Here is a 123250-nt window from a genome sequence, read left to right as displayed (position 1 = left end):
AGGTACATTGTAACGTGTGAGGTGTAGCCTACATTGTAACATCACCATATAACAACTTAAAATGCTATCTGATCTAATAAAAAAATACAATTATTAACCTTTTCATATAAAAAAAAATGCAATAGATCTTATATTTTGTCATTTTACTGTAACACTAAAATTATAAATATAATTTATAATAATTAAAATTTTAACCCACTAACTAAAAACTTTTTTTATTATTATTTCAATAGCGTAATTATGTTTCTTATAAGTTTATTAGGGTTTTGTGTTACATCTTATGTTATTAAATTAATGTTCATTGCATTATTTTAGAGTCATGTGTGTTACGATGCCATTTTGCATTTGTATACAATCACACTGTGCAGCTTCATGCTATTCCTCAGCTTGTGGAAAAGTTGATGAACTTTCAAATTCATGAACGATATGAGGAGTAACCCAAAGACAGCACAAATTATTACAAAAGTTCTGGTGGGAGTAAGCCTTTTTTGTGAGGTGGAACAAGAAAGATAATCTATTCCTCCACCTCATCTCAGTAGGCTAATTAGTGGGTTAATTATGTAATATTAAATTGTGATAAATAATGCATGCCTCTGTTTTATTCCTAATGATAGTCCTTATTGTTTTGTTTTTTTCCCCATTCACTATATTTCTTTTTGGTTCCCAGGTCTTTTCATTGCCCTCATTTAGCCTTTTTAAATTTCATTGTGAAACTTTGATCGTCTTGTGTGACTGAACTGCAAGGACTACCAAAAGTCAAACTATGGTCACAAGTGAGCATCTGTGTTTCTTTGGCCTCCCCCTAAGGGAAATAACAATTTGTATTTGATGTTTTTATCCAGCTATAGGGTAAACATTTTCTTAGCTGGACTGCAGATCCCAATGTTTCCAGCTGCCTTGTCATGCTGAGAGAAAGAATGCGAAATAGAATTTCTTTTAAGGACAGACTGTCATAAACATTCATTTCCACAAGCTGTCTTCAAAATAAACCTGATTTAAACCAATAGTCTGTGCATGGTCGTGCTGTGTGATAAATATTCAGTTCTGTGACTATAATGGCTAGATGCAATTTTCAGACTAATTTATATAAAAATCCCTCTCCACTCTCACTCACTTGTTCTCTATTTAGCAAACAACAAACACATCTCAGTCAATTCAATTCAATTCAAAGTTCATTTATTTGTATAGTGCTGTTCAGAATACATATTGCTTTCAAATGTTGTTGATTACAGTTACAATATAAATACAATTTGGCAGTGGTGTATGTTGATTCAGAGTTGGCATCATCTGAAGTCCTCGCAAGGCTCGGTTCTTCTGTTCACAGGTGTTGAGTCATCTGAAATCTTCATAAGAGGTTGGATCCAAACCGAAGCTGCCGTGATCTCTAGTTAGAAGACTGAAACGGAAAGCAGATTGAAAATAATTAGCAGCTGCTGTTCATAACATTTCAAGGCAAGGCAAGTTTATTTAGCACATTTCATGCAATTCAAAGTGCTTTTCACAGAAATGACTTAAAATAATCCCAAAAATAAAAGCAAGGAAAATTAAAACAGTTAGAAAGGGATTTAAAAGAGATATATGATAGAGTTATACAATTTAATTAAAGTAGTAAAAAGATACATATATACAATTCTCATCTGACAAAACACCGGTGTATCATATTTTTCACAAATCCTAAAGTGATCACTGTGTCTGTGGTGTTCTTTCGGCGCGCCTTTAAGAAATCTATTGGACATCTCCGATGAACCCCATTCCTAAAATGAAGATTCTTATTGGTGCATCCTTGTTTCCTTTCCTCGTCTTAGCTCCACCACTGATGCGAGGAAAGGCCGCAAGGAAAGAAAATGAGGATTGAGGAATCAAATGAAAGCTTTTTTACACACTGTCTGGAATACTTGATCACTCGAGCGTAATTTCACAGAGTCATCAGCAGCGCTCAAAGGATCTGCCCTCATGTTGTTGAAGTTTGGATATTTAAGAAATTAATAAACAATAAAGCAAGATAATCTGTTGAAATATGTGAGATGTGCGGTTTAAATAAACTGCAAAGGTATAGTATAAATTAATTGTGAACGACACGAAGGTGGAGGAGAATTTAAACTTGTGCCAGGTTTAGTCGATTAAACACTTCCGCAAAGGATACATCCGTATATCCACACTCATAACTCACCTCCTCACCCCTTGATCCTCGCATCCTCATGGTGCAATTAGAGACCTGAGATGTTCTTCAAGATGGCTGGCTGAGCTTGATCGGTTTCCGGGTCATTGGATGGGGGACAGAGGAGAGAGGAGACAAGGAGGTATACTGAGAAGCACCCCATGTGTATCCTTTGCAGAAGTGTTTTTTCGACTAAACGTTACTCAAGTATAAATTCTCCTCCCCCTTCACATCTGTCAAAATAATTTTAATTTATACTTTACCTCTGCAGTTTAAATAAACCACACATCACACATAATTTAAAAGGGGATCTTGCTTTATTATTATTTTTTGTAAATTTCTATCCAAACTTCAACATAAAGGCAGCTACTTTGAGCGCTGCTGATGACTCTGTGAAATGACTCTCGATTGATCAATTCTTCCAATGTATAAAAAGCGTTCATTCGATTCCTCCATCCTCATTTTCTTTCCTTGCAGCCTTCCCTCGCATCATACAGGGGTGGAGCTAAGACGCAAGGAAAGGAAACGAGGAAAGGAAACAAGGATGCACAAATAAGAAATGAGAAGCACCCTCTGTGATTTTTGTGAATGCTGAATGCTATATATATATATATATATATATATATATATGTGTGTGTGTGTGTGTGTGTGTGTGTGTATTTTTAGGAAAAGGACATTTCTAAATTTCGATAGATAGACAGAATGATTGATTGATTGATTGATTGATTGATTGATTGATTGACATCGATACCAAAAATTCCCATTCAGTTATCATTTAAAAAAAAAAGGAATTAAAGATTTGAACTTATACATTGTATTTTAATAAGGATGTATTTTACATGATGATTTAAATAATGATTAGTTAATACCACAGTTAACCCAATAACTTTAATAACTGGAGTCAGTACGTCATTGTATTGATCAGACACTTACCAATATCCCGATGGGCTCACAAGTGGTGCAAATTTGATTGATTTAACTGAGAAAAAAATATACTGAAAGATAAATTACATCTTACAAGAAAGGGAATGTTTACGCACACAAACACACAGACAAACACGCACAAAAAATGTGTATGCATAAAAAGCCAAATGTTAAAGGCCTAACAGTAAATGTACTATTAACTGTAATGATGTACAATGGGCCTGCAGCACCACAAATTCAACGCATTCTCACCCCAAGGCGTCACCTTTGACCACCTTCGCGATCCTACGGCGTCATCTAACTGACGCTAAAGGAAAGCGTCAGTTAGAGCAGGGGTTCTCAACTCCAGTCCTCGCGACCCACTGCTCTGCATATTGTGTATGTCTCACTTACTTAACACACCTGATTCAGATCCTCAGCTCGTTAAGATAGACTCTACGGCTATCCTAACAAGCTGAGGATCTGAATCAGGTGTGTTAAATAAGGGAGACATACACAATATGCAGAGCAGTGGGTCGCGAGGACTGGAGTTGAGAACCCCTGAGTTAGAGGACGCGGTTAGGTTTAGGTGTGGGGTGGGGGTAGGGTACACGCGATCCTAGGGCGTCATCTAACTGACGCTAAAGGGCGCCTAAAGCGTCAGATATTGAAGCATGTCCAAATGCTTCCCAAGGCGTCAGTTAAGTGACGGCTTGGGGGTGAGAATGGGCTGACCAATTATATGAGGGACATAAAATGTGTTTTACATGGCATTTAGTGTACCAGGACACAGTGAAAATGTTGTTTCCCATACAAGATGACAAACATCTCAAGAGTTTATGGTTAAACTAAGTTTTAAATAGCAGCTAGGCATATGTTAATGTCCTATAGTGAGGCTTGGCCAAGGCTTCGGAATTTTTTTTTAAAGAGAAGCAAGCAGATTTCACTGGATCCAACTACTGCCTGATTAGTATGCATCATATTTTGAGTTTAAGCAGTTTGACTCACTGAAGGGTAGCAAATAAAGTTGAAAGCAGGATCTATAATCAGCATATTTAACATAGAACTCAAGCAACAACTCAAAATAACACAGCAGAGAACGGACAACGGACAACTGAACAACAGAAACCAAGGACTTAAATACAAAAAGGTAAACAAGGTAGCTAAATGAACAATAGGTGAACGTAATTGGTAACTAAGGAAACAAAATGGGACACACTTGGTCGCCTTATGATTACTGATGTGCAAGCAGGAACAGGGAGAACAGAACCAAAACTAAATTAACCAATAACATAAACATTACAGTTTGAGGTATGGTGAAAATAATGATTACTATTTATGGTGAACATGATCCGAGATGGTAAATAAGGGAAACATCCAAAATATTCAGGGCTGTGGAGGCTTCATTAACAGATTGAAAGCCCCCTAAAATGAGACTGATGTATATTCTGATGCTAGGCTAAAAAGTAGCACAAAATAAACATCTCTTCCATTGATGTTCTTGATCTATTCTCATCATTTTCAATATATATCTTCAGAACCGTAAAAAAAAAAAAAATGTGTAATGTGCCTCCTATAAAAACCTTTTAAAATTTCTCACTCTGTTAACAGTTTAAACATGCACTGAATGTTATTACCATAAAATCAGCACTTTTCTGTTAGAAGGTGTCAGCATTTATTGGGATATGTGCAACAAACTGACACATGTGCTCCTTTTATTAGTCTCTTGACTTTCATCTTCCTTCAGTTATTCTTCATGCACATTAATGGAGGATGTGTTTGATGTGTATCAGCTTATGATCAGCAAAATCAGTGACCTTTGCTGATCTCAGGAAAATTGTGATGTACAATAAAAGGCATTACGTTATGCAGACCTACGGAAGAAGAGCTGATATGGGAATGTCATGGCAATACTTGTTTAGAAACAATCATTTAATGAATGTCATTTTATCTATACTGTATATAATACTGTACTTCCGCGCGGTCGGAGGCGGAAGAGAACTGTCCGGTCATCGGGTCCAGTGGTTCATGAGATCTCGTGTCCTGTGCTGCCCGAGCTCCTGGCTATCATGTCACTTTTATGCAGCCAGAGACGGTTCACGTCCCTTCTGCGGAATCAGACTTTTCATGTTACATTGGCGGAATTAGAGGCTGTTCACGTCCTGTCTGCCTGGCCTGAGATGGTTCTTGAGTCAGAGCCAGTTGTTGATCCTGAGCCAGTTGCCGGAGACAGCGTTGCAGAAGTCACTTCTGCAGAACCAGAGACGGTTCATGTCACTTCTGCGGAATCAGAGACTGTTCATGTCACATTGGCGGAATTAGAGGCTGTTCACGTCCTGTCTGCCTGGCCTGAGATGGTTCTTGAGCCAGACTTGTTGATCTTGAGCCGGAGCCACTGTTTCTGAGACCCATTCTCAGGGCTTCTGGAATGTTATTGGACTACTTCGAGCGTCTGGCCAGAATCCTGGTGGTGCCTTTTGGACCTGTCATGCCCGCTGTTGTTGCTGAGCCGGAGCCAGCATGCAACACAACTTCTCGTTCAGGCCCTAGTCATCTCTAGGCTTGATTACTGCAATGCTTTTCAGGCTGGACTTCCATCATGCGCTATTAAACCTCTACAAATGATCCAGAATGCTGCAGCTAGTCTGGTCTTCAACGAGCCCAAAAGGGCCCACATCACTCCTCTGTTCATCTCTCTGCACTGGCTCCCACTCGCTGCTTGCATCAAGTTCAAAGCATTGACACTTGCGTATAGACAACGCATTCTCACCCCAAGGCGTCACCTTTGACCATGCTTCAATATTTGACACTTTAGGCGCCCTTTTGTGTCAGTTATATGACGCGATCCTACGGCGTCATCTAACTGACGCTAAAGGAAAGCGTCAGTTAGATGACGCGGTTAGGTTTAGGTCTGGGGTGGGGGTAGGGCGTCATCTAACTGACGCTAAAGGCCGCCTAAAGCGTCAGATATTGAAGCATGGTCGAAATTCTTCCCAAGGCGTCAGTTGGGTGACGCCTGGGGGGTGAGAATGGGCTGGTATAGATTGGCCACAGGATCAGCTTCCTCCTACTTCCACTCATTACTACAAGTCTACATTCCTAGCAGAAGCCTACGATCAGTCAATGAGTGACGGCTCGTGGTACCATCACAGAGAGCATTAAAATCACTCTCCAGAACATTCTCATTCACGGTACCATGCAAATTTACATTTACATTTAGCTGACGCTTTTGTTCAAAGCGACTTGGTATACATGTCAGAGGTCACATGCCTCTGGAGCAACTAGGGGTGAAGTATCTTACTCAGGGACACATTGGTATCTCGCAGTGGATTCGAACCCGGGTCTCTCACACAAAAGGAATGTTTCTTAACCACTGTACCATCACCACCCTAAAATACCAATAGGAACCATTTGCTTTTACCATTTAAAGCACTACAGTAGAGACCCATAGAGACCACTAATTCCCAAGAAAACTGTTAAATCCAAAAGAATTTCTGTAATGGTTTCCATATTTATTAAAAAACCCCAAAACATTACATTACTGCTTCTTTCCTGTGGGAACCAGAACTCTATAACTTGTTTACTGGTGGTGGGACTGATATGGAATGTTGAAAAAGATGTGCTTGTGTAACTGGTTGAACTTGAATAATGTAGCAGAGTTTTATGACCATATCATTCACTACATATGTAAACATATTTGTATGCAGAAATGTCAAAGAACTACTCTTATTCGGGAAAATAAGTTTAAAGTGTTCCCAAACTTGCGAATGAATTCTCTGTCTCGATGGCTCCATCACAACACTAAAATAAACAACCCGTTCTCATCCTTTAACGTCATATAGAACGCTATATGACAAAACGGCGCTATACTACGCACATGGCACCCTTTATCGTTAATATAACACACGAACCCAAGACGTCATAAATCCTTTAGCGTGAATATGACACGCAGACCCTACCCCACACCTAAACTTAGCCCTCACAGCACGTGTTATATTAACGATAACGGGTGCCATGTGCGTAGTATAGCGCCGTTTTGTCATATAGCGTTCTATATGACGTTAAAGGATGAGAATGCGTTGAAATAAACTCAATCCACTCTCAATAATAACACCAATCCAAACACCGACTACTACAACCCACAGTGTTGCCATGATTTGGCTTCACTTTTATAAGAAATACAGCCGCCAGGTTTCAAACCTGTCGACACTAGATCGGGCTGTCAAAGCAGTCAAGCAGTTCACTAAAGGAGTGAACCAGTGTATTTGCTTCAGACGTCATTTTCACGTGACTAGTGGCGTAATGATACAAGCTCCGAAGAGGTTCATTGCAAGGACCGTTTGAGTTTGAAGCAAGCTTCGGAGCATCGGTGTCAGACATAACATCACTAATGTTTTGGATTTCGTATTTAGTTCTTGAGACCTGGATTTCCTTTGTTGGTTAGTTTGATTTATGTTTCACTTAATTAAACTTCACTTCAACTCTGCACTTGAGTCCTCACATTCTCCACAACCCAACCGTGACACCGCCCCTACCTTCACAACGACCCTAGAGCCATAGCCGAAGCCGATCCAACACCTAATAGAGGACATTTTGACTCCAGAGGAATGTTGGTTGATGTCAAGTGAATATGACATCTTCAAGTTGGTGGGCAAGAAAAAAAGAACTGAAGAGCGCATTTTTTCCCCTGCAGCGAGTGGTTGTGGTGGTGGTAAGGGTCTCTTGCCAAGGGCTTCAGTCATTCTTACGGACTCTTCCCTGAACTGAGATGTAGTGGGCTGTACTTTCCACACAATTGACATCAGGTTCAAGTACGCCCACAAGCCGTGCGAGTTATTCATGAATTGCAGTTTGCCTGGTGGTTATGTTGCCCCCGCATACCGCCTCCTATGGCCGGAACTGGTATTGTGACACCTGTCGGGCTGTGGTTGGCTAGTAATTTAGCATGCTAATTCAGATTGATATCTCTGCAGCACTATAACTTGTCATGTTTTTAATGACATCATCGGCCTTATTTCTTCTCATTCTTTTAATGCGTGTAGCTCATTTTTGGGATATTTTTATACCTCAATTCTTACACACCGCACCTTTAACATCAAACAGTTCAAGACAAGGAACAAACTGAAACAGAGGGCTTATATACACAGAAAACTAAAGAGGTTAACATGAACTAATTAACAAACTAACTGCAAACAGAAACAGAACACAATGAAACTGGATCAAAACAAATCATACACATGACATACATTTGCATAAAAAAGAAAAGAAAAAGTAATGTAGCCTGTAGCCATAAACACGTGTGCAAATTATATTATGTTATATGTTAGCTTCATTTGACACACACTCACAATTGTGATGTAAAACCTAAAGAGCAAGGATGACAAAAATGTACAATACTGTACTAAAACATGCATTAAATACGAATAAGGCCAAATGTAAATTCATGTGTATGAAGCCATTGCCATTCATCTTGTGTGTTTAATTAGATGCATGTTTGGAATGGACATCATTGACGTCTCATGCATTGCACATCTCATGCAGTGCAAATGGTGTCATGGTAACACAAATTTTCCATAAATACCTTCTTGTGGAGTTGCAGAGGAGTTTGTGTACACAAATTGGAACTTGGGTGCATACAAAAGCAAAGTGATTAACTAGAAAAAGAAAACTACCAAACACTTTTACAATCATTGGGAGCTCTCTATATGTATCTTAAAATAATTATGCAAAAGTTCCCATGGAACAGATAATGATGTTGAAAATTACGGCATCAGCTCCATTCACATCCCAAAGGTGATAAAATAACTATGCTGATTGAAATGTATGTAATGCATTTAATTGTACTTTAATTAGTTCTGCTTTGTACCGTTTGGCTAAATTAAATATATTTTAGCCTATATGTTAAGCAGAATTAACATGTAAATATACAATAATTAAAATATACAATACGATTGGACCCAAGTTTTGAGTGCAAGCATGCATGGCCTTTTGTTTGGGCCATGAGCTTGTCACTTAGCCCCGCCCCCTTGTTCTCCTCATTAGTCGTTTCATCTGTGCCACTTCTCCCATTTAATCTCCTTGTGTTTGTTGTCCTGTGCTGGTTCATTATCTTACCTGTATCATTCCTTGTGAGTATCCTGCCGAGTGGATTGTCTAGAGTTTGTTTATCGTCAAGTTGTCTGTCTAGTTTTAGTCAAAGTTTATCTCCTAGTCTTGTCTATGTTTTGTCCCCTTGTCGGTTTTGTTTTCCCTAGTTTTGTAAAATATTTTCAAGATTTGTTATCACAACATTTTTCTTTTGTCAAATCAACTTAAATAATTTATTTAGTTCAGATAACTTATTATTTTAAGTTTCTGATGATTAAATCAATATCCTTCATTGTATTAACTCACTTTTTCCAGTTCAATCAACTTAAAATTTTAAGGCAACCAGATTACCTTATTTACTTAAACCAACAATATTTTTACAGACAAAAATTACAACAAAATTTTATACAGTGTATAATAAAGTGTGTGTTAAGCATCCTGTCTGCGCTGGGGTTCATCTCAGTAAATCATAACACATGCCCTGGCAAATAATAAGGGAGAGTTGTTGTGTTAAACATATTGAGGGTTTATTGAGGTTTTGTTCCGAGACCTTAAGCAAGTTTCTAACTGAATCACAGTTTTGTATAGCCAGATGTTTGAACTGTAGCCCAAAATCTGGTCCTCCCTGCAACCAATTCTGGCCAAGAACCACCAATTCTTTTACAAAAAGAGACTTTCTGGACCAGCTGAAACTGAGGGTATGTTTACAGGATGTTTCATGTGCAGAAGAAAACACTGTCAAACCAATGTCGATCTGTTCACACAGATCCGTGAAAAAGACAAAAAAATAAAATGCTGCCATCCCACTTTGTAAATAAACACTAATACGCATGCGCATGATGTCACCTTTTTCACAAATTCACATTTTGCAGTTTATACGAAGATGATAAGTGTATCATTTTTTTTTTTAAACTTGTACTTTAAAAGTTGTGCCTTGCCGTTGTGTAAATGAACAGCCCAAATGTATAAATTTTACTGTATTTGTAAATGGTGTTGTGTTTTCTCTCTGTTTAGATTCAATTAAGGATCTTTTGCTGTTACTACATGGCTCTATATTGATGATGTATGATGATGAGATTCTTTAATGAAACTACTGAAACTATGTTTCGGGTGTGGGAAGCCCACAAGAGTGTGGGAAGCAGGTTGAGGTTTTTCGTTTTGTAGTGTTCTTTTTCTTTTGTTTTTTTGTTTTGTAATGTTGTTGTGTTTTATGTTGTCTGTGTTGTAAATTGCTTATGTTTTTAGGACCCCCTTGAAAATGAGATGTTCATCTCAAGGGGCTATCCTGTCAATAAATTCAATTAAATGCCCCCTGGATTGCCTGAGTGTATTCCAGCTCAGCTGGAAAGTAAATTAAGCTTTCATGCATTTGCTGGATTGATCTTTTAAATTGACTATATTTTTGCTTTTTGACGATCATAATTCCTTCTGGGTCCCTCTAGCCATAGATCTCTATAGACAGAGAGCCCATAGCCATCTCTTGTCTAAACAGAATCAGCTCTAGAAAAATCTACCGTGTTGTCCACGAGTTGTGATAGAATCAGAAACATCCACATCAGATTTTACTCATAACTATTGCTTAGTGTCCCAGCAGCTGAGCTTATAGGAACCTAACTGACAGTGATATGTGAATGGAATATATTTTAATGGCCCAGCACAACCTTGGTTTCCCTGGTGACTTCTTTTTAGTAAGCATCATTGAATAACCTTTCATGATGTGACAAACATGTTACTGAAAAGCATTCCCTCATATTAAGTTACAATTATTTGTTTTTGCTCTTCCATCCCATCACATGCCCAATTCTCCTTTCTAACTTCTACATTTTTTAACATCAAGGATTCAAGGACCAGTGCTCTCCATTATGCATTAAAAGCAAAAATATGTGTAAGTAAGTACTTCTGATTCAATTAAGGGAAATGATGTCACAACACTTGTGTAATACAATGAACTGATGACACAAATGAGAAAATTTTCATATCCTGGCACTACAGTTAATTCTATTAAAGAGAGATCGAGCAGATTTGTCAGGTGAATTCAGTTGACATTGAGTGCTGAGCTTTATCTGCATAATGAGGTCATCACACAGGCAGCGCTTTATTGATTTAGAGTCAAGCATTAACACATTTCCTGTGCCTGTAAAGCAGAGCTTTGTCTGTTCTGTCTTATGTCTTTGACAACGTTTTGTGAATTCAGCATGTGTTGGCTGTGTATTCACAAATTCGCTTTGTTCTAAATTAATGCAAGGGGCTTCACAATGACAGTATGGATAAAAAAAGGAAGGAGTTTCCATGAAAAGAGAAAGCAAGAAAGAAAAAGGAAGTGAATATAAGAGCATGGTGGGTGCTTGAGAAGACAAAAGAGGATATACAGTAGTTTGAAAGTGACAGTTATTGTTTAACTGAACTTAATTTCTTGTCTTTTAGATGGTAGCTGCACACCAATTAAAGTCATAAAGTGGCATTCACAACCATTTTTGTCTCCGTAAAGACACATTTTAGAACATTAGTTGGCTTTTAGACATTTTTTAAAGCTGCAGTCCGTAGCTTTTTTGGGGTTGAAAATTATCCAAAATACATATTTGAGAAAATACATAACCAGCCAGTGTTCAAAACTGCCTTAGCTCGATTCAAAACGGTAAGCTTGTAATAATGTTTTTAATTCCAGTGGTGCTGTTGGATTTCGGCGGGAGATTCTACGTCCGTGTCACACTTCACAATTCAATTTTCTGACCTTGCAAAACTGAAAAAAGGAAACTAGACATTAATTTTTCTTGTTTTTTATTTCATTTAAATTATATATAGTTGCCTTTTCTCCCTTTTTTCAAATTTACTTGTTGTGACTTCAAAAACTAACATTTGAAAAAAATTAAATCTAAGTGATTTTCTCATTTTCGTCGTGTAATTTGCACCATGGCACGAGGGTGTGGCCGTGGACTAATTTTACAGCCCATTCTCACCCCCAAGGCGTCACTTAACTGACGCCTTGGGAAGCATTTGGACATGCTTCAATATCTGACGCTTTAGGCGCCCTTTAGCGTCAGTTAGATGACGCCCTAGGATCGCGTGTACCCTACCCCCAGACCTAAACCTAACCGCGTCCTCTAACTGACGCTTTCCTTTAGCGTCAGTTAGATGACGCCGTAGGATCGCGTCATGTAAGTGACGCTAAAGGGCGCCTAAAACGTCAAATATTGAAGCATGGTCAAAGGTGACGCCTTGGGGTGAGAATGCGTTGAATTTTACTATCATTTCAGTGATGTAACTGCTTTATTTACACTAATAACCCCTATTTTTACATTTAGATTAGGTTACATTTTTTGTCATGCTCACTTTAGGAATTCTTTAAAAAACATACTGTCTAAACTCACTTTGCATCTAACATGGATTAAAGCTCCAGGAAAGATCGTGTCAGGAAGTCATTTATCTCCGTATGGGAAGAAAATTAATATTATAATTTCCTGTGAATGTTTACAGTGAAGCCTGATGCTTCAGGCACCTAAAGTATCCAGTGACAATCTTAAGGAAAGATTTCATTAGAAGTCCTGCTGTTTTTTTTTTTTTTTTTTTTTTACTGTTCTTTCAATTATGGTTTGTGATGATGTAGTGAAAGACACAAACAAGCAGTCTTATCCAGGTTTATCCTTGTTTGGTAAAGGGAGCAATGTAATGAGCTGATGTCTATGGCTCTCACACAAGCACACAATGAGGGAGATATCGAGATATATTTATTTAATTGGTTGATATTTTTCATAGAATCATATACAGTAGATAAACACAGGAAAACATATGTATAATGAATGGATATCTAACAAAATAAATCAAAATATTCAGATATAACAGATAATTTATGACACTGTGATTACAAACCATATGGCTCACAATGTCATTCAGTAGCCAAAATCTTTATACAGAATGGACTTCAAAAACCATTAACACTTGAAAATTAAGATCAATCCACGTTTATTAAGTCATCAACATTTTATAGAAATAAACTCTTTATCTTGTCAGTATTCAATATAAACAAAAATATCTTGACCCTGTTTTCTATTTACGAGAATTAGGCAGCAAGCTACAGTAGGTCTGCTCACAGTTATAGAAATACACATTTGAAAATAAAATAATTTTTTTTGTAAGATTTTGGAGAGTAGAAAATGATTGTATTACTAAGGCACTTTGAGAATTGCATTCTTCTTTTTTTCCAACTCCAAATTACTTAAAAGATATCAACTGCATCATGCTAATCCAGCATGTTTAAACAGTATGTACCACCAACCCAGGCAATGCCATATGGGAAACTAATTTGATAGAAAGCAGAAATATTTGACTGATAAATGCTCAAATATGGAGCAGAAGCAATAGTTTCATGAATTTCCTTGAATATAACATATTATTATTAGAATCCATTACCAAGCAGACCTAGTCATTAGTAGTATGATTCTCATTTATTGATGTATACGTGTTGATTCAATCATCGATACAGAGACATGCTCTTGCTCTGATAAAGGTACATGTAACCGTCACAAAAGAGTCGCTTTGCCACACCTTCCATCTCTCGAGGCACTTTATTTGCCAGCTGAGCCAGTGACATATGTAGGTACTGGCCAACCTCTGGACATGCCCGCACTTCTGGAATGTTATAGCCATTGCTTTCACCTACAAACAGATAAGTTTGTGATCTAACGTGCATACTCACCAAATGTATTGAATTCAGTCCAAGCACACATTCACTTACCAACGCGGTCAGCCATACTATCAAAGAAGATCCAGTCAGTATCCCGAGGTCCGTATTTGACGAAAGAAACGTAGTGGCTGGTCTCAATGCACAGCACAGCAAACAGCTCTAGTTTCTCTCGTGGAGGAGTGCGTGAATCAGTCCCTGAACTCTGTGAGTAAGAGAAGCCCTGAGGAAGATGCAGGCTTCTAGTTTTGTGGCATCGACGCTGCTTGTGAGAGTGAACCTACATAAATCAATTCCAAGATAGTTTATGATTATGTTGCAATAAAAAGTAGAAACAAATATTTATTGTGAAATTTACAGGTCAAGTTGCATGCTTAAATGTGGTTTTAACGGTACCTTTTAACATATATATATATATATATATATATATATATATATATATATATATATATATATATATATATGAAGAGTTCAGATGCAAAAGCCTCTAAGTGCCATTTGAAATTTTCTTCTAGAATGATCATTTTTATCAAGCTTGTATATTTAAGTTCAGTGATTTCACTTAAATGGCAATGATAATTACCTATTAATTGTTATTTAAGTGAAATTACTGAAATTAAATATACAAGTTTGACAAAAATCATCATTAAAGGAGAAAATTTCATATGGCATTTAGAGGCTTTTGCATCTGAACTCTTCATATATATATATATATATATATATATAAATGGTAAAGAATATTCAGATAAATGCTGAATGTTTATTTAACACCTTACCTGAGTGGAACATTTCAAACAGAAATATTTGAATCCTGTATCACTAAACAATGTGTCTCTGAAGCACTCAGCACATTCTTCATTTGCTAGCTGACCACACAACACACACGGCTGAGGACCTAAAGGACAAATGTACATTAACACACACCTCAAATGTCTTGTAAAAGAAAACCCAGGAAATATATTAACAGGAAAGCCACGAGACATTCATTTGACAGACATTTAAGACAAGTTACCATCAGCGAGAAGACCTGTGATGTCCAGTTCTGTAGAAGGAATGATTTTTGGAAACATTTTGAAGCTCTTCCCTGAGCGAGGCATGGTAAGAATCAGACAGGCAGGCACCTGGAGGAATAATAACAGTTTGAACATATAATAACTTATAAATCTAGATTGTAGATCCATTTCAATGAGACATCGAGAAAAACACATACAAGTTGTCTATCCATTTGGGTCACACCAGAGATATTTACGCAGAGAGAAACAGTACCATCTGCAGGTCATGCACTGAATGTCCAAGCAAAATAGGACAAATATAGAACTGAAAGCAGAATCTCAAACAAAAAACATGCAAAGAGACGAATGATACCTCGGCTAGTTTCAGACTGTTGCTGAAAAACGAATGTTCCAGTAGCTGTTGAACTGTAGGCAGGACTAAATGGTGGTTGTAATCCATAAAGATTTGGTAGTAGTAACAGCTTTGCTCTTTATGTCCACTTTCTGATTGGCTGCTGAAGGCAGATTAAGTGATACATACAAATATATGAAAACATAATCTTGTATAAACTAGAAGGCATTCTCTTGCCAATACATATTTTGCAGAAGTGATCTACTAATCTAAAAATGAGTAGGAAACAAGAAACGGTTTATACGCACACTGAAATATTGTTTTCAATGGGTAGTTAAAGGTGACACAATAGGAACAGAGATTTGGTGTAATAATATATTGGGTAACACAGTTTACTTGTTAGATATATTACATGTACTTACCATAGTAATAACAGTAATTATGCATAATGCAACTAACCCTCAACCAAATCTCAATGCTACCCTAACCCAGACCGATCTCATGAAATTGCATGTGTATGACACGCCAATTCGTATTTCCATTTTTGGCATGCTATCAACACACATAATCGCTTTTCAGCGTGTTTATGAACGCCGTTGACTTAACGTTATTACTGTATATAAATAACTAAACCTACCCATCACTGGGGTTAATAGCATTTATGAGTGTTCCGCTACCACCCTAGGAAAAAAAAATATCGCTCCCCAGTAGATCTACATTTTGCTTCATTTCGCTCGGACATTTAACGGCGTGTACATACACGAGGAATCACTCGGACATTAATGGCGTAGGCATACATGCGGATACACGTGGCAAAAATAGCTCAAAATGCCTACAGATAACACGCCACTTGACTTGAAATCTGCGTGTATGTTTACGCAAAAGTCATGATGTCAGGTTGCCTAACCCTACAGTAAGTAGTACATGTTATTAATTAATATTATTAATTACTTAAATGTATAATTACACTGTAACAATGACACTTTAACATAAAATGTAACCATATATTGATACTGAATGGGTGAGTTCACCCAAAAATTAAAATTATCCGACAATTTACTCACCCTCAAGTCATCCTAGATGTATATGACTTTTTTTCTTTCTGCCAAACACAATCAGAGTTACATTAAAAAATATTCTGGCTCTTCCAAGCTTTATAATGGGAGTGAATGAACTCCAATGGTGTTTGGCTGAAAGAAGAAAGTCCTATTCATCTGAACATCACCAGGTAAAAGGGGATTTTTGATATCACGGGTGAGTAAATTATGGGGTAATTTTCATTTTTCGGTGAACTCACCCTTTAAGGGCATATTTAGCCTTGGTCACTTCATGTGTTTTTATTGATCAGATAGCTTAAAACTGTTCATTTTCCATTACTTTCCATTGGTAAAACCTGATCAGAGAAAACACATTAAGTGAACAGGTGTAAATAGGCCTTAAAATATTACCAATTCTTTTTTGTTTAGTAGTGTTTATAAAAATAAAAGAGTTGGGACTATTTATTTGGCACTACCTCAAAAAGTACAAAGAAAAGTTAATAAAATCATGAAGGAAGCAGAATAGCTAAATTCCTTAAGATTCCCGTCCCTATTCCCTACTGAAAAATACAATAAAATCAATGAAAAAGTGCCCCACCAGAGTTTAAGTGGTGGATCTAGAGAGAGAATCTCTTGCATGATGAGAGAGAGGAACTCTTCAGGATCTGTACACATCAAGAAAAACACTATGCTTAGTCCAATTCCATGAAACAGCCAAGAGATCTTTTATAGATAATGAGATATAAATAATTTGTGCAAACAGCTGTGTAATATTTTGGATCTATGTTTTGATGACTTGCAGAGAAATGTAAAGTTGGACATTTTCCTTCAATATTCTGTTTGAAATCTGACATAGTTAACAAAGCTGAATGCGGCTATGACATCAAGAAGAAAGCGTACCCTTCTCATCTGTGGTGTAAGTGGGGCAGCGTTCCCGATTTTGTAATTGCTTCCGAAGATTCATCACACTGCAGTCTGGTACAAAACCATGCCTGTAAATATGAGAGAATATGTGGTTATTCGAGCTCTCCCATATGTATATATGTGCCTGTGACTGAAACTTCTTTCAAATTTCAATTTTACAAAAAATAAAATAAAAAATTCAATACAAAGCTGAAATCTCACTTGCGGAGAGGATTGACAATGTTTTTCAGTAGGATGTTTTGAATTTTTTGATCTTGTGTAGACTTAAAAAGCAGAGAATCCAGAACTGATGAACAGGAAAACACACTGGATGAAAAAAAAGAAAATGTTGATGTTCATTTTACTTTTGTAATTGTTAATGGCGCAATTCAAATCACACTGAATAACACTACATTCATTAAAAGGTTTTCTGTAAAAAAACATTACATTTTCATGTAATCACCAAAGTGTATAACTCTTTCATCTTCAACCAAGGGTCTATAAGTTCTAACCTGAACAGGGCAGAGTCCATATAACAGGAGTTGCAGTGACCCTGAATGCCCTTCATCTGACCAATCAATCGCTTTGGCACATCTTCTGTACTAATAGGTGGTACATTCTCCTCATCCACATATGCAGATGTTTTATCTGTTAGATAGAAAAAATAAAGAATGAGGCACAAAAGTACAGTTCCATAAGTTGCACTACAGCATGTGATGACATATTGTGGGCATAATCTACCAGTGCAGTCCTTGAAAATGTTTCAGTGTCTACTGCTAAACACCTGACACACACGTTTCAGGTACGTTGTTATGTCAAAAAATCTAGGTGAGAACTCATTAGATAACCAGGTCTTACCAGAGTTTCCATTAAAACCCTTCTCCTTTGCATCAGAGAAACGATCATCAGGCCGACAAGTTGACAGTTTCACAAATATACCACTTTGAGGAGGACATTTAAAGTATTGTTTTCCTTTATATGTTCCATCACTCACTCCCTTGCCTTCCTCCTAAGAACAAATACATAGATTTTTAAAAGAATTCAACAATTGGCTGGCTGATGAAAAGTGATAAAGTATATTATTGCCTACCACTTCCAGCAAAACACTCTTCTCAGGATAACCAGGTAAAAATCCAATCCAGCGGACAATTCCATAAGCTATTTTTTTCCCTACAATAAACTGCACTAGGGAGCCAACAGAAATTTCTTCAGAATGAGGAACACCCCCCATGTCTGGGCTTTGAGAAGTGTCCATTTTTTCAGTTTCATCTGATCACAAATAAACAAAAGCAGAAGTATTTTAAGAAACTAACTCATTTATATTGAAAGGATAAAAAATAGTGTTCATGCATGCCTATGTCCTAATACTTGTGTTATAAGTACATGTGGCGACATATACTTATGTTACCTTTATTTAACAGCTCCTCTTTAATTACACAATCCAATGGGACTAACAGCTCTCCTCCTTGCTTCCCCTCTTCATCTTTATCCTAAGAAGAGGAAAGTTTTAGGAAATCATTTTGACCTTTTATTATATTAAAACTCATCTTTGTATGGCATTGTTTTTCTTATGTAAACATCTTTATTTAATAATCAGTGTTTTGATGCAGATCTGTAATATTCTTTTAATTTAAATTTAGTTGACCTGTTGTTAGTAAATTTATGCAGCTGTTACATCTCAAAATTTCCCTCATGGGATTAATAAAGTATATCCAAGTCTGAGTTTTATCTTCAGCACTAAGGAAAGTGTTCAAAGAGAGTGTTACAGAAATATTTCACTCAAATATAACATTTCTGTTGTCATTTTATCACCCTCATGTGTGAAATTCTTCAAAATTTCCACAGTAAGAACCACAGTAAGTAAACTATTTATTTTTGGGCAAACTATTAATTTGGATCACTCTAATGAGAAGTCAGTACTCACGGTAGATATAAGAACCATTTTACCATCTGGGCTGTCCTTTATATCCATAACCATACCATGGTGTGCATTTTTGTCACCAAAAAAGGTTACTCTGTCTCCAACATTAAGAGGCTCAGTAGATGCCATGACTGGGGAAGAATGAGTAGATAATGGTGATGCTAAAGGTTTATGATCCACTGGTTTGATTCTTGTAAAAGGGGCAAAAATGCCTGAGTTTTGAGGACATGTGAAGTAGGTCTTGCGGAGGAAGGAACCATCATTTTGACCTTTCCCTGTATCTTCACCCTAAGAACAGAAAAGAATATAGGACATTCATATTACCCTCAGTAGATTAAGCTCATTTGCATTGCTCAACTTCTTTAACACAACTACCATTCTTACTCACATACACAAACTACTCACCAGCAGTTCCACCCCAAAGAAGACTCCTGTAATATGTCCAAAGATACAAGAATTGATATTTCCAATGTATCGAATTACACCTTTGAGCCATTTCCCTTTATACTCCACGTAAACCTGACTGTTAAAGGACAGATTTGAAGCCTCCTCTAAAGCCTTAGGATCGCTTAGTGCAACCATTCGCTCTTTATTGGACTCAAGAGCCAGCAGAAATTCTGCTGATCTGAGTGACAATGGTCTCAGTAGGAGTATATCAATGTCTGTATGCATTGCTTTGCCCATACAAGATACAGGTAAAGGGTTTGTGTTGTTTCCCTTTTTCCATTCCGCATGTAGATCCTTATCAATGAAGCATATTTCACCAGCTTCTATGAACCCCATTGACGGTTTTGCAATTACAATGAAGTATATATTCTTGTCGGCTGAAGCCATATCTTATGTCACTCGGAAAACTGAAGTATGACAGATCAGGTTGACACCAGTGTTTCCTTAATGGGCAAGGGTCTAGCACTGGAGTCTTCAGTTATTTGCTCACTTCGAGCAAAGCTTATTTTTCCCGTAGAGGAACGTCATTCAGATACCTCCAAGTTAACAAAAGTTAGTCATTTAAAACAACTGCGCCGGTAGACGAAAGAGTTGTGTAACGTTAGACACTTCCAGCAAAACAGTTAGAGATAGTGCGTTTTGTTTGTTAATAGTTCATTGATATATATATTGATCTGGTATGGCTGATGAAACTAACTTTTTAAATAGATGAACTAGCTACTCTGAAGCGAAATCATTAAATTAAAAATTCCCAATTAAATTGAACAAACATTCGAGCTTATTATATGCGCATCACTTACCTAACGATGTCAAACATAGTACTTTCGATTTCTGTTTCCAAAAAATAATCTCGTAAAAAAAAAAAAAAAAAACTATAAATCTTCTTTCAAATAAGAAATACACCTAAAAGGTTTCTAGAATAATGATGTGATTGTCGGAAGTTTAAGTCTAAATGAAACTACTCTGTTGACGTCGGTCTGTAAAGTTTCTTACAACCAGGCGCAGTTTAGAGCTCAAAGCAAAACTAAACTAAAGAGTCATCCCTTTACAGGCGTGTTGTGATTGGATGTTGTTTCTCAACGTAATCAAAGGCGTCGTCGCAGTTTTATGACAGCCTTGTTTTGGCGTGAAGATGGCTGAACGTGAAGCGCTAAAGAGAGAAATAGAGGAGCTACAAAGTAAGTGTGATATTTTATTTATATATCGCTCTTCTAGCGTAATTTAACAGTGGTTTCAGCATTTCCCCAAACTCTACGTTCGTTATTAGCCGCATGTACAGGAGGTTTCAGTAACAGTGTGGTTGACCTAACGGGTTTTCACTAAAGCTAAAACAACCATGTAACGTTATACAACACCTTTTAAGATGTTTATGTTTTTCTTTTCCATACTAATATTTATGTTCCTCACTGTTGGTAGTTATTTGCTGCTTGCAGTAGATCAGGTTCAGAAATATACAGGACAAAGGCAGAAAGTGAAGTTAAATCCCCTTTAAAGATATGATGAATGTCTATATTTGCTTATCTGTCATTAACATTTGGTATGTTTAATAATATTCTATTTTATATAACGTTAGGTTTACTTCAGACTGCTGTCACATTGCTTTTTTGGTGGCTTTTGAATGAAACCACAGTTATATAAAAATGTATTGTGACATGTAAGGCAGATTAAATAAAATTAATCCAATATATTCTAGCAGAGGGTTTAATGTTTTATGATGTGTGCATATATTCTTAAATTTCGGTTTAATGATATACTCTGCATTTGATTTTGTAGTTATCTATATTATTTCAAAGAGTTGAATTCTAACTCTTTGAATTTCAAGTTTTTAGTATTTAAAGTATTTAAAATAAATTAATAGTTTACAAAACTGGCCATTTTAAAATGGAAAGATGCCACTGAAAAAATCTATTCCAGAAATAATAAGTTTATCTGACTCCTTTTTAATCTCATGACTTTGAATGCTATCTAATTTCATACCACTTCTTGACTTTGCAGACCTCATTAATGACTATAAAAGTACTCACGGTGACATTCCCTCAAGCTCTGCCCAGTGGGATAATGGCAGGCATGGTTCAAGGAGGGGCCAGAGTCAGGGTCATGCCTCACATTACACACAGTCATGTTCATCAATGCCACAGCCGTATGTGCCTCGTTCTTCTGGCAGCTGGAGGAAAACATACTCCCTCAACAACAAGACAAACAGGGCTGTTGGGAGTCAGGAGTGTCAACCAGCTCTGGACCACCTGAATCAGGATCCTCAATGCACTGCTACATCTGGAGCCACTGCTACTGGGGATGATGTTGGACTTGTTGGGAATAACAGTGTTTCATTTAAAAAGTTGACAACTGAACAAACAAAAAGTATATCTTCGACATATTCAGGGATTTCAAATGTCCAAAGTGAAACTTCAAAGGAGAGGAAAAGTGACGCCAGTGCGAAAAGGACTGTGCTTATATCTGCAACAGGAAAAACCAATCATGGCTGTCCATCTACCAATGAACTAACTGACTCTACTCCATCATCAGTTCCTGAAAGGAAGATAAAACCCACTTTGAAATCATCCTCAGCTGTGAAGAGTCCCTCTATCCCTTCAACTGTTAAACTTCCAGCTCAACTTCAAGTCAAACCACACCTCCCTACTGCTGCCATATCCAATAGGACTGTCGTATTGCCATCAGCTAATAAAGATTTGTCTATGGCTTCTTCTACTTCTAACCTTCAGTCTCAGGCTACCCTGAGTCCCACAAAGTTACAGCTTAAGCCAGACTCAACTCAGAAATGTATAGCATCGCCATGCCATAAGAGATCTCGTTTTACTTGGGTGAAAAACCAAGAAATGGTAAACATAAAAAGTACACCTAAGCCAGTGAATTCTCTCTCCCCAGCCCCTGAATCCTCTCCTGGGACAGCCACTGTCAGAAGAGTCTCCAGTTCCAACAAGAGGGTGTCTCGCAAGCCTCTGTCTCTTTCCCTTGGAGCTCCTAAGACCTCAAAGTACACATGGGTGTCTTCATCTTGTTCCTTGTCAACAGCTGGAAAAGCAAACACCTCAACGAAAATGCTACGCAAGCCTCTTTCGCCCAAATCTCTTAAAATCCCTGTAAGAACCTCTCAAGGTGGACTGGAGGGACACAAAAAAGAAAAGAGATACGGCACAACCTCGACAAATTCATCCAAAAAATCTAGAGCTAGTGCTACCACATCCCATGCTGCACATACTAGTCGCTATCGCTGGAAGGCGGCTGGACAAAATGCGACAGCAAATGCGTCTAGCTCAACTTCTAGGACAACCCATAAGAGCACAGTGTATCGATGGACCTCTAATAAGAATGCTCAAAAGGGGGAAAAAGGATCTGCTGTGTCCTCAAGCTTAGCCCGAATTTACCCCACTACCACTCCACTGTCACCTGGTGCCTTCAAGCTCAGGAGCCAAACCAAGATCATCAGAAAATCTGTTAGCAAGTGAGTTCTGCTTTACAGCCAGTTTACACTACACCCACAGACACTTAATCTGGTTTTGTTGGATCAGTGTTTTACACTTGTCATTGTCGGTGTTTTTGCTGTTTGTCGTGTTGTGAAATATCTGTGGCGGCGTTTACACTACAGCATTTTTAACTAAAAACCCAAAACTTTTTATGCATTTGGCCATTCATTAACATGACAGTTCTGGGGCCTGAAAACACAAGCTTAAGAAAAAAATTATACAGTTTCCTTAAAATTGCGATTTTGTGAAAACAGAAAAGTGAATTTCATTCACAAGCATATTACATGCTCATTCTATTGACCTTATGAGCCAGAGAAACAAGCGCATAGCCATCTTTACAATATTGTCTTTGGACCTCTGTAGGCTATATCTCTATGGCCCCATCCACACTACTGTGTTTTCGTTTAAAGACCTTTTGCTATGTTTGCACCTCCCGTCCAGACTAAAACGGGAAAAAAACGAAGACCTAAAACGGAGAAGTTTAGAAACGCTGCAGCTCCGTTTTGCGTTTTGAATCGCTGGAGGGCGTTTTAATGTAGACGGGACAAAACGTAGGACTTCAGAAACGCTGACGCAGGGGCTGACGCTTGGCTCCATGATTGGGTGTTATCGTATCCTTCCCTGATTCGTCATTCCCTGTTTACACCGGCATGCGCATGCCCAGTGTTGGTGAATGGTCACGTGATCCGCGTTTTCAGTCATTTTAATGTGGACGGATGCAGATAAAATGCTGGTGTGGACTGAGATCGAATTCGTTTTAATTCTCCGTTTTTAAACGAAAAAGCAGTAGTGTGGACGGGGCCTATGACATTGCTGTCCAGTAGTAATTAGCTGCTACTTTACTTATTGTAAAGTTAACAAAAGTTATCATGAGGATTGTAATAATGTTTAAAGCAGATGTCTTAACAAATGTCAGTAAAAACAAGCCATTCATTCATAAATATGCAAGATCACTGCGAAAATACAGACCGGAAGACGAAAGACAACGAGCGCAGAGCTAAAAAGGGGTGGGGCTATATAAGGTCTATTGGTGCATAGTGTTTCATTACAAAGTGACATCGCCAACTGCTGGCCTGGCATGAATAATACATTGTTTTTAGTCATTTTTTTTGCGGATCTGTGTGAACGGGGTTCGTTTTGACAACATTGTTGTCTGTATGCGCAAAAACGCAAAGGAAACCTTTTTCTGTTTTAGTAGCCTAGCCTACATCATTGTTATGTAAACATACCCTGAGAAATTGTATAATATTATTATCTGGTGATTGTCTGCGTTTGTCAGAATCTGTTGGTGCAGTGTGAATCGCCCTTTAAGATTATTGGATGTGGGATGTTATGAATCATTTTAGAAATTTTTGGCGGCCTGATAATATATACAGATAATTATTTTCATGTAATGGCCTATATCTGCTAAATGACTGATGTAAAAAATGTTATACTATTTGACTAAATTAATGAAAAGTAAAATGCTTAACAAAAATAAAATCAATTGTTTTAAATGCTACATACCTATACATTTAGACATTACACCATTGCAATGTACAGTATGAACAATTATTTTACACTGTTATTAAAACTTTATTTACTTTAACTATAAAATTGAAGAACCTTATATATAATATAAAAATGAAATATATAAATATTTCATAGGCTGTGTGAGTCTTTGTGAGTATTCTCTATGATTACATTTTCTTTTTACTAATTCTAAACTTAGAAACAATTTGCAGCATATTTTATCAAAAAGTGCTGAAACTTTACAGTATTATATGATCCCTTTAAAGTCTAAAATGATTATTATTTGCAAATGTCACAGCTGGTAGCAGTATTGTTCTTAATGTCCTCTAGATGGCAGCACTTCAGTTGAACAAACTAACCATACTCTTATTTTTTATTTTTTTTTACTTTTATGACATAATAAAAATCACTTTTTACAGTATTTAATGCATGTTTGTCTATATGCAGTCCCTCTTTAGAGAGAAGATACAGCCCTATTGTGCAGACTATCAGGAGCCGATATTCTTTGTGGAGACGGACACATGCTCAGGTGAAGTCTCCAACCAATGCCAGGCGAGCACAGCCCAAAGTTCTGGTTTCATTTGGCAGACACAAGCTCCGCCGCCTTTCTCTCACCGCCACCTCATTAGGGACCTCCAGATCAGGTCAGTTACAATGACTGCACATTCACAAAATGCTTTGCAACTCTCAAAATGCAATGCAACTTTACCTCTGCCTTTTTATAGGAACAGATTGTTTTTACCCCCTCTGTGACTAATAGGCTTAATTAGTAATTAACGAAAACAATCTCTGGAAAATTAATTATCGCCGCTTTGTTTATACTCCTCTGAGAGGGTTTGAGATGGGCTTTAGGTACCCATGGAAACACAAACCTTCAGCTTAGATGAACTGTACACTGGGGAGTACTGGTGTGAAAATAAAGTCCTAATGTAGATGATATCATGGAAATCTTTGCTACTTCCTGTCAATCTTAGAGACTTAGTCATCAATCTTAGTCACAGCCTGCACTGTCTATCAGTGGGACACAGAGTGTCCTCATATCGCAGCCTGACCCTAGAATGTAACACGTTTTCCCATGTTTTTTCTTCTTCTAATTTGTTATTTTAATTAGGCTAGTTTAATATATCCAAATGAATATACCAGGCATCGCTTACCCTTTTATTGTTCTCACAACTTATGCAATTTTTTAATACACTACTCAACTTTTGTCCTGATTTGCATTCTGGACATTTTTCCGAACAACAGAGCCATTTTTTAGATTTTGGGCTTTCTATATTTGACAAAGTTTGCAATAAAATTGCGTAGTATATGATGGTCACGGGTAGCATTTCTGGCTTTTCACAGACTTTATAACTGTTTAACACATGTGACCATGTTTAGTCTCTGCAGAGGTTTTTCTTTTGTCTGAAATCCCCTAAATGGGGAATATCATGAATTAAGACTATTGTCTGACCAACAGAGGGCAGCATGATCTCAACAGCCTGATTGGTTTAAGAGGGAGTAGGTTTGAGTGTGATGGCTCGTATCCGTTGGGGATAGGAGGAGTTAATTAATTGCCCAATCGGGCCGTGATGGTGTACATGTGCCGATAGCGGGTAATTTGCAGCAGTGGCTCGCCGTATACGGCTACACTATCAAACCCTGCCAGCGCTCTCGCTCAGTAGATAAAAAGGAGCTAATGCGTAATTATCCCTTTGCAAATTGGATTGTTTTAACGAACTGGAGAATATAAGCCCAACCTGATGGAAAGCAATCACTGTTTTTACAGCCAACTCCACCCCCTCCACCCCATCCCAATGAAGGCAAACTGACAATCTCACTGTATTCGCTTGCGGCCTGTTTTTGCACATTAGTGTCAGTATCACTGCCTTACTATTGCCAACAAGGTCTTGAAATAGGAAGTTTTGTTTTGTTCCGATACAGCCAGGTGATGTGTCTTTTTGGTTGGATGTGAAGAGAGAGGGGCGAGCGGGAAAGACAGGGTGGGTGATGGAGGGGTTAGCCAGAGGGACTCTGTGCAGGAGATAAGAGTGGCTAATAAAGAGCAAATTGAATTACTAATGAGGAGAAAGAGGGCAGCCGCGTTAAAAACCACCACTAACTGCCTCTCCTCACTGCCATGGCCACTGCTGCGTGACACCTCTTAATTCCTTCTCTGATGAGTGCCCACCAGTCTCTCTCTCTCTCTCTCTCTCTCTCTCTCCCTCCCTCTCTATCTGTTTACCGAGGCTGGTTGGTTATCTGTTGGGGGATTTAAAGGGGCATAAACCTAAGTGAGCAGTTAGGAGCGTAATGAATTGCGGGCAGGGGAGAAGCGCCTCGATAATCCCATAAAATAGATAAATGACAGAACACAATAGTGAGGAGATGAGAGGGAGGGAGAAAAGGTGAAGGGAGGAAATGAAGCTGCCTGAAGCGTCTCTACAGAATTTTGGCTTAGGAGGACTCTTGAGGGTTCATACACAAATAAGGGCAACTTGGTGTGCACTGATTGGTCTTCACTCCGTATACAAAACAGCTTCATATATTAGTTACAAAGTCTACCCATGGTCTGCTGTGACTATCAGGGATGCACTGAAATTTTGGCCGCCGAAAATGCCATTTTTGTTTTTTGGGCGAAAGAGAAAAAAGGCTGAAAATATGTCCCGGCCCCCACGCGCAGCATTTTTGGTAACTTTGGAAGTCGCACCACTTCCAAAGATACATTAAAAAAAAAAAAAAAAAAAAAAATTCCACAGGAAGTAGTGAAGTCATGCAGTGTGATACACAGATCGTTAACGGCGGGGCCATATGGTAATTACAGTATGTTGACAGGAAAACAAACACTCATCATTTGTCGACCTCAAAAATGGCATATCATTTGAAACATGTAAATAGTAACAACTTTACGTGACTGCTCACTAACGTTAACCTAGATGAATGTGTGCTATTATTAGGCGCATATCCAACTGTTTGTGTGGAGTGTGTGCTGACTGCAAGACATAGAAGCATTAATTAAATATGAATATATATATATATATATATATATATATAATTTAATCTATTTTAATTAAATTAATAAAGATGTGAAATTATTCGACTAATGGCTTAAATTAACGGCTACTAAAAAAAAACGTCAGTTTCATTTTTTGGCTAAGTTCGTCCAGGATTTTCGGTTTCGACACAGAATTTTCTTTTCGGTACATCCCTAGTGGCTACATATTGTACTAAACCATTTTTCACAATCACAAACAGCAGTTTCTTCATTTTTTCCTTTCTCCTCCTTTTTTTTTAAAAATTAGATTTTTTTAAATTAAACAACCAAAACGTGTTTGTTAGCTTAATAAATATTTTGTTCATAGGATATGTAAGTGATTTAGATTAACTGACAAACGTGGGATGGACATTTTGAGATTGTTGTACTACTTTTCTATAACATAAAAAATGTTAATACATGAAATTCTTCGTTTACTTGTGTACACTACCATTCAAAAGGTTAAGGTCTGTAAGACAGTATCAGTAAACATTATGTTACAAAATATTTCCATTTTGAAATAATGCTGTTCTTTTTATCTTTCAAATTCATTAAAGAATTCTATAAAACAAAACTATCACAGTTTCTACAAAAATATTAGGCAGAACAACGGATTTCAACATTGATATTAAGAGTTGTTTCATATTATATCAGCTTTAGATTTTTTTTTTTTTTTTTTTTTGCAGAAGGATCATGTGATGTGATAGACAGCCTGAAAAAAATCTAGGATCTTGATTTTAGTATTTATTCTCTTTTTTTTAATTTCTCAATTAAAATATAAAATAAAAGCAAATAATAATTAAAAAAAAAAAAAACTTTTTGTAAACTTTAAATGAGCGTTATATGGGTAATGCGCAATATGGTGTACATATCTGACGGTGGCTTCAGATCTCCTCCTCGTGTGTTTGTGGAGGCAGCCTCTCCATCTGTTTTAGCGATTAACTTCAGGGTGAGTTGCTGTGGCTTTATTTGGTAGGATGAAAACACCTCCTCCCTACCCCTTTCATTCCACACACCCAAATACACACTATTCAGGTCAAAGTTTTAACATCTCCTTTGCAAATGATTGGGATTTTAATGTGTAAATCAGAGGGCAGTGTGGCAATCTCAGGTATACAGTGCATAGACTTGCTGACCTGCTTAAGCATCGATATCGAAGGTTTACGATTTTAGGTTTACGAAGTTATGATTTATTTGGACACATCGTTGGACACATTCTCGTAAATGCATATTCGCATAGTCACGTTACTGCAATTCCACAAATGCACCCATATGTACACCTTAGCCCTGACCACCTCCACAGGGGTCCTATTACAAAATTTGCACCTTTTTATTTACCCATAAATCACTTGTCCGGTCTTTCACAGCTCTGATCCCACTGACATTTTACACTCGTTCTGTTGGTGCCGTCCCTTACCATCTCACGTAAAGTTAACACGCATACAGACTGTGGCAACACATGCAAATGTAAACAGCCCCTAAATATTGGCTGGTAACCTTAATCCTTTAGGTTTTACCTAGTTTTTGTATTTATCTGTAAAAAAAGAGCAATGCAGGATTTATGATCTGCGATCATGTACATCACACCATTTCAATTTGGAGGAGGTGTGCAGAGGCATTTTAATCTATGCATAACTGCAGCCTAATTCACAGGGTCCCTACACAGTGTTCATTCCTCCCTATTACAACAAGCAAGGGATATCTATAGAAGTTCAGGTCATTCATGTATTATGTTCATTGTATAGTGCAAAGGATCGGAATGTTTTACGAAGTGTTTGCGTATATGTTGATCCTGTCTCATTTATTTGTTGCCCCAATTTTTATCCTCATGCATTACATTCTGTCACTTTATAGACAAATACAATAATTTCCATAGATTAACACAATGCTTTACCCTTCATTCCACAACTGCACACTCAGAGTCAATGTTAAAGGTGCAGTGTGTGATTTTTAGCAACATCTAGCAGTTCGGTTGCGAATTGCACTAAGGGCTCAGCCCATTGCTCACCCCTCCCTTTCGAAGAAGCTACGGTGGCTAAAACGGGACAAACATATCGTCATCTGAGACAGCAGAGAATAGCCAGAGTAAGCCAAGAGTGTGTAACATTGTTACTGTTTCTGAACCACGGTCCATTAGAAACCACATCATGGATAAAGTTTACAAAGCCATAGTCAGGTAAGGATCAAGGGCCTTAATAGTAATCAGCTGATTGTCTCACAAACGTAACCAGCAAATTTCTCCCCACATAGCAAACCCATAATACAGCGAGGGAGAAGAACCACATGAAACTATGCAACGATATATTTTTTTTTCTAACAGGGTAGTAAAAGTTTAGCTAATATGAGCTGTTACTATGGCTGAACTGGTTAAAGTGTAAAGCCTTTTTTAAACTCGGCGCGTCCGCATAAGCCCAAAGGTGCGTGTGGCAAAAATGACATGATTATAACATTGCGCGTGCCTCCGCACCCCCTAGACATCATTTACTACGCACAATAGGCTTTTTTCTCTGATTTTGAAAACTCCTCCTTCATAGAAGGGGATCGTCCTTCATAGAAGGGGATTCATGCGGTTATGTAGATATAAATGTCTCGTTCTAAGGTAATAAAAACATTATGGTTTGTTAAGAAAGTTCTTTATACACCACTTAAAACATAGTTATGTATGTCATATTGCATTTCTGTTGATAGATACTCAAAATGTTTACACATTGTACCTTTAAAAAACATGCACATGCCTGACAACCAGGATTTTGCAATTGGGGGAACCTTAATGGGAAGCTATCACATGATCCATTAAAAAAAAAAAATAATAATAATAAATAAAATGATTGCACATTTTTAAAAGTAGTCTCTTATGCTCACCAGGGCTGCATTTATTTGATTAAAAATACAGTAAAAACAGTAATAGGGTGAAATCTAATTTAATATAACAATTTTAATTTATTTTAAATTGTAATTGATTCATGTGATGTAAAAGCTTCATTTTCAGCAGATACACATTTATTTGTAATATTTGACATAGAAATGTTTTGTAACATTTTACAGACCCATAAATATAGAGTGAGTGAGTGAGTGAGTGAGTGAGTGAGTGAGTGAGTGAGTGAGTGAGTGAGTGAGAGTGAGTGGGTGGGTGGGTATGAATGGATAGCCATTAGCCAATCTCCCTCTCCCCACTATTTATATAGTTTTTTAAAAGCATTATAGCGCTACAATGCCATTTTGCATTATCCCAGCCCAATTAAACCCCCTGCTGGCAACCATACACGGATAGTAAATTTTAGAGGTGACAGCCAGTGCGTCAGTCTCCACTTGCCCTTAAGCGTTCGTTCCTTATGTGGTTTGTTTGTTTATTTTAGTTTGCTTTTTTGCATCACTCACTAGTTCACACTTCCTTTAGTTTCTGCCACTTTTTTTCACACCACTGCTGCTCCCTCATCTGCTGGATCTCATTCCCAACTCGCCCACACCTCCCGTTCTTACATGTGTCTCTACCATATTGAGTAAGCATCCCAGCTCCAGTCCTGTAATACATACTCTGTTTATGACAAATGTGTGTCAGCCGGCCCTGGTTTACTTGATCCACATGCCCTCCTGATCCCAGGTTAGCGCTGTGATGCAAAGCAGGAAACCTACTGTGGAACTCTGATGTATTTGTAGGATACTGTTAGCTATGCATGCATATGAGGTTGCATTGCAGTTTTATGGAAACAACTTTGTGTGTGTGTACAGGGTGAAAGCGAATAGAGAAATGAAGCAGAACTATGTGAATGGTGGATGAATCTGAGACTGAGTGCAAAAGAAATAGTTATTTGTGAGTGCCTGCATAGTGCCCTAAGTTCTCTCAACTGTCACTCGAGAGATATTTGCTCTAAATGTCATAATGCCACAGTGGTTTCATCATCTGCATCAGTCACGCTTGCACTCGCTCACCGTCGACCCTTAGTCTCTGGGATGAACATTCTGCTCATTCCACCTCACTTTCTCAGGCCCTGCATGTCAAGCAGATGGGCCATCTTGCACTTTAATGGTTGTAATCTCTCCCCTTCACCAGTGTCCTCTGAATAAACATCCAACTACTCAAATTTGTGCTCTGTACGGGTCCTTGCACGCACACACCAACCTGCTCGTAATGCATCCAACAGGCCTGTCTCTGGGAGGACCACCCACCACCTGTTAACAGCTATTGTGAGTGTGTGTGCGCAGATTTTCAGCAGTATATCTCAACTTGTCTGACCCTCAGCTGTCTGTTGTCAGTTTTTCTCTGTCTGCTTCTTGGTGGTACAATTGCTAATAACTTTCACCATGTTCTCTACATCTACATTCAGGTGTCATCCCCACAGGCCAAGATTTTGCATCAACTAAGTTAGAGAGGCAATTTTTGAGACCATTGACACATTAACACTAAAAGTGCAGTATTGGCTCTCAGTACACAGGTTGTATTTACACACTACAAGCTTAATGTGTAGTTTTCCATTTTTTTTTCTTTTTTTTTTTTTTCTTTTTCGGTTGTTTGTATTAACTTAAGACTTAACTGACTGCATGTGTTTGTATTAATGACAAACAGTAGACTCAGTCAGTCTTTAACACAAACGCCACCATACATTACTGTTCAAAAGTTGGGGATCAGTAAGATCAATTTAATGTGTCTTTAATTGCTACAATTAATTCATTTCTTATATATATATATATATATATATATATATTTATTATATTATATTTTATATATCTTATATATATATATATATATATATATATATATATATATATATATATATATATATATATATATATATATATATATTTTAAATTGTGATAACATTTCACATTACTGTTTTTAACTATTTTTTTTATTAAATAAATGCAGCTTTGGTGAGCAAGAGACTTTATTAAAAGATATTTAAGCAACCCCCAAAACTTTGAATAGCACTGTCCATATGCTATATTTGATTGATTCATTCATTGATCTATTTGATTTATTCTTTAGATTTTTTTTTGTTAAACTTCATACATTAATTTCCTTAATGCATATTGTGCTGATTGACATCGCATACATTATTACTGTTTTAGGCATGCGCAGATACACAAAAAGTCATTAACAGTGGATATTAATTCATTATAAATCATATATTTGAAGATATTCAAAAATGAGGAGGAGGAAATTGGTTGACCGCATGTTATTCTGGCAATGGGCATCAGAGCACAGGAAATATTTAGCATGGTAGCTTTTGTATATAAATGGATGTTTACAAATCATTTGGTCAGAATGTAGTCAACACCCAGTATACAACCAAAGGACCAACGGATCAACCTCAAACTGTTTAACCAAAAGACCTCTGTGCTCGACATGGATTCCCAGTGTGTAATGCGTGTACAGTCACTGACAGACGTAGAGAGACATTATCCAGTGCTCTTGTGCCTTGCTTCTCTCTGTGGTGGCGGGGCTCCAGGCCTCTGGCTGCTCTCTTGTCAAACTGTCAGCTGGCCATAATTAAAGCTTCTCACGGTTCGGCCTTGCGTGACACACCCAGGCAGCAACGCAACTAACAGCCACCTGCCAGGCACACCCGTTCTCTGCACTTATGTGTAAACTGCATGTGAGCACCTGCAGATTAAGTGGAACTTTGAGACTAGCGTCTAATATAAGCTTACATGGGAAATGTATAAGGACACACAGAAATAGAAATTGTGTTTATTGTCGAACTGTGTGTGTACAATGTCACAGTGGAACTGGTTTTGTGTTTGTGCGGTAAAGGGTTGGTGTGTGAGATCATTTGTTGAGTGTTTGTGCCAGCAGTTGAAGTCTAAGCGATGAAAAGTGTAATCCAAACTCCAGTGAAACGGGACACTGCGCTTACAGTCTTTCCTTCCCTGTTTTGGGGGTAAATGTTTTCTTGGTATCCCAAGGGGTCTCCAGTGACCCAAGGGACAGAATAAATCAGAAACCTTAAACAGGAACATGCCTGGTAATTTTTTAAGAACATACACACCATTTTCTGCCTCTGTGGGTATGTGTCCAGTTTCTTGGGACTTAAAGCATGCTTGTTTTTATGATTTATTTGTGAAGTGTCAGTCCAAATATAGCTTTACTTATGATGACATATGTGATTGTCATCATAGTTTCTGTAGTGATGATTACTAATTGCTGTATATAAATTACCAGGGCCAGTAATCACCAATAATAATATTAATGATTAGAAGCTAAATAGAATTTATAATAAAATGCATATATATATAAATAAAATTGTAGCCCATACCACACACATATTATAAAATATGATATATTTAAAAACAAAGTGTGTGTGTGTGTGCAAATTGTAATATTGTAATCCAATCTTTTGACAGATGCTGTATAAAAAAATATATCATATTATAGTAATGTAATATTATATGTAACGAAAATATATTGTTTTATTTTCAAACTTTTGGAACTAATATTTTGACTAAACTTCCGCCTTTGCTGTTATTTAAGTGTACTTTTTGTAGCACAATATTTGTTTTTAAGACCATGGCAAGTTTCCTACAAATGGCACGTTATAATATTACCTCTTGCCCAAGCCCTTTAAGTTTCCCTTTTCCAGTAATCTGATCTCAGCAGTCCCTCCCATGCACCCTTCATCTGTCCACACGGTGTGAAGTGTTACCATAATAATCACGGTACATTGGAATTGCAGTCTAAGGCCAGCCAAACACATCCATAATGAGGCTTTTTGGCCCTCTCTGGGAGTGGATAGGATTGGAGTGGGTCAATCTAATGGGGTTTGAGGTCTTCTAATGGTAGGTGTCAGAAAGAAGACCTAGAGATTAAAGGCCCAGGTATACTTCTTTCTCCGTTCCTTTGTATAGTCCTTTGACTGTGAGCGCAAATTGATTTCCAAGTCTCTACTTTGGGCTTAAGACTAGTCTTCTGGCCTCACTTCAAACCAGTACGGCACTCCTTTCTGATGAAGCCACAGAGGTCATGTTTACAGAGGGGTTGTACTTCCAGAAAAAGAGTCTAGTTAACACATCATTCACTTGCTCTGATGATTTTCTTGAACCTCTACTCAACCTGTTAAACTCTTAAAGTTGACCTATGATTTTTCTTTTTTTATTTTGGTATGTTGTCACACCATGTTGAAATTTACAAGAAAAGTTGGTCAGTTGACAAATTGGCCATTGTTTTAGCATCGAAAATATGAGTGTTATTATAATAAAACTGTTTGTTTCTGTTCAAATTAACAATGCAACAAAAGGCTGGAATACTCAACTTGACTTTTGCCCAGATTTTCTTCTTGATTTTCAGTCTAAACATGCTAATTGCTTAAAAGTCAGACCTAGTCTGCAGATTTTGGGCAGTCAGTGATGACAAACGTTTTCGCACACAAAAAAAATCACATAGTGTGTAATGGACACAGACTTTTTGCTCAGACTGTGATTGCATCCAGTTGGAGGATATCAAGCATGTTTGAGATGTTTTATTTGAGTTTCTGCATAGATTTGTTATGTTTGGAACAACTCGAAAGTCAACCATTTATAAAGTGTATGAAGCCTTGTGGTTTCAAATCTGTTGAAAAGTGTAGTGTATTCCAGTCTTGAGGTTTTTGTTTTCCTTATTTCATAGCAAAGGATGGTTAATAATGGACTCCTAATATCTACATTCTTTTTTTTCTGCAGATCTATAATAAAATCTCAGATCTATAATAAAATCTCTATTTCATTTAAATAATATGAGAGTTGACTAATGAAAGACAGGTGTATGAAGAAAGAAGAGGAAGTGTAAGAATTAAGTAGACTGATTAATATCCATTTATATTTTCGGCTGTGGTTATGTGAGCCCGCATATGTTCATATCATTTTTAGTAACCATATCCGAGAACAGTTTCAACACATCGCAGTCAATTACAGGTCTTGCAGGCAAAGTATAGCCATTTACACCACCTTCACTGATGTAGTCTCACTCGGTTTTTGGCCTTTGATCTGCCTTGTTTATTCTGTCCAAGTTGCAAGTTGCCAAGTTACTTCACAAGTTGCTAATTACAAACCCAAGCCCATGAAAATGTGACTCTTAAAGCTATGACTCTTAAACTGTGACTCTGAAGTGTCAATTTCGGTGCCACTAGTGACCAAACTAAATTGCAAAAATATAGTCCTGTATTTGAGTCCTTAATATGGTTAGGTTCACAGTTCACACACAGTTCAGCAATTGTGGGTGTGACAACCACACGGCGCATTCTGTAACCAAACTCATGAGTCACAGCTGTAAATTTACAGGACTCACAACCAAACGTGACAAATTTGGCCCCCCCTAAAACTGGGTCTCCTTTAGGACCCCAAGCAATCACATTGGTTCAAAAGCATCTGATTACAATTCCTACAAAATCATGTAATGATAAATGCTGTTTCAACTACTTAAGAATGACCATTTATATCTGTATTAGTTAGCTTATATTAGCATAGCATACAGATAAGGGTTTAGCCTTACAGCTTCGTTTATACACACATTTACACTTACTTTACATATATTCTCAATTATCTTTAATGTAATTGTGTTAAATGTCCAGATATTGCAGTTATGGTTAAATAAAAAAATGTTCAATTTTTAACTTGATAGGCTATTATTATTTACTTTAAATTGGTTTTATTATGCACTAATTTGTTTCCGTATGCATTATATAATAAGCTATGCATATTTAAAATCTATTTAATTTGTATGCTTAGGAAAATCATTAACTCACAGTTTGGGGTGACTCGATTTGGAAGGGAGGACCCAATTTTTCATGATACCTAAAGATTTTATAGCTTCATAACTTGGACCCTTGTCAAAAAGTGACAAGACTTTTCAGTTTTATGGATGTCGCCATAATTGACATTACTTTGGCCACTGTCACTATAGTTACTGTAAGAAAATACAGACTTGACTGCCATTACACGTTCATACAAACAGTTTTCGATATGCCACTGTAAGTTGCTGTTTGAATGGGACATTTCGAGCCCTCCAATCCCCCCAACTGAAAATATGAACATAGTTAATATTAATTATAAAGTTAATATCTAGTTGATAATGGATTTCTCTTTTTTTACACGTTTATATTGCACTCTTTGTTGCACACTACTCTTATAGTTTCATTATACTGTATAGTATTATATATTTTATTTTAAAGAAGTTACTATTTGATAATATTATTTCACAATATTGTTTTGACAGTTATTTTTTGATCAAATAAATGCAGCCTTGGTAAATAAGTGACTTCTTTCAAAAACATTATCTGAAAATCAAAAAAAAAAAAAAAAAAAAAACTTACTGACACCATTTTTTTAATGGTAGTGTCCCTCTATTTTGTTGCGTCATGCAAAATATTATATGTACTTCTATTCCGTAGTGTGTGAAGAGGGTGATTGACTTGTTTACGATAACAAACTTGACCCTGTGACCCTAAGAATATTCTAGAATTGCTTCATTTCACTGCACATATGAATTACATGGTTTGAGAAAAAGAAAAATCTAAACAATCAATAAGGTATGTCAATAAAGCAACCACAGTTCAATTCAGCTGGAGCTTGTGTTACTCTCAACTCCTTCCATATGCTTGAATCAACTTCTGTGTCCATGGGCTAATGATATATTTTTATCCCTTCCTCCCTCTATCTTTCCTTCTTTATGACGGAGTGATGAAATTATCCTAATTAACTGGCTGGCTGTAGCTGCCAGAAAAGCGATCGAGTGGCTAGAGTACACGCATGCCTCCCAAACCCACAGTACGCTCCACCTGGCCCACGGCCCATGACGGAGGGGTGAACTGGGAAACCCGACCCTAATCACTCTCAACTTTCCAGTGGCCCAGACATCGGAGCTCACACTCTATTCTGGGCTTGAGAAGTAAGCCAGCAAACCATGCAGGCATCCCTTCATTCGCCTTTCTCTTTCCCTGCTGTTCTAAGTATCTGACCCAGCCCGTTTTCTGTCTGTAATTCCGCTTTTTTTCTTCGTGATGGTCTTCTTTTGCACAGTCCTAAGTTTTGCTCCATCACATCCCTTTTCTATGCCTCCCCTCACTCTCACTCGGTCTCAATCTTTGTTTTGCTCTCAGGGGAGCAGTTAAGTACGTTGAGACCTCTTAGAGACTCTTGGTCACGATTGGCATGCAAGTTCCATGGCTCAACAGGCCCTATCCAAGTAAGCTCCGTAAAACCCTGCGTGCACACACACAGAGAGAGAGAGACTACACCAACAAGCTATCTCAGTCATCCTCACAGGTGGCTGTTCAAATTTAAAACCACAAGCTGTGTGTGTGCGTTATCCTGGGAAATGTGTTGTGAGCTTGTTTAACACACAAAGCTCACTGACTGATAGACAGATGAAATCTGGGAAGCGAGTGATATGTCAAAAGAACCCCCCTCAGCTTTCCTCTTATTTCTCTTCATCCAAAGTTTTATTTTTGCTTTCTTTTTTTTTTCTGATTTTAAACTTCTGCGTCAGTTTTGTAAATTGTAATTGTAATTATGCAGGGCTTTTTAACTTGTTTTGCTTCAGGTTCAGATTTTCAAACTACAATAAAATTGTTAATTGTATACTATTAATCTTTTTTTTTTTTATAGATTAAACATTTATTGTTTTATTTTGCTAATTTAGAACCATGAATTTATATGTGCAATACAAATTGAACAAAATTCTAAACTAATGTCAGGTCAACATTGGCTTGTAGTCAGAATAACCAGTTTTGGCTTCTAAAGATTTTGAATTTTGTTTCCTTTTTATTTAATTTTGTTTCGCACACACACACACACACACACACACACACAAACATATATATATGTGTGTATGTGTATATAAATATATATATTTTTTTTTTACATCTATATTTGTTAGGACATTCGTTGACACAGTGCAATCTCTTGGTCCTAACCCTACCCATCACAACTAAGTGCCTGACCCCTTACCCTAAACCTACCCTAAACGCAATAACCCCTAAAACCAAGTCTTTAGCCTAAATGTCCTCACGTTACTCACTTTGTCCTCACTCTGATAGTCTAATATTCAAACCAGATGTCGCAAAGATAGTTGTACAAGTACACTGTAGTGTGTGTAGGTAAAACACACTAGGAATGAACTACTCTTTTAGATACCAAGTATGAGTTATTCTGTATGTTAAAATTCTCTAAAACTATGAGTACACAAGTACAGTCTGGAGCCTCACTAACACCAAATGCAGTTCTCAACTGGAGGGCCACGACCGAAAAATATGCATAGGATATAAATAAACCTTATTAGCTTATTAACTGAAAGCGTATTAACTAAAAAAAAATTGATAAATACTTAAAAATCCTTAGACAAATAAGACTTGGACAACATGGACAGGTTGCATGATCCTTGAAAAAATCCTTAACAAAAACAACAATTACAATGCGTTTGTGTGTGCTCGCACACACTTTTTCTGTGTGAGTCTCCATTTAATTATGGATGATTGTTTGTGTTGGTCTGTCAGCCTGCACTGTTGTTAAAGGACTTTAAGATAACTGCTAATTCCACTCCTGCAATATCGATCTGCTGGGTATAGTTTTATAGGCTCCCACTCAAGCTACATAATTAATGCTTAACGTATTCAATTAGTAAGCTTTGCTCTGAATTGAGAGAGTAATTGAGTCCAGTCTTGCAGGAAGGGCATATTACAGTATTTATTTGTGTATTATTTATTTTAATTTTTTTTTATTTTTTTTTGCTTTGAATTGGAGTCTTGACTCCCTGCACATGTTCGATGGGATGGAGGTTTGAGTCGACATCATGTCCTGATTCCATTGCCTCCATCTCCTTACCACTTTTTTAAAGGCAAACTCTGTGCTTGAGATTTTGCCACTATAATGTAGCTCATCTATTGGTTTTTATTCCCACTGCTGAAATCACTGCACCTGTCTCAGGACATAATTCCAGCTGCTATTTCTGCACCTGTATCAGTTCGCCGCACACCATGCAGACATCGGCACAGACTAGGTCAGGGAAATCTGCCAAAACAATCGCAGATCCGCTTTCATTTCTCTGAGTGGTCCAGAGTTAGTTGTTTATCCATTTCTTTTTATGCTCACTGTCTCCATGCTGCACTTTAAAAGACCCACTACATTCAGCCTTGTTTTAGGGGTTGATTTTCCTCTTTTTGATGTCCTTTCTCATCTTTTGAAATGAATCATACTCATCATACTATGAGTATGATTAATCTCATACTCGTACTATAGCTGGCACTTCTATTTCTACATGAAAACACCTGTGTATTGTGTTCTATTATATCCAGTATTACCAAGTATAAAAGGTCTGTATAGTATCAAGGTTTGAGAGATCCTTTTTGATCATTACTAATCATCACCTGCAGAGGGAGCTCTTTTACAAGGGCCCATTGGTCATTTAAACCACTTGATGATTTGGTCAGTACATACTGAAAGACTGAAGCCTCATCTGTTGTACCGGTTTAGTAAATTTGTCTTCTGAAGTAACTTATTAATTGTTTGTATTAATTGCATGTTTCTCGACTATGATTCTTGAGACATGGGAAAACATGTCCCAGGTGGCTCTGTGTGAATGACAATAGTTGGTCTGTGTCTGTCTGAGAATAGTGTCGAGGGTCTTTCCCACACCTGTGCACTTAGAGCGTTCCTCTCTGTTGACAGGAATCACATATCCCACACACTCATACACCATCCAAATAAAGAATCTCGGTAATTAGAGGAAGACATGAAGCACACTGACCGCATGTGAATTTAGAGATTGTGAACTAAAGATAGTCTTTGTCACTTTTTAAAATAAATTGGTCTCTCTCATATAATAAAGTTTACTGATATATATGAGTTCCTTTTAAAATTAAGGAATAGTTCATCCAAAAAAAAAAAAAAGAAATAGAAATATAGAAAAATAGATAATAGATTTAGATTTTTTAGAAATAGATTTTTTTTTTCCTTTGGTGTAACACAAAAATGTAAACTGCCATGGTCAGTGTGAAGATCTGCCTGAATTTTCTGAAAAAAGAAAGCCATCGATTTTAAGGAACATTACAATAATGTAAATTGTGGTTAAAAAAAATTACGTCTTTTTGGGTAAACATCCTTTAAATGAAGAAAACCAATTGCTTTTACAGGTTGTGATTGTCTAATTTACTATGCGAAGGAATTCCATAATATGTGGATTAAAAGATAAGAAACCCAAAGCTTTTGTGTGTGTGTGTGTGTGTGTGTTTGTGTGTGTGTTGTTCTGGTGTGACATAATTAAATGTGGTTTTGCACATCATACTGTGTGTTATAGTATGTGTGCATTTGTTGTTCGTTTCCTCTGTGAGCAGCACCAAAGTACAGAGATGGGTAGAGAGAGGAGCTGGATGGTATTGATCAGGGCCAGTTCATTTTCTGTTGTCCCCGGTGAGTTGCTTTGTGGGAAATAGCTAGTTTGTCTCCTGTCAGGGTGGCTGTAGAGCGACCTGGGTTTCATCCTGGTTAGTGATAGTCACTTATCTGCTCAGACTTTTCAAATATAGGCCTACTGTCTGTGAACTACTGCTAATAACTTCACACACATCACTCATTATATGTGAATTTACTTCATTTCAATAAATCATATCAACCTTTAACAGATGCACAGTAATTCTGGACGTATTATCATTAACAAACGTCAGCCAGAACAGTGTAATGCATGAAGAAACCTCTATTATTTCTTTTAGATTATCATTGAGACACCATCACAGTAATCTTCAGAAATATAATGTAAAAGACTACTCAAATCTAGGTATATTGTATGTTGCATTACATGGTTCTACCATCAAGCTGGCAAATGGTACTCCATTGATCAGTTCTGTATGGTGTATTATTGCCTGACACAGACTGATTTATTCCCAATCTTGGGGCCATCTGTATATTTAAAAAGGGACAGCAGATCCCATGTGGAAGCACTGAGGTGGAAGAGTCACACTTTTAGGGACGTTGGGTGGAGTTATATTGATTGGGTGTTGTGGTGAATCAGTCATAAACTCTACTAGTGGCTTCAGTGGGTTCAATGTTTGCGTTTTCCTTTCCCCACATCGCTGCTGCTGTGCTTTATGTTGTTTTCTGTCAATTTTTTTTTTCATTCTTTATTATGCACAAAAAAAAGGTTTAATAAAATGAAGCTTTTTTGAATTTTTTCAAAATACATTTTTGAGTTTTGTGTGTGAGATGTTAATACAGCATTAGTTAATATTATATTTGAGCTGTTTAATAAATATAGTCAGGCAGGCTGTCTCATCATAAGTCCTGTGGCATTCAGCCGTCACCCAATCTAATGTTGCACAACAGCACAAGTCATGGCCTTTTCACGTGGAACACTGCCCGCAGATTTTAAGAAACCATTGAGAGAAACACAATTTATGATCATCTTTTACAATAGGACTTGACAGACTACTGTGCAGGGCAGTATGAGTGTATGAGGGGATATCAAATAGAAATATGATTTTGCTTCATGCCGCATATTATGTTAAAGTGTTTAAGACAGTTGTTAACTGATTGTGTGATATGTAACAAGATCTTTTTATGGTTCCTTAATGCAGCTCTGTGGTTAGTGTTAGTGAATACCACATGTCCTATTTTAAGCTGCACTGATTTGTCCCGCTCCATGCCCTGTCAGGGCGCTTGTCATATCCCAGATCCACTTTCATGGCATTCTCCACTTAACGAGTTTGTGGATTTTAATGACCAAAGTTTGAGGTGAAGCCTCTGGAGACTGTCACTCTTTCTTGCTTTCCTTTAGCCAGCATGAAAAGTTTGTAGATTTTGTCATTGCTTGGCACAGATCCCGTGCCTGGTGGGTATCCTGGTGCTAGATCTGGTAGTAACTCCTCCCGAATGACAGGTCTGAGGTGAGTCGTGCAGATAAACTGAAGGTCAGTGGCTTATCCTTTTTTAATGCCCTTGCTGTTGTCCTGGTGACATTGAGGGCAGATGCTCCAGCGGTTTGGTGCCCTCCTCTCTGCCCACTCTGAACAGATGCCTGTTCCCCTTCATGCCAGCTTTACCCAGAGGGACCAATTAAAGCTACAGCAGCTGCTGGCATCAATGCCAGTTAGAGCGGAAGGAGGAGTGTGAATTGATGATGAGATGTGAAGGGACTTGAGACGAGAGGGACAAAACAACGTCCAGTACTTTGTCTTTAACACCTGCTTGACACTCAAAGGTCCAGGTGTAAAGACAGGTCTTTGCACTCACCAAACCTGGCAGTCCACCACTGACTTTTCCCCTGTATTACTATATATATATATATATATATTACACATACATGGTTTAAAATTAACACCCACCAACCCACCAAATGCAGGTAAAAATTAACTGTGGCGGGTAATGCTGTCACTAGCCAATTTGGCGTGTTTACTTATTATGTGAACTCACTTTGCTGGGGAAGTTTGTGTAAGCCAAATCTGTGCAGATTTAGTGCAAATACTCGACTTTTGAGTCATCACGATATATTAAATATAGGCTTACTTTAACATGCACGTCACTACGCAACAAATAACGGCACACTTGTTCATTTGCAAATGAAGCAATAGTTAAGATTAAAAAGCAATTTGGTTAAGAGAAAATACATTGTTATTTTGCAACATCCTACATTTTTTGATATTCTTTGTACTGTATTGATCTGTCCACCTAAATCCCATTTTTGGTGAAGAGGATGAAAGAGAAAGGGAGGAGATGGCTGGATGACAGGATTTTTTTGTTAAAATTATTTTAATTTTATGAAATCCAAATTTTATAATATATACTGTGATGTAGTTAATCTGGTTTATCTCTTTTTCCTTGTTTTATTACTAGTAGAAGTTCTGAATGGCGGGTAACTTAAAGGTGCCCTAGAATGTGAAATTGAATTTATTTTGGCATAGTTAAATAACAAGAGTTGAGTACTTGGATATGACATACAGTGAGTCTCAAACACCATTGATTTATCCTGCTTACTTAAATCTCGTTTTTGAAAAACACCCCTGAAAAACAGGCGAATCTCCACATAATACAGACTGTGACACAACAGGCGGGATCATTAATATGTAGGACTCCAAACATTTGCATATGCCAGCCCATGTTCAATGACAGGCGGAACTGCGCAGCCGAAGCATGGCAGTTGCTCAGTGTTTGGATGTACACATGAACACAAGTATTTTTTAGTTCCTTCATCCGAGCCTCTGAAGAAACAATGGGTTAATTTTATTTTCTGTGGAAATAACAAACATTTCACAGAGGACTGTTTCCTTAACTTGGGCCAAGAGCTGGCCTCAGGTCCCTACCAAGCAACACTTTCTGATGTGTAATTGTTGTTCAGGTAATCTTTCTTTCAAAATCGTTCAATACTGTTTATGCATCAGTAAGTCAACTTCACACCGTTTCTTTTTGTAGGATGAAAAAAAAAAACCTTATTTAAATTGTGAATAAATTATATACAGAAAGCGATCAAAGAACAATCTTTCCACACAGCGCGAGTTTATCTGGACACTTGCCAAACTCGTTATAAATTTAATGACTCGCGTTACACTGCACAACAAAGCTCTTACTGTATTTACATGATCGTGTCTGCATTGGTGAAAGCATTAGAGAGTGCAGAAACTGCGTTGCAATGATAAATCTTCATCCTCACGATCGATAGACTGTCATCTGCTTGTACAATGCTCATCACAGCAACATTTAATGTGATGGGATTAGATCTAAATACTTCAAAAACATCTCACGATTCGTTAATCTCGATAGGTGTAATAGCAAAAACGTATAATAGCTGTAGTGAAATTATTCGAGAGAGTTTCACATGTAATAGATAGCTATTTCATATGCAAGCATGTCAGCCAATCACAGCAGTGGGCGGTTACACACAGCAGACACGCCCCTTCAAACTGAGCGTTCAAATCAGAGGCTAAAATCAGGCTAGGAGAAATGCCTTTTATTTCTAAATTATGACTATTTTTAATCTAAAAAAAGGGCAACCTAGGAAACATTATAAAATAATAATAATAATAAAAAAACATTCTAGGGCACCTTTAACAACACAACTGTTGATGATAATAATAATGTAATGTTTCTCGGGCAGCAAATCAGCATATTCAAATAATTTCTGGGGGATCATGTAACACTGAAGACTGGAATAATGGCTGCTGAAAATTTGCCATCACAGGAATAAATTACATTTTAAAATAATAGTAAGATACAAAAAGTATTTAAATTAAAATAAAATTGTATTACACATATTAATAAAATAAAAAGTAATACCAATTATAATAATGTGTTTATAATATGAATATTTCACGGTATTGTGTTTTGTTCGGTGCAGCCATGGTGAGCAAAGTTTGAAAGGTAGTAGAAATTAAAATCTGGCACTTCAATCAGATTAAACAAAGAAATAATTGATAATTAATAGACAGATAAAATAATTGAAATAGTTGCAGCCCTAATCTGAAACAATATGATAGCTTTGTGTGAAGAACAGCCCAACATTTAAGTTATAATCTTCTCCCCTGTTGTAGCTATCCAATTTCATTTAAATGCTGTGTTTTAAGACATGGTTCAGGGAGTATCAATGATTTTCAGAACCACTGATGTTTGATGTTTTGCAATTAATGTCAAATTTGGAGTGACACGAAGAATAATCCAATCTCCAAAAAAGAACAGACATCATTGCATCACAGGTCTCATCCAATGACTATAATTTACGATCCTGCTTAGTTGAAACAGAGCCCTCAACAAGACCATCTCAAGCTTCTGCCCCTCCTACTAGGTGAGTGTTTACCACAATGACACTTTCACGACCTCCATAAGTCACTCAGGGAGCCATCGACACTCACATGTGCAGGGTCAGTGACTGCTCGGTCACGCTCAATGTCTCACTCATTGAGTGGAACCCAAGTTTTTTAGTCAGTCGAATGCTCAGACTTGATTGAGCATGGACGGCCAAACACCAACTCCTTTTAGCAACACACTTATTCACACCCAGTGATTAACGATGTCCTGCAAGGAGAATGGCGCCCAGGGTTTTGACTCTTAGGTGCCCTTGGTGGTGGACAGGTGGCTGACAGGTGAAGTGTATGTTTTGAGTTTGTAAGAGTGTCTTCTGCTCTCAGTGGATATACTCTCTAAACCCAGAATGCATCAGTCAAGTTTATTCGTTCTGTCACCACACTGGACGTGTACACAACATAAATGCACACATGTATGTAACCAATGTCCATTTTGTGAATATATGCAGTTCTGTTGTCAGCACATGGCATAATCACACCCGTGGATTTGTAGTCTAACCTTATGTCTTCTAAATTTGTTATCGCTATATTTGTCTCTCCTTTAGACGCTCATGCTTGCATGTTTTTATAAACATGTCTCAATCCCTCAAAAGATATACAGCTCTCAGCTGTGATGGGCAGTGTTTCAGAGCCTAAGTGCTTTATTGTGTGCTGGGTCCGAGGGCACTTAACCTTCATAAGTACCCCTGTGCAATAGACGCATGGCATAAAGGTTTTACTTTTTGAATCTTTGGTTTAACTGACAGACACATGTTTCTTGTGACTGTAGTAACACAGCCCTGAGGCACTTCCTAGAAATGTGAGTCTCATGGGACTTCATCTTATTTTGATAAAAAGGTTATGGGTCAATGACATGTTTTTTTTTTTTTTAATCTTGATAAATGTATTTATAAGAATAATACAGCTTAAGTTGTGTACATTCATGTGTTCAAGGTGTAAAGACAATGTCATTACGTTTTACTGGCTAGTTACAGTAAACCTTTCTTTTTTAAAAACAAAAAAAAAAATACATCAAAACAACATGAATACAAATTGAATAAGAGTGCATTTTAAATTAGTTTAAAGCTGCAGTCTGTAGCTTTTTTGGGTTAAAAATGATCCAAAATACATAACCAGCCAGTATTCAAAACTATCTGCTTGCCTTAGCTCGATTCAAAACGGTAAGCTTGTAATAATGTTTGGGCTAGTCTCGGCTAGTAAAAGCTATTGCGAGTGAGGATGTTGGTGTAGATTTATAACCTTTTCTCACAGCACTTGATATAATTAAACGTATCAATTTGATGGTGGATCCAGAAAGTTTCAAATGACAATCAGCAGTGACACCTGGAGATTGACTGCTGTAAAATGCAAAAGACTTCGTTTGAAATACGAAGTGGCTACAGAAAAAAAGAGACTACAACCGGACCCATGCGAAAACAAGGATACATATCGGAAGGACATTACATTTAGTCGTGCAATGCTTACATTGTTATGTTGTTGGGGACAAAGTATAATTTGCATGGTTTTGCGTGATATGATAACTTATAAGCGATTGTTAGATTTAATCAGCGCAATTTACTGCAATGTCAGAACCAGAACAAAGGGGGATGTTTCTTACTAGTTCAGATGACATTTTCCGGTGAAAATTCTTATGTTGGTCATACTTCTGAATGCCAGTATCCACACCGGCGCGGTGATTGGCAGCTGCACACTCTCCTCAAACTCACAGAAATTTGATAATTCCACGAATGACTGCAATTGCAGATTTCGAACAGAGATGGCGACACAGAGGAAAAATGCCGGACTGCAGCTTCAAAGGGTTTTTTTTCTTCTTTATCATAGACATTTTTATTTGTGATTGACCCTTACACAAAAACTCCCAGAAATGATTCTCAGAAATTATCATCACAGTACATTGCTCTTTAAATTTCATATGGTATCCCAAAAAACATATGGTTTATTTCACAGGTTGTTTGTTTTTTGATAGGAGTGCAGTGCTCTGAGGCAAAGGGCAAGGTCATAGTGCTTTCCTCTCATCTCTTATTCATACCTTTAATGCTATAACTGGATGAAAACAGTACAGTATATAAGGAAGCCGGTGTCATTACGCATTCAAGTTTTTCCTGTTTGGTCTCTAACCAGCAGTGACACACAGCATCATGAATGTAGAGAGAAAGCAATGCTGGAATCCCAAAGGAGTAAACATTAGCCATATGGAATCATTTCCATGATGTGGGCTCTATGGTGTTGACGGCCTATGAAGAGGCTTCTAGCAGAATCCAAAAGTAACTTAAATGTTAACACACAGTAAAATTGCAACTGGCGTGTGAATTACGACTGTCAACTGTCCATTTCTGGCTTTATAAGCAGTCAGGGATGCTCAGTGCAGATCGTGTTGCTCTTATTAGTCCCAGCCATCTTGGGTCAAGTCATCAGTTGATTTGGAAGCAGGGTGAGTATTTATACGTGTTAATGTGGTGTTGGTTTCCGTGACGATAGGATCACACCAATGACTGATGAGGTCTGGCCTTGTGGGTGACACTTGAGCCTCTCCTGATTTTGACTGGTATGGCCCCATGGAGCCGTCCACTGGTCCATGGTACATGGTGAGGAGGTTCTCCTTGTATTCTCTCTCCAAAGTACATCAACAGTCTTGCTGCCCATCTCGCTATCTGAATTACAGGATCCTGTGAGCATCAGAGGGCTCTTCTTATATTTCTGGTCTTTCAAACTTCCCAAGGTCACGTTCCATTCATTACACATGGATAAACACTTGGCTGAACAACAGCTCTCAGAGGTGGGCAAAGATCTTTGTTGGCACACTTTACCTAGGCGCCACATACGTACACATTCAGATGAGCTCTGTAGTTTGTGCCAGGATTGAAAAGAGGCATCTTGGTATTTTGGGTTGGGGTGCAATGTCCTCCCTCTAGACGTACACCGACTCTTTCTCTAATTCCTCACACCCGTCCTAAGATAGCAAATGTCACCATATTGCGCAGTCTTGTTTTCATACCAGATTTAGGGACACTCTTAGGCCACATTTACACTGGATGGTTCAAGTGACCCAAATCCGATTTTTTTCCTCTCATGTGGCACAGATCGGATATGACCGGTGAACGGGTAAGCAGGAAAAACAAAACGCATGGATTCCAATTTTCTCAGATCGGATTCAGGCCTCACTTATCTGTGGTAATAAATCGGATGTGAATCGGATACGTGCATTTGCGTGTGCCATGTAAGCATACAAATCGGATATTCCCCAGTAAATGCGAGTCGTACGTCATTAATAAAAGTGATGTCAACTCAGGTGGACACCTCCAATTAAGATCACTTGACTGATAGGCGCGATGGAGGATGAAGGAAACACACAGTGGAGAAATTCGAAGGTTTCAGAGTGTTTTTTTTTTTAGAGTTTTTGGGGCAAAGAGACGGTGGGGGGAAAAATGCAGGGTTGTTACAGAAATAAATCCGTGTAAAGAAATAAAGACATTTCACGAGATATGGGGATATGTGCTTTCATCTTTTTTCTCCGCCATACGAGACCAATGTTTTGCTGACTTTTTTTTGATGATTTCTCAAAATATTGTGGAGAGCAAAACACTGGGTAATTTTATTCGCATCCATTGCATTTCGTGCTGTTACTTCCTTTTCCGTGTCAGAATGTCTACATTTGATAGTTTCAGCGGTGTATAGCGTAAATGCAAAAAATCGGATACGGGTCACTTTTAAAAGATGATGTATACGGGTCGTCAAAAAAATCGGATCTAGTCAGAAAATCGGATTTGAGCATCATGACCTGCAGTGTAAATGCAACCCTAGATATAATGAGAATCTGCCAATTTAGCACACTTCTCACAGCATGTTTTCCTATTAATTCAACGAACTGTAAAGAGCTGGGTATACTTTGTTTTCTCTCTTCCTCTCTGTCTAGTGAACAGTTTAGTGCCCAAGTACACTCCATTTACAGTCAGCACAGATGGATGCATTCGACGTGTAAAAACTACCAATGGACCTTTGTTTTTGAGTACTCAAATCACTTGCCTATGCACTGCTTGTGCTCAAGTCCATGCAGACAAAAAAGTAGTTGCATGCAGACAGTGGGTCTCATTCACTATTGTATGGATTATTGGCATTCATGGAAATACAACTATAATGCAGCCAGATTCCCATTATGTTTGGGAGTGTCCCTAAATCTGGAATGCAAGCAAACAAGGCTGCACAGAAGAACTCCTCACAGAAATGTTTGCATACACACGAGTTTGTTCTTATCCTCGTTCTAAGGTTAATGAATTTGGACCATTTGAAATGAGCGACCGTGTTTACAGAGGTTAGTCATTTGCATAAAACACACCCAAACCACCTCCATAATAGGGCTTTCCACTGAGCATTTCCTTTTTACAGTATTTCATTGCTCTCAGCAATATATGACATACTCTAAAGATGCACTCTCGGCTGAGAGCATGTGTAACAAGATCCTCAAGCAATGCCAAGTGTGCTATCCTCAAAACAGTTTCAAACACAATACACACCTTTTATACAGAACCAGATTGCAAACTACTTATTAGCCAGCTGTTGCTACACATGCATTATTATTATTATTTTTTTTATTCAGAGGAAACTTGCAGGATGCAAAACACGGATGAAATCAACTACCCACCCACCAATCCCTCCCATCCCTCTCACCCCACCCGGTCTCGAAATAAGCTGTTTTCAGTGAATGTGCAAGACTTCAGATTAATTAGACATTATAGGTTAATAACTGTAAGAATAACAAAATGCAGTAACTACTTGTGCTTTATGATTTTGATAAATTATTTTTATATGTGAAAATTTGGAAATAATACTGTACTGGAACCCTTGCTCAATCAAGTTGCAAATGGTTAATAATAGAATCAAGTTTCAACTTAATTCTATTATTAACACAGTATTTTTCTTTCCAGGACCTTGAAATGGGCAGTTCAACTGTACCCCCTTCTCTCAATTTGGCCTAATTTTGGTTGCCAAATATGACACAATGGTACTGCCTTCACATATGGGTTCAGGAATGCCTGTTAAACAGCTGTCCCATAATACAGGCACTTACAATCATTGACGGAATTGCCTGGAAGAAAAAGATAGGCATGCAGAATACAATCAGAATAGGGGCATTATGAGCTTTTTATATCATCATCATTTGATACCATTGAGATGTCATAATTCTTGTCACCAATATCAATATCACAAGAAAAAAACTAATACTAGCCTTTGTAAAGAAAAGAACGGAAAAAAAAAACAAGCTAAGACAATTTAGCTAAACAAACAACAATAATGAATTAAGAGCAATAGGACCACAAACACAATTAGTGCAAAGAAACAGGCTAAAAACTGCACTAAAAATAAGAAATATTAGCCTACATAAATTATAAAGTAATTTGTAAAGTAATAGTAGCCAACATTTGAAGTGGATCAAAACATTTCAACAAAGTTATACATGAATTTTGAACAAAACCAATACTTGTCTTAGGACAACTTTGATTCACTGTTATGATCCACTTCAAACGTTGACTACTAAGTATAAAGTAATCAAATAAAAACACCGCATATATCTTCACTGTGTAAATTAACTATACATGAAGAACGAATGCACAGATTCAATATACTGTTACACATGCATCTTCTTTCTCACCTGTTTATATTCACTTAAGACACAAATGAATGTGTTTACAAAAATACTGGCAAAGACGGGCATTTTGACACATAAGTATGTGTATATAACCGTTGAAGCCTAAAGCCCGGAACACACCAAGTCGACGCCGACGAACTAGCGCTGATGAAAGCCGGCTGTTTTGCCGTCTGCTCTTTTCGGGGTAAAAAGCTGCACTTGAACACACCGAGAGAACTACAGGCGACTGTCAGCTATAATGTTATCAGCTATAATTCCTCAAAAAGGAAAACCGACGCTGCCGGCTGCAGATACACATACTGTAAACAAAGCAGCGTTACCGTTTTGAATATCAATCCTGCTAAACGCTTTCTTTATTCCACTCCGCTCATGTTAATATTGAAATATTCGCAAGGAACACTCAGGTAAGATGACGTAACATAAGAACAGCCTTCTATCTTTACTGTTTTGACTTCTTTGCTTGCTGTTTTGCTTTTATTCTCGCGCACCGACTCTTTCACTAAGCTGAACAGCCAATCAGAGTTCTCTCTTTCCCCAACGGCCCGATGCCGATTGAACATGTCGAATCGGGCGAAACAAAGCCGAAAAAGGACTATTTTCAGCCGACGGCACGGAACCGTACGGAACACACCGAGGAAACTTAGTCGCCCGACGCACAAAAAGTGCCCTACGACTGGCCGTCGGCTTGGCGTGTTCCGGGCTTAAAAAGAACTCTTTCCAGTACTCGCACAATTTATGAGCAGTGGCATGTTCACAAGTCACTCAGACTGTGTTTCAATGGTTTAAATTCACTTGTTTTTAAACCAAAATGTTAAAAAATGCAGTCTTGACCAAGTAGCACAGCGTTAGAGACAATTGTACCAAATTTTTACCAACCGGTTAATCGTGTCTACCAGCAAATCTTCCAGCCCCTAAATCATCCTTTCATGCAGTAATCAACAACTCCCAATTCCCTTTGATCCAGTCCCTGGCCTGCAATAGCATTCCGTAGCTATGCCACACTCCATTTCGGCTACACTTGTTTTGGCCCACAAGATTCTGCACTGCCTTAACACTAGTTTGATAGGAGTGTTAAGTGTTGCTGGTTTACCAGAGAAGCATTTACTGGCAGCTGTGCCATCCCACTGGGAATCAGAGGATGAGACCCTGGGGGATTGCTGCAGAAGCAGGAGGGGTATCTCGCGCTGTCAATAATGAGATTAATGATGTGACAGAGATGGAACGGTAAAGAATCGGACTGCTGTTAAACGGAATTAGTTGTCAAATTTGGAGACGGGATCAGAGAACATGAGATGACACCGCTTGATAATCCCTAAGAGGATGCAGGGTATCACTGCTGCCCTGTCATAACATTTGATGAGGAGTAAAGGGAACATTCCAGAAGTGTGAAATAAATACTATAGCAGTTGTCACACTTTGTGTATCTCCATTTTAGTTCCAGAGAACATGTTTGGACAAGTAGTGCTGCTTGAAAGTCTGTATTTCCCACCTTTTTTAAACATATTTTTGGCATTCCTAACTTTATTTAAAGAGAGAGAGAGCAAGTCAACAGTTACTTTCTCTTTTGTTCCATCCAACATTTATTTCCTACCATTAATCCTTATTTCCTTCCCACATACTTGTCTAGCTACCTACCTTAATTTCCTTATCGTTATCTTTCTTAATTCACTCCTTTCCTGTTCTCACTTCATTTCTTTCCTCATTTTCCCTCCTTTCCTTCCTTCTTACCTATATACCTATACCTTACTTTGCCTTCCATCCCTTCCCACATCTGACAAAATTGAACTAGACTGCCACCTTAAAATCGGTGACTACCAAACATCTAATTGGGTGTATGTGCTTTTCCAAAAAAATAATACAAAAATAATTTCCTGTTAACGTTAACATCACCACTCAGTTATCCCAAGCAGCCCCACATAAAGTCCAGAGAGACAGAATAATAACATGGGAACCTGTCAGAAAAATGAGTCTGTGCATGTGACAAAGAGGGATAGATAAAGGTGTGAGCTTGCAGCGCTGAAGCCGAAGCGAGTTGAGTAAATAATCGGCCGTCTGAGGAGCCGCGGGTGCGGGGCCGGTGTGTCAGCAGGCGATGGATGAGTCCCCAGGCCTGATTGTAAAGCCCAGCAGGTTGTGTTGGTTGAGTGAGTCTGTGCCGAGTGGAGTCTCAATCTTCCCTCTAATAGGCCACTGACAGCCCTTTACCACACACATATACACACACTTGCGAGTACACACATCAATAAAGTGTCCTGACAGGGACCGTAGCCTCAGCTTTGGTACCTAGCGTGCAGTTCTTGACTAAACCGGCCGCACACATGCTCTCAAAGACACGGGCGGCATCAATTCTGCGGCGCTATCATTAAACAATAGGTAAGGTGGAACAATACAGAGAAGTGCGTAGTATACGGCTGGCTGTGTAAGACACAAGCTCTCTGACAAGCCGTATTTGTCATCCACCAGGAGACGGGCTGGTCCGACATCGGTGGTACAGATGAGAGGTGTGTGAAAAAGTGACTTTGAGCCAGACAACTAATCTTGCAGCCTCACATACACGACCCCTTGACAGAGGCCCACACGTGTGTGTTTGCTCCCTCACTTATGGAGTCTGGTCATATACTCCACAGCTCAAGCACTCCTTCACATAAACACTAATAAATGGTCCTCCATATTATACACAGTTGTACTGTCAGACACATATCTCTGCTGTGCTCTATTTTTAGGCCATATTGTGCAGAGATTTGATCATTGGTAAATGTTTGTCGAAGATGAATTCCCCGGCTGATGCGGAAGTGTGTGTGCATGTATGGGTTCGGTGATAAATGGAGAGGGGCACCCTGGAGTAGAAGACAGGGAAAAATAGGGGGAGGAAGGTTTTCTATTGGTACAGGAAATGTGAGTTTCTATTGTAACATTATGGAATGGCTATTATAAAGACCAGGGGAAGATTAACTGTTTAAATAACCAGGTAAAGGAATATTATCAAAAACAATACATTTGTATTTGCTTTCCCAAATTCATATTGTCTTCTTTCCTGCCCATTCATCTGATTCCTTACAATTAATTCCTTCCGGCCTGTCTTTCTTATTTTTCTTTTTTTTTTTCTACTCTCAGTTTCTTCTTTCAATTTCCATTCATTCATTCATTCATTCATTCATTCATTCATTCATTTCTTCTAACATCCTTCCATTTTTACTTCTTTACATCCCTCCTTCCGGCCTGTCTTTCTTATTTTTCTTTTTTTTTTCTACACTCAGTTTCTTCTTTCAATTTCCATTCATTCATTCATTTCTTCTAACATCCTTCCATTTTTACTTCTTTACATCCCTCCTTCCGGCCTGTCTTTCTTATTTTTCTTTTTTTTTTTCTACACTCAGTTTCTTCTTTCAATTTCCATTCATTCATTCATTCATTCATTCATTCATTCATTCATTTCTTCTAACATCCTTCCATTTGTACTTCTTTACATCCCTCCTTTCCTATACCTTGTCCTTCCTTCCTTCCATTTTGTATTCCTCTCATTTCTTTCTTTCCTCTTTCATTCCTTGTTTTCTTCTTTCATTACTTAATTTCTTCTTTCATTCAAAAGTCCATCCCATTTTGTACTCCTCTCCTTTCTTTCTTTCCTCTACCTTCCCTTCCTTTCTTCTTTCATTACTTCATTCATTCATTCCTTTCTTCTTTCATTCAAGAGTTCTTACTCTGAGATACATTAAGCACAATTGAGCACAACTGAGAATTTATGTTTAATTTAACTCTTGTTAAATCTGCGTTCCCTGTAATTAGTTTTAAAGTAAATAGCATCTGTTAACAAATACAACCTTTTTGTAAGCAGTTGTAAATGATTAAGTAAAAGTTTCATCCAAAGCCTTTCTGCTTTGTCTTTTTCCTCCGCTAACCCTCTCTGATTTCCTTAAGATCTTTAAGTAATTCCATTCTCCCTTTGGCTTGTCTAACATGCTAAATTGTAGCTGCTGGGAATAAATCTTTGGTGTTTTTACCTCTTGTGTACAGCGGCAAAGAGGGAAAGCTGCCATGCAGAGTCCATCTTTTACTCAGCCCCCATACATGCATGTCACTTCAACCCAGCCACTCATAAAGCAACATGATGGATAAATGAATACAGAAATAAATAAATAAAAGCCACACTTATTCTCTCCCGCACATCCTTTCCTCCGCCTCTCTGATGGATCTGTGAAATGATATAAGGAATAAGACTTAGAGGGAGGGAGAAAGAAAGGGTTGGGGTGGAGAGACGGATATGATTTATTAGGCTGATAAAAATTCAGCCTTTGTTATTCAGTCATTTTTCCATGTGCGGCTTATTAAGGAGCGCACCTGCCAGGGGAAGAGTTTGTGTGCGCCTCTGGGTGTACGTCTAAATGTGTGTGTCCCGTAGAGTAGGAAGACTCAGACCTCACAGAGCCAGTTTAGATGACACCCTCTGCGCCTCTGTCTGTGTTCAGTGCCATATTTTTATGTATATTAATGTCTCCCTTTGCACCTAGCTTTATCATGAAATTGCAGTGACCAAATCACATTTGATGACACTTAACCCAGTGGTTCCCAAACTTTTTCTGCAGGGCCCACCTTTTGTAGAGAAACATGTTCTCAAGCCCCACACATACACGCACCCACACTCTCATGACCTCAGACACTCTCAGACATGACCTTGCTTTCATAATTCTATAGGATTTATTTGAAACATTGTAATTAATACAGTACTACAACTTCAGGCTTATCTGAAGACTTATCAGGACAACACACTGTGCTCTCTCTTCATGACCCACCGTTGCACTGTTGAATTCGAGGGCAAGATACGCCTCGTCATATTTTCTTGTCTTTTCACTATGTCTCGAAGACGGCGGCCATACTCTCCACTAGACGCAACAAAGCGAATGTTGTGACTTGTCGTGTCTTGTCAAGTGTTGGACAGCATTACTGATTATACTAGGGGTCTATTTGCTTTTGTAGTGTCGTGTTGTTTAAAAATGACATTACAACTTGTATCTGCACAAATAACCCAATCTTAGTCATTAATGTCTGGCATTACATTTGAGCACTTTAAACACCAGTAAACTGAAGCGCTTTAGTGGGTTAATAAACTCAACCAAACGCATCCTAATATGAGATAATCGGTAACACTTTACAATAAGGTTCATTTATTAAACATTAGTTAATGTATTAACTAACATGAACTAACCATGAGCAATACATTTGTTACTGTTTTTGTTAATCTTTGTTAACGCTAGTTAATACAAATCCAGCTGTTCATTGTTTGTTCATGTTGTTAACAAGATTTTAAAAAAGTATTAGTAAATGTTGAAATTAGCATTAACAAAGATTAACAAATGCTATAGAAGTATTATTCATTCTTAGTTAATGTTAACTAATGTAGTTAACTAATGAACCTTATTGTAAAGTGTTACCAGATAATCATATATATATATATGCAACATAAAAAGTAGTATTAAGACTAACATATGCACAAAAGGACATGAATGCGCACGTGAACTGAGCATGTTCTGAACGCATGTTGTGGATGCACTCTTTCCGCAACTAAAGCACAAATAATTTGCAACAATCAATTGCAATAGTGTTCTCATTATAATGTTATATAAATTGCATATATAAAAGTGAATCCACACAATTTTCACATGCAATTTATCCAGATACCAAACATGTTCACACTACATGTAGGTGTCAAAGCATCTGGTTATTAATGTGTGCGTGTATGTGTGTGTGTGTGTGTGTAAAACGTAAAAAGTATCTATCTCTAGCTGGAGTTTGTGCAAACCACAGGCTGACTAACTAATGACTCAGTTATAGCTTATGTGAGCATCATTAAGTGATTAAGCATTATTGATCAGTGAAGTGACATGTCAACCATTAATTCCCTTCCATGATTTGTCTGTTCCTTTGCAGGCCCCACCTCTTCGCCAGTGCGAAGCCCGGCATCACATCGGGTCATCAAAACACGCTACAAGATCGACACACGCAAAGCGCATACAATCCAATCCTTCAGGGTCAAGAGAGTACATTCTGCCAGGTATGTGATTGGGTGCTTTTTTAGTGGAGGTGGAAATGATCAGCACTTGATCCACTTCCTGTTTGTCTCCTCTTCAACAAGGCTCATTTCAATGACTTTATCCCATCATAAATTTTGCGTTTGCACTTGTGCGTGCATCCCACTCACAATCTCAGTCCGGCACAACCAATTACCAGACTGATTAAAACCTCTCTGTTGACATTCAGTGTTTTTTATCAGTGTCTCAGTGCCTAATAAAAGATTAAATAACCGCCTGGCCCTTAATAACGCCACACAGAACCATAACTAACTGCCTCATCACCGCTGATAATGACAGAGAGAAGGTGCCGCTCATCATGGTAATCTATTACTGGAACCATAATATTACACCATAAAGATGTAATACGGGATGCTCATGTGTACATGTGGGTAGTCACTGAGACAGGCTTGTAATGGCCAATGGTGCCTTGAAATATTTTTTTTTATGTATGTATAACGAGAAACGACTGCAATGATCAAAGAGGTCCATCGAACACATTTTTACATAAAAAACAATGGAACGCAGTGGAATGCAAAAACCTGTTCTGTGTGAACAGAAGTTATATGAAAAGCCTTTTCTATCAGAGCTGTGGCATAACAGTTTTCATACATGCCTTAGACATGTTGATACAGAAGTGCTCATGGAAGAAGAAAACATTCTGATTGAAATGACAAACTTTCTTTGTTTGCGAAAGAGAGCGTCTTGCTGCTGCTGCACTATATGAGGTGACGAGTTCCCTCTGTGTTGTTCCGTTCACACAGCACAGGTTTACCAGACACTCTTTCAAAATTTGTCGAGTCCTGCATTTGTTACTCTTCATAATGAAAACTGATCTAACTAACAATATTGGAAAACATTGCATTAACGTTGCCATTGTGAAAAGGGTCTGACATGGCTGAAGTATATAGAGAATTTGAGTATGAGACTTTAAAGCGAAATTACGAGAGCTTGGAAGGCTTCTAGATTGTGAATGCTTTATAAAAAGACACAGAAGGAAGATGGGTCACTGCTGTGTCTGTATGGCATTAGCTTTTGTCTGATTGGAGGCCACTGAGAAATCCTATTCACTTAAGGGTGTAAATGAAGCACTCATGCGTATGGGTGTAAATTTTTTATTCCCCCTCTTATCTACAGAGTTAAAATGATCTTCATAAATCCCCCTGCTGTGTGGGCATGGTTTAGCCATGTATAAAAAAAGAGACTGTGGATTATAGGTGTTATATGTTAAGAAGGGTGCCACATTAAACAAAATAACCTTCTCTTTTATCTCGCTTGCTCTCTTTTACTGTCTTTGGTGAGGATTGCTTTACACTGCCTTGAGTGCCTTCACTCTTTCTGGTCCAGAGCTGATCCATTTATGTCCATGGGTTTTAAATAAGTAGTGATCCCTGCTCATATTGTATGAGCTGATAATAGTTTCTTGAGGACACGTGCCTTATGTGTTTGCTCTCATTTAGTTTGGACATGATTGCTCAAAGATGATTTAAAAAAAAAAGTCTTTTTTAAATGGAAATAATCCAGCTAAAGAGACATACATGTGCCTGATTAAGTAAATATACGGGTACTGTATATGTAGTCATCACATGGCAGTTGAGAACATTTTGGCCGACAGACGTCTAACAGCTGGTCTTCAAATAGATGATTAACAGGTCTGCAGGTCAGACTCTCATCACAGCTCATTATTGAAAAGATGCTGACATTTTGACCTCAGTGGCCTGCACACAAGTATTCTGTATAGTTTGGATTTAGATATATTTTTTTGTTGGTGTAATTGAATTTCTAGCTCTTTTCAGATTAATCTGTAATTCATTTGTGAGAAAACACTTTACATTACACTTCCTAAGCAACTAATGAATGTACTGAAAGTGAAGCCTAACTGCTTTGTGGAAAGGGCTACTAAAAAAAAACTGTGTAGTATACAGTAAGTAGATTTTACAACATCATATTGAATGAATGAGGCATTAATATAGCGCTTTCATAGATAGCATACTACTGTACACCCAAAGCGCTTAACAATCATATCAGGGAATCCCTCCTCAACCACCTCCATTGTGCAGCATCCACTTGGATGATGTGACGGCAGCCACAGTACAACAGTATGCTCACCACACACCACCAGCCAATAGAGCTGGTAAGTCCCGCCCCTTCCGCTAACCCCGCTGGACCTCTAGGTTGAAAAATCTTCAATGCAAGTGAATGAGAGAAAATAATTATTTTCTAATCCTGTTTGAATTTTGCCATGAATGTGAACATATGTTGTCTGTGAATTTTTTATAGAATTTTTCATGTAAAGAATGCTACAATTTAGCGGGTAGAATGTTCATACGGTTAGACATATACGTCACAACCACTAGCACACGGATCCCACTAAACATGCCTGTGTCTTTGGTGCACTTTACCGCCTTCTTTCAGTGAGAGGACAAACTAGTTGAGCGTGATGAAAACCGTGAGTTTGTGAGGGAAAATATGTTATGCGGTGACGTCACATATGCGACATGTAGTCTTTCTCGTTATGTCTATTCAACAACTGCTAGCCAAAGAATCACACAATATACTGTCAAACTCGTTACATGAGAAATTATATAAAAAATTCACAGACAACATATGTTCACATTCATGGCACAATTCAAACGGGATCAGAAAATAACGCTTTTTCAACCTAGAGGTCTACTGGGCGGAACTTACCAGTTCTATGGTGGAGAGGAGTGAGAGTGATAGAGCCAATTCAGTGGATGGGGATTATTAGGAGGCCATGATTGGCAAGGGCCAATGGATGGAATTGCCATGGGATTTTTAATGACCGCAGAGAGTTTACGTCTCATCCGAAGGACGATATTAATTGAGAGGATACATTTGAACATAATTTTGCAGATCACTGAAATTTTGCTGCCCAAATGAATTTTCAAATGTTTGTAGTCTCTCTCTTAAAGGTGATTAAAAGTGGTAAAAAGACACTAACCAGAAAATTGTGACCATGCAGTCACATAATTTTCAAAAAATGCTGTACAATTTTTTATTTATTTTTTTAACAGAAAAATCTAAAATAGTATTTTAGAAACTAAAATATTTGATAATATGCAGCATGATTACAGCATTTTGTAACTTTTTGTGCAGGTCATTGATACTTCATTTATGTCATTTGGGTTTGCTGGGGCAGTGCTCTTGGGATTTGAATGGGTAAACAAGTGTGTGTTTGTTGGGCTTCATTTGTGTAATGCAGATTTTGTGAGATGCGCGCTTTGCTTCAGATTGCCTTTGAGCTGCGGTGACTTACCGCCATTCATTTAGCTGCCTGCAATAAATATTGATTCATCAAGGGATTTTCAATTTGAACCTCTGTGACGCATTGTGAAATATTACAAGAGAGAGGGAAATGAGAAGGAGAGAGAGATAGCATGGGGGGGTGAGAAGATAAGGGACGATTTTTAACGATCCATCTCTTTCTTTCTTTCATTCATTGGTGATGCTTATTTTTAGAGTATTTTAGAGTATGGCCATCTGCCACGTTCTTATTACATTTACACATTTGGCAGACATTACATATACGCTTTTATCCAAAGCGACTTACTGTGCATTCAAGTGTTTCAGTTTGCCAGTACATGCTCTCCCTGGGCTTTGAACCTGTGATGCTGCTACACAACATGCTTTACTTAATGAAGAGAGACTCTTGGTGTTGTGTCTTTTTTTAGTTAACAAACACGCACACAGATGGCCGATCACAGTCCACCAACCCTGAGCTCAAGCAGGAGAAGAACAGAGCCCCTCTCTGTCTCACACATGAGCAGACAGACGCGGGGCTCTTTAGCCCCTCACCCTTCCGTGCAGTGACCCGCCGTCCGGCGCAGCGAGCTGGAGAGCGGTGGGTGTGTGTAGTCAGCAGTGCGGCTGTGTCTGGTGATTGAGTGTTTGAGGGGACTGGGTGGGGGAGGAAAGGACCTCGTAAATCCCCGGCAGCCACCAGAAAATAGATATAATCTTAACATTAACTACATTAATAGTAGCTGGAGTTGAATTAAGAAAGCCGTAAAGCATGGACGCCTGGGTGTAAATTACATGAGTCTGTGTGTGCACACACACACACATGCACACACGCACGCATACAAACTGCCCTCCCCCATTACACACACTCTGTTTTGTTCTTTCTTTTCTGGATTTTTGTCTTTCTCATTTTTCTTTTTTTGATTGTTAGTGTAGAGTTTGTTTTTCTTTTTGGATATGGCTCACCATACCACCACTTAAGATATAAGGGATCATAATTGTTGATTATTTCTCTTGATATTTTAATAATATGACTTTGTAATTTATCATTAACATTGCTATTAAAATTAATAATGACCATGATCTTATCAATGGTAATATCATATTTCAATATATTAATAAAATTTACATTTAAAATAAAATACTTCTGATATTAAGTGAAATTGACATCACAAATATGAATTTTATTTTATTTTAATATTATTGATATCAAATGACTCATGTAATATTATCAGTATTATCAAATCATATTATATTATTGAAATAAATTAATATTTGTATTTTTAAATAATTCTCATGTTTACCAAGGCTGTATTCATAATACATACATAAAATGTATTTTTTTTTCTTGTGATTGCAAAGCAAATGTTTAGCAGCCATATCTCCAGTCTATTACCTGATTATATTATATTATATTATATTATATTATATTATATTATATTATATTATATTATATTATATTATATTAAAGTTACATTCAAATAAAATAATTTTGATATTGGTGTCTCTTCATATTGTAATTGCAAATATGAATTTGATATTTTAATAATATTTTTATTTTTTATAAAAAATTATATTGTTGACAATAATTATTCATATTGATTTTAATGTTATTTATTCATATTTCGTTTTGAATTATTGTTTAAAATAATTAATACAATTTACATTAAATCATTAAAACTTGATTGATTAAAATGCTATAATGTATTTATTTATTGGAATCAATTACACACAGAAAGCGAGCAATGATACAGTTAATCAAAGCAGCCAAAATCTCAATTATCTCAATTTTTTTTTCATATTATCTGTGGAACCCTTATTTTTTAACAATTTGTTTTAGAACACACATTCATTTTTGTATTGTGCAATGTATGAAGCCACATTTCTTCCTGAGGTTTCCATGAACTCTAACACTGTTCACGCCTGAGAAACAAAAAAAAAAACAATAACAACATTTAGCTTTTATTTTCTCTGTTCGACGCACTCTCACACATATGGCCATGCACTCTCTCAGTGTGGGTGGAGTGGCGTGGCATGGCCCTCATCAGGTTTAGTGCTCGGTATTGATCAGCACAGGATATGCTGCAGCGCTGCTCCCCTCTCCTCTTCTTCACCACCTCTCCATTCATCTCATCCACCCATCCAGGGAGAGAAGGGAGGGGAGCATGAGGGAGAACAGGAGAATTGAGAGTGCTAAAGGACAAGGTATAGAGCAATAGAGCGAAAGAGCTCAGGTATTAACACCTAAAAATGTTTGAAAGTTACAGTATTGCCATATGTATTATGAGGTATAAAACAGAGCATGAGCCCAGAAAAATTGATACAAATGTTGATGATGGCCAGGGTGGGAAATACCCTAAACTTTTCACTTACCAGCCACAGTGGTTAATGAATGCCCAGTTTTCTTTTTTGTTTATCCTACACTCTAAAAAAGGATTTGGGTCAAATATAGACAAATCCAGCCATTAGGTTCTTTTTCTTTTTTAAATTGCATTTTAATCCAAAGTTTGGGCTTGTCCATATTTGACCCCAGATTGGGTTGAAACAGCCCAGCATTTTTTAGAGTGTATGTATGTCTACCGTTTAAAAGTTCTGGGTCAGTAAGAGTTTTAAAATATTTTGTATATATAAATCATTCTAATATATAAAAACATAACTTTATTTTAAATGGAATAAAATACAATTAAATAATGAAAAAGATAGAAATAGCTTTTTTTTTTTGTAACAATGTAAATGTCTTTACTGTCCCATTTGATTAATTTAATGCATCATAGCTGCATAATAAAAGCGTTAACATCTTAAAAATATACATTTCTGACCCCAAACTTTTGAAAACCAAGCAAATGTTAATTTATTTTAAAGCAACTTATAAATGAGAAAGATTACAAGCATGTACTGCTATGCTGAAGCTACAAAAGCAAGAGTTACAGGTTTTTTGTTTGTTTATTGGCAGTGCATGTGCACAAAGTGTTCATTACCTGCAAACGGCACTCAGGATCCAAACAGTCAGTAAGACTCGTGCCACAATAGCTATTCATTTCACGTTTTTCAAAATATAATCAAATACTTTACTTCTAGTGTGCATCACTGATACTAAGCAAGAGCATTTATTGTCATAGTCCAATCTGAAATGTGGCACCCATAACGGTAGCTGGTGGAATAGGCAAAAATACCACACATTTGGCTTAATTCCCCCAGATGATGATGATGATGACAAATGTCTAATTTACCTCATGTCCCTCAGTCCTATCCCCTTCCATGACCACTTGTTTGCCCCCAGGCTGTTGATTTTTTCCAAACATTTCAAATGTTGTCCGTCTCTAATAGTCTTTAATATGGTTATCACTTAAGTTTCCCCTCATTATCTACTTTGCTACAGGCAAAAAACTCATTTACACAAGGAAAATTGGTTAAGTGAAACCAGCTAGCTCATTTCAAGGGTAACTCTTTTTGTCTATTCTTCAGGATGAGCTTACTAATGCTTTCTCTGCGGCCAAATAGACAAGACAAGCATTATTGTGAATGCCCGTGCGGCCTGTGAATTCCTCCCCGTCACCAAAACAAAAGTCACATCGTTAATCACACTGCCGGAGTGCTGATTCGCTCTCTCCTTCATCTGCACTCGTCCTGCGGTCGAAAACACTTCAAGACACACTATATTGTACATGCATGCACATACTCTCATGTGAGAACACAAAATAGTCTGTATAATCGAAAGCGGCCTGGTGATCGATTTTTTGTGAGTAGAACTTTTCTTACAATTAAACGGTTTAAACTTAATTGACGTGAATACACACTAATTGCTTGGCCAGCGTATGCATTCTACTCCTGACCGTCACATGCACCAGCACTGATGTGTTTTTGTCTTGACACAGGTGTAAGTCCCCAGCGCTCATCCTTGCTGATGGTTGCTTACTGTGCCCCCTAAATATGCCACATACTAGCAAAACAGAGATTTGTGTCTAGTGGGAGTGATAAAAATCATGATGCCTCAGAGATGGTTGCTGGAAAAGCATTTATTTTGACAGAATGAATTAAAGGGACAAAAACACAGATTCGCTCCGGCCCCTCGAGGGATGGGTCATCATCAGCATGTCCGGTACTTTTTTTGCATTTTGTGCCTTCTTATCATGAGCACACTAATAAATGAATTGTTGAGAGAACTTAATTTAATACATTTTGATGCATTAAAATTTTTAGATCCCCTTAACTATTGTCTTAAAAATGTGCATAATTAACAGTCGTACGCTAAATGTAAATTGCCTCATTCAGTCGTGAAATGTTTTCTTTGTTTCTAAAAGCGCTTTCACCTTACAAAGCAAATATATTATGTTTTAGAAGGTTGCATATAAAAGGCTTCACTCTCAAGCACTGTAACTATAAAGAAATGTAAAAATGAGCCCTTAACATCACAACATAACAAATAACTAACAAATTTGGACAAATCGACAAGGTATACGTGGAAGTCAGCAAATAGCAATGCACAATCCTATAACATTAAAAGTAATCATTTATTCATGCCGCAATTCATGATGGGGACTCAAACCCTTTTAGCAATAATGTTTATTTCCAAATTGATTGACTAGTTGGGAGTGGGACAACATATGAGGGAATTCTGTTGGTCTAACATGGGTTTTTAATAGGGATGCACCGATACCGATACCGGTATCTGGTATCGGCCTCGATACCACATTTTCTAAAGTACTCGTACTCGTTAAAAGTCCCCCGATACCGGGGACCGATACCATTTTCTGAGAAATGGGTTAATCACAGGCGCCGAGTGCCCACCCCCAGGCTCCGGCTGCAGCTCAGAGCGGGGAGATGGGGAGACATGTCAGCCGTGTGGAACAGTGATGCGCGGGTCAATGTATAAACAACCCGCACACTACCAACGTTTTCAACTACCCGCCCGCTACTCGGACCGCAAAAAAAGTAAGAAAATATTGTACCCGACCCTCTTCCTGACCGTATTTTTTAAAAGTAGTACATGCTCATCCATCGTAGCGTCATTGGGCCATAAACGTGTAACAACACAGCATCGCAAGAAGACGTAGCCTACATATAACAAAGGCAGCACTTTGGTCATCATCTTTCATTATTTCGGTAAATGTCTCCCACACTTACTCTTTCTATTTGTGTATTTGCGGAGCTTCCACTCCCCAGTCTTCACCTTTTCTCTTGCCGCCTCCATCTCTCTGCAGACTAGTGATCATAGACATGGCCGGTTCGTGAACGAATCGGTTCTTTTTAATGAACCGGTCGAACCAGTACGCTAAATCGAACTGAATCATTCGCATCAGTTCACGTCTTGCGTCAGTGCTGATCCACAAGTTACTACAGTTACTCACTTTCAGACATGCCTGACAGTCCCTCCGAGTTGAAATAAACCAATATCCCGAATTATATTTTACTCCAGTAACTAACAGTTCACTGAACTGAGACATGTTGTTGCCACAGCTGAGAGAAGTGATGAGCACGAGCAGCTGATACTGCGCATCCGCGTAGTAACGAACGCAGAGGTACAGCGGTTCTCGGATCACACCAGTACAGAACTGAGAACTGTTTAGACTGAGCTTGTGTGTCATCTTCGTGCCAGTTATTCAGCCAATAAATAAATTCGGCCTATATATTTAATAGAAAATTGTATCTAGTACTATATAAATACAAAGGTTTAATTGGCATCTTTTTCCAAACGACCTGACCGACCGCGACCCGAATATCATTAAAAATATTTTTGGATGACCCGTAACTGCGGGTAACCGCGGGTGACCGCGGCGCAGGCACCCGCTCATTTTGGATCAACCCGTGCATCACTGGTGTGGAACAATTTCAAAGTGAATGGCTTTGGATTAGGAGAATAAGTTTACTTGTAGTCGCCAAGTTACTTATAGTCAGTTGAATGTCTGTTGGGGGAAAAAATAAATAAAGTGTTATCAGATATTAAGCTGATCGTACTAATACTCTAGTCTACTAATACTCTAATGACAGTTAGTTGACATGTAATTGAAAAGTTACTTATAGTTAGTAAAGTGGACTATCGAAATAAAGTGTTACCCAAGTAATTTAATCAAGGACCTAAAAACCCGTATTTAAAAATATTTAAATCATGTTTTTTTTTTTTTTTATTAAGTACTTGGTATCGGTATCGGCGAGTACTGAAATGCAAGTACTCGTACTCGTACTCGTTTTCCAAAAAAGTGGTATCGGTGCATCCCTAGTTTTTAATGTTGGTTCATGAAAACCCAGTGCACCTGTAAAAAAAAAAAAAAAAATCAGTAAAAACTTCTCCTCTCTTATATGCTAGCAGACCCTCAGGACGAGCACAAAGACCTTTTTATATCATAGCCTCAGGGTCAGAGCCCCCAAATGCTAAATCACGTCCTACTCTAACAGTGCAATTACAACCCATCGTGTGTCCCATAAAAATAATTCCCTACTGCCATTCAAGTGATACATGGGACAACGTGATATGTCCCTCCAGACCCCGTGTTTTAGCATGGCCGGTTCACTCTGCCTCTGATATCGGATCAGCTCTTACGCCTTCTTGTCTGAGTTACTGCTGTAACCGGAAACACAAACATAACTGATACCAGAACAGCAACTAAAGGTACGTATATTGTGGCGACCTGTGATTTAAAGAGTGCCGGATGGCTGAAGATAATGTATTGGCCTTATAGGGTCAAGGACAACTGGCTGAGAGCTCTAAGGGTGATGGAGCTTCCTTACTTTTATTCCCATCTTTACCAGAGTTAAAACAAGAGACCCAAGAGGTCACGAGACATCTTGTGTTTACAGATTCCCTCTCGTTCCATCTTAAAAAGAACATTTGCATGCTATACATATACTCTACTTCCGAGTTTCGGCCTTACATATTTTATCCATTTGTCACAAGGCTCACTAAGACTGGGGTTAACTGCCTTGTATGTTCCATGTCCATGTCATGGCTACATTAGGCTCCATTATGGCTCTTGGGTGCCCTGCCTTAGCCCCAGTGAGGGCAGCAACTGTTCTCCCATTACGCCTCATTATGGCTCCCATGGCTGCTGTCACTAAGCCGTTGTGGACCTGTGTGGGATATGATGTATGTGCGACATATGCTCTTTCAACTAAAAGGATGTAGATGCACTGCAGGTTGTTTGGCACTTTGATCTTGTGTCTTTGCATGTGTGAAAACATGAAATATGATATTTTGAAGAGTGTCGGTATACAAAACAGTAGGCCTCCATTGTTCTATAGTCAATGGGAACTGAAACAATTTTCTTATCAACATTTATTCAAAATATCTTCTGTCTTCCACAGAAAATAGAAAGTCATTCAGGTTTTCATTCAAGTAATTTCATTTCAAGTCAAATCACGCAAAGGTGATCTGAATTTTCGTTTTTTTTCTTTTAAAGTCTCAATGCAATAGAAGTAGCGATAGATCTTTTCTTCTATAGACCATTTCACAAGATGTAAACAACACTGGTCCAGAAGCACTTCCTGTTTCAGTTTTTTAACACTACATAAAAGCTGGGATAAAATACAACCAACAGAACATTTAAAACTGAATCAAAAAGTTAAACAAACATCTTTAAGATGTTTTCTTTACATGTGGAATAAAGAACATCTTGTGAAATGGTCTATATTGTGACGTTTGTATATCTATATTGTGACGTGACGAGTGTAATGGATTATTATGAAGAAATGTAGGATGGGGACTTGGTTCTATTGCATGAGTTGTTGATGCAGATAAACGCAAGCTTGCAGTTTTAAACGGACTAAATGGTTATAAGAAAGTCTTGCATACCTCACCAGAGAGAAGACAGTCATTTTTATTGGAGGGATTAAATATCACAATGTCAAAATTCATCAGTTCACCCAAAAATGTAATTCTGCCGTCAAATATGGTAAACGGAAGCGTGACAGTACATTCTTGACATGCAAGAACAAACCTCATTGGTTCTTGCATGTCAAAATGGACATTTAATCTTCCTTTTATCTAATTTGATGTGTTCTATGTATGTGCATATTGATGGTATAATTTTATGTATGATACTTTGTCTGCTAACTCATCCTGCTACATTGAATGACTTCGTATCAGGTATAACGATCCTCACTTCTGTGGAAGTTGGTGCACAGAAGATTTATTTATAGATTTATATATATATATATAAATCTAGTTAGCGATATCCTAACGTTTTTACTATTGTGTTGCAGTTTATGGAGCCTTGTGGTTATCACTGTGTGTTTGTATTGAAGCCAGTGATGGTTTCTGTGTGTGTAGGAGTGCTCGGGCTCAATGTTGGTGCTGTGCTGCACGTGTGGGCTGGGGTTGGACATATTGGCCGAGGCAATAGATTGTGTAGTTGAAGCTCTTGTATTGGGTGTAGATTAATGTTGGAGGTGATTTGCTGTTGGGCTCTCGAACCGTTTTGTACTACAGTAAAGTTCATGTCTCCTAATACAGAGTTGCTACTCTCATACACTCCTTCACATACAACTTCTCCCACAATCAGTCTCAAATATATACTTTGAAAGGTGGAAAAGACTATGGTAGAGCTGCACGATTAATCATTAAAAGATTGCGATCTCGATTCAAGCACCCCTACATTTTTTTTTTTTCCTAAATGACAGCGATTCAGCTATGTCTATTAAACCTTTGCCAAAATCAGGATGGAATATTCAGATCTGCGCTGGTGATGCCACTGATAGAGCAGTTGTCATGTATAGGTACTGTATGAAACAGCTTCAGTCTTTTCAACCTCACAGTATTGTTATCACAGAAGTACTGGGATAAAACTAAGGTTTATAGTTGGATATAAACACTGATGTATACGGTAACGATCAAAATAGAGCAATCCACCCTTTGAAAGTAACTTTGCTCTTCAAAAACACAATTGTACCATCACATCGTTACGCCACTAGGTGCTGACAACAAGTGACTGTTAAAAAATGTATGTCATTGAATCATTCCTGAGATTCATTCAAGAACTCTTGATTCATCCAGTAATGTAAAGTAAAGAACCTAATCTTCATGTGATTTTGTTTAGTTGTCTGTTCAGAACTGTGGGGATATTGTGATCTTTATTTGAAACAAAAACAATCATGATTCTAAATGTATTCATAATCGTGCAGCTCTACTATAATACATAGTATGTAAATGAGCATGTTGCACTGACAGAAATGTAGTACTTTATTTATAGCAGTGAGTCATATTGAATTTACATTAGAACACTTCTGTTAAAAAAATATTTTTCATATTTGTGTTTGAGAGGAAGAGGAAGCATCAAGGAGTATGTTTGGAGGGGGCAGTCTCTCTGCTCTGGCCTCGTGCCCTGGCAATTATCTCAATGATTTCCTCCTCTTTTCAATTCTTTCCATTTCCACACGGCCGTCCCCTCCATTAAAGGAGCAATTTACCAGAGTGCTGTGACACAGGAGCCAGGAGAGAGAGAGAGACAGAGAGAGAGTGTTGGTATGTTTGGGAAGGTGAGGATGAGATTAGAAAGTGGTGTTGAAGGAGGGACATTTAGAGCAAAAAAGAAAAGCTGCTCTAACTGTCTTAATTTAGCATTCAGAAATGACGTGATTCTTACAAAATAGATTGAAATAGAAATAGATTCTTAAAGGGGTAGTTTACTGCTTTTTTCTTTGCATGATTGTGTTTGTGGGGTGCAATATAACATGTATTCGTGTTTTTTCTTTTTTTAAAAGTCTCATTTTTCATAAATTTCACCTTTATTGTAATCTACTTTCTCCTCTGTCATTTGAACAACTGGTTGACTTCCTGATTCTATGAAACCACTCCCTCAGAAACAGGCAGTGCGCTCAGATTGGTTAGTTTGGGCCGGTGTGTTGTGATTGGCTAAACTGTAGTGCACGTTGTCCGGAAGGTTTAAGCCCATTACCTTTACGGGCGAAGTTGCACGTGTTGTTCATGTCAAATGTAAATAATGGTGTCGATACTGCAGTATCAGTATGAGCCAGAATCAGACCCAAAAAGCGGCGATGAAGAGAGGCAAGCAGAACCTCACCACTCACGGCTCTTACAAAACATTTCTGAATGATAATTTTCCTATATTTTGTTTAACTTTATACACGTTTGTTTTACACAATAGCATCAAACTGACTGGCTACTATATACACAAACAGCGTTGGTATTGGTTTACGCTCTTGATCAAAATGAAAATAACGTCAAAGTATATATACATGAAAAATACATTTTCAACATTAGTACATACAAAATTCAGGTCCATAATGTTTGTACGCGTTTGTCGTAGACACAAAATAGCATAACTAATAGCCTAGTGGCTAAAAAAGCCAGCTCTGGCATTTGATAAAACTAAAACTTTACGTCTGAAATTATACATGCAAATACATTTAAAATGATTAAGTCTTAGCCTAATTACAGGTTGTGGCCCAACAACTGCTGCCTCTGGTTTTAAAGCTGGAACTGCTTCATGTTTTAGTAACAGTTTCTTGTTGAATCCGGCATTGAATTTGTGGAGATTCTGGAAGCTGTCGTCCGTTAATGTGCTGCACAGAGAGCTAAATTACGATCGTCATTTTCAGGAACATAATCAAACATAAATTGTATCCGTTGTGGACAAATTACAACGTCCGTGGGAAGCCCAAACACAGAAGACCTGACAGCTGGGTGAACATAACACACTCGACGAGCGACAGAAATATGGCCATGCCCTTTTTTTTTTGCATATTCCGGAGGGAGGGTTGATGCAAATGTATGGGTTAGTGACGTCTAAAACCGGGCTGTAGTCCCAATCAAGTCGTTTTTGTAGGCACTAAACTTCCTGATTTTTAAAAAGACAATATCTCTGCTTACATTAAACTTTCAGCGCTGCAACTTTGCAGATACTGTTCATGCACCAACAGCAACATTACACACTATTTAAAATGAAAAATGTGAAATCACAATCAACCACCCCTTTAAGGCTAATGGTGAGAAATCAATTTTTCCTTGATTTTTTTTAAAGTAATATATATATATATATATATATATATATACTGTATATATATATATATATATATATATATATATATATATATATACTGTATATATATATATATATATATATATATATATATATATATATATATATATATATATATATATATATATATTATCAAAGAATCCTAAGAAAAGAAATATCATTGGTTCCACTCTTTTTTTTTTCATGGGTTCCAAGAAAAAAATCATCATTGATAATAATAAGAAATGTTTCTTGAGCATTAAATCAGCATATTACAATGATTTCTGAAGGATTATGTGATTTCATGTGAAAATTCAGATTTGACTTCACAGGCATTTTGCAATCACATTTCAAAATGAATTTAAAAAAAAAGGATATTTAAAATTGTAATAATATTTTGTATTTAATATTTTTGATCAAATAAACGCAGTCTTGGTGAGCATAAGAGACTTTAAAATCTTACCGACCCCAACTATGCATATGTAATTAGTGTACCATAGGGGAAAAAAGAAAATAATAAAAATGTGTGAGTGGTATCTCTTGTCAAGTGATTTTTGTTCATAAACAAAAATGACTTGATATTTGGATTATAATTGGTTCAAATGTCACTGTCATTCCTTTGCATGATTTGTCTTTCTGTGTTTTTGCAACTTCTTATTCAGAATCGTCCTGCAGAATCGGCTAAGGACTAGTCCAGAAAGGCAATGGAGGGGGCGGAGCATGAGGTGGATAGGCGGAGCCTTATACAGAGTCTCAGCCAATAAGCTCTCTCGCACTCAAACCACCTCCACACCTAACAGTAGACCAGGTAACCATTTTGCAGAGATCGTTGCTGCTTAGACATAGAGTACTGTGCAAAAGTCTTAGGGAATTTAGTATTTTCTCAGAATCAATGATGGTGAAATCAGATCATACCGACTGTTGTCAGACTCCTTGTGCATACAAAAACCTCTCTGGATTATTACAATTAATGGCAAAAGGAATGTTTGAATGCAAACTAATATCTTTAACTGACACCCTATAGAAAAAAATATATATAAATATCTGAAAATTATAAAGTACCCGAAGACTTTTGCACATTACTGTAGATTACCTGATAAAAAAATTAATTTGAAAAAATCAGTTTCAAACCACTAAAATCAGATTTGATTTTTTTTGTTTTTTGTTTACATGAATATGTGCACCTGCGGTGTGTTTTTGTGCTTTTTAAATGGTCGGTATTTATTGGTTGTCTCTTAAATACACGGTCCAGATTATCAACCCATCCAGCAAGTGAGTGTAGGGGGGTTACAATTCGCCTTCTGAAATAATAAAGCTGTCATCTGTCACTGGCTACAGGTTGAGAGAGAGACACACAGACAGAACAGGAGAGATGGTGAATAGCCTAGATTAAACCTTAAAGCCCTAGTCAGAAGTGGAATTAAAGATCAGCCACTGCTCTATGACAGGAGTTCCACACAAACACCCATACACGTGTCAATTTATGATCTCCCCAACAAACTGTAGTCTCACCACACACGGGTCTGGTAGTTAAAACACACAGACTCAATCTCCCATTCCCTTTTTCACATGGACTTTACAATTGCAATCCACATAACCAGCGAGCCATTTCTCACATGCACTCAGATATTACATTCCTTGCGTCTGCCCTCATTGCTCGATCACTCATTGCTACATTGAGTGCAGTGTTTATACCTAGTTCTCTCTTAGATTTCCATTTGGCTGTGGTTGACGGACCCTGATATATAAATAAACAGCATGATATCTTGTCTTAGTTGTACTTGCTGGCCTCCGTCATTACCAATGAACATGATGACCTTTAATTACATGCTATTAGTCTGGCTTGTTATAAATAAATATGCTTGTGTACAAGCTTGGATGAGGCAAGCGGAAAAAAAAACAAAAAAAAACAAGCACTGGCCTACAGCTTACTTCAAGCTGTAATATCTACATTCACAAAGACAAATGTGTATATTTGTAAATCTTATGGGTTTTTTTTTTTTTTAAATTGGGTAAAGTAATGTTTTTAAAGGAATAGTTCACCCAGCAATGGTAATTAGGTCATTATTCTTTACCTTTATGTCAGTCCAAATCAAACACAAAAACAAATCACATACAAAAAAAAGTTTCTTCTGTGAAAACCAAACATCACAATTTTTTTTGCGGAATACTCATGCTGCTCTTTTCCATACATTGAACGCATTAAGTATCCAGGGACTGTAAAAAAGTACTATTGGAAGTATTATAAAATCATGAAAGTTGTCCATAAAACTTGGAAATCTTATGACAGCTTTGTGTGGTGAACAGACCAAAATTTAAGTTATTTACTGCTAAATGTATGCTTTTGTGTTCAATAGAAGAAAGACATAACCTTTCTTAAATTGGTGCTTAATCCTTTATAATGAGTGTGAATAATATCTTTCCATACTACAGGAGAGTGGTACAATCCATATGTTTCCTCAACTAGTAATCAGGGAAGAACATCAGCCACACGTTACGTAGCCAGGTTAGTATTTTAAGATATCGTTCATTCAACAGCATAACAATACATAAGATATGAAGGTGAATTTGTTTACTGGTTTTGTTTTTTGTGTGTGTACATCAGTCGTGCTGTGCAGAGGAGTTTAGCTATAATACGACAGGCCAGACAGAAGAAACAGAAGGCCAAGCAGTACTGTATGTACTATAACCGATTCGGCAAGTGTAACCATGGTGACACTTGCCCCTACATCCACGACCCTGACAAAGTAGCCGTCTGCACCAGGTACTGAGTTTCTGTGCACACTCTCACAAAATGTCTGACTTTGAAAGCTGGCTTCAAATTAAACTCTTGATTGGTTGGCAGGTTTCTCCGAGGCACATGTAAGCGGACTGATGGGACTTGTCCTTTCTCGCATAAAGTAGCCAAGGAGAAGGTAAGTCAGTTTACTTTTAAGGGTTCTTCCAAAAACAGGACAAGATAATGGACGCTGCAAAGAAAAAAGAAAATCTAGCACAGCTGTCGGGCCAAGTGTGCCAAGTATTTATTTGATTTGTAACACTGAAATGCAAACGTTTATGAAGCAATTTTCCTTCAAATTTAATTAAATTTGCCCCACACTGTAAAATAGGTTTTTTTGAAGTTCTAAATAAAAGAAAAACTTATTGGAGTATGCTGTACAAGAAAATACCATTTCAGTCTTTCTACTTCAAAATTTCAATGCATTGCCATTTCTTTGTGGAATTTACTAGCAATTTCTAAATGCAAATTGTTTCTAAACCAAGTTTGCACATCATTATTATTGTGTTTAATAGGACTCTCAATACTTAGTTGAATATCTCCGAACTTTATAACATTAACTTTTTTTCACAAAGCTAAGCACAACAAATATTGCAGAACAAACCGCAAGCTGTCAGTCAAATGGACTTAACTTGTTTGATGCATCTGCTGTCCTGATCCATGCTGTGCTTTCAGTGTCTCATGATGCGCAGCGGTCAGAGCTGCATGCTTTCATTGACTTGTGCAGTAATAGTATTTATAGCTCTTAACTTAATAAAACAAGCAGTGTAACTACAGTATGATTACCTGAAAATGTAGATATATATGCAGGTGTAAGGTACTTTATCTAAATGAAATACATGCACTTCTCTTGCTTTTGCTCACGTGCCTGCGATTACCTTAGGTTGCCGACCCCTGATTTAGTGCATGTTTACATAAACTGGGAAGAAGAAAATTGGTGTAGAAACCATTTCCATTTAGAAAGTAAACGACTAGTAAATTTCATAACCAATTACAAAGAAACGGGAAGTAAACCATTGAATGAAACGTGAAAGTGGAAGTTGTAAAACTATAAACTGTAAGTACTGCAGTAATTGTTTTTTTTTAATTTATAACTTTGAAAAATAAGTTTTTTTACAGAGTAGAAAAGCAAATCAAAAACGCTGTGGAATGGAAAAGCTTATACTTGTGAATTTTTTTTTTTTTTTTTTTTTTTTTAATCACAAAAATACAGCAGCTTCAGAGATTTTAGTTTGATTTGATCATTTTTTTATTAAGGTTTATCTCAATTGAAGCATAGTTGAACTGAATTCGTCTATCACAGGGAAGATCATGATCTAATAGACTTGATTCCAGTCATAACTCAAACATAAAATGTGCAGCTACTGTATTTTATCTTTGTAAGACAGTATTGACAGTTGGATTTATGCATAAAGCCATAAGAATCTTAACATAAGTCATGACTGACCGTATGTGGCGGTTTCATGTTACTGTCAGGGCTTGTGGGCCTGTGGGGTGATAATTAAAGATACTATGTCAGGGACTTAGCTTCCTCTCTCAGGTTATGTTGGTGTGTTACAGTCTCAATATCTTTGAGGCAATCCCACTAGATTCCAGAGTTACATACTTCGAGGTCTTTGCCTAGGCATTGCCGTCATGGAGACAGGTGGAGATGGGATCAGTATTGACGCAACATGTGATCCATCATATACTAGTCTAGATTCTCCTGAAGTGAACATTTCGATCTCATTACTTACCTACCTCTCGCAGACAGACATACACGTGCATGGTCCCATTTTTACATGCCCATGATTCTGTGCTCTCCTTATCTTGTTAAACAATTAGTTTCCAATAGCATTTTATTTGCAGAGATCTGTAATTCATGTTGAAAAAATATCTGACAATAGCTGGGTTGCTGAGATAAAATGAGTAATATCAAAGTCTACAGAATAACACAAGATGTATTATTTTGAACGTGGAAAAGTGCAGCGCTCAATATGGCGGAATTTCTAAAAAAAAGAGCATATCGCCGATTCCTATAGAAACAGTCAGACGTGTGCTTCCACTGCGCATCCAGTCTGAGAAATGATGTTCCCTGTCATGTTTCGAGCATTTAAAAACAAAATGTATGAGACAGTTGTTGCCAGATTTCATTGATTCCTAATATGAAATTTAATCGTAAACTTGGCCAATGGTTTTGGAGAATTTTATGTTTCCCGATTCAAAGAGATAGGAGCTGCACTTGCAAAGATGGCTGCCGAGTGGAATGACTCGTCTTAAAGGGACTTTGTTAATATTTAGCTTGTCATGTAATTTCAATATGGCGGCCACCATGAAGGGAAACCAACCTTATCTATGCTCCTCATGAAAAAAAAAAAAAAAAACAGTCAGAAATCTGTATCTCATGTAAATGTAGATAATTTTAAATATTTGTCACAATTAGCATTTATTTATTTCTGTTGAAAAGTGATTGAAAACTAACCACTACTTGGTCCACTTTATATCCAAGTTTTCTTTAGGGTTCCTTTGATCATGGAAACACGGAAAATCTGTTTTCCATGCCTGAAAAGTGATAAATGTAAAATTAATAAATCAGTGAATTCAGTGACAAAATGCCATTTTTTTCCAGGTTTAGAAGGACACTGTATGAAACTTTCCCCATACTTCCTTCCCACAGTGAGAAACCTGTTTCCCTTGTTTGTTTGACACAGAAAAAAACACCCCTCTGAGCATTCACTTTCTGTAAAACACACATACTTTCTCTCTCTCTCTGCTCCTTTCTCTCCCTCCCTCTCTTCATATTCTAACACTTGTTCAGACTTTTGCTTTTGTATTTGGTTCAAGGCCCTATTGAACAAAAAAAAAAACCACACACACACCCACAACCCCCCACACATACAAACACACCGAATCACTGCACCTGTGACAGTCGTCACTCTCTACACTCTCCAGTGCACTGAGAGTCCAGCTGTCTGCTTGTCTTAAAGGAGCAGAGCCACCTCATCGCAGCACAGGCCCACCTGCTAGTCCCGACCCCATAAGCCCCCCTCCTTCTATTCCTACACAGCCTTGCTTGGGGCTCAATTTAACCCCGCACCCTGTGTCATCCGCGTATATGTCATTAAGCATGGCTTGAGTTCACGCCTGCAATTGAAAACGATCCAGTTCCCCCTCCAAATAACTGAGAAACAAGACCCCCAAACCCCATCACCCCACTCGTGGCTAGCGTCCATTCCCCTCCCCTTCACATAAACACATTATGCAGGTGGTACGACGCCCCGCTTGGGTCAATATTTCTGTTGCAGTTAATTAAGCAGAAATGATATGACCCCCATGGAAATGGGATTCCACTTAAGAGGGCGGCGGCCAATCATCCCACCCCCCCGCTCATCGTGTGCGCGACCCTCACATTCTATTTTAAACCAAGAGAGCCCTCAGCGAGCACTCAGATTATTCATACATGCAGATTATATTCACGAGGAGTGCAAATCTGTGCCATTGACACATGCACATAATTACTGATTAGACAATGTTTGATTAAATGCGTGTTTTGACTGGGACTTCAATAGATATGTGATTTAATACTGGTGCCATATGTGTGTAACTCGCTTATGTTTCCCATCACTTAGAAAGGGAATTTAAAGGCTAGACTGTATTGTTACTGCTCTTATTCTTTTAAAAGTTCATTGGTGTTTCAGACTAACCGTATTCTTTTACTCACACTCACTCTTTTGTTCAGTGCTGGAAATATACTTTTTGAGATTATTTGAGGTTTGATTAATTTTGTATTGTTTGCATTTTCAAGCTCTAAATCGATGCTTTGTTTTTGTTTTGTTTTTTTACTTCTTTGTAGATGCCTGTGTGCTCATACTTTCTGAAGGGGATCTGTAATAACAGTAGCTGTCCATACAGCCATGTCTATGTCTCACGCAAAGCCGATGTGTGCAAAGACTTCGTCCGAGGCTACTGCCCGCAGGGAGATAAGGTAAGACAGGTTATAATAAGGGAAGATCATTTCTGTTGCAAACACCTGTTGGTTGATTATTCAGTTAGGGGAAGTGTTTGATTATTTGAAAACTTAAACCATTTTTTATTTTATTTTTTATTAAAATACAATGAGTTTTTTTTTTTTTTTTTTTAATTCAATTGTTCTCTGAAATGCTTGGTGTGATGTAATGACAGCAATATTTGCTATTTTGCTATTTCTAATCTATTAATCGCTATAAAAAAATGTGTAGATGGATAGTAAATTGATTAAAAATATTTTAATTAAATATATTTTCTTTTAACTATATTTAACTTTTTAATTTATAATTTATTATAGAGGGGTAGTAAAGGGGTAATAAATAAATAAATAAATAAAAATAAAAATAGCCTCAACTCTCTTCACTCTTTCCCTGTCTGCGTTTTAGAAAAAAAAAAAAGAAAGTTGCCAGCCACCTCTGGCAACATCACTTTAGGCCATTTTCAAGACCCCCAGAATATTTTGTTGTATGGATATATGAATATGCATGCAATATATCAAAAGAAAGATTGGACCCTCTGTTTTTTAACAAAAAAAAAGAAAAAAAAGCAGTTTTATTCTAGCCTATTCTATTTTTTATCAACACTTTTGGGTTAAAGGAGTTGTTCACTTTTTAAAAAAACTTTTGCTGATAATTTACTCACCCCCATGTCATCCGAGATATCCATGTCATTCTTTCTTCAGTCGAAAAGAAATTAAGGTTTTTGATGAAAACATTCCTGGAATTTTCTTCATATAATGCACTTTACTGTTGACCAAACTTTTCAAGGTCTAAAAGACAGCTTCAGTGCAAACTGCAAACTGTTCAAAGGGCTTTAAACGATTCCAGACGATGAATAAGGGTCTTATCTAGCGAAATTTTAAAAATAAATAACAAAGTTAAGTTTTATAAGCTCAAATGCTCGCCTTGCTCTGTTCTGTGATGCACGTTCGTGACTCTCCTGTTCGAACTCGTTCATAAAAATGAACAAATGTTTTTCGAGTCATTTGGTTCATTCAACGAACGAAATGAATGAACTGACTCGGAAAAAGATTTGAACAGGAGAGTCGTGAACGCGCATCACAGAACAGAGCAAGGCGACCATTTAAGTTTATAAAACTTAAACTTTTTTTTTTTTTTTTTGAATGATCGATCGTTTCGCTTGATAAGACCCTTATTCATCGTCTGGAATCGTTTAAAGCCCTTTGAACAGTTTGCAGTTTGCACTGAAACCTTTAAACTTTTGGTTACCAGTAAAATGCATTATATGGAGAGAAATCCTGGAATGTTTTCATCAAAAACCTTAATTTATTTTCGACTGAAGAAGAAAGACACGGACGTCTTGGATGATATGGGGGTGAGTAAATTATCAGCAAAAGTTTTTTTTTTTTTGTTTTTTTTTAAGTGAACTACTCCTTTAAGTTTCATAAAACAGCAACAGTTACAGCAAAAAGCTGAGAAAATCGCATTTTTGTCAAAGACTACGTCTGGATGGGATTCAGAACAATGATCAAAACTTTAGATGAGGTAGATCGAGTCCATCAACTTCCCCAAAGCTTTACAGTCCTAGAGCTCGTCCTGGGTCTACATTTCATTCAGTGACATTAGACAGTTTTTATTTATATGCTCATGTTTTGTTTTTCTTAAAAATCATACTAAGGCACAGTAACTTCCCCTTATTGAGGAATCATTCTTTTATTTTGTACACAATTGTATTGTATTTTGTAATCAAAGAATTATGTGGTAAATGGTGTTGATATAGAGAGTGAATAACCGTGACTGTCATTTGGCTCAGTTTAGTGTTTCAGGTCAAGAAAATGTATCTTCTACATCTAAATTTTTCCCTTCTACTTGCATCAACATACTGTAGATGCAAGTACATGTGTTTTGACATTCATAACAATTGTTGTATTATAGTGCTTTGCAGTTGATGACCGTTTTATAGGTCTTAATGAATGATGGTGATGACATTTTGCAAGAGTTTTAAAATAGAGCTCTTAAAAGTTGACTCTGTTCCAATTGTTAATCTAAACCATCATCCAGGTGCTTATGCATTTGGTTTCCTCCATGTTTGTGAGTGAGTGACGTATTGAGGGCTGTAACGAGAGGACAACATGACCCACATTTACCAAGTGTCCCCTTTTACCCTTTATCCAGCAGGTTCTAACCCATCCATGACCTCTTTCCTCACCCCATCTCTCCCACACACACACACACACTCACACACATATGCTCCTGTTGTCACCGTCACACCTGTCTCTCAGTCTCATGAAGCCATACAGGAACGTACAAACGTATGCTTGCTATTACATTCTTCTTCTCATCAAATTGAATTTATTTTTCTTTCTTTTTTTTTAAGTACAGGAAGGTTCCGTTCATTAACATTGGTTAATTAGACATCATGAACTAACAATGAACAATACTTAACAGCAATTATTGATTTTGGTTAATGTTAATTTATACATGTACTAACACATTTTTAAAGGTGTATTAAAGTGTGTTGCATAAATAAACATTATTTAATGTATTATGAATGAACATTAATTAATGAAGGAAAATGTATAAATGAACATTATCAAGATTAGAAATGCTGTAAAAAAGAAAATCAGTAGCCTAATAAATGCAATAAATTCACATGAAGTAGGTCGCCTCATGGACATCACATGACCAACCGACTAATCTTCTCTTTAACCACTCCGTCAAACAATTTCCAAGACAAGTCTGAAACAACTGCTATATTGGCCAATTAAAAATTACTGAGTGCATCTTTTTATAGGTCCATATGTCATTTTGCTACAGATTTAAAGCGGGAAGCTTTTGAGATAATAACATAATTCATATATGCCAGACCAAAAGTGATTTATTTTCTTTTAAACTGACAGTACGCCTGACTTTATTGTTCCTCCGCAGAAACTTTCATCGCCGCCCCCATCAGTTTCTTCCTCTTTTGGATTTGTCTCATTCTAATGAATTGTTTCTCTGCAGTGTTTTCTGCGTCTCCAGTCTTCTCTCTTTGTCTCTGTCTGTCTCGCGCTCTGTTTTTTCCCCTCCATTTGTTCTTCTTTGCTTTCCCTTCATCGTAACAAATGCGTTCTCTTGCTGTCAGGGCTCATTTAAATATTTGGGGTGAGAATGAGAATATATAAGGAGAGAGATATTAATATTTATTCTATTAGCCGAAGTGCTTAGGTTTGTAATTTTGCGCCGTCCCAAAAGCACTGTCTTAGATATGATGGATAGCACACCATAATTATGGACGTGAAAAAGTGCTGATGACAGCAGTACAGGCGAGAGGCCAGCAATGGATACGCCAGCAGAGCAAGGGTTAAAGCACACTCTCATCCTCTTCATTTCTCCCTCCCTCTGCTCTCTCTTTCTGTCTGCCATTTCCCATGTTTTTATGTCCCGTTTCTTCTTTTGTTTGCTGGCCACATCCATTCACACCTCACCTGGATCACTCTTCTTTTGATTCTCCTACCTTTCCTCTCATCCCTCTATCACTCTGTCATTATTCTCATTTCCCAGCTCTTTATCATAGCTCACACCACCATTCTATCTTTCTGTCTCTCTCTCTCGCTCTTTCTTTCTCACTGTCTCAGTAATGTAAAATGTGCTGACTCTTTCTGCTTTGTGGCCAGTAGAAAGCTCTTCTAATAGGCCCCAGAGACTTCCCAGCCTTTCTTAAATCAAGTGGAAAATTGTTAACTTGCACTGATATAAAGATGTTCCATCCACTTCTCTTTTTTTTTTTTTTTTCTCTCACACACTTCTCTTTTCCCTCTATTTCGCTGCTTTTATGTAAATTAAAATGTATGAGAGAGCATGGTTGGAGAGGATTTGGGCTTTTGTGTTTTCTTTGCTCGGATCATAGCCGTGAACATCAAAGTTAATGAGCCTTCTTAGTACTGCGTCCACATCCTATCCAATCAGTAGGATTTTCTTCTAATTAGATATGATTCCAAATAGCCAATCAACTTATAAGTTTATGAATTAATTAGTATAGGTTACACTTTTGTATGAAATTTATGCAAACCAAAGATTAAAATGCTGTCTGCGTCAAAGACTTCAAGCACTCTGTCAAATGTACATTTCTGATTGTCTGCGTCAAAGACTTCAAGCACTCTGTCAAATGTACATTTCTGATTGTATGATGACCCATCATAGTTTAATCTGTCCCACCACAGTTTTGGAATGACCCTTAAAGATCACTAATGCTGTGTTTTGAGCCATTGCTTTGGCAAAGCAACTGCCGATCGAACAGAAAACTGGTCTAATTAAAAAGGTTGCGTTTACGCAAACAGCTACTAATTCGCGTCTCGGAACGGCTCCTTTCACACAGCTCCATCAATGCAAGTGTTGTGAGTTTAACGTGGATTTTTGGTTACTCTGGTATATCTAACTTAAGTTGCATGCATTTTGTTCTAGCATTATTTAATTTGTAGCAATTTTGCACTTTGACAGTAAGTTTGAGAGTAGCTTCCCCAACACTGAATTGATATCACCCATACTTCTCATATTGTAGCTTTCACTAATTTGAATAAAACAAATGTTGGTGGGTGTGAATACATTTTAGGGATAGTTTTCCTAACAATTAAATTCATGTTGTCATCATTGAGGCCAATATTGGACCTAACTGCCCTTTCACTGTATGGAGGGGGAAAAAGCCTCAGTTTTCACTTCTATCAGAAGTGTTCTTCTTTCAGAAGTGTGCTTTCTGTGTTCAGCAGAAGAAAGAAAGTCAGACAGGTTTGGAACGAGTAAATGAAGAATTTTTTTTTGGGTGAACTAACCATGTTGGTCTGGCTTAAGTTGGTCTCATAAACCAGACTTTGGGTTCTTCTGGCCAGGAACTCCTCCCGCTTAAGAAGAGGGTGTTGTTTGTGTTTTTTATGTGACGAAAGACGAGGCAAACCCGTCAGGGCTTCCACGATAATATACTTCTATGCAACTAAGTGTTAGTCCTTGCAAACAATAGAGCTGCTGGCTCTACAAAAGATTATACAGACAGCAATGAGGACGTCTGAATCTTTTTTACACTTAAAAAAACTCTTTAAAAACGTGCCCACCATGACTTTAGAATACAATAGCAGCCAACCAAGTCTGAAATTGGTGGGTTCAACCAGCTCTGGCTATCTTAGTGGTCAATATGCATCAAATTGACACCAGAGAGTAGACTATGGATGCAGTCAATGTTGTTGAATTATAAATTCCCTGGAGATGCCAGTACATTTCCCTACAAAACAGCCCGGGCCCATCCTAAACACCATATTGACGATGCCATAGGGGCCCAACAAAACAAAGCCCTTTTTTTTTTTACTTTTTTTTTTTGACATTTGCATCACTTAATTGCGCTCAGTGTGCATTTTTGAGTGCAACAATGCAAGATTATTATTTTTTTTTTTCTATCGGTGTGTAAATTTTTTTTTCCTACAGTCAGAAGCCATTACATGCACTTTTGATGATGGTTTCTGTGTAGCACTATTTATGATGGTTTCTGTTATCTAAATTTCCTGTTGTATGTTGAAAACCTATAAGGTGCACACATGTGGAAAAATGAATTCTCGGTCAGCGCCACCTATCATGCAGCCGTGAATTAGATGAGGGCAATTAATCGTTTCACGCTCAGTGTGAAAGGGCCTTTACGCTGAATACATTATGAGCTAGTGAACAGTGATGTCGGTTCTATTTCTACTAAATATTTTGCCGCATGTCAAGATGACTTTATCAGTTGTTTGATTGGGAATTACTGGTATTCATATTTAGCTGTGATTGAAATGGATAACTAGTAACTAACATCATGAAAAAGGGGAAACTTTGAATTAAATGTAGACTTTTTGGGGGGGAAAGCATGTGGAACTTGACATTTTCCCCATAAACTTTATTCAAAGATCAAGCGCATAAGTATTAATTGTTCATATTGTCATGAATATGAAAACAGAATCGGTAGAATTACTTATGATCAGATTATCCCACTGTACAGTGTTTGTAATTTCTCACAGTTTACACATTTGTTCTATTTGCCTTCACCGGACCTTTGAATGATTAAAGTGCGACATGGATGTTATCAGTCAAACAAGAAACAAATGGGTGTTTAAAAAAAGAAAGGTCCCAAATGCTCTTCTGAAATGGGGTGGAATTGAAATCGACTGAATTCAAGTGGCAAGGGATTTAGCAAATTGGGCCAATTAGCCATGAGTGTGGTGAGTGATGATGTTGTCTATAGAATGATTTAGGGGGCATTAAGAGACCCAGATTCATTGGGTGCGATAATCCAGCGACACTGGACTGTGTGTGTGTGTATATATATATATATAAAATATTCTTAAAGTGTTTCCTGTTTAACAGAAAATATAGCAAAAGCTGTCCTCTTGGACTTAAAAATTCCATAGCCACACTGCAGTTAGCGAGTCTATGTTCCTTAAAGAGCCCGTATCATAGCATTTTGAAATGTTCCTATTTTGGTTTTAGGTGATCCTATGTATATTCGGTCATTTTAGGCCACTTATGGCTCTGACCTGATCCCTGTTTGGGGGGAGAAGGTCTCTGGGCGGTCTGCCCCAAGGGGTGACAGGGAGTCCACACTGTTCCCGGACACACGATCCTTCAGCCACCCTTCACTCCCACACACTTACAGACACACACTCTCTCACTCTCTCTCTCTATTTCTGGAGCAACTTGTCCCACACTCGCCTAGTCCCCCTCTCTCTCACTTATACACTCGTCTTGTGCTCCTCACCCCATAGTGGGGTATAATTAGCTCCTCTGACAGGTGGGAGGGATCGGGTCTCCAGAAGAATGAAGCTACCAATTTACGCCCAAATTACACAGGCACACAGACACTCTCACCTACTCTCACTTACACACACAAACACATGCTCACCTTCTCTCACTTATCAGATGCATGCGCCTACTGATGTGTGATCACACACCAACACTTACTTTTGCTAACTTCAGTGCACTCCTACTGAGTGTGGCACACATAAAAGCCTTACAGTGTCCCACATGTTCATAACCAACCCACAAAACATCCACTGTGAATCTGGGTATAAAGAAATAAAGCATTAAGAATTTTCTGCTCTCTTCACAGTGTAAGAAGAAACACACGCTGGTGTGTCCTGACTTCTCCAGCACCGGTGTGTGTCCACGTGGATCCAAATGCAAGCTGCACCACAGACAGAGTGTGAAACGCACCGGCTCTAACACAAGCTTTGGACCGGCTAAGAAAGCCCGCACCAGAGACATTATAAAGAGGTCAGGAAGAGGAACTAATCCCACATTGGCCTTTTCAATTCTTAATTGCCATCTGTACTGTATAGAAGTGCTCTTTTTCCACTTTCTGCACTGTAGTTATAGCTCAAACAGTCATAAATATGTTATTATTGTTGATCATATTATTATTATTATTTACTTCACTATATTACTATTATTTATAGGGAAGACCTGAATAACCATAGCCACGTTTCCACCGAAATTAACTGGAACAATTTGTCCCAGGAACTTTTTTTCCCCCAGACCTGTAGCTGTCTGTGTTTCCATGGTACTTCTAAAGTACCATGAAGATTAGGCAAATTAAGGCCCATTCACACTAAGAATGATAACTTTAAAGATAACTATATGAGTGCCCAGACTAGCGGACGATATATTTCTGTTTATTCTAATCGCGTGTTTGTGTGCCACTTTGAATGCTCGAGCTTGTTACAGCAGGATGTATTTTGATTGCCTGTCAATGTTTTTTATCATTCATCAGCTGGATAAAATCGTTTTCTGAAAGTGATTCCAACTATATTGTTTCTCTGTGCCGTTATCTTGATAGCTGTGGTGTGAACTTATATTGAGAATGATTTTTATAAATATATCTGTATTGTTCTATTTATGTCAGCTCTAGTCCGGTGATGTAGGACTCTTCAATTTCCACTGCATAAAAGCTTTATAAAGCCTGAACCTCGTCGTCAGCCCATCTATCGTATTTAAAAAAAAAAAAATTCATTGTTGATTCGAATATAAAAATCAACTCTTACTGCATGCACTGCAACAGACTGGTGGTAGAAATTAAAATGCTGCGTGGAGTCAACCAATCAAAATGCTGCATGAACTCAACCAATCAGCATGTTCAGCGCCTAAGTCTCAGCCCCATATGTCCCTGAACTTTGAAAAAGTACACTATGAGGGTGAAATTTTTACCCGGAACTTAATTTAGACCCTACGGAAGCCCTGAACCGCAACGGGAAAAAAAAAGAATCTGTAAAAATAAATAAATAAATAAAATCTGGAAAAAAAAAATCTAGCATTTTGAGATTAAAGTCGAAGTATTTCGAGATTAAAGTCGAAACATTTAGGGATTAAAGTTGAAATATTTTGAGAGATAGACGCATCCGTAGAAGATGCGTGTGTGCTTGCCATTGCCTCGCATTGCCGCACACACAGGCATTCATAATGGCACATAGCGAGTTTCACACTGTGTGTATGTGTGTGTGTGTTTGTTTGTTTGTTTGTTTTATCAAAGGAAATCCAACAGGTGCCAATCTACCAGCTTTAGGCTACCATTAGAATGTTATAAAATATACTAGGCTATCAGAGAATCTCTCCTCAACCATTTAGCGGTTATTAAATCTGAGGAAATCACAGGGTACGGCCAAATGATTGGATACAGAATGATGCACTTAAAAAAGTATCCAGAACATATTTACGGTGAGGGAGACAGAACGTTTACTGTTGTGTTCTCGACCCAGATAGTGTTGCCTAGACGAGCACGAAAACACCTTAAAAACACTGTATAAGCACCTGTGTAGAATTTTGTTGAAAGCCCAAATAAAAGTAAGCTTCTATTTTGTGTTGATCCATGGCAGTTCGACTTCACAAGTGCATTTATTTACACATACACACACACACACACACACACTGAGCTAGTCGACGCGCACTGTTATGAATGCACACTTCTATTATCGTAATGTTTTGACTTTATTCTCGAAACTTTTCGACTTTATTCTCGAAACTTTTCGACTTTATTCTCGAAACTTTTCGACTTAATTCTCGAAACGTTTAGACTTTAATTTGGAAATTTTTCATCTTTAATCTAAAAATATTTCGACTTTAATCTAAAAATGTTTCGACTTTAATCTAAAAACTTTTCGACTTTAATCTCGAAACATTTCGACTTTAATCTCGAAACATTTCGACTTTAATCTCGAAATGCTAGATTTTTTTAATTAATTTTTTTACAGATTTTTTTTTTTTTTTACCACCCCAAAAGGTGGTAAAAAAAAAACTCCCACCCCAAAACCACCCCAAAGTCCCTAGTTCCTGGGGAAAGTTCCTGCGGTAGAAACGCGGCTAATGCAAATATCCCATGAGCACGATCATTAAAAATCATTGAAAATATAATGAAATGAAACAAATGAAATCTGTTTCTTCATTGTAATGATATGTGTTTTGCCTTTTCAGTACGGAGGAAGTTACAGAGTCCATACAGGCAGATGAGGGCTCATCCTCCTCAGGTCCTGAGAAGCTGCCCTCCTTCATATCTTTGTCCAGCTCTCCTGACATGTCAGAGAACCCTGATTCCCCAAAGATCCCTCCTGCGGCAGGCTTACAGGCGAAAGGTGTGTACTGTATTTGAACAGGAGGTTAGATTTAAATAATAATAACAATAACATACAGTAGTTGAGATGCATACATTGTCACTACAAAATATTTAGATACTTAAGCTACTTAATATACAAATATTATTGAAATAGTTAAGTGTATCCAAGTGGCACTTTAAAGAAAGATAGCAAATCATTCACAAACATAGGTTTATTGGGTTTTCGTTGAGAATTATGTTAAAAAAGTATTTGGGCACATAGTGATGACAACTACACCTGTTGTTACCCTGCTGGGACACCTATGTGAAACTGAGAGGAAATTACTTCATACACCCACTAAACATTGGAGTTACTGGTAAAATAAAGTTAGCTCTATGAAAAGGTATTACATGATTTGTTTGTAGATGCCATTTGGATTGATGTTTGTTACTAATGCATTTAAATTGCATGAAGTGTGTGTGTGGGTGTGTGTGTGTGTGTGTGTCTCTTTTTTAATAGTCCTTTTTAAGCATGGCTTAAGTGTTCAAATACTTTTTGGTCTCACTGTATATATAAAGAGTAAGGAGGTAATAAATATTTCTGGAGTAAATAGTTGTGTTATTTAATGCGCAGCGACAGGGTTAATAATATCGAGGGGGGTGATATTATTTAAGAGTGGACTACATGAGGTAAATAATACTTACAGAGGGGTTACTAATATTTAGGTTTGTTGTTAAGGACAGGCACAGCTGAAGCTGGTATGCCAGTCTGACTGATAGAGGATTAGAGGAAAGGGGCCCCTATATCCTCACACACACACACACACACACACACACACACACCAGCTGTACCCTGTGGAACACTGTCTTCCTCTCTTCACACTCAATAAGACAAACCTTATACACTGCCTTTAAGCAAACTCATGCAAGAAAAACTTCATTTTGTTTTCTCCTTTCCATGCTTTCACACTTCCTTTCTTGAATTAGTTACTGCAGAACAGAAAGCACTGTGATTAACCTCTGACCTTGTGTGTTTTCACACGCATGGACGTTCTGAAGCATGGCATTGGCTCTTTCTCTTCTCTATATGTAAACATGTAAACGTTTAACTCCTGTTTGCTCTATTTTTGCTCTGTTTTTTTTAGCTCATGTTCATGCATCTTTGCTTTCTATTCTCAAAGCTTTCATGAGTGATGGCAAGTTTATTTCTCTGTCACGTCTGCATATTTATACAAATCTGTGCTTGTTGTGCATACACACTTCCTATTTCTCTGATGCCAAGTTCCAGATCAGTTCCCCACTGGGATCATTGATGACAGCCCTGTGTCTCAGAATAGCACAGGTGCCCACCAGACCACCATGGCCTTTCACATGTCACTTTCTCATCCTGTAGCCTGAAATCATCTGCTACATACTGTACAGACGGAACAGTTGCGTCTCTCAAAGGGAATTTGACTTTTCTGATTCAGTTCAACGATTCCTTAGTGGTTCTGTCAATATGCATCTTGGTCATTTTTAAGACGAAACCATGGATAATGTTTGGCAAACAATACTTTCTGCATTCCTTATCCTCAGAAGTATATGTTGTCAAATTGTTTTAGATTTCAACAAAACCATAATCGGATTCAACCCTTCAATTTGTTTAGTTTTTAAACAAACCAATAAGGCTTGACAAAGTTTACTTTTCTAATTAAATAAGTTTGAATTTGAATCATTCATTTCTTCGTTGATTTGAGTTTTTTTTGTTGTGATCAGATTGTATTTGTAATTCATACCTCCTGTTTGCAGCCTCAATTTAAATACAGGAATTTAATTGGAATTTAAATCGCATTCTATTCTGAGGCAAACATCCGTGATCATTATGACCGCAGCTCTGATGCTTAAAGGGGTGGTTTACTGCTTTTTTTTTCTTTGCATGATTGTGTTTATGGGGTGCAATATAACACGTATTCGTGGTTTTTCTTTTTTAAAAGTCTTAATTTTCATAAATTTCACCTTTATTGTAAGCCGCTTTCTCCTCTGTCATTTGAACAACTGGTTGACTTCCTGATTCTATGAAACCACTCCCTCAGAAACAGGCAATGGGCTCAGATTGGTTAGTTTGGGCCGGTGTGTTGTGATTGGCTAAACTGTAGTGCACGTTGTCCGGGAACTTCACGCCCATTACCTTTACGGACGAAGTTGCACGTGTTGTTCATGTCAAATGTAAATAATGGTGTCGATACTGCAGTATCAGTATGAGCCAGAATCAGACCCAGAAAGCGGCGATTAGGAGAGGCAAGCAGAACCTCACCACTCACGGCTCTTACAAAACATTTCTGAATGATAATTTGCCTAAATTATTTTTTATTTTTTTACTTTATACATGTTTTACACAATAGCATCGAACTGACTGGCTTCTATATACACAAACAGCTTTGGCACTGGTTTACGTTCCTGATCAAATCGAAAAGTAACGCCATAAAGTATATATAAATGAAAAATAGATTTACAAAATAAGTACATACATATTCAGGTCCAACATTTTTGTACGCGTTTGTCGTAGACACAAAATAGCATAACTAAGTGGATATAAAGCCGGCGCTGGCATTTGCTGGCAAAACTAAAACATTATGTCTGAAATTATACATGCAAATACATTTAAAATGATTAAGTCTTAGCCTAATTACAGGTTGTGGCCCAACAAATCCTGCCTCTAGTTTTAAAGTTGGAACTGCTTCATGTTTTATTTACAGTTTCTTGTTGAATCCAGCATTGAATTCGTGGAGATTCTGGAAGCTGTCTTTTGAAAAATGCACAGCACAGAGAGCTACGATTGTAATTTTCAGGAACAAAATCAAACATAAATTGTATCCATTGTTGACGAACTACAAGGCCCGCGAGAAGCTCGAACACAGAAGACCTGACAGCTGGGTGAAAATAACGCACTTTCGATGAGTCACATAAATATGGCAGACTGATCTCATGAAGTAGCGTGTGTATGACACGCCAATTCGTATTTCCATTTTTGGCGTGCTATCAAGACGCATAATCGCCTTTCAGCGTGTTTATGAACGCCGTTGACTTAACGTTATATAAATATATGACTTACCTCAACCCCGTCCCTAAACCTAACCATCACTGGGGTTAATGGCATTTATGACTGTTCCCATACCATCCTAGGAAAGAAAAAGATATGACTTACCTCAACCCCATCCCTAAACTTAACCGTCACTGGGGTTAATGGCATTTATGACTGGGGATGTGACTGCGTGTTCGGACACGCGAAATGACGCGGACGTTAATGGCGTAGACATATACGCATACACGCGGATACACGCGGATAGCTCAAAATGCGTAGAGATAACACGCCACCTGGCGCGAAAGTGGCGTATATGTTTATGCAAAAGTCATGATGTCATGTTGAATATGGCCATGGCATTTTTTGCATATTCCGGAGGGAGGGTTGATGTAAATGTATGGGTTAATGACGTCTAAAACCCGTTGTAGTCCACATTTGAGTCATTTTTGTAGCATATTAAACTTCCTGATTTTTAAAAGACGATACATTGAACTTTCAGCGCTGCAACTTTGCAGATACTGTTCATGCACCAACAGCAACATTACACACTATTTAACATTTTAACAATCTAACACACGTATTACGTTTTCTATCTACATCGGCTGTAAACAGATGCTCCAGAACCAGTACTTAAACTGGAAGGCATTCAAATCATTTGTTTATGTGTGCGTGTGCATGCGTTTGTATGGGTCCAGGTAAATTCTACGTTATAGAATGCAAAATACCCCCACAAAGATGGCAATATATGAAATCCTTGTCCTTGTGGAGACATCTTTTGGTCCCTTATGAGGAAAACAGCTTATAAATCATGTTTTTGAGATGTTTTTGAAAATGTAAAAATGCAGAAAGGTTTCTCTGATGTTTAGAAATAGTGTAAGCAGATAGAATATACAGCTTGTACATTATAAAAATCATTATGTCTGTGGAATGTCTCCGTATAACATGATAACTCAACGTGTGTGTTTGTGTTTGTCTTGAACTCTTGATTCTCACCTATAGTGAGGTTCCCAGCCACACAGACTCACACTAAGAGCAGTTAATTGTTACTAATGACTGTGTAGCTCTCACTCTAAAGATTGTGGCCTTCCAGACAAACTTCTCTCTGCTTTGCATAAATTAGCCCAGAATCTATGCATCACTGCCTGCATCTTCTCCTTTCCCCTTCGCTCTGTGTGCTATCACTCACCCTGAGACAATCACACACTCATGTGTCACTCCTCTATCAGTAAAAACAAGTGATAGCTACTCCTGTCATTACGTTGCAGGTGTTATTTATTTCTTGTCTGTCTCTTGTTTTTCCAAACAAGAAAACTTCACTTTTAGCATCAGTTACTGCTGTATAACCAAAAAGCAATCACAACTCACTCCCTTGAGTACATGAAATAAACTCTTACGTTATGGGTAACATGTTGTTTCTTTGTGGAAATGTTCTTCTCCTTTCTTCTCTCTGTCACAGGAAAGACACTGCATATCAAGCCACGGTTCTTGTCTTCAACACCAACAGAACCCTCGCCAAAGGAGGGCTAATGGTGGGTGTTTTAATCAGTAATGAATAATTCAACTTTTTTTAACGTAACTTTTTTTTATTTTAGAAATAAGGAATTGACTCCGCCTCTCTTGAACAGTTTACAAAAACCTCTGTACATTAGACGTTCACAGCTATTTTTTGGTATCAAATCATCGTTTCAAGAATTCCAAGAATTGATTATATAGATTTCTTGGAATATGTGCGTAACTATTCACAATTACAGAATATATTCATTCTAATCAAATACTGTTCTGCAAAAAACTGGGTTTTTTTGCTGACGTTTACATTCGAAGAGAATGGAGTTAGTTTCGAAGTGTAAAGTTATTCTCAGGGGCTTTTAAAACGGCGTTTATGAAGTGGTTTGTTGTGCAAAGAATTAGTTTTATCATTTAGAATGTAAGCTTGTGAAAATGTATTTTCAAAGAATGGAAAACTACTTAATAAAATTGCTTTGTGATTCCTGCGAATTCATCTCTCTTTATTTGTGAGCATGTTTGCCTACTAAAATCATGACTAAAGACGAAACGCTTCGGTCTAAAGTATTAAACCAAGTATCATCACACACCACTTCACTCCCATGTTGTTCTCTGAATAACAATGTTTAGCGTGAAAAGTATCGGTATATGTGTTGTAAAGCAGGTGTGTGTAAAGGACATCGCTCATGAGTGTGTCTGTCACTGTAATTGAGTCTTAAGGAATCTATTGGAAAAGAAGAAAAAAAAAACGTAACGCCTCCCTTACACTCTTCAAAACTCATTTTTCTTCTCCTCTCACTTTTTCCTCTCTAACTGCTGTCTGACCAAATCCATCACAACTAATTTCTGACAACGTCATTTTCCTTTTCTTCTCCCTGTCTTGTCCTAAAATGTGCATTTGATTGAGGATCCGTTCTTAGATGAGCCTGCCTCTTGCACTCCTCCTCTCCCTCTTCTCCGTCGGGTAATGTAATTAGGATGTTGGGTGTTAAACAGTGGTACAGAGAGGATGATGGGAGCTGTAATCCCTTGAACGCCCCTCACTGTGCGGAGACTGCCGATATTAAGACTATTAATGCTCCGTTGAACCAGGGCCTCGTGCTCCGTGCTCTGTGACAAACGACTGGCGGTCGCGACGGGAAACCTGGTTAACCGTCGCCGGCAGCAACGACAGGGGGCATTAATACACCGTGGCGAGGGTCTCGCTGCGGAACACGACAAGCCTGCCGCCGTGTTAACGAGATAAAGGCTGCGCCCATGATGCGAGCCACGTTTACGATGACATCGAGAGATGGTGGGAAGGATAACACTCCTTCATTTGACTTCTCTGTCTATCTTTCTCCTCTGTTTAATCGTTCATGCAGGGAGGAATACTTCACAAGAATGTATGTTGATATGGGTGTTGTGAAATCAACTAAAGTTCTCATACATCATCCAACCTCGAATTTATCTTTTTTGCATTGCAGCTCTTGGTTTTAGATTTTTTTTTGTTTGTTTGTTTGTTTGTTTGTTTTTCTTTTAAAGGAATGTCCTGTGTCCAATACAGGTTAAAGGAATAGTTTACCCAAAAATTTAAATTCTGTCTGATGGTTTCAACCTATATGAGTTTCTTTGGTCTGTGTGCACAACAGGTATTTTGTTTAAATAACATAAAATAACTGATATATTGATACATTTTGGTTTCTGGTCCCCATTTTCTTTAGTATTTTTTCCCTACTATGGAAGTCAATGGAGACCAGCAACTGTTTGATTACCAACATTGTCAGAATATCTTCTTTTGTGTTCAACAGAACAAATTGTCTCAGGTTTAGAACAAGTAAGTGATGACAGAATTTCAGAATTTTTTATTTTTGGGTGAACTATCCCTTTAACCTAAAATGACTTGGCATAAAGTTGATTACTATATATATATATATATATATATATATATATATATATATAATGATAATCAACATTATATATATATATATATATATATATATAATGATAATCAACATTTTATATATATATATATATATATATATATATATATATATAATTTTATTTTTTTAATCTCCTTTTCTTGGAAAAAAGTGACACTTATATTAGAAGTGCATGGGGTAAACGCTCTGTTTAAAAAAAGGTTTCTTTAAATTAAGTGCAATCAATGTAAATTTTTGTCATTTCAACTTAAATTAATTTTTAAAAAATGAGTTGAATCTTGTACAACTCTTGTATAACTTCTATAACTCTTGTATAACTAAAAATTCATTTATTTTGATGAGTTAAAGCAATGTAAAAACATGATATCTTACTTATTGATCATATAATGTTTTACAAGTGTGTGTAAACTTTAAAATGCCCACTGTTTTTAAAAAAAATATAGCCACAAGATGTAAACAATATGCATGTTACATGGTTTAAGTTTGATTTTCTCACTTACTAACCATAGCTGTGTTAAGTTAAATCCAGTTTTACAACTTTGTTGTCTAAATGTAATTCATAAAACACTAAAATAATCATTAAAATGTCAATTTAAACAACTGTATAACTCAAATAAATACATGTTTAAACACAGAGTTTCATGTAATGCTTTTATAAAATAAGCTTCACATTTGTAAGTGCCTCAATGTAAGCTTTTTTAATAAATAAAACAAAGGACAAAGTACTTTGCATCCATTAAAGTTTTTCAAATAATTCAATGTTATTTTTTCTTCTTTATTCGTTCAATCAATGAGATTCCTGATGAGTCTTAATTATGAAAAATATTCATTAACCTTCATTTAGATCACATTTCACCACATTGAATGAAATGGACAGACTTAGAACTTTTGTTAAGTAAAGTCATAACCCTATAGATGCCAAACGATAGGTTGCTTTAACTTAATACTTTTGTACAGGAGGGCGTCCAGGAAAAGATTTTGCGTATTCATGATGCTCTTTAACTATGGTCTCATATCAGTTTCTGTTATCTGCATGGGAAGAGAAAGAGAAATTCATGGAGCAATCACTCTTTCTTTTCTCACCCTCCCTTTCCCTCTCGTTCCCTCGCTCTGACGGCGAGGATGTAAGTGCCTTAGACAGATGTCTGCTGCCGCTTGTCTCAAAGCTCAACGCGAGCTGCTGAGCTCGGCAAACTCTAATTAAGATCAATATTTCAATTTTTAGTAAAAGCGCATGTGAAAGAGAATGAGGAGGGGAGTGAGAGGGAAAGAAGGAAAACACATTCACATTTTTCCGACGACAATCTCACTTGAATGAGAAAAAAGGAAAGAATGAAAAGGTCAAGTGTAATTTTTCTCTACCTCAATAGATCGCCTATAGGCATAAAAAAGACAAACTTGTTACAGCTCAGCAAAGAGTCCAACCCATCAATAAAGATCATACTTCCACTGCAAGAAGTCATTAGTATAACTGTCTTCTGTCCCTTTTTTTCATACTGCTCGCTTTCTCCCATCTTTCTGTTTGGGCTTCATTTCTGTTTACCTTTTTGCCGGGTTTTTTATTATTTTTGTCTTCTTCCATTGCTAAAGCTCCAAGTTGTGGTACATTTTTTGGGGTGGGAGGGGGGTTTACTTGAAGGAATTCATCAAATGGTCCTTCTTTTTTCTTCTCTTTAAAGTCACCATGAAATCAAAATGGGCAATTCTTGTTTTACTTTTTCCTCTTGCAAAGATATCTCTTCTCTGATGACATGTTTACGGGCGCAAGGGCAGGACGACCCGTCACTTTCATGACATCACATAGCAAATGATCCAATCAATTCCTGATGAACAAAATCAAGTGCATTTTTTTTTTCTATTTGAGAAGCTGTTTCACTCAGATGTATCACTATAAGAAAGATAAGACTATTGCATCTTCTGTTTCATGCCACGTCATCACTTAACATGCTCTTTTCTGTCCTCTAGCTCTCTCTAACTCACTTTTTTTTTTTTTTGCTGAGAACTTCAGAGAAGTTTGTATACTTGTTTGTTTGAATGTAGTCAAATGATTACTGCTGAGTCTTTGAATGGGCATTTGTGAGATTTTGAGGCCTACAAAAACCTCCTTTCCAAACCTGCTTCCGATAACCCCTACTCCACCTCGCACCTCTCAACTATTTTGGCTAAAGACGGGTTAACCAGACAAATCCGTCTCAGTCGTTTTCGCACATATCTAGTCAAAAACCCCCTTCTCTCTTTCAAACTATCATACTCTTTCTCCTTGGACGTGCTGATGTCCATTTTGCTTAAATCGGTAGAACTGCACAAGCAGCTAACTCCCAATATGCAAAGGCACAATGAAAGCCCTGACTTCAAAATTTATGTCTCAAGCCCTCGGCCACATCCACACCCACCCCATCTCCGCTCACTTGAATGGACGATGGCAGATCTTCTTAAATGTAGCATTTTCAAAGCGGACTGCTTAGCTTGGACTTTGGGGTCCACTCATGCTTATTTGATAAAACCCCCATAATGACTTAGCGCACCTTAAACTTCAAATACCTTGATATGATTTGTCCCGTCCTCTTAGCCCCATCCCCACCACCCCCCACACTTTTCTTTTTTCCTTCCGTTGGCAGATTTGAGCCTCAAGCGTGTCTGTATTTCACTCATTGGCACCTGGAAAGAAAGTCTTACCATGTCACATAAAGTTAGCAAAGGTCTCAGATGTAGTAAGAAGCAAGTTATGCAGCAGATTTCAGTATTGATACTTACATGTATAATTATGTATTTAATTATGTAATTATTACAATTTTAAAAAAGTATTGAATGTGGCCATAAAAAGTGAATTGTGGTTTTGGCAGTTCAATGCAATTCACTGTAAGTAAATTATAAGACAATTTGTTTTTACTTCCAAAAAAGAATAAATTTAACCGTATTTTACTGAGAAATTATAAGAAATAGGGTTACATCTATTACAGTTTCCCAGTACTAGAGAACTTGCTGTTAAACAGTTAACTGGGTTTTACTGTAGCGTTTTTACAATCTTTTACAGTTAAAATTGGATTCTTTAATTATTTATTTACAGACCTGTCAAATACATAAAGTTATTAAGTCTACTCATTATGTTTTTTTTCTATCTCTCTTATCTGCCTCTCCTATCAGATATTGATCCATATTCCATGGCATACACTGCAATAAGGAGCTGGCCTCGCATAGTGTTAGACTGACCCTCATCTTTGGGTAGCTACTTCCTTCATCAGAGGACTGGCTCCTCTGATTAAGACATATGCTGTGGCGATGAAGGCGCGCGCTGCGTGGGGCTTAATTATTTGTCGATCCGCGCAGATGAGTCGAGATGCAATTAGAGGTTAATTGCGAAAGAAATCCGGAGCGTGGCTGGCACTGGCGTGGCGGATCATAATTAACTCACCCGCACAAATTGCGCATTTTTTCCCTATCCGGCGGAAATGTGGATTGATTTTATTGCTGGATCACGCGTTATTGAGTTCATCACCGCCTATAGGTCATAAGCGGGGAGGAAAGTTGCGTGTGTGTTATCCTATCAGATCAATACACTGAATGACTGCTCAGGGGTTACGGCACATCGAGGAGGAAATATGCAGTTTAATACATAATTATCTAATCAATTTAACTTTAAACGGTCTGTCAAAACACACTGGGGATTTTTTATATAATTGTTGTGATATCTCTCCTGGATTCTGAACGATATGGTTGGTTTTAATATAAATAAATTATTGTTAAAAAAAATAATTATTGTAAAAAGAAAGGCTACGATGATGTGTGAAATAGTTAATTAGTTAGGCCTACTTATAGTTAAAAGCACATTTAAATTATTTAAAATGATAAAATAAATTAGCAAGCGAGGTTATGACTTTCCTTCCTAACATGTCTATTAATTTCCCTCTGATTGTAAGATATTGCTCATAAGACACTAATGACTTTTAGTTTTGGAATGAAAAGTTGAACTTTTTAAATCAATGTAGGCTAAATATTTCGTAATTTAATTAGCCTAGCGACAATAAATGTATTGCTGTCTAAATTAATTTCAAATTGTAAATGTAATCATAGATATTGTTCATCCAATCCGTTTTATGAATGTGTTTTAAGTCATCTCTAAAACATTTGTGTTGATAACGTCTAAGAAGCGTTTGCTCCTTTCTAAATAAACATTTTCTAAGTAAGACGAGCTGGGCTATCGGCTATTGCCTTTCCTCGCGCTCACCTTCAGCATGCGTTTGCAGGAGAGATGTCGCTAGGGGGCGTGAAAAACACCTGTTTACGCGCGCTCTCAGCTGCTGCGCGTTCGCCTCAGCTGCCACATAGAGGCGTTGCTGTAGGAATATGCATGTCTACTGCTACGCCTCCTCCCATTGGTCCGTTCCGTTCTCTGGGTTGGACGCTCAGATGGGCCATGTGTATAAAGTGGTACATTGCCCCTTTCAGTGCTTCAGTGATACTGCGTGCCAGCGGTGGACAACAGTGCAAAAAATAAGCTCAAGCCGTAAACGTAAAGCAACAGTGACAGCAGTCCATATATCTTCAAAACAGACCACGGAAGGAGGTGAATTGTGTACCAAAATTCCCTATCCTTCTTCGGGCTGCGCTGGAGCGTCCCACAAGAGGAACTTACTCTGAGATTTGTCACACATTGTTACGGTCCGCGTTTGCTAGTGACTGTGTAAAAAGCGACAGCAGCAGCATCATTCTTGTGGACTTCGAGGCAAAGTCTGACGAATTCTGAACTTGACGCGCGCGCGTGTTGTGTGGCGGACTATTCTCGAAATGTGAGGAAAGTTTTCGCTTTCTTCCCATGAATGCTTAAAACTTTGTTGCCTCCAGTTAGAGGGCACTTAAAAACGGAGGTGAAGAAGGATATTTGAAGTCTCTGATACTCAAAGGACGATTTATCTGCTTTGTGAAGCGAGGACGAGTCAGGTTGGTGATTTTGAATTCACGAGTCTCAAGTTTCTGCCGCCCTGGCCAGTGATATTAACGTGTGAATTTGACCTGGGATAAGTTGTCAACAAGAAGCAAACTGGCTGGTGTGTGCGTACATTTACATGCATGGACATACGTACACCTATAAATAGAAGCTCGTGCCTATGTATTAAATCCTGGCCACTCATCTCCATCATTCACCTTCATCATAATCCCAGTGAAACCCACGGGTGTCGCTTTGGCTGTTAGGGTAGGTGTCGCATGGACTGACATGGCCACCGATCTCGCCATGAGCGCAGATTTGCCCAACAGCCCTTTGGCTATTGAATATGTCAACGACTTCGACCTCATGAAGTTTGAGGTCAAGAAAGAGCCCCCGGAGGCCGACCGCTATTGCCATCGCCTGCCTCCGGGCTCGCTGTCCTCCACCCCTATCAGCACGCCCTGCTCCTCGGTGCCTTCCTCGCCCAGCTTCTGTGCCCCCAGTCCCGGATCTCAGCCTGGGCAGAACCTCATAAATGGTGTTAACAACAACAACAACAATGGAAACAACAACAACACCCAAGGCTCCTCGGGCAAGCCGCAGCTGGACGATCTCTACTGGATTCCCAACTATCAGCATCACATAAGTCCAGAGGCCCTCAACCTGACGCCCGAGGACGCAGTGGAAGCACTCATCGGTAATGCGCACCACCATCATCACCACCACCAGCCCTACGAGGGATTCCGCGGTCAGCAGTACGTCGGAGAAGACCTCTCGGCACCCACGAACGGTCACCACCACCCTGTGCACCACCACCACCATCATCACCACGGCCACCACGCGCACGCGCGCATCGAGGACCGCTTCTCGGACGAGCAGCTGGTGAGCATGACAGTGCGCGAGCTTAACCGGCAACTAAGAGGCTTCAGCAAAGAAGAGGTGATCCGCCTCAAGCAGAAACGGCGAACCCTGAAGAACCGCGGCTACGCGCAGTCGTGCCGCTACAAGCGCGTCCAGCAGCGTCATATGCTCGAAAGCGAAAAGTGCACGCTCCAGAGCCAGGTGGAGCAACTCAAGCAAGACGTGTCGCGTCTCATGAAAGAGCGGGACCTGTACAAGGAGAAGTACGAGAAGCTCGCGAGCCGAACCTTTAACGGCGGCGGCGGTGGCAACGGAGGCAACTCTCGAGACCCGTCCAACGGCACTCACGGCAAAACCACTTCCACGGAATTCTTCATGTGAGAGTGATTCTTGTTAAAGACTTTTTCCCACACCAACGTATTCGTTTTTTTAAACCTTACATTTTTTATGATTTTCAGTGTGAATCTTATTTTCCGTTTTTTTTTTTTTTTGTTTGTTTCTTAAATACCCAATGTCCGTTCTAGAACATACACTCATGAAAATAAAGGTTTTACAGTCTGAGGCCATATAGGAGAACCTTTTTAAATTCCACAAATAGCCTACATGTTTTATTTAGAAAAACATCTAGCTATGTGCTGGTGCTTTAAAGAACCAAAATCTGGAAATGTAGGCCTATAACTTTTCCTTCTCCAAAGAACTACACACTTTTTGCAGCCAAAATGGTTAATGATAAGAAGGTCAAGTTCTTTGCTGAACTTAAAGTGCTGAAAAGAAACACTGAAGAACCTTTAATTTTAAGAGCCTAACATTACAAAACCGTATTTAAAGTTTTCACCCATTGTTTGTGTATAACTGCACCATAAAAGTCTTAAGGTTAGTGTGATGTTAGGATTATCTTCCACAGATACTGCACGGACCCTTCTACTTCATAAAACCTCCGATCTAAACATGGGATCACTCATAACCTCCAAAGACCCATCAGTTTTGGATTCTGTAAAGTCGTATTTTTCCTTTGTCTTTTTAGTAATAGGCTAACTGCAAAGTCCAACATGTTTATAGACATACATCCGCTTCCTTAATATTCTTTTTCTTGTCTTAACGGATTGACGAGTCTTAATGGCGATGAGAAAATACTGGAAACGAAACTTCAGCTTGTGAAGGAACTTTGAAAGGAACAATAATGCTAATAAAACACTTGTAAGCAAGAAAGGGGAGATAGCAATACATCCTTGACTTTTCTCTGTCATGAACTGAGGTTGAGCGGGCTTGTGAACTTTGAAGGCCCTCAATCATTGCTCATGTCTGCATTACTAATCCTGCATGCGGGACATGTATGGTATCCAAACGCGCCAGGTCCTTTCTCTCTTTTCCCCATACAGCACTTGGATGAAAAGCATGGCCCTTAACCACTCTCTCTTCTCTCATTTTTTTTCTTTCGTTTCTTCTGTTCGACACGGACCTCATGCGTACCTGAGAAATCACATGAAATCAGTCTTTACATTTTTTTTTCTATTGTTTTAAAAGTAGTCTAAGAATAAGAACAAAAAAACCGAACTGAGCCAGAGTTATTTATTACCAGCTTGTACATATGTAGAGGTCGATTGGTGTGTTAATTTAACTTTCTTTTTAAAGTCCTTTTTGCTTGATTATTTAAAACGTCTTAATACGATGTTTGTATGTAGTAGCATGCAAATGACAAAGATAATCTCATTCTATTGAATATGTACAATTTCAAAGGAAGCCTACTGCACTACGATTCAAAGAATTGGGATTTATAACATTTCTTTTCCTCTGTGTTAATCAAATTGATGTTATGGTGCACATAGTCGATCGTCGAAAGTGCATAAACACAAGGACTTTAATTGCTGCTAATATTCTATGCACCAAATTCGAAAGCAATTAACAGAAGCTCTGATTATGTGAATTTTGTACTTCAAAATAAATGAAGTTATATGTAGAAAACTGGTTAGACTTTAAATATCATCTCCTGAACAAAGTTTTCTTTTCTTTCTTTTTTTTTTTCTCTGAATGGCCGAGATGATAAACGACAAAAATATTAACTTTAATTTTTTTTTTTTTTTTTGGTTTGTTTTTTTACTTCTTATGACATAATAAAATTGTAGCATATGCTGTATAAAGCAATTGCCTACTGTTTTGCATTGCAACATTGTGGTGGTGATGATAATAGGCTTCCGACCCTTACACTACAGGTAGATTAAATGCTAAAATAATTCAAAAATAAAAGAGAGACTTGTGTGCAAACTTGGCGAAAAGTAATCGTGCGCATTTGATCGTGATCATTTGAGATTGAAATATAGCTCATCTTGTTGCCAAAGTGGATTATCTAATGCACGTAAATTATCCGTTTTCAAATTCTTTCCGACCCGTGTATGCTTAGTTCCCTAACAAATCTATCGACCAGACTCCAAAAATAATGTCTTCAAGTATGCTCCTCTACCTGGGTTAGTATCTGCTTGATATTCTCACATGAAAGCCACTGTTAACATTGATTTAATTTGGGGATAAATTATGAATTATGATGAAGTTCGCCTCTCTGTCTATTGGTCTAATTTGAGACACAGCGATTTGAGGTTACATAACCACATGTGCTGTCCTGTGTGCTGTCTTATGTAAACAAATAAATAATAAAATGGAGGGAAAAAAGAAGAACTGTACATAGCCTATAATTTCTATATATTTATCGAAAATATAAATGTCCTTACGTGTCAGTAAGTCCAAACCAAAATGTTTCGAAATGGAATGTTGTTCAGAATCTTGTTTTCATAATGTTTAATAAAAACTTCTGTCAAATGCTTCAGCCTGTTTCCCACTTACTCAACAAGTGTCTTTTCAAAGATAAAATATGTGATCTATGCAAGTGTTATAAAGATTTCACAGTCTATACGCTTAAAAAATATCGGGTAAAGAAATAAAAATAACAACAATGCACGAAATAACGAAACAAAACACACGTTGTCCGGGGCTCAGCAAATTAGGCATGTTGAAAAGTAAATAGCGCAATTTCAAATGTTCAACTATTGTTATTATGTTCGTTTACGATAAAGAAATGAATTAATTTCAATAATTTATTATATGAACTATGATGAAGGCTTAATACTTTTTATGCGGTATAGAGATATATTTAAGTGTACAAATGCTTACAACGTGAAATTCGTTTATGACACAAATGTTTAATTAGCCTATTATTTAAAAGATTAAATCACATTTTCCTCTTCTTCTTCTTTTTCTTATTATTATTATATTGCTCGCAAACTTCGCATAATTGGAGCAGAAGTATTTAATGTTGGGTGGCACTAAATGTTCATCTTTTAATCAGGGTTAATTAAAAGTTTGTGTGGTATTGGTCGCAATCAATTTTTACCTCATCCGAGTAATAATATTAAGGCGAAAATTATGAAATTATGATCAATTACATTTTCAAAATGGCAAACGTTATAGGCTACTCTCATTTTCTGTGGAGCGCGATTTACTGTTTCAGTTTATCCAGACCTCGCCAAACTATTCTTCAGCAAAGTAGCCTAATCTTCCTGTTCGTTTTCTCCTCACTCCCAATGATGGTAAACCAAATGTTTCTTAATTGATATTATTATATTAGAATGAACAGTTTTGTAAAACTAAATAATTTAAAACTAAACAAGATTGACGTGATTAACGTGAGAGTCTATTCTACAGCCTTTCGGTGGCTCAACTTTAGTTTTTTTTTTTTTTTTAGTTTTTTTTGTGTTCTGACCTCTGCACTTGTTATATCAAAGGCTAAACTGGATGCGTGTCACTTAACCTCTTTTGCTTGTGGCAGTTTTTTTTTTATTATTTATTTATTTTTTTTTTTATCACTGGTTGTGTCAGAGGCGACAGTTTTAGAGGTTCGGATGAGTTCAAATTCATTATATGCGTGTATTGGAAAGGTCTTTATAATATTAATATTGGTTCTTTCTTTTTTTTAACATCATGTGCATGAAAATCTACAAAGCACTGTGCCCATCACACTTGTAGGCTTTCTGCTCTCCATACTTTTAAAGAACTATCAATTCGCCCTGATGAAAAAGCAAAGTGAATGTTTTCAAATTTGAGGGGTGTTTCATTGTTTAATCATAATATCAAGTACGACATATTCATTGGCATTTAGAAACCCAGTGGAAGTTCATTAATTATGTTTCAGTGGGTGAAATGCATTACTTGCCCTCCATCATACCTGCCTGCCACTTATGAGCTATTTCAACCAGCATATTAAGATTAATGGAAATCCCAAATGTTCTGAATTTTTTACACAGTGCTGTAACTTAAATGTCAGTATAAATCTTTTTCAGAGTTGCTCTGCCCCTTCCCTGTTCTCTGTCCACTGTCATTTGTCATTTTTACAATAATTCGTCCTTTTTTTTTTAATCCATCAAGGTTATTTTGGAGATAATGAAACCTGCTTCTTGAATGGTGTGACTTGGTTGGTCTAGTTTGATGCAGTTTAGTGAATTTAAAAAACAGACAAAATGTAGCAGATCTTTGACGGGCCAAAGAAAGCTAAGAGGTTCTCTGAAGAGGGTTTTCTGGAATATTTGCCCAAACAGGAATAGTCACTTAGAATTTCAATTGATTAAAACAAAACATGTCATTTATATTCTTTACTTTTATTAAAAAAAAAATAATAAATAAATAAAAAATCCAATAACGTGCAAATATAAAACTATAGATGCAGTTTTATATGCTGTATTTGAATAGAGGACAGTGTGCCATTTTTCCCTCAAGCATCCAGAAGTCTCAGCATGGTTAGACGCTTGACTATTTTATATCTTTTTTGGACAGTGCAGCCAAGGGGGAGCATTTTTTTGTTTGCCACTGTCTTTTTGTGAAGGTTTACTGTATAACTGACATTTATACTCTTCTTACTTTTTACTATTAAGAGTAGAAGACTGGAGGGCCTGCGTGTATCTTTCTCAAACAGAAATTCAGCCTGCTTGACATGAGTTGCTAAACATGACATTTGTCATGTTTCCTTGTTATGCACACAACAGGCCACGTTTGGTTGGAGCAAGAGGTGGTCACTGAGATGCTGTCTGTCCTTGTTCAGTTCGGAAGCATCCAGACTGAATCTCAGTCTCAGTGTGCTCTCTCAAGCCCACCCCATCCCCCACACTTCCTCTCATTTCTGCTGTGTCAGAGGAGACAATGTGTGTGACAGCCATCACTTTATCCAAACATGGACCTGACTGACACTCACACTGTTTTTGTTTTAATATATTAGCATGTGTATTTATTTGAATTTATTCATTATAATGGCTTAATTGAATTTGAATAGTGTGAATGATGACAATACTTATTGTTTCTTTAATGCCCTTTTCCTCCTTTTTTTTTCTCTGCGACAGTGCATTCAATATGAATGTATTGTGCCAAAAGGCACACATTTGATCTTGCACGTTGGTAACCGTAGGCCAAGGTGCATTTAATAAAGCGATGAGAAGAGATGGAGGCAAGTAGGAAGTGAGAGTGAGAGGAAGGTAGTGAGTTCTTTGGCGTCTAGGCTGCATTGCCGATGAGATTCCCCTGTAGTCAGCGTCTCTATAAGGCTCAGCTTACAAGAGAGGCAGACGCACGTTCACACACACTCACTTCACAATGCACTTCACACATCATGGAGGCACTTTGGAAATTGTGTTTAGCCTACACTTGACTACTTGAATAAACGACATTTTATAGGCCTACGTGGGCCTATGATAATCTAAGAAAAATGCCGTCATACAAAATATTGGTTGTCAAAAAGAAAACAAAATTAACAATTGGATTCATAATGGTCATTTTCGTCAGATTGCAATAAATGCCTCGCCTCTAGAGGTCTGTACGCTGGCCACGTTTATTGGACGTGTTTGAAATCATAGACACAAAATGTCGCAACCCCCAAAATATATCGACAGCTTGATGAATCGCCTATGAAGCTCTATTAACGCTTAGCAGGTATTAATAATTATTTAGAAAGCTCTCAGGATTGAATTAGTGACCCAGGGCGCACACCGTGCGCGAACCCCCAAACGCCGACAAACTCATTACTGCGGAACGGCTCCCTCCACACAGCGAGCGGAGCCACGGCGCTGCACCGACCCGCTGAAAAAAAGCAATTTACAGATGGTGAGTGAGCGACCCTTCGCCGCTGCACAACCGGCTGTCACACACACACAAACGCGCGCTGACACGCTGTGTGCTGAATAGACAAAGCGAAAAAACATGCTATCACAGGGAGAAAATCTGCAACGCAAGCGATTTTTTCCCTCAGTTTTTTCGTGCACCCGAAAATAAACAAATAAATAAACAAACAAACAGACAAACAAATGGCTCCTAATGTCGAACCGTGCCTGATTATGAAAACGGAGCGATGAAATACCATAAGATTTGAATTTTTCAGACTTTGCAACTCTACCAATTACTGTGTGGAAAGACCTCCTGTCAATCTCAACTTGACAGCCAGCTATACACTGAGCACGTGGAACTCCCTCTGGCTTTGGGTGAGGTGAACATTGGGGCCTTGCAGAAAAAAAAAAGTTTTTTTTCTCTCTCTCTCTTGTCGGGCATATGGAAATATGTTGGCTCTGAATGTCTCATTTCATGAAAAAAAAATAATAATAAAATAAACAGTTAATAAGCAGACATAAATAGGCAGAATTAAAATGACAAAATGACAATAAACTCGAAACGTGCTAAATGCTAAATGACAATAAACCCTAAACGTGAGGCTGCCCATAAGATTCTTAAATTCAAGACATGGTTTGAGAAGTTTGGTGCTCATCTGAGTGGGGTTGGCTTAAATAACAGAAGTTAAATAACATCATATACAGCTAGGTATTTAGCCCTAATACACTGAACACCAATACCTAAACTGAGGGATGTATAGATTACAGTTTAAATGTTATCTATTACATTAGCCTACATTTTCACCAAATATTCTATAAAGTCATATATTCAAAGCTGCATCAGCTGAAAGATCGACACCCTGGTACACAACAGTGCACCATATCCTTAACGGAAAAAAAAAAAATAAATATTGGCATCATCTACTTTGATAGAGACAGTCTATTTAATCGGGACAACAGAGGTCCCATATGGCACCTCTCTTTTCTTGATTTATTGACCCCCCTCAGTGGTCTCTGTAAATAAAATGGTGCAAAAAAGCCAATAAACTTTTAATATTATGTTGGCTCATGGCTCAAAAAACCAATATAAATAAAGTAAACTGAAGCATTGTAGGTAATGGTGTCTATAACAGTCTTTAAAATAAGGTTTAATTTGTTAACATAAGTAATTATAACATGAGCAATAAACAATACATATACAACATTTATTAATCTTAAAGGTAAACTGTAAAAATGTATATGATCAATAAGTTATGACAACATGTTTTACATTGCTTTAACTCATGAAGTTAAGCATTTTTCAACTTTTTGTTATACAAGACTCAACTCATTTTTTTAAGTCAGTTCAATGTAATTCAAATTGAAATTACTTAAACAGCAATTTAAGGCAGAAACTTATTTAAAATCGAAAGTGAATCTGTTGTTAATGCACTGGGAACTAATATGAACAATCGATGAATAGCGAACTAGGACCTACAAAACGTAACTATGAGCAAAATATATTGTTCAACTAATGCGTTAACTGTTTACAAATAAGTATAACGTGTAACTGGTGTCTTTTCCAAATATAAAATGTGTCAATATTATTTTTTCTACTTATTTGGAGAGAAAGTGTCATCAGTCATCAAGTTTGCATTATGAAATTATAAAATGACTGAGATGAATGTATCTGTCAGCCTGTCCTTCAATGCACACTCTTTGTTTCACAGGCGCTCATTGACCTGCAGTGACCTTCAGAAAGAGGTTGTGTTTTCGCTGATTCACTCTGGTTCTCCACACAAGTCTGCTGTGTTTGCACCCTTGGTCACAGGGTTTTTCAGTTCTCTCCACTCACTCGATCAGCTAGTTCTTCAGAGCAGATCAGTTCAAGCCTTTGCTTAATTGTCGGTGAATCTTGCCCTCATAACATCTGGCTAAAGAGTATGACGCGATTGTAGTTTAGTCTCACTCTCTTGTCGTGCTCCTTTTATACAGCGTGTCATAGTGCGGTTGGTGGTTGCAGGTCTCGGTTTGTGTGGCCAAAATGAAAATAAAAGTAATGCAGTGGCTGAACAGGAAGAAGTGTCCTTAGTGACACTGGGGTCAATCAACAAATCAATTGCACCATTACTCTACTGGACCTGGCCAACAGCCATTACACGCATGCACACTTTGGACTTTCCTCATCCTCAAAATTATCCCCTCTGTCTTTCTTTCGTACAGCATGTGGCCCAATTCACACTGCATGCATAAGAGAACAAACATGCACATCTGCGACAACAGATTCACGTTGTTGTTCACACTGACAGCTTTTGCCTGCGTAAACGATTTGCATGTGGTTTGTGGACATTATTTCTTTTGGCTCTAAATTTAAAAAAGTGTTATCGAGAGTTGGTCATTTTGTATTATTACAAACTTAATTGTTGAAAAGTGAAATCAAAACCATAGCAACAATGTTCTTAATTGTCTCAATTCAGTCAGATTTGCCAGCCCATTCTCACTCCCAAGGCGTCACCTAACTGACGCCTTGGGAAGCATTTGGACATGCTTCAATATCTGACGCTTTAGGCGCCCTTTAGCGTCAGTTAGATGACGCCCTAGGATCGCGTGTACCCTACCCCCACCCCACACCTAAACCTAACCGCGTCCTCTAACAGACGCATTCCTTTAGCGTCAGTTAGATGACGCCGTAGGATCGCGTCATGTAAGTGACGCTAAAGGGCGCCTAAAACGTCAAATATCAGCCCATTCTCACTCCCAAGGCGTCACCTAACTGACGCCTTGGGAAGCATTTGGACATGCTTCAATATCTGACGCTTTAGGCGCCCTTTAGCGTCAGTTAGATGACGCCCTAGGATCGCGTGTACCCTACCCCCACCCCATACCTAAACCTAACCGCGTCCTCTAACTGACGCTTTCCTTTAGCGTCAGTTAGATGACGCCGTAGGATCGCGTCATGTAAGTGACGCTAAAGGGCGCCTAAAACGTCAAATATTGAAGCATGGTCAAAGGTGACGCCTTGGGGTGAGAATGCGTTGCAAATATTGAAGCATGGTCAAAGGTGACGCCTTGGGGTGAGAATGCGTTGGATTTGCTGAATATTTGTGCGAAATTTGTTAAATATTTATTTGATAATGCTTTTTCCATTCCAGTTCAATTCATCAATTTAAACTGAATTTAAAGTGAGGTAGAAAACAAGAAGTTTTTGAAATACATTCTAATTAGCTTCCTGATTAATTGAATTCAAATTCACATTTATGTCAATCAGACCCTGATTTCACTAAGTGCAACATGTTCCTGGATAAATACCTTTGGATTTCAATGGAGGCACAAGTTAGGTCAAGTTTAGGCTTACAGTCATGGTTAGGTGCTTCCACATGCGGTGTTATTCACCTATCATTACCATCTGATGCTATAGGGATAATTTAACAAAATAGTTTAATTAAACAATATATGTTGACCCTGCGACTTTATAAAATCAGGATGTGCTTTATGTTTAATCAACCAAAATATTTTGACAATATGTTTGTGTTGAACAAATAGAATTCAAATTTAGTTTCACCGTGTAAAAACAGAAAAGAAACAGATGAAAGAGGAGATGTATATGGGAAGCTGGGAGCGATAGAATGAAGCCAGCGACCAGCCGAGTCCACTGACACTCTCATTACTCGTGTGTGTCAGTAAGTGGGCCAAAAGCGCTTTCCCTGAATGAACACACACAGAGTCAAGGACCAGGATCAGCGCTCATCGGCTGTAAGAGTCGCCCTCTCTCTCTGCCTTTATGCGCAGGACAATCATACGCTCCATCTGCACTCGACTGATGCTCCTCTCCATTGGGTGGTGCACTTCAGCAGAGAGACGGAATTCAGCTCTCTGACACCAATGCAATTATCTTTTAATTCATTTCAGAATGCAAACAAATAAAGCTTAATTTCCCGCCCAAATTTTTAAAAAGGATTGCTAGTGTAGGAATGTATGCAAAGGATCTGCAGTTCAAAGAAAGGACATGACAAGGAGCTCATTAATTCTTAACATGTCCTGGATGCAAGGAAGTGACCAGTACATGGTAACATAGCTTTTATTTTACATCCATTTAGCATAACAAAGTAAAGATGTTCTGGAATGAGTATGAATGAACAGTAAAGAGTGCTCTGTTTTGTCAGATTACTTTCCTGCAGATTTTGTGTGACAGAAACACACCGTTGGCACATGATAAAGAGTGCAGATGTCTTCACTTCACCTTTATCTGCTACTTTCCAGAGGTATCTCAATCTCAAACTACATTCACACTATAGTACATATTGAAGTGAAGACTGAGCAACTAAACCTCGCTATACTTTGTGAATTCTTGAACACATAGCTTTGTCCTCTTTTTTTCTTGGCACCTCACAATATGAACTTGGAATAAAGGTATACATATTAAAGGGATACTCCAGGTTTTTTTTTTTTTTTTTTTTTTTTTTGGAAATAGACTCATTTTACAACTCCCCCAGAGTTAAACAGTTGAGCATTCAGCGGATTTAGAAGAATATCAACCAGACAGTTTCTGGTCTCATTGACTTCCATAGAAAAAAATATACTATGGAAGTCAAAGAGACCAGAAACTGTCTGGTTACTGATATTCTTCTAAATATCAGAAAATTGGCTGAATGGATTCTCAACTGTTTAATTCTGGGGGAGTTGTAAAATTAGCCTATTTACAAAAAAAAAGTGGAGTATCCCTTTGAGGAGAAAATATAATATATATATATATATATATATATATATATATATATATATATATATATATATATATATATAGTGTATTTTTATATATTATTATTTGAATTTTAAAATGAATTTCTGTTTTGCAATGCTGGATTTTCAGCATCATTACTCCAGTCATCAGTGTCACACGATCCTCCAGAAATCATTCTTATATATTGATTTGCTGCTCAAGAAATATTTCTGATTGTTATACATGTTGAAAACAGCTGAACTCAGGATTTTTTGGTGAATAGAAACTTCAAATCATCCAAAAGTTGTACACTTTTTTCTACGTCACATTAGGGAAGAAAAAACTATCGCAATTCCCGTTTCATGACAACTTTAAAATAATGGATGTTTTAAAAATGAAAAATGAATTAATATTTTTTTTTTTTAATATCCTTCACATCAAATTGTTGTTTATACATTAAATCAAAAGTTCAAAGGTTTAGAAGCATTTTCACTGGTTGTTTTTAGACTTATATCTGTGTGTGTGTGTGTGTGTGTGTGTGTGTGTGTGTGTGTGTGTGTGTGTGTGTGTGTGTGTGTGTGTGTGTGTGTGTGTGTGTGTGTGTGTTTTTTGAAAATGTAAAACTGCAGAAAATTTTCTGCTTAGGCAGGTTTATGGTTAATGTACAGTATAAAATCATTGTCTATGTGTGTGTGTGTGTGTGTGTGTGTGTGTGTCTAGATACCCCACTTAAGTGCCTCCTCTTAATTTGGTAATCTTAGATTTAGTGCACTTGATATCTGCTGACAGACAATGCTCCGATATCCATGCTCTTGGATTGATACCCTGTCTTAACATTGGCAGTCTCTGTTGTATACTGCAGCCCTGAGGGTCCTCTCTAACCCTGACAAAGTGCCACACGTTATGCACTGCATTATCCGCTTGTGTTTATGTCTCTTTAAGACCCTCAATTGTTTTTGTTCCAGTAATGCTGTTAATGAACCGTGGAAAGTTGTTGGCACTCTCTCCTTCAATCTATTTTTAAGAACCCACTGACAGATTTACAGGATATTGTCGCCAAACTTTCCATAATACAACAAAGTGCCTCTAACAAGCTAAAAAGATGCGTATAATGGAAGAAAATCCAAGTCAATTACAATGTTTAGTATAAAAAATGTATAGTCTCTCCTCTCATTTGAAAGGCCTCGAGTTCATGTCCCAGTTTACCCTTGTTCCACTTTATAGGTCCTAATAATACAGAAGAGAGCAAAAACAGAGCAGAAAGTTTTCTGCTAGACTGCACACTCAGCTTGACTCTCACAGAACGGTTGTAAATGGAGGGGGAAAGAAAACAGAAATTGTGGTAAGAATAGTCGCACAAATGACAAGAAACTGGCACATAGTGACAGAAAGAGGTGTATTAGCACCAGCTGCTGGTACGAGTGTATGAGAAAGACTGACAAATCATCTCTCTGGTCTAAATGGCGGAGAGTACGTCTTGTGGTGAGACGCATTGGCAGTATGAGGTCATGGTGGAAGAAAGGCTGACTTTCCTGCATATCCTATTCCTACACTGCATTACTGAGCGCGGCTATGATGAATTATGACACCTCCGTCATCTGCGATTTCCTGTTGTGGTGACCCTAATTTAAACCGTTAACAAATGGATCTTCCGCACAAGAACTCCTCCATGCTCATCCATAGTTGTGTTTCTTTCATAAATCCTAAATTTTCCTCTTGTTTTATGTCTTGTTGTTCTCTCTATCCCCCTTTTGGTCTGAAAGTCAAGCATTTCAGAAGCTGTCAGGTAAGTGAACTTGTCTTTTCGTTTTACAATTGATTTCTTATCCATTGGGGCAGACAATTTACCTACCTGTCTTGTCTGAGGTCATTTCAAATGAGCGAACATATTCATGGCAACATGGCAGAGCATGTAAAGCATGCAAACTATCATTACTCAGTTCCCTTGTGTATGATGCAGAATGACTTGCTGCTCTTGTGGGATTGTGGGGCTCTTTTTTCAATGAAACATGTCTTTTGTTGCCTTCTCTGAAAGAGAAAATTACCTATTTTCTTATCAAATCTCACGTTCCCCGAGGAATCACGCATACACACACAAGCTCGCCTCGGCAGTGCCACTGTTTATGTTGTGTGATTGGGTGTTTGAGTAAACTGTGGAGCTGTGAGTGCTGTGCGCCCTTAGCATGCCTCCGGGAGCCAATTGAAGTCAGACATAGACACCAACACAGTGCCACTTGCACCCAAGGAAACACAAACACACACATGTGCAAATACAAACAGGACGGCCCCCTGTAAACCCCACCCTTACAAGATAGGCCCTTATAAATAAATCACTCTTGAGCCCTGCCTCACCTGCTTCTGTTTATATCACTGAAATATGCATGACACCTTTATTAACATTTAAGGGCGGATGTCAAGCAATTGCAAGAGCTCTCACACAACATGTCACATACATTATTAGCTAACCCCTGCACCATCATTTGTATAATCAAATTCTTGCTGTTGTGTTATCTAAGATTTTGTTACTTGACATACTTGATAATGATTGAACTTTATGATACTGGGCAAATTTAATCTCTTGAAACAGTGCTTTATCAAATTTGTCACAAACATTTTGGAAGCAGTATTATAGCAGAGAGAAATGTAAGGGATTGTGTGTGGTTCTACAACAGGACCAAGTGACTTAATAGATGGAATTTGACTTCATATGTTGGTCCAACGCATTCTCATTCCATGGCGTCATATACTGATGCTTTTGCCAATGTGTATACATCCAACGCACATGGCACCCTTTAGTGTCAATATAACATGCTTCGGTTATGGGTAGGTTTAGGTCTGGGGTAGGGTTAGGGTTAGACCACTAGGAGGCGACTTCTGGCCCATGTATATCTTTGTCTCATATTGACGCTAAAGGATGCCATGTGCGTTGGATGTATACGCATTGGCAAAAGCGTCAGTATATGACGCCTTGGGATGAGAACGGGCTGGTTCAACCCGATCTCACGACCAAGTCGTACGAATTCGACGAATGATTAAAAAGTGGCTAATTCGTAACAATTCATACGACCTCACTCGTACGAATTAATACGATTTTGCTAAATCGCACATATTTTACGAATTGGCCAATTCGTATGAATTAGTACGAATGACCTACCCATTACCCCGCCCCTAAACTTAACCATCACGTGGGTTTAGACAAATCGTACGAATTAGTACGAGTGAGGTCGTACGAATTAGTACGAATTAGACACTTTTTAATTATGCGTCGAATTCACACGAATTGGTCGTGAGATAGTGTTGGCTGGTTGGTCTAGCAAAAAAAACAAAAAATAGGATACAATTGTACAAACATTTTTTTCATTTTTGTGTTGTAGGTTTCAGGCATGTTCAAGTCTTTTACACAGAGTCCAACTCAACTCAACTCAGCTCAAGTTCAAGTCTTCACCTTTTGTCACAGGTACATGTCAAATCCCTTTTCTTTATAGTTAATTTTATTATGCATTATTTAAAATTTCTTTGTTTTATTCAATTATTTTGAGGAATTTCCACTGTCAGTATTGTCTAATAATACTTATAAAGAAAAAATGGTACTTAAAACTTGTCATAATTTTCACAAACAGGCTAAGCACGGAAAAATATTTTTCCTTGTAGACCTAAATACTGTTGTTGTTGGTCAGGTTTTTTTTTTTTTTTTTTTCTATTTAATTTTGAGTTCAAGTTATATCTGAAGTCTTTTTAAGTTTTCATCTTTAAATTGCAGGGGGTAAAAAAGTAAATATACAGCATAAAAAGGTTTACTGTGTATTTCTTAGGAACTTTATATATAATTTGGTGTATAAAGAAAGTCTAGAACTGAAGCATACGGCAGCAAGGGGGGAAAAATTAGCCAAGCCAAATAGGAGGGGAAAACAAAGTCATAGAAGTGTCACGGTGTTCTTGAGTACACCTCTTGTATTTCTGCCCGAAGAGACACACTTTGGAGAAACTCCCAGTCTACAATTTGAGGGGGAATACAGATATTCATCAAACCTGTCTGGGGAAATTCCCTTGGACCCGATGTATCCCACGCCTGAAGATGGGGAACCGAGCGACTCTGATGAGTCAGATAAATCTTCAGTGTCCCTGTGGAACATTGAGACTTTAGCCTGTCAGAACAATAGATACCAATAGAAAATGTGAATTTTAGTGTAGTTTTAAAAGATATTTTTCCTAAAAATCAGACTGCATATGTTTTCATGTGATCTAAATTATGCATATTCAAAGCAGTGAAAGTAGAGGAAGCTAAAGAAGTAATCAGATGATTAGTCATTGATAGTTTAATAGAAAACAACAACACATTTAAATGCTGCATGCTATGGATGATGGATGGCTGGGAGGGAGGAAATAATGGATAGATAAAGACAGTAGAATGGTGGTCTGGATAACAGATGCCCACCACACAGTGGACCAATATTGTCCTTGTTCTACCCTGACACCTGTCCCGTACAATGATTGATCTGGTAAACCACAGCCTCAACACATTGAGATGTACTGTTTAGTATTCACTGATGAGAAAGCATACATTGAAATTATTTGTCTGCGTATAAGTGCGTGATTTTGCGAGCTTGCAGATAAAGCGTGGCAAGTGAGACCTGTTGAGTATCACTAAGACATGCGTGCCAACCGTCACCAGGGAGTGAGTACTCTGTTGTCACTGTGAGAAACTGAGAGAGGTGGAAGACCAGCTGTGCCACTGTAGTTGGAACAGATGGACACAGTTTCATGCACATCATGTTGCCTAGAAACAACAAATATCAACAACATGGTTGTCGTATACACTTGTTCAGTTTGTTCAATTTAATTTTACTGTTGCTACTATTAGATGTATTGGCAAGAAGACTTAACTTAACTTAAATTAAATTAAATATAGTGTATGGGACAAAAGGTTTATTTTACATGTAAAACCAAAAAGTGAATACAGTATATCCGTCTGCAGTCATTGGGCAGGTCACACAACTAAACAGCATGAAATATTCATGGAGTATACTTAAGAATCTATTAACTACATGTGCATGCATATACATCTCCTCAAGTGTGACGGCAGGTGTAACCTTGTTGTAGGGCTCTGTTAGAACACCCTGTTAGGGGTCGAGAGATTCAGGGATGGTGTGCTGTTACCATGGCAATGTTTCACACTCCTCTGGAGTTGAATGTAACCCCTGTGGCATGTATTCACGTTTAGGACACTTGCAATAGGTGTCAACTAGATGTGAGAAGAAATGAGGAAATAATGTGAATGCCCATTAATAAAAGAATTATTAAAGCCACCATGAAATCCAAAGTGACAAATCTTTTTTATTCATGCTTCCTCGTAATCTTTAATCAAAATAACCCCCCCTCCTCTTGCAGTGACCTCTCTTCTCTCTCTGATGATGTGTGTACTGGTGTGAGGGCGGGACAACCCTGTCCACTCATATGACACCATAGCAATAGCAAAAAAACAACAATCCAATCAAGTCAACCTACATTTTTCTCGTTTGAGAGACTGTTGCTTCATGTCAACTTTAACTGTAAATGTCCTAAAAAACAGGATATCATAATGATTATTTTGTATTTATTTAGTATTACTACAGTATATAATACATGCATTATCATTTAGCATGATACAAAGACATTATAATTATTTTAAAAAGAGAACACATTTTTGGTTTTGGCGGTATGACAGAGCAGTTGATTGTTCATTTTGTTCACATTGTTCATTTTCACTTATCAGGCACTGGAGTATTAACTCACCAAAAGCCATGGAGCAATTAACTTCCTTCCTGCCTCCTATAATGAGCACAACAACATGTCCCTAGTGCACTTGTGAGTACAATTCATTAACAACCCTCTCTCTCTCTCTCTTTCTTTCTTTCCTTCTTTCTTTCTTTCTCTCTTTCTCTCTCTCTCTCTCTTTCTTTCTTTCTTTCTTTCTTACTTTCTTTCTTTCTTTCTTTCTTTCTTTCTTTCTTTCTTTCTTTCTTTCTTTCTTTCTTTCTTTCTTTCTTTCTTTCTCTCTCTCTCTCTGCTAATAGAATCAAATGGAAATAGACTGAATCACAGTGGTCGTTTTGTGAATTATTTATTCCTTCCTTTTCTGTACCTGCCCTTCATTTCTACCCTCTTTTTTTCTGCCTGGCTCTCACTCTCTTGTTATAATAAACTTGAATTGACATGTGTAAAGTAGGTTTTGTGTGTATTGAAATCTTGGCCGTGTTCTCCGGTACTGTGACATAACTATCTTGTGCTCCGTGTTATGTCTGTTCACTGAGGTGAATGGAAGGTCAGAGGAAATCATGTCACATGGTCAAAGGGTCAAAGGGTCAAAGGTTGTGCTATTGGATGTATGATGACGATGTATGATGAACGTAATAATATTTTCATTTTAGAGAGTATTTAAATAATTTGTAAATATATATTTATTTATATAGGCAATATTTGTATAATGTACTGGTATGTTGTTATATGAATAAGTTAATTAACTTCATAAAAATCAATCAATGCGTTGTTCCACCCCATACAAACCACCAGGCATAAGCTGACGCAGCAATTCAACCTTTGTCCTCAAAAATCCATTTGCTCAGTCAGATAATGCCCCTGAGGCGAGCATATGTAAACACATTTAACTCATCATAAAACATTTGATACAAAAGTGCCTGTCAGCAAGAATAGTTGTCCATTAATATAAATAGTAACACTTGGAACAATCCACAAGCATTCACCATGCTTATAAGCTATAATTAGCCATGATAGAAAGTTCACAATCCCTGTAACTATGAATGACAGTATTCACTATCAACTAATTAGTCCACTCCAAAGGGAGATTTTATTTAACAGAATCCACTTTTAAGAACTACAATGAACGGCTCATTTGGACTACAACACGTTTCTCGGATCTTATGAAGTCACGTGTACCTCATTTAAATAATCCCCGCCCACGGAATACGCAAAAATATTAGAGGCCCTTTGAGCTGCGCTGTTGAGTGTTGTCGCTGTTTTTTTCCACCCCGGCTGACGTCATAAGGTTTGTCATAAGCTTGACGAACTTAGTGGGGTTAATCGATTTTTAACATTTAACATTGATTTTTAGCATTGTGGCTGTGGTAAAAAGAGGTAAAAACTATATAAATACTGTTCATTTTCTCACACAAACCGCTCGTTTCGTGTCTTAGGCCATCAATTTGTACTTACTTACATTTACGAGTCATTCAATCATGTTTAATTTGGACTTCTCTGTGCATGCTCTTTGAGGTGGTGACCATAGACCTCCATTATATGACTGACAGACACGAGCGGTTTGACCTAGAAATATCAAAATTGAAACTACTGCAGAAACAAAGACACCCATATCTTGGATGCCATTAAGGTGAGCTAAAACATACCAAAATTAATTTCAAAGTGAACTATCCCTTTAAGTATCCTTACCCCTTTTCAAGAAGGGCTTGTTAGAACTGATGGTTCGCTCAGGCTGTTGATCTGCTGAACATCAAACAATTCTATAACTTCTTGCTTTCCTGTGTTCTACTCCAGCTTTCTTTCCCTTGGGAAACTGTATGCATGTTTGTTTATTTTAAATGTTTAGTAGTTTAAATGTTTAGTCTAGTTAATAAAGTCATTCCATTTCATTTTTCTTATCACATGTAAAGATGTCTGTGTCTCAATCTTATATCTGGAGTCACTAATCATAGATCTTGACCAGTGTTGGGAGTAACGCATTACAAAAGTAATACATAACAGTAACATATTACTTTTTGCTGTAACGCAGTAGTGTAAGGCATTACTAATCAATTTTCAGTAATATTTTACTCGTTACATGTTCAGTCAGACTTATATTACAGTTGTATTACAGTGTATTTTACTTCTTAAAGGCAACAGACTATGTGAAAGTTTTAAAGCAGTCTTTTTGTGCCAGTTTAGAGCGGTCGCGTCTGTAACATTGTTTTTTCCTCATAAATGCGAACACGAAAACTAAAATGCCAACCCCTCCTCGTCCGATTTGCGCAGTGTAATTAACAGAATTACAAAAAATATATTTTGCCTCCTATTTTTTTTGTCACGCATTAATGTGTGTCTTTTCCCTAATATTAAAAATAAAACAAAGACTGATATTTGTCTAATGTAAATAGCCTATATACGTTTCAATACATGTATTTCTGAGAATTTTTATTTCAAGTTTTGACTGCAAATGTCACGTTCATAATGCTGGAATTTTAAATAATTTATCCTCAACTAGTTTTGTGGTGTAGGTCTACGTATTTTATAATGTTAACTTCAAATAATACTAATAGCCTAATTTAAAGATAAGGCAGCATTGGATCTGGACGGTAAGGAGAATAACGCTGGGAGTTGGAAGAGGTGTGTCGCGATTCTGTAGGTTCGTGGATCTGAGTCGTGTGGCGAATGGCGATTTCGGTTTCATATTGCATATCGTTACAGCCCCAAAGTAAAGTACTACTTAGTTATTTTGGTGAAAGTAACTCAAAAGTAATACATGAGTAATGTAACGCATTACAATTCTGAGACAGTAATATTGTAAGGTAATGAATTACTTTTAAATAACAGTAACGAGTAATACCTAATGTATTACAGTTTGGAAGTAACTTGCACAACACTGATCTTGACTACTTGCTCTTAGTAGTACTTAATAAGAAAGACATTCTCCATGCCCCAGAAATCTACATTTCTATGAATGAATTAATAACCAATATTGAGTGTTTACGGGATGAACAGAGTAATTGGTTGTAATGTTAATTTAGCTACATCAAGTTAACCATATTAACTGATCCAAATATGTATTATCAATTACTGGTATGACAAGTTACGATTGATTATTAATATTTCATAGAGCTAGTTTTCTACAGCTGTAATAATGTAAAATGTTTGAAAAATGTTTCGTTTTTTTTAACAATCAAGCATGAAAACAATTCGAGTACACCCCAAAAACAACATCAAGACTTCGTAAAAGTGCATAATAGGACCACTTTAAGAGAACATGGTATTTGATTAAGTCACTTTTGGAAATACAGGATGTGAATTAGTTTCAGAGATGCCAGATATTTTTGTCTGAAACTCCTGACACCAGTCAATCTGTCTATTTAGTATCTTTTGAAAGCTCTTGAAGTGTATTTGCAAAAGTCACTGCATTACATTATTGTTTATATATTTAGCTTTTTTATGTGTGATGGAGTGAGACAAGAAGAAAAGTCTGCAAAAAAACAGAACACAATGTATTGTGTGGAATTTGCTCTATTGATTAAACACAGGTGTGTTAGACCCTTATTTTGAATTATTCCCTGCATTATGTTAAGTAAATGTCTGTAAACTTAACGGATAATGTCCTTACAGAAAATAGTAAGGTATAGTTTCCATTTTTCTAAAGTTTTTTTTCCCCTCACAGTGAAGGTCAGTGAAAGCATCACAGTGTCATCAGCCATAGCAGTCGTGAGGTGAAAAAGAACCCTCAATATATCAGTGCCGATAGAAGTTCGTAAATCATGTCAGTATAGAAATGAATATATAAGCCACTTTATGAGTCCGAGGCCAAATATTTCATTCATCTCTGTAGACTGAAGAGACCGGGGAGAGGAAAGGGCTCCCTAAAATAAGATTTTTCTGTTCTTAATTTCTTTTCTCCACACATAGGGTACAATGCATGGGCTAAATGCAGCCTGAATTTGATTTTCCCCTAAACAAGTAGAACAAACACTACCACAGCCTGTTTGTATGCACTGGGGTGGATTTGTTGCAAAGGATGTGCAGAGTTAGCTCACTTTACTGTAAAAAAATATATATATATATTTTCAAGATTTGTTATCACAACATTTTTTCTTTTGTCAAATCAACTTAAAGAATTTATTTAGTTCAAATAACTTATTATTTTGAGTTTCTGATGATTAAATCAATCTCCTTCTTTGTATTAACTCACTTTTTCCAGTTCAATCAACTTAAAATTTTAAGACAACCAGGTTTCTTAATTTTTTTAAGTTAAACCAACAATATTTTGTATAGTGTGGAGATTTGTTTAGGAAAGCAGAATATGTTCTTTTAAAATACTTAAGACGTTTTGAGATGGCAAAACTATTTAAAAGTGATTAAATTAAAAATGGCTTAGTTATGAATAACTATACACTTAAATGCTAGTTTTAACAATATATATATATATATATATATATATATATATGTAATTTATATATTTATATTATATATATGTAATTTATTCATTTTATGGCAAAGCTGAATTTTCTGCATCAGCATTCAGAAGTCATTCTTATATGCTGCACAAGAAACATTTCGTCTTATTATCAAGTTTGAAAACTAGAAAACAGTTGTGCAGCTTAATATATGTGTGGAGACTGTGAGACTTTTTTCATGATTCCTTGATGAAAAGAATTTTCAAAAGAATATGTATTTTGAAGAGAAGTCCTTTATGTCATTTTTGATCAATTTAATGCATCCTTTCTTAACATAATAATAATAAATATTACATTATATTATACTATATATTTGACTCTTAACTCCTCTCTTTTTGTCTGTTTGTCACTTCTTGTCATCTCTGTAGAGACAGCCAGAGGACAAGAAGCCCAGGAGCACCTCAGAGATTCACTGAAAAATTAACTCTGTGCGCGTCCAAACGACTGCCGGAGTGACACTTAGGATCAGCGTTATGAGGAAATGTGAGTATTCAAGAAACTTCCGTTTGTAATAATTAATGTAGTGGTCAGGTATTTTGATGTTGGTTTTCTAACATATTCTGTTTGGCAAGAAACACTGTAGCTGCTAATGGGTAGAGTGGGTTGGATTGAGGGGTATGGATCAGGACTTGGTAAGGTGGTAATATTTTAAACTCAATCAATCCTCCGAGTACACCTGTCTCATTAACTGTGGTCTGTGGTAGCCTCTTCTGAATGCATTTCACTCTCTCTGAACAGACCTTGTGTCAGCAAGGTTATTTAGCTGAATACACATCCACTCATCACACTGTAGGAGGGGAAACAAACAAGCACACACACTTATTCTCATGTAATCAAAGGCGTAAAGTGCTGAAGTCCATGAATTCTTTGATAACACCTGATAAAAGTGAGGAGATCTCTTTGACTTGTCTTAAGAGAGGACCGTAAAGGCAAAGACAAACCAGGAGGCCCAAGGCCAATTAGATGCAAGCAGTTTGTTTGAACTGTGTTGATGGTCTTTCTTCCCATCATACTACAATCAACAAACCCCCTAGGATTGAAAGACACAGCTTCCTGCTTCAGAGGAGCAACACTTCTACAGAGTGACTGATGGACAGGTCAATGATTCCAGGCAGACACAGTGCAGTTTATGATTTTAAGCAGAGGTTATGCATACAGGTGCTGTCCGTGGTGCTGGTGCAAGCAAATCTGCATGGCTGGCTGCTGCTTTGAAGTATTGGTGCAGTCTGTGAGTCCTTGTGTACCTGGTATTAGCATTTGTTTCAGATGGCACGCAGAAATATATTAAATAAATATGCTTCGCAGCCAGGGCGAAGCAGACAGTCCATCAGGCGGTCAGGGCGAAACAGACAGTCCAGTGGGCGGCCAGGGTGGTGAAGACCCCTCGGGCGGCCAGGGTAAAGCAGACAGTCCATCGGGAGGCCAGGGCGAAGCAGACAGTCCATTGGGCAGCCAGGGCGAAGCAGACAGTCCATCGGGCGGCCAGGGCGAAACAGACAGTCCATTGGGCGGCCAGGGCGGTGAAGACCCTTCGGGCGGCCAGGGCGAAGCAGACAGTCCATCGGGTGGCCAGGGCGAAGCAGACAGTCCATTGGGCGGCCAGGGCGAAGCAGACAGTTCATCGGGCGGCCAGGGCGAAGCAGACAATCCATCGGGCTAGAGCGGTGAAGACCCCTATGGGAGGCCAGGGCGAAGCAGACAGTCCATCGGGCAGCCAGGGCAGTGAAGACCCCTCGGTTGGCCAGGGCAAAGCAGACAGTCCATTGGGCAGCCAGGGTGAAACAGACAGTTCATCTGGCGGCCAGGGCGAAGCAGACAGTCCATCGGGCTAGAGCGGTGAAGACCCCTCGGGGTCTGGGCGGTAGCGCCGGCTCAGGAACAGAAGGCAACTAATCAAGAGGGGACAGGTGGAAGAACTAAAACAATGATCAGGTAACGAGGGGGAGGGATCAGACAATGACAAGGGCACATGGCCCAAAATAACAAAATACCCATGTGCAGCACAAGACAGGACAGGCATGTAACAAAACTAAACTAAACGACACTAAAAGCAAATCTAATTAAAGCAAATGCAGGTACTCCACTGCAGTCTCTGATCATTATATTATATTATATTATATTATATTATATTATATTATATATAAAACGGTTTGTTCCAATCCTTGATTCTGATTGGTCAATAGCTGTGCTTTATTCACGCTAAAACACGGCTATGGCCGCTTCACCCAACGGTTCTATTTATCACTGTGCAACACTGCAGTTCCCATTTTGTTTTTATTTGAGCTTTCATGCATATAGCACTTTGGAACATTGTTTCTGTCCATGGTCAGGGACTATTATTTCTAGCGGAAGGTAGGCTTTTACTGATTTTACTTCATGAAAGTTGCACTAATAATTTTTTTTACCTTAATATATTTTATTGTGTGGTAACCATTTTCTAAA

The 123250-nt window shown here is 37.7% G+C and overlaps 3 protein-coding genes across 6 annotated transcripts; 2 read left to right on the top strand and 1 right to left on the bottom strand.

The window, feature by feature from the left end:
- Window positions 1-12851: 12851 nt before the first annotated feature.
- cyldl (cylindromatosis (turban tumor syndrome), like) lies at window positions 12852-20471 on the bottom strand. 4 transcript variants are annotated; one of them, XM_039670117.2, is made up of 15 exons: window positions 20279-20471; window positions 19437-19554; window positions 19035-19319; window positions 18519-18600; window positions 18201-18379; window positions 17969-18119; window positions 17623-17758; window positions 17333-17437; window positions 17108-17199; window positions 16806-16872; window positions 15192-15333; window positions 14839-14947; window positions 14603-14721; window positions 13881-14106; window positions 12852-13801 (listed from the first exon to the last, which is right to left on the bottom strand). In XM_039670117.2, exons 1-15 carry the CDS (start codon window positions 20293-20295, stop codon window positions 13617-13619), a joined length of 2013 nt encoding a protein of 670 aa, XP_039526051.2. In that variant the 5' UTR covers window positions 20296-20471; the 3' UTR covers window positions 12852-13616. The 4 variants fall into 4 exon arrangements, with proteins under 4 accessions (XP_039526051.2, XP_039526037.2, XP_039526043.2 ...); XM_039670103.2 differs by having other exon boundaries at window positions 19437-20014; window positions 20279-20428; XM_039670109.2 differs by lacking the exon at window positions 20279-20471 and having other exon boundaries at window positions 15192-15330; window positions 19437-20271.
- Window positions 20472-20535: 64 nt separating this feature from the next.
- Window positions 20536-92555, top strand: zc3h3 (zinc finger CCCH-type containing 3). The gene is made up of 12 exons (XM_039670096.2): window positions 20536-20656; window positions 21474-22941; window positions 24923-25119; window positions 56808-56931; window positions 71841-71986; window positions 73612-73684; window positions 73784-73942; window positions 74024-74093; window positions 77790-77921; window positions 85028-85191; window positions 87382-87539; window positions 92017-92555. The coding sequence occupies exons 1-12, from the start codon at window positions 20611-20613 to the stop codon at window positions 92085-92087; spliced, it is 2808 nt and encodes a 935-aa protein (XP_039526030.2). The 5' UTR covers window positions 20536-20610; the 3' UTR covers window positions 92088-92555.
- A 5895-nt stretch (window positions 92556-98450) lies between these two features.
- Window positions 98451-102583, top strand: mafaa (MAF bZIP transcription factor Aa). The gene has a single exon (XM_039670088.2). It carries the CDS (start codon window positions 99198-99200, stop codon window positions 100149-100151), a length of 954 nt encoding a protein of 317 aa, XP_039526022.1. The 5' UTR covers window positions 98451-99197; the 3' UTR covers window positions 100152-102583.
- Window positions 102584-123250: the final 20667 nt, after the last annotated feature.

The sequence above is a fragment of the Pimephales promelas genome, chromosome 8 (assembly GCF_988280905.1).
Source record: "Pimephales promelas chromosome 8, fPimPro1.hap1.1, whole genome shotgun sequence".
NCBI classification, from domain to species: Eukaryota; Metazoa; Chordata; class Actinopteri; order Cypriniformes; family Leuciscidae; genus Pimephales; species Pimephales promelas.
Note: the sequence above shows the minus strand (reverse complement) of the source record. Positions and strands in the feature narration are given on the sequence as shown.

Excerpts from the sequence above, each read along its gene's own strand:
- mafaa (XM_039670088.2), top strand. The coding sequence starts at position 99,198 with ATGGCCACCGATCTCGCCATGAGCGCAGATTTGCCCAACAGCCCTTTG.
- zc3h3 (XM_039670096.2), top strand. The coding sequence starts at position 20,611 with ATGGCTGAACGTGAAGCGCTAAAGAGAGAAATAGAGGAGCTACAAA. Across the intron at positions 73,943-74,023 it reads AAAGTAGCCGTCTGCACCAG|GTTTCTCCGAGGCACATGTA; the intron begins GTACTGAGTTTC and ends ATTGGTTGGCAG. Across the intron at positions 85,192-87,381 it reads ACCAGAGACATTATAAAGAG|TACGGAGGAAGTTACAGAGT; the intron begins GTCAGGAAGAGG and ends TTGCCTTTTCAG.
- cyldl (XM_039670103.2), bottom strand. The coding sequence starts at position 19,865 with ATGGCTTCAGCCGACAAGAATATATACTTCATTGTAATTGCAAAACCG. Across the intron at positions 19,320-19,436 it reads TCTTTGGGGTGGAACTGCTG|GGTGAAGATACAGGGAAAGG; the intron begins GTGAGTAGTTTG and ends TTCTGTTCTTAG. Across the intron at positions 16,873-17,107 it reads TTACACCACAGATGAGAAGG|ATCCTGAAGAGTTCCTCTCT; the intron begins GTACGCTTTCTT and ends TGATGTGTACAG.